This window comes from Vigna umbellata, chromosome 10, assembly GCF_029865625.1.
Source record: "Vigna umbellata cultivar VRB3 chromosome 10, Vumbellata_1.0, whole genome shotgun sequence".
NCBI lineage: Eukaryota > Viridiplantae > Streptophyta > Magnoliopsida > Fabales > Fabaceae > Vigna > Vigna umbellata.
The window spans coordinates 20230944-20374718 of NC_142174.1; the positions used below are offsets into that span (position 1 = coordinate 20230944).

General features: G+C 35.3%; 13 protein-coding genes, 1 long non-coding RNA gene and 2 pseudogenes across 16 annotated transcripts; 6 read left to right on the forward strand and 10 right to left on the reverse strand.

Annotated features, from left to right (window-relative positions):
• Positions 1–3567: 3567 nt before the first annotated feature.
• On the reverse strand, positions 3568–10082 carry LOC148192134 (uncharacterized). Its single transcript, XM_088100228.1, has 2 exons — positions 9647–10082; positions 3568–3748 (listed from the first exon to the last, which is right to left on the reverse strand). The coding sequence occupies exons 1-2, from the start codon at positions 10041–10043 to the stop codon at positions 3717–3719; spliced, it is 429 nt and encodes a 142-aa protein (XP_087956354.1). The 5' UTR covers positions 10044–10082; the 3' UTR covers positions 3568–3716.
• A 4118-nt stretch (positions 10083–14200) lies between these two features.
• LOC148192135 (uncharacterized) lies at positions 14201–16498 on the forward strand. Its single transcript, XR_015782483.1, has 3 exons — positions 14201–14353; positions 14460–14550; positions 16257–16498. It is a non-coding gene; the product is annotated as an uncharacterized LOC148192135 (long non-coding RNA).
• A 289-nt stretch (positions 16499–16787) lies between these two features.
• LOC148192136 (uncharacterized) lies at positions 16788–20319 on the forward strand. Its single transcript, XM_088100016.1, has 5 exons — positions 16788–18203; positions 18354–18521; positions 19500–19528; positions 19892–20025; positions 20228–20319. The coding sequence occupies exons 1-5, from the start codon at positions 16788–16790 to the stop codon at positions 20317–20319; spliced, it is 1839 nt and encodes a 612-aa protein (XP_087956142.1).
• Positions 20320–31166: 10847 nt separating this feature from the next.
• LOC148192137 (dihydroneopterin aldolase 2-like) lies at positions 31167–32808 on the forward strand. The gene is made up of 3 exons (XM_088099938.1): positions 31167–31391; positions 32168–32369; positions 32512–32808. Exons 2-3 carry the CDS (start codon positions 32173–32175, stop codon positions 32711–32713), a joined length of 399 nt encoding a protein of 132 aa, XP_087956064.1. The 5' UTR covers positions 31167–31391; positions 32168–32172; the 3' UTR covers positions 32714–32808.
• Positions 32809–34065: 1257 nt separating this feature from the next.
• LOC124823190 (scopoletin glucosyltransferase-like) lies at positions 34066–35901 on the reverse strand. The gene has a single exon (XM_047295363.2). The coding sequence runs from the start codon at positions 35641–35643 to the stop codon at positions 34168–34170; it is 1476 nt and encodes a 491-aa protein (XP_047151319.2). The 5' UTR covers positions 35644–35901; the 3' UTR covers positions 34066–34167.
• Positions 35902–36045: 144 nt separating this feature from the next.
• On the reverse strand, positions 36046–39291 carry LOC124823200 (LOW PSII ACCUMULATION protein (DUF1995)). Of its 2 annotated transcripts, XM_047295374.2 has the most exons (10): positions 39120–39291; positions 38803–38985; positions 38495–38542; positions 38344–38383; positions 38145–38245; positions 37494–37686; positions 37321–37419; positions 36974–37091; positions 36602–36745; positions 36046–36226 (listed from the first exon to the last, which is right to left on the reverse strand). In XM_047295374.2, the coding sequence occupies exons 1-9, from the start codon at positions 39186–39188 to the stop codon at positions 36622–36624; spliced, it is 975 nt and encodes a 324-aa protein (XP_047151330.1). In that variant the 5' UTR covers positions 39189–39291; the 3' UTR covers positions 36046–36226; positions 36602–36621. The 2 variants fall into 2 exon arrangements, with proteins under 2 accessions (XP_047151330.1, XP_087956620.1); XM_088100494.1 differs by lacking the exon at positions 36046–36226 and having other exon boundaries at positions 36379–36745; positions 39120–39290.
• Positions 39292–44193: 4902 nt separating this feature from the next.
• On the reverse strand, positions 44194–46505 carry LOC148192138 (bifunctional pinoresinol-lariciresinol reductase 2-like). Its single transcript, XM_088101001.1, has 4 exons — positions 45875–46505; positions 44939–45179; positions 44600–44803; positions 44194–44460 (listed from the first exon to the last, which is right to left on the reverse strand). The coding sequence occupies exons 1-4, from the start codon at positions 46202–46204 to the stop codon at positions 44297–44299; spliced, it is 939 nt and encodes a 312-aa protein (XP_087957127.1). The 5' UTR covers positions 46205–46505; the 3' UTR covers positions 44194–44296.
• A 239-nt stretch (positions 46506–46744) lies between these two features.
• Positions 46745–48132, reverse strand: LOC124822056 (UDP-glycosyltransferase 73C3-like; annotated as a pseudogene).
• Positions 48133–60633: 12501 nt separating this feature from the next.
• LOC148192139 (uncharacterized) lies at positions 60634–61213 on the reverse strand. Its single transcript, XM_088100510.1, has 2 exons — positions 60790–61213; positions 60634–60701 (listed from the first exon to the last, which is right to left on the reverse strand). Exons 1-2 carry the CDS (start codon positions 61211–61213, stop codon positions 60634–60636), a joined length of 492 nt encoding a protein of 163 aa, XP_087956636.1.
• Positions 61214–67621: 6408 nt separating this feature from the next.
• On the forward strand, positions 67622–70322 carry PRR1 (pinoresinol reductase 1). The gene is made up of 4 exons (XM_047295179.2): positions 67622–68170; positions 69153–69393; positions 69575–69778; positions 69863–70322. The coding sequence occupies exons 1-4, from the start codon at positions 67841–67843 to the stop codon at positions 70024–70026; spliced, it is 939 nt and encodes a 312-aa protein (XP_047151135.1). The 5' UTR covers positions 67622–67840; the 3' UTR covers positions 70027–70322.
• A 197-nt stretch (positions 70323–70519) lies between these two features.
• LOC148192140 (Homeodomain-like superfamily protein) lies at positions 70520–73362 on the reverse strand. Its single transcript, XM_088100493.1, has 6 exons — positions 72654–73362; positions 71958–72034; positions 71570–71630; positions 71319–71391; positions 71105–71171; positions 70520–70979 (listed from the first exon to the last, which is right to left on the reverse strand). The coding sequence occupies exons 1-6, from the start codon at positions 72787–72789 to the stop codon at positions 70587–70589; spliced, it is 807 nt and encodes a 268-aa protein (XP_087956619.1). The 5' UTR covers positions 72790–73362; the 3' UTR covers positions 70520–70586.
• Positions 73363–92055: 18693 nt separating this feature from the next.
• Positions 92056–92427, reverse strand: LOC148192141 (histone H4-like; annotated as a pseudogene).
• A 3689-nt stretch (positions 92428–96116) lies between these two features.
• On the forward strand, positions 96117–99702 carry LOC124833999 (uncharacterized). Its single transcript, XM_088101096.1, has 2 exons — positions 96117–96705; positions 98209–99702. The coding sequence occupies exons 1-2, from the start codon at positions 96362–96364 to the stop codon at positions 99473–99475; spliced, it is 1611 nt and encodes a 536-aa protein (XP_087957222.1). The 5' UTR covers positions 96117–96361; the 3' UTR covers positions 99476–99702.
• A 6881-nt stretch (positions 99703–106583) lies between these two features.
• LOC148192142 (Ribosomal protein L35) lies at positions 106584–110307 on the forward strand. The gene is made up of 4 exons (XM_088100089.1): positions 106584–106883; positions 106961–107064; positions 107171–107255; positions 109840–110307. The coding sequence occupies exons 1-4, from the start codon at positions 106689–106691 to the stop codon at positions 109927–109929; spliced, it is 474 nt and encodes a 157-aa protein (XP_087956215.1). The 5' UTR covers positions 106584–106688; the 3' UTR covers positions 109930–110307.
• A 2150-nt stretch (positions 110308–112457) lies between these two features.
• Positions 112458–120533, reverse strand: LOC124834001 (plastidal glycolate/glycerate translocator 1, chloroplastic). The gene is made up of 7 exons (XM_047308580.2): positions 119987–120533; positions 119423–119684; positions 119128–119243; positions 118939–119048; positions 118177–118354; positions 113034–113163; positions 112458–112821 (listed from the first exon to the last, which is right to left on the reverse strand). Exons 1-7 carry the CDS (start codon positions 120414–120416, stop codon positions 112671–112673), a joined length of 1377 nt encoding a protein of 458 aa, XP_047164536.2. The 5' UTR covers positions 120417–120533; the 3' UTR covers positions 112458–112670.
• A 317-nt stretch (positions 120534–120850) lies between these two features.
• Positions 120851–125526, reverse strand: LOC124834000 (AMP-dependent synthetase and ligase family protein). 2 transcript variants are annotated; one of them, XM_047308579.2, is made up of 7 exons: positions 125433–125526; positions 124155–125219; positions 123563–123752; positions 122549–122694; positions 122000–122067; positions 121608–121710; positions 120851–121266 (listed from the first exon to the last, which is right to left on the reverse strand). In XM_047308579.2, the coding sequence occupies exons 2-7, from the start codon at positions 125190–125192 to the stop codon at positions 121153–121155; spliced, it is 1659 nt and encodes a 552-aa protein (XP_047164535.1). In that variant the 5' UTR covers positions 125193–125219; positions 125433–125526; the 3' UTR covers positions 120851–121152. The 2 variants fall into 2 exon arrangements, with proteins under 2 accessions (XP_047164535.1, XP_047164534.1); XM_047308578.2 differs by having other exon boundaries at positions 124155–125496.
• Positions 125527–143775: the final 18249 nt, after the last annotated feature.

Genomic DNA, 143775 nt, shown 5'->3' on the forward strand with positions numbered 1-143775 from the left:
ATATGAATTATCTATGCAAATAGATTTTCGTGCACAAAGAATTTATGATGCAAGGAGGAATAAATTGATTTGGGTGGAGAGTAAATTTTAATAAAACAATCTAACACAGAACAACATTGATTGGCTAAATAAAGAATGAAGGGATGCTTAATGTTACTTTAAATAACTACTCTGGAAAGTTATAATAGTAGTATAAAATGAATTGAAATAATAAATTAAACAAGGGTGAGGCATAGATTTAAGATTTATCAAACAAAACAAGATTGCCAAAGCGAACAATATTAATTCATCCCCTAGAAAAGAAAATTGATCTGAGAAGATAATTTCCTTAAAGTAACTAAACTAAAATGGCCAGAATCTAGCTACGACGTTTTCTTTCAAGTAAGAATAACCATGAGGTATGGTCTCATGCAAAGCTCTACTTTAAATAAAAAAAAAATCCAGCAGCAGGATTTATAAAATCTGACATGTTGGTTTAGATTTTCAATGATTCTTAGGATGTTTATCTACTCCACGGGTGTCTTCTCATCATAGCCATACTCTCTGATTTAGGACAGAGCAAAAGAAATGACATGCTACAACTTTTCTTATTAAAGAATTGATAATTAGACAACATGCCACGGTTAAATTATTTTATGGCAGCAACAAAGATTCACTACAAGGTATGATTAGTGAGAGAAATTTTATTAAATAAATGAGACCCATGCATGAGGTATGGTTTATCTGACAGAATAGGTACAACTATGGAGCAATACAACGAAACAATTTTTTTTTTCTATACTCCAATATCCTAGATAAGTGAGGTTTAACTCTCACGCGTATTACTACCCTAAAGAAAGATTGGCAAGTTCACCATTTAATCAGAACCAAATCTACAAGACACACACACACACACACACACACACACACACATATATATATATATATATATATATATATATATATATATATATATATATATATATATATATATATATATACACACACATTCAGCCAGTCTAGCTCCAATTTTTTTCTTTTTCTTCATTTCAACAAAATTTTGTGCAGAGACATAAAGTTTGCGGATTACATGGTTATACAGCTACAAGGATCCAGAACAGAGAAACCATAGCTCATCTTTCAGTTTAAATATTTCAAGGTATCATACGATATATATATATCAAGATTAACTCTTCTACTTTTCAACGTAAATAAAGAAATGAATTAGCTCCCCTACCTATTTCTCCAGCAAAGGTTGGTTGGTTCTTTAAGTTTTTCAGCCCTTACTTTGTTGATCCAAGTCTCCTTCTTCCTTAGTTTCTCAACTTCTCCGGCAAAACTCCAATTTCAGATATCTCTCCCTTTCACTCTTTCAGTTCTTGCTATTTTTATTTTCTTTTCTTTTCCTAATGAAATCCTACGATTTATTAGCAAACAGAAGGTCCCTCCATTTCCAAATAGGAATCATGTTGGTCACTAGAAAAGGATAATATTGGTTCTTAAGGTCAAAATTTCGTTCAATGTTTCCCACAGAGTCGTTTCATGATGAAAGTTTTGTCTTATTGTGTGCACTTAAGAAGATATTGTGCTATGTTTACACAAAAAGTGACCCCATGGTAAGGAAAAATAGACCAGAACCGTGAAGAGTGGAGAAAGCAACAAAAATCAAAATTATTATCAGATTAAGTGGGGGAAAAGATTGGTAATGGTTGAAGGAGAAAAGATTCATGCTACTCAATATGGCCCTTAGTATACACAAAGATAAGTTCTTCACGTGGCCAATGTATATACATCATAATTCAAGCTTTTAGAACTAAAAAAATATATATGAAGAATTAATTATAATAAAAAAAACAATCAAACAGAATAAAGAAAATTATGAATTCTTCACAAAAGTAAGTAATATAATAGAATTACATCTTAAACACTTAAATACACAATTACCATCACAAAAAAAATAAGAAATTCTTACTAACTAAATATTAGTTACAAAATAAATTATCTTATAGTATTAATTTATTTTTGGGTCTTACAGAAAGCACGCCCCTCGTCAATTCGAATAAACCTTGCTGCCCTATTCTGCAGCTCGGCCAACGTCTGGGGTTCCTCTACATAAAGGAAGTCCACAAAAGGTCATGGTCTTAGCGCCGTTGTCAGGGCACCTATGATTAACTTCTGGTCCACATTTCTTATTTGACGCGCGGTTTGATTAAAGCGGTCCATAAACGCCTTAAGTGTTTCTTCTCTCCCTTGCCTCATCCGGACTAAAGCAAGATACGTCAATCCCTACGTTCTGTTGGATGTGTATTGTTGACTAAATAAATATGTGGCGAACCTGTCCACCGTCTCAGGTTGCAATGAATGAAACCAATCCAACGCCTCATCCTTTAGAGACAATGAGAATACTCTACACCAAACCGAATCATCTAAAGAATAAATCGTCATGGCATCAACAAAAGATCTAAGATGCTTTTCAGGATCGGTTATCCCTCCATACTTTTCCATTATTGGAGCACTTTATTTTCAGGCATGGGCGCCCTTATCACTGTTGCGGTAAAAGGATGAAGCCCTTCGGCTTGATCGGGACGTTCTACGAGCACTAAATAGTCTTCACGGACCGGGTTATTCATAGGTATTGGATTCTCCACATTGTTTCCCGGTCGGTTTCCCGCATTTCGCTCCTCGTGATTCTCTGCATTTTGCCTTGCATGATTCCCCGCGTTCTGTCCAGCTTGATTCTCCACGTTTCGCCCTCCACCCTGCGTATTACGTCTTGAGGCATTAGTTACCTCCCGTGTCCCATTTTCACGTGTGGGACGATTACTCTCCCCCCATTCTCTGGATTAGCGACCTCATTATTCACTGACTGCACCGACTGTCCCGCCGCCCCATTGCCCCGATCCGCCCTTATTACTGCCATCTCCGCCCTCAACTCCTGCATCTGCCTTTGCATTTCTTGTAGCACCTGTAATTGAAGCTCCTCTACCATTGCGGTCTCACTTGGGTTTCCTCGACACACTCTCGGCCCCACGGTGGGCGCCAAATGTTTCAGTATGTAGGTCCGAGACTGCGCTTCCTTCTTCCCCACTGCGATGCCAACGCGATCCCCTTCAAAATATCGACTCCACTGCACCGATCGGTCGTCCCCTGCAGAAAAATACTCCGACGCTCAAGTCAGTATTTGTTCAAAAAGTCTCAACGCTGTAATTATTTAGATCAAAAGTACCTTTACCTGGACACCCATCATATATTTATAAACTTGATTCCTAATGACAACCGTTACCTGCTAATTAATGCCATATTCATTTCATATATTTTATTTCCTATTGTTCGTTCTCTGACCATTAACGCCCATGTTTCGTTTTTCAGTGTATTGATTGACCTTTAATGCTCTTTATTCGTCTATTATATGCCTCCTCCCACTCTCAGTTTTAACCGATCGGCTAATTTCTTTATCTAATCGATCGGCCAACCTCCTTAAGGTAATCTATGTAACACCCGAATATTTTAAAGGGTATTACTGATAGTAGAGACTAAATTAATTTGATATCTCATATAAACAATCAAACTTTATTTCAATTACTCCAAAGTACAATACCAAACTTACAAACTTTAAACAATATAGTCTTCACCATTGAAATTTCAACTTATAAATTTTACACAACATAATCTTCCCAATACAAATTTATTCTTTTTACAAAAATCCCTGAAAGTTTTTCCCCGCATCTCTCTCATCTCTAAGCTTTTTCAACCGCATCTGCAACATTATCTAATCACATATAACATGAGTTATATGATCATAGTACAAACAAATAAGGGTAAGCCAACCATATCATAAAATCATTAAACTTGTAACAAAAATATTAAAATCAGGTATTTCTGCAATTGATAAAATATCATTATTCCGATGTCATTAATTCATCATTATCAAAATCATCTTTCTCATTTCCATAAATCTTACAAGTGTACCATGCTTACTCATGAAGCCTTATGGTCAGACCGCTCTCTGCCTGCTTCCTTAAGCCTCACTTACATACTATGTCTTACTTTCTGAAGCCTTATGGTCAGACCCCTCTCTGCCTGCTTCCATAAATCTCAGGTGTTACTTTGCTCATACCAAACTCTCATGGTATAACTCGAACATACTACTCCCGGTAGTAAACATCATTTCATAAGTAATGATTTCTCATATCCACTCCAACATTTCATAAAAACCAACAATTCATACCCTCTTATCCACCTAACTCAATCATGTTCATTCTTTAATCATGAATTCATAATAACCCGTTTTGGTATCGATAAATTAAACACATTGACAGATATCATGCTTCATATTATAAACTCATTTTGCCCATAACGAGTATAACTCAACATATTTTCACCAAACAAAGATCATGGATCAACCAAAATACATCAACATATCTTAGGAACTACATATTAAAGTCTGGGCTCAATGTAATGATAAATAAAATATATATGAAATTTTTACCATGATAATATTATGCATCTACAATCAACTTGTTTTATTTTATTTTCATCCTAGTAGAGATTTTTCTTTACCCCAATTGGTCACCGGAGAGGACCCAGATGTCTGAACGCATCAAACTCACCTTCGACGCCAGCACATATGACTAGTCACAACTGACTGGACCAGGCCAGGGCTGCTCTATGATCAGGGATGTGCCAACTCAGGTTTTTAAGGTTCCTCTATCCTACCAACAAAGGGAGGCCTTCAATAATTAACAATTTATTTATTTAATTTATCTACCTTGTTTTCTTATGCTCTAAATCTTAAAATGCCTAATTTTACTTCCTCTCACAACAACCTCAAACACTGTATATATATTTAATACCCATATACAAGCTATTATAGAACCCTTATTCCAAACCTTCCAACAAGATTAATTTCAGCCAACAAACTCATTCAATAAAATCATCACAATAAACATCCATAATAGAATTCATACAAGATAATTATAAACAATTAACAATAATAAAACATTACTATAAATGGTCATAGAAGAATACAATATTTGACAATCATAAAAATAATCTTAATATAAAAATTCATGGGGAAACAAGAAGTTGAATCTGGCAGAGCCGGTTAGACAACTTCTAATCCATCCATCAATACAATATAATTAAATAACAAGAACAATACATGTCTGGGGAAATAAGAAGTTGAATCTGGCAGAGCCGGTTAGACAACTTCTAATCCTTCCAAAAATGCAATAAAATAAATAAGTAAAGAAATAAATAGTTTGGGGAAAACAAGAAGTTGAATCTGGCAGAGCCGGTTAGACAACTTCTAATCCTTCCAAAAATGTAATAAAATAAATACGGAAGGAAATAAAAAAAAATTTTGGGGAATCAAGAAATTGAATCTGGCAGAGCCGGTTAGACAATTTCTAATCCTTCCAAAATAAAAATATAAACCACTAATAACATACAATTGACATAACATAATCAATATCACATTTTACAATTATCACACTTGGATATTAACACACAAAAAAAAACATATTCTCATTTAAAATTCAAAATCATACAGAAACAAAATACTCCATATTTAAGATTTAAAATCAGACAAAAGAAAAATATAGCATATTCAAGACTCAAGATAATACAAAAAGAAATACTCAAAGTTAGCTTCCCTTACCTCTATTCCAGACTTAGTTTCCTCTTCTCAAACCGTTCTCCGGAAACTTCCAGAATTTCCCCTCTTTAACTAGAATTTCCTCTAACTCTCTTCTCTCACAATTTCTCTAGAATTTTGGTGTAAATCTTCAGCCTCCCCCCCTTGGCTATTTATAGCCAAAAATTTTACTATTCATTTTTACTATTCATTTTTACTATTCACTTTTACTATTCATTTTTACTATTCAAAAATTATTTTTTATTCACCATTCTTATCTCTGAATGATTAATTCTACGTGGAGTGTTCTCTTCCATAATTTATTTTAATATTTTTTTTTTAACTATTCACTATTCACTATTCACTATTTACTATTTACTATTCACTATTCACTATTCACATTTCTAAAAAAATCCTAAATAAGTTATCAAAAATTTGAAGCTCTCCCTCCAAAATTACTATAACTTTATATCCAAAAATTTACATTTTTCTATCCATTAAAATTATTATTACTAATAAAATGTTAAAATTTACTATTATAAATATTTTTTTTTTTTCATGGATCTTACATTTTAACATACAAATATTTTCAAGGATCTTACAATCTCCCCAACAACAATTATTTTCGCCCTCGAAAATTATTTATTTAAACAAAGACTATTTAACAAAAAAAAAATTACTTACAAAAGAGATATGGATATTCCTTTATCATAAATTCTTCCAATTCCCAAGTCATTTCCTGTGTGTCTTCATTCCAAAGTACCTTTACCGTGCGAATATCCTTCCCTCTTAACTTTTTCATTTGAACATCTAGTATACGCACTGGGCCAACTTCCATTGTTAAATTTTCCTTGACCTGAATTTCATCAACTTCTAACACATGCTTTGGATCTGGAATATACTTCCGCAGTTGGGATACATGAAAAACGTTATGCAAATATGTCAATCGAGGTGGTAGTGCTATCTCATAAGCCACTGGCCCAATCTTTTTGAGAATTTGATACGGTCCGAGAAATTTTGGTGTCAGTTTCCTCATCTTGATAGCTCTCCCGACTCCTGTAGTTGGCGTTACTCGTAAGAATACATGATCTCCTTCTTCAAATTCTAACGGTCTTCTTCTTTTGTCGGCATATGACTTTTGTCTACTTTGAGTTGCTTTCATCCGATCTTGGACTAATTTTATTTTTTCTGTGGTTTGTTGTAATAGCTCGGGTCCCACTGTCAGTGCTTCCCCATCTTGAAACCAACACAACGGTGTTCTACATCTTCTTCCATATAAAGCTTCATATGGTGGCATACCAATACTGGAATGATAACTGTTGTTGTAAGTAAATTCTACTAATGGTAGTATCTCATTCCAACTTCCAAGATGATCTAATACACAAGTTCTCAGCAAATCCTCCAAAGATTGAATAGTCCTTTCTGTTTGACCATCAGTCTGAGGGTGATAAGCCGAACTCATCTTCAACTGTGTTCCCAGAGCCTTCTGTAGCGTCTGCCAAAACCTTGAAGTAAACCTTGGATCTCTGTCTGACACAATGCTTGTAGGTATGCCATGCAACCTCACTACTTCCCCGATGTATAACTCCGTCAGCTTTTCTAGTGACATACGTTGATTAATAGGCAAAAAGTGAGCGCTCTTGGTTAGTCTATCAACGATAACCCAGATAGAATCGTGACCTTTTGATGATTTTGGTAAATGTGTTACAAAGTCCATCGAGATACTGTCCCACTTCCATTGAGGAATGTCTAACTGTCGTAACATCCCTCCCGGTTTTTGATGCTCCACTTTTGCTTTTTGACACACCAAGCAGGCTGCTACAAACTCGGCCACATCCCTCTTCATTCCATTCCACCAAAATGACTCTTTCAGGTCCTTATACATCTTAGTCATACCTGGATGTATGCTAAGACGACTTTTATGGCCTTCGTCTAAAATTAAATGTTTTAATTCACTCTTTGCAGGGATACACACTCTGTTTTTAAATCGAAGTATGCCATCTTTACTTAGAACGAACTCCTTAGCTTGATCGGTGTCCAACAACCTGATCTTTTGCTGCAACTCTTGATCCATCGACTGCTCAACCTTCACTTGTTCTAAGAAGTCACTAGTGATTACTAAATGACTACACCATATGTGATCTGGGTTTAACTGCAACCCCAAGTTCATATCACGTAACTTTTCTAACAGTTCTAATTCCTTCACCATCATCGTTGTTATCTGAGCTTGTCTCCTACTCAATGCATCTGCCACCACATTGGCTTTTCCTGGGTGATATAAAAGCTCGAAGTCATAATCCTTCATATATTCCATCCATCTTCTTTGTCGCATGTTCAATTCCTTTTGATCGAACAAATACTTTAGACTCTTATGGTCACTAAAAACTTGGAAACTTGCCCCATAGAGGTAGTGTCTCCATGTCTTTAATGCAAATACTACTGCTGCAAGTTCGATGTCATGCGTTGGGTAGTTTTTCTCATGCGCTTTTAACTGCCTAGATGCATAAGCTACAGGTCTCCTTCCTTGCATTAGAACGCACCCCAATCCTTGATATGACGCATCGCAGTACACCTCAAAAGATTTGCTAGAGTCTGGAATGATTAATACTGGTGCTGATGTTAGTCGTTGCTTCATATTTTCAAAACTGGCTTCGCACTTGTCAGTCCACAGAAATGGTTGATCTTTACGAGTTAACTGAGTTAGAGGACCTACAATCTTGGAAAACCCTTCGACAAAACGTCGGTAATAACCGGCTAATCCTACAAAACTTCGTACTTCAGTTACAGTTTTCGGCCGCTCCCACTTTAGCACAGCTTCCACTTTTGCTGGATCCACTGAGATTCCTTAAGCAGAAATCACATGACCCAAAAATTGTACTTTCTCTATCCAGAACTCACACTTTGATAGTTTCCCATACAATTGATGTTTTCTTAAAATTTCCAACGCCACCCTCAAGTGTTCTGCATGTTTTTCCTTATTCTCTGAATAGATAAGAATATCGTCGATAAATACTACCACGAACTTATCTAAACATGACCGAAATATTCTGTTCATGTAGTCCATAAAAATCGCTGGGGCATTCGTCACACCAAACGGCATTACCACGTACTCAAAGTGTCCATAGCGAGATCTGAAAGCCGTCTTTTGTACATCTTCCGTCTTGACAAGAATCTGATGGTAACCAGATCTGAGATCAATTTTTGAAAACACCTCTGCTCCTCTCAACTGATCTAATAGATCATCGATTCTTGGCAAAGGATATTTGTTCTTTATTGTAACCTTGTTCAACTGTCGATAATCCACGCACAACCTTGAACTTCCATCCTTCTTCTTCACCAGCAATACAGGAGCTCCCCATGGAGACACACTTGGACGGATAAACTTCTTCTCCAACAGATCTTCGATTTGCTTTTTCAACTCTGCTAGTTCGGCAGGAGCCATTCTGTATGGAGCCATAGAAACCGGGCCAGCTCCGGGCACTAGATCTATTGTGAAATCGATCTCTCGACTAGGTGGTAAACCTGGCACTTCTTCTGGAAAAACATCAACATATTCTTCTACCACAGGTATTCCGATGATTTGTTCTTCAATATTCTCTCTTTTCTCCTGAGCTAACACCACATAGCAGGTAGCTCCATCTTTGATATCCTTCGCAGCGACTCGAGTTGAGCTTAGTTCTAAATTGTTCAAATTTAGAAACTCTATCTTTTGTTTCCCACAATCAATAAGAACGTGATTGGCAGTCAACCAATCCATTCCTAAAATAATGTCTAGATTTTGAAGGGGTAAGCAGATCAAGTTCACTTTGAACTTGCGTCCTGCAATTTGGATCGGGCATCCGACACAGACTGAACTGGTCGTAACTGGTCCCGATGCTGGTGTAGAAACTACTAATTCACACCCTAGATCAAGCATCGGTAATCCGAGTCTTTCTAAACATGCTAGAGATATAAAGGAGTGTGTGGCTCCAGAGTCAAACAAAACATATACGCATTCTCCTAACAGCATACAGGTGTGTAAGATTAATGTACCTGGCTTAGTAGCCTCTTCTGCAGACATTGCGAATACTCTTCCTGTTGCCCGGGGCTTTACTTCAGCAGAATCTTGTTGTTGTGGTTCTCCCACCTTCTTTTTCTTTGGACAGACATTAGCAAAGTGTCCTGGATCATTGCAGATGAAACATCTCTTCCCTTCAACTCTTTCCCCAGTAAGTTTAGGGCAGTCACGTCTGAAATGTGCCCCTCCACACTCAAAACACTTCACTGTTCCTCGATATGATAATTGTGGTTTTTCATAAGGTTTCTTGTTGAATTTCATTGAAGATTCTCCCTTTGCAAGTCTGGAAACTCTACTTGGATCAAACTCCAACAATTCTATCATTCTGGCTTTCTCTACCAATGCTGGAAACTCTTGTATTTCCAATGGCATAAGTACCTTCTTCAGTTCATGCCTTAGTCCTCCCTCGAATTTTCGACATCTCCATTCTTCTGTGATATTCTGAGTATAAAACCTCGAGAGATAATTAAATTTTACTACGTACTCTTGTACTGATAACCTTCTTTGTTGTAAGGTCAGAAACTCCGCCTCCCTTGCAAATTTTGCACTGTTTGGAAAATATTTTTCCAAGAACCTTATCTTAAAGTTCTCCCAATTCACAGTCTCACCACGAACCGTCATCAACTGTTGCATACTTTCCCACCAATATTCAGCCTCACCCACCAAAAGAAATGATGCATAAGTTAATTTTTGTTCTTCTGAGCAAGTTATTACCCGAAAAATCTTCTCGTTCTGCCTTAGCCAAGAGTCAGCCTCATCAGGAGTAGCCTCCCCATTAAATTTAGTTGGATCATGCCTTAAGAAGTCATTCAAGCTAGAATGATTTTGAGGTACTTGACCAACTTGTTGTTGCTGCATCTTTGTCGAGTTTAAATGATTTCTTCAAAAAGATAACAATACAATTTAGCATATGATATCAATTTCCTCCAAATAGTCATTTTCATCATAACCATTAATAGTTTTACTAAGAATAATAATTTCACTCCCCATAGTCCAAAAATACTTTCGAAAACCATTGCTCTGATACCATAATGTAACACCCGAATATTTTAAAGGGTATCACTGATAGTAGAGACTAAATTAATTTGATATCTCATATAAACAATCAAACTTTATTTCAATTACTCCAAAGTACAATACCAAACTTACAAACTTTAAACAATATAGTCTTCACCATTGAAATTTCAACTTATAAATTTTACACAACATAATCTTCCCAATACAAATTTATTCTTTTTACAAAAATCCCTGAAAGTTTTTCCCCGCATCTCTCTCATCTCTAAGCTTTTTCAACCGCATCTGCAACATTATCTAATCACATATAACATGAGTTATATGATCATAGTACAAACAAATAAGGGTAAGCCAACCATATCATAAAATCATTAAACTTGTAACAAAAATATTAAAATCAGGTATTTCTGCAATTGATAAAATATCATTATTCCGATGTCATTAATTCATCATTATCAAAATCATCTTTCTCATTTCCATAAATCTTACAAGTGTACCATGCTTACTCATGAAGCCTTATGGTCAGACCGCTCTCTGCCTGCTTCCTTAAGCCTCACTTACATACTATGTCTTACTTTCTGAAGCCTTATGGTCAGACCCCTCTCTGCCTGCTTCCATAAATCTCAGGTGTTACTTTGCTCATACCAAACTCTCATGGTATAACTCGAACATACTACTCCCGGTAGTAAACATCATTTCATAAGTAATGATTTCTCATATCCACTCCAACATTTCATAAAAACCAACAATTCATACCCTCTTATCCACCTAACTCAATCATGTTCATTCTTTAATCATGAATTCATAATAACCCGTTTTGGTATCGATAAATTAAACACATTGACAGATATCATGCTTCATATTATAAACTCATTTTGCCCATAACGAGTATAACTCAACATATTTTCACCAAACAAAGATCATGGATCAACCAAAATACATCAACATATCTTAGGAACTACATATTAAAGTCTGGGCTCAATGTAATGATAAATAAAATATATATGAAATTTTTACCATGATAATATTATGCATCTACAATCAACTTGTTTTATTTTATTTTCATCCTAGTAGAGATTTTTCTTTACCCCAATTGGTCACCGGAGAGGACCCAGATGTCTGAACGCATCAAACTCACCTTCGACGCCAGCACATATGACTAGTCACAACTGACTGGACCAGGCCAGGGCTGCTCTATGATCAGGGATGTGCCAACTCAGGTTTTTAAGGTTCCTCTATCCTACCAACAAAGGGAGGCCTTCAATAATTAACAATTTATTTATTTAATTTATCTACCTTGTTTTCTTATGCTCTAAATCTTAAAATGCCTAATTTTACTTCCTCTCACAACAACCTCAAACACTGTATATATATTTAATACCCATATACAAGCTATTATAGAACCCTTATTCCAAACCTTCCAACAAGATTAATTTCAGCCAACAAACTCATTCAATAAAATCATCACAATAAACATCCATAATAGAATTCATACAAGATAATTATAAACAATTAACAATAATAAAACATTACTATAAATGGTCATAGAAGAATACAATATTTGACAATCATAAAAATAATCTTAATATAAAAATTCATGGGGAAACAAGAAGTTGAATCTGGCAGAGCCGGTTAGACAACTTCTAATCCATCCATCAATACAATATAATTAAATAACAAGAACAATACATGTCTGGGGAAATAAGAAGTTGAATCTGGCAGAGCCGGTTAGACAACTTCTAATCCTTCCAAAAATGCAATAAAATAAATAAGTAAAGAAATAAATAGTTTGGGGAAAACAAGAAGTTGAATCTGGCAGAGCCGGTTAGACAACTTCTAATCCTTCCAAAAATGTAATAAAATAAATACGGAAGGAAATAAAAAAAAATTTTGGGGAATCAAGAAATTGAATCTGGCAGAGCCGGTTAGACAATTTCTAATCCTTCCAAAATAAAAATATAAACCACTAATAACATACAATTGACATAACATAATCAATATCACATTTTACAATTATCACACTTGGATATTAACACACAAAAAAAAACATATTCTCATTTAAAATTCAAAATCATACAGAAACAAAATACTCCATATTTAAGATTTAAAATCAGACAAAAGAAAAATATAGCATATTCAAGACTCAAGATAATACAAAAAGAAATACTCAAAGTTAGCTTCCCTTACCTCTATTCCAGACTTAGTTTCCTCTTCTCAAACCGTTCTCCGGAAACTTCCAGAATTTCCCCTCTTTAACTAGAATTTCCTCTAACTCTCTTCTCTCACAATTTCTCTAGAATTTTGGTGTAAATCTTCAGCCTCCCCCCCTTGGCTATTTATAGCCAAAAATTTTACTATTCATTTTTACTATTCATTTTTACTATTCACTTTTACTATTCATTTTTACTATTCAAAAATTATTTTTTATTCACCATTCTTATCTCTGAATGATTAATTCTACGTGGAGTGTTCTCTTCCATAATTTATTTTAATATTTTTTTTTTAACTATTCACTATTCACTATTCACTATTTACTATTTACTATTCACTATTCACTATTCACATTTCTAAAAAAATCCTAAATAAGTTATCAAAAATTTGAAGCTCTCCCTCCAAAATTACTATAACTTTATATCCAAAAATTTACATTTTTCTATCCATTAAAATTATTATTACTAATAAAATGTTAAAATTTACTATTATAAATATTTTTTTTTTTCATGGATCTTACATTTTAACATACAAATATTTTCAAGGATCTTACAATCTACATTTACCTTAACCCATTTTCTGATTTTTGTTCTTAGGTCTTGATTCCACGTAGTTCAAACAGTACCCATTTACACTACACCTATATTATCCCTATATTACTCTTTCCAACTCAATTATTCATTACTACCCCAAATTCCAACTGCATCAAACTTATTCCCCTGTTTTAATTCGAATGAAATATCATACAAGTTTCCCATTTTCCAAAATATGACAAGACCATTTCCAATTCAATATCAACTATTCAAAATGAATGCATACACACATGTCCCCTCCAATTCGCACCTTATCTTTTCCAGACCACAAACACAGTTTTAATTCCCACTTTATCCCTTTAAAATTACTTCAAGTTATATTCCCACTGCGATGCCAAGACTGGTGACTCAACATGGGAGGTGGAAGAGGCTGTGAAGAAATTGTACCCTCACCTATTCCCTGGTAAGCTTTAGAATTTTCGAGGACGAAAATTTTTGTAGTTAGGGGGAATGTGAGAACCTGATAAATTAATACACACTAATTCATTCTCTGATCACTATTTTAATGCACCGTGACACGTCAAAATGCACTCACACTTCCACTGCATGCGCCTGACATGTGTCACGGTTGGAGCATTCTGAGAAGGTTAGTGGGAGACAAGTGGCGTGTGGAGGTTGGGGAGTTTATTCTGCATGGGAAGAGAAAAATAATTCTGAAAAAAAAAACTCTCCCTCTTCCTCCTGCATGCTTCATCTTCTTCTCCGAATTTCTGCTTTCAAATTCTCTACCCTCTCTCTAAACCGTTTTCATCTTCTCTCTAAGATAACTCACCATCAAACCTCTGATCTCATTTCAGACACCATAGAAACCTTCCCTACACTGTGAACATCATTCTGATCCGAACAGAATTGAGAACTGAACTGGTAAGTTCTCGTCTTTGCACCTTCGTCCATTTAGTTCATGCAAACCAAAATTCTGGTTGCATGCATGAGTTAGAAGTCTAATCTGTTTACAATTTTGGTGTGTTAGATTAAATTGAAGTGGTTGAGTGAATTTCTGATAGAAAGCCGTGAGAGCACGAGAGAAACTCTAAGCATTTGGAAGTGCACTGCTAGATCAGGTAAGGGAAGCTTATAAGTTTAATTCATACTGCTTGATTTTTGTGATATGAGTTGCATGTATGTAAAGTCTGATGTTTGAGCTGTTATGAACGGTTACTGATATCTGATATGATTTCTGATGTTGGTTTAATCTGTCATGAACAAATACTGCTTGTATGTATTATATATGTTGTTTTTGATTTTGATTAAATGCATGTTGATCTGATCATGTATAAATGGAGTATGGTGATTGTATAGTTGGAATGATTCAAATGTTGAAATCTGTATGATGATGATGTTTAAGGTGAATTAAATCTGGAATGAAAGTTATAAAGTTATAAATTGGAAATCTGGAAAATTTTGCTAAGGTTGAGAAATCTGAAATTTCATTGTTTCCCCCTGATAAATGACGTTCGTCCCTGTACGGTCTTAAACCGTTCGGCATTTCAGTAAAGTAACTTAGATTGGGATTCTTTCATTTGGAAGGAATTCTGCTCATGAACGAGCGTCCCAAATTGAATGTCTGAGCGTTCGTCTAGCTCAGCAATATTTAAATATTTAAAACTTTATGAATAAGTAACGCTCGGTCTTATACCGAGGCGTTCGTCCTAATTAGCGTTCGGCCTTATGTTGAACGTTCGTCTTTGATAGCGCTCGTCCTTATGTCGAGCGTTCGTTTTTCATAAGCGTTCGGCCTTATGTCGAGCGTTCGTTATTCGTAGTGTTCGGCCTTATGTCGAGCGTCCGTTCTCAATAAGCGCTCGGTCTTATCACGAGCGTCCGTTCTGAATCTCGCTAGGTCTCTTACCTTGCGTTTGTACTAAGTGAATATTCAATTGATAAAATAGCGTTCGTTCAAAGTATTTAAATATTCATTTTTCTTTGCGTTCGTTCCATTCCTGGAATTGGATTCATATGTAAATCTCTTGAAAAAATAATTCTAAGTGTTGTTGACCCTCCTTTGTACATTAAATCTGGTTCAAGTTTCTATCATGATTATTTTTTAAGTACCAGTACACTTCAAGTCGAGTCGGTTCATTTAACAGAATCCACAGAAATTACGTTCGTTCTAAGTATTTTTCCTGAGTATCCAGTGAAGTTATTTGGACGTTCGTCCTGAGTGTTCAGTGGACTGTACGTTCGTTCTGTTATTCTCTTACAGTTAAAGATGAAATTGATGTTACATCATATTGAATTACAGTGTGAACACTATATGGATTGAATCTATGATTATGGATATTGGATGAGCGTTCCAGGGAGGAACGTCTCTTATATGATTGAATATGGAATTGGTAAAGTATGACTGTGGTTAGTTAATGCTGGCTTGGTCCATCCTGATATTCCGTGATGCTCATCTTCACGTAGAAGGGGGTAGTCATGTGTGGGAATGGCAGGAGGTCTTTCGTATCCCTCACTTAGCAGGGGCGAAGGATTAACCTCAAGTGGAAGCTGATTAGGTATATCCCGGCTACTACACCACTTGGGTGCAAGGACGCCTATAACTACATGGTTCATACAGTCCGGACGGTCTGTCTTATATATCTTTCTGTGTTAAATTACATGATTAAGTTACTTGATGTATGTGTGAATCGAATTACGAACTGTATGTGTGTTGTATTAATTAAACAGTATAAGCTTACCCTTGCGTTTTCCATTTGTGTTGTCTACTGTCCATGTGCTTTCGTCTTGTCAAAATGCAATGATCATCCGTTGTGGATGTGAGCAGATGGTGATGCATCCCTTGAAGTCATGCTGGAAGAAGAAAATTTGGAGGATGCAAATCTGGTGGAAGTTGAAGTTAAAGCCGAGCCTTAGAGCGCTCGTTAGTTTAGTACTGTATATATATATTAGCTCATTTTGGGACGTTCGGTTATCATCTTGTAAAACCGTTCGTTATTAGTGCTCGTTATTTTGAGCTGTAATTTGTAACTCTGAAACCTTAAGTTGTTCTGCTTTATTTTCTCTGCACTTGGATACGCTCGTTATTTGTACACCAGCCGTTAGGCTTTGAACCTTGATTTCCTGTTAATATTAAGACTGTTTACTGTTCACTGTTAATTGTAATTAATTCTGAATTATGGTATTACTATATTTTGGGATGTTACATTAGTGGTATCAGAGCAGTTTTGTTCTTCTAAGGACACTGTAGGTTATGAGTGCACTATGTTTTTGCTATGTGCTTATTGCTTGTTTAACGAGTTATTGTTTTAACTCTTGAACATTATTAACGATCGTTTTTCTCTGATCCAGAGAACTAATGGCGCCTAGACTCCCTCCTCCTCCGCAACCGAGCGAGCCTGATACGTCCAACAACACCAGGTTGTTGGAAACAGTGGTGGAACGACTGCATCAACAAAACACCACTTTAATGGAGCAGAATGCTGTTCTGATGCAGCAGAATCAGAGCGCCATGCAAAGTTTAGAGGCCTCTCGCGCTAACACTGAAGCAACTCAGAGGCAGCTGATGGATATTCTTGCTGCTACCAGAGGCACGCCAGGAGCGTCCTCTTCTAACGCTGCCCAGCCTGCTACAGAATGGAGCTTGGAGAGTTTTCTCCAACATCATCCGGCGAAGTTCAATGGAAAGGGTCTTCCTGATGAGGCAGACCAGTGGCTAAGGGATATGGAGAGGATCTTCAATGCTAAGAGGTGTCCGGATGAGAACCGTTTAGCGTACACTGAGTACTTGTTGACGGGAGAAGCAAGCCACTGGTGGGCAAGCGCTAGAGCCATCTTAACGGACGCTCAACAACCAGTCACGTGGGAAGTTTTCAGGAATAAATTTTATGAAGAATACTTCCCTGACAGCGTTCGTTTTGCAAAGGAAGTTGAGTTCTTACAGCTGGTTCAAGGGGGTATGTCAGTTTCAGAATACACCAATAAATTCAAGCACCTTGTGCGGTTCAATACTATGGCAACCAGTGAGGAGTGGCAGTGTCGGAAGTTTGGGAACGGTCTAAGAAGTGATTTGAAGGTTATGATTTCAAGTTTGTGCATAAGAACGTTTCCTGCCATGGTTGAGAGGGCCAAAGTTTTGGAGAAAAATATGGCAGAAGCTGAACGACACAAGAAGCAACAACAAGTTAGTAGGGGACCAATTGTGTCCAGGGGAGGTTCTGTTCAAAGGAGACTACCTTACGCTCGTCCGAATCAATCAGCCAATACGAGTGGTTCTCAAGCATTGATTCCTGTCGGACAAACTGGACAAGGAAATGTAACTTGCTTTCAATGTGGGGGGCCGCATTATCGTTCGTCCTGCCCTCAGCTAGTGGGAGGAAAACACTGCAACCGATGTGGACGAAATGGACACGTGGAGAACGAGTGTAACATGAGTGGAAGAGCAGTGATGAGACCACCAAACGCTGGAAGAAATCAGCCCAGGGGGGGACGAGCACAAGCAGTAGGTCGTGTGTACGCTATCACTGGAGCGGAGGCAGCAAGCGCAGGTAATCTTATAACTGGTGAATGCTTGCTGTTTGGAATGCCTTGTCATGTACTGTTTGATTCTGGGGCGACGCACTCCTTCATCTCGAAGGCGTGTGTTGAAAAGCTGGGAATAGTGGAGAGGGATATGCAGTTTGACTTGGTGGTATCAACACCAGCGGCTGGAGAGCTTAGGACATCTACCGTGTGCATTAGATGTCCTATTGTGGTTGAGGGGCATAGTTATAAGGTGAACTTAATCTGTTTACCTTTGAAGGACTTGGAAATAATTCTAGGAATGGATTGGTTGGCTACCAACCATATTATTATAGATTGTGGGAAGAAGGAGTTAGTCTTTCCAAATGAAGAAGAGGAAGAACTGTCAATCACTCTTGGGCAGTTTAAGGAGGACATCATGGAGGGAGCAAGCTGTTTCCTTATCATGACGTATGAAGGCAATGAGATAGAGCGTTCATCCAATGTTGATAACAGTGGAGGACGAACAGTAGTGGATGAATTTCCAGATGTTTTTCCGGATGAAGTACCTGGTCTACCCCCCATCCGTGAGGTAGAATTCACAATTGATTTGGTAACCACTGCTGCACCCATCTCGGTTCAACCATATAGAATGGCACCAGCTGAGTTGGCCGAACTCAAGAAACAGATTGAAGAATTGATGGACAAGAGGTTCATCCGTCCAAGTGCTTCACCATGGGGAGCACCTGTGTTGTTGGTTAAGAAGAAGGATGGCAGCTCACGGCTATGCATTGATTATAGGCAACTTAATAAGCTGACCATCAAGAACAAGTATCCACTGCCAAGGATAGACGATCTTCTAGATCAGTTGCATGGTGCGTGTGTGTTTTCTAAGATTGACTTACGTTCGGGCTATCATCAAATTAGAGTGAAAGAGGAGGATATTCAGAAGACTGCATTCCGGTCTCGATATGGTCATTATGAGTATGTGGTGATGCCCTTTGGAGTGACAAACGCACCTGCAATCTTCATGGATTACATGAACAGAATTTTTAGACCGTACTTGGATAAGTTTGTTGTGGTGTTTATTGATGACATCCTCATTTATTCCAAGAGCTTTGAAGAGCATGAAGACCATTTGAGAATTGTCTTGAGCGTGTTGAGGGAGAAAGAGCTGTATGCCAAGCGTTCAAAGTGTGAATTCTGGATGAAGGAGATCCAATTTTTGGGGCACGTTGTTTCTGCTGGTGGTATTGCAGTAGATCCAGCCAAGGTGAAGGCAGTGCTGGATTGGGAGAGTCCACGTTCTGTCACGGAGATTAGGAGCTTTGTGGGACTCGCGGGCTATTACAGGCGGTTTATTGAAGGATTATCTAAGATAGTAGCCCCTCTGACTTACCTCACCAGGAAGGATCAGCCGTTTGCTTGGACAGATAGATGTGAGGAGAGCTTCCAGGAATTAAAGAGGAAATTAACGAGTGCTCCTGTGTTGGTCATTCCAGACACGGCCAAACCTTTTGAAGTATATTGTGATGCATCCTATCAAGGTTTGGGCTGTGTACTGATGCAGGAAAGAAGGGCAGTAGCATACGCTTCCAGGCAGTTAAAAATCCATGAGAAGAATTACCCCACACACGACTTGGAGCTAGCAGCAGTCGTGTTTGCATTAAAAATCTGGAGGCATTATCTGTATGGTGCAACGTTTCAAGTGTTTAGTGATCACAAGAGTCTCAAGTACCTCTTTGATCAAAAGGAATTGAATATGAGGCAAAGGAGGTGGCTTGAATTCTTGAAGGATTATGAATTCGAACTGTTGTATCATCCTGGAAAAGCTAATGTGGTGGCTGATGCCTTGAGTAGGAAGGCCGTAAGAGTTTCTGCAATGATGGTGAAGGAGCTGAACTTGGTGGAGAGTTTTAGAGATCTAAGATTACAATTTGATTTAGGAACGAACGTTATCAGGTGCTGTAACCTTAGAATTTCCAGTGATGTGTTTGATCGAATTTGGAGGAAGCAACGTGAGGATGAAGAACTGGTGAAAATTTTGAGCGTGCTTGGTACAGATCAGGCCAAGGAGTTTAATGTTGGGACGGATGGTATGCTACGTTACCTTGGTAGGACGTGCGTTCCCAATGATGACGAACTGAAACGGATCATCCTGGAGGAAGCACATCACAGCCGTCTTAGCATGCATCCTGGCATGACTAAGATGTATCAGGACCTTCGTTTGTCATTCTGGTGGCCTGGGATGAAGAGTGACATTGCACGTTTTGTGTCATCTTGTTTAACCTGTCAAAGAGCCAAGGCTGAACATCAAAGACCAGGAGGATTGCTGCAGCCATTGGAGATTCCAAAATGGAAGTGGGATAACATCTCCATGGATTTCGTGACTCATCTGCCACGTACAGTCCGAAACCATGATTCAATTTGGGTAATTGTGGATAGATTGACTAAGAGCGCCCATTTCCTGGCTGTTAATTTAAAGATGTCCATGACAAACTTGGCCAAATTGTACATTAAGGAGATTGTTAGACTGCATGGAGTTCCTTCAAGTATTATATCAGATCGGGACACGAGATTCACATCTCGTTTTTGGCAGTCATTGCAAGGAGAATTGGGAAGCAAACTGCAAATGAGTTCTGCTTATCACCCTCAGACGGATGGCCAATCTGAGCGAACCATCCAGACTCTTGAAGACTTGTTGAGGACTTGCGTTATAGATCATATGGGAGTATGGGATGAAGTTCTGCCGCTTGTTCAATTCACATACAATAACAGCTTTCAAGCAAGCATAGGAATGGCACCGTTTGAAGCTCTTTATGGAAGGAAGTGTAGAACTCCTTTGTGTTGGTTCCAAGAAGGCGAGAATGTGTTAACCGGACCTGACTTGATCCAGCAAACAACCGAGAAGGTGAAACTGATCCAGGAACGTTTGAAAACGTCTCAAAGCAGGCAGAAATCTTATGCTGATAAGAGAAGAAGACCCTTAGAGTTCTCTGCTGGTGATCACGTTTTTCTAAGGTTGAATCCAATCACTGGAGTGGGAAGAGTTCTTCGTCCAAAGAAGCTTTCACCAAAGTACGTAGGACCCTATCAGATTCTGAAGAAGATTGGATCAGTGGCGTATGAACTGGCTTTACCTCCTCAACTGTCCAACCTTCATCCAGTCTTTCACGTTTCACAACTCCGGAAGTATATAGCTGATCCATCACACGTACTGGAGTTAGAAGACATCCAAATTCGCCCAGACCGGACACTGGAGATGCAACCTGTTTGTGTGGAAGACAGCCGCACCAGACTCTACAAAGGCAAAGATGTTCGTCTCGTGAAAGTGGTGTGGAATGCCAAGACTTGTGACTCAACATGGGAGGTGGAAGAGGCTGTGAAGAAATTGTACCCTCACCTATTCCCTGGTAAGCTTTAGAATTTTCGAGGACGAAAATTTTTGTAGTTAGGGGGAATGTGAGAACCTGATAAATTAATACACACTAATTCATTCTCTGATCACTATTTTAATGCACCGTGACACGTCAAAATGCACTCACACTTCCACTGCATGCGCTTGACATGTGTCACGGTTGGAGCATTCTGAGAAGGTTAGTGGGAGACAAGTGGCGTGTGGAGGTTGGGGAGTTTATTCTGCATGGGAAGAGAAAAATAATTCTGAAAAAAAAAACTCTCCCTCTTCCTCCTGCATGCTTCATCTTCTTCTCCGAATTTCTGCTTTCAAATTCTCTACCCTCTCTCTAAACCGTTTTCATCTTCTCTCTAAGATAACTCACCATCAAACCTCTGATCTCATTTCAGACACCATAGAAACCTTCCCTACACTGTGAACATCATTCTGATCCGAACAGAATTGAGAACTGAACTGGTAAGTTCTCGTCTTTGCACCTTCGTCCATTTAGTTCATGCAAACCAAAATTCTGGTTGCATGCATGAGTTAGAAGTCTAATCTGTTTACGATTTTGGTGTGTTAGATTAAATTGAAGTGGTTGAGTGAATTTCTGATAGAAAGCCGTGAGAGCACGAGAGAAACTCTAAGCATTTGGAAGTGCACTGCTAGATCAGGTAAGGGAAGCTTATAAGTTTAATTCATACTGCTTGATTTTTGTGATATGAGTTGCATGTATGTAAAGTCTGATGTTTGAGCTGTTATGAACGGTTACTGATATCTGATATGATTTCTGATGTTGGTTTAATCTGTCATGAACAAATACTGCTTGTATGTATTATATATGTTGTTTTTGATTTTGATTAAATGCATGTTGATCTGATCATGTATAAATGGAGTATGGTGATTGTATAGTTGGAATGATTCAAATGTTGAAATCTGTATGATGATGATGTTTAAGGTGAATTAAATCTGGAATGAAAGTTATAAAGTTATAAATTGGAAATCTGGAAAATTTTGCTAAGGTTGAGAAATCTGAAATTTCATTGTTTCCCCCTGATAAATGACGTTCGTCCCTGTACGGTCTTAAACCGTTCGGCATTTCAGTAAAGTAACTTAGATTGGGATTCTTTCATTTGGAAGGAATTCTGCTCATGAACGAGCGTCCCAAATTGAATGTCTGAGCGTTCGTCTAGCTCAGCAATATTTAAATATTTAAAACTTTATGAATAAGTAACGCTCGGTCTTATACCGAGGCGTTCGTCCTAATTAGCGTTCGGCCTTATGTTGAACGTTCGTCTTTGATAGCGCTCGTCCTTATGTCGAGCGTTCGTTTTTCATAAGCGTTCGGCCTTATGTCGAGCGTTCGTTATTCGTAGTGTTCGGCCTTATGTCGAGCGTCCGTTCTCAATAAGCGCTCGGTCTTATCACGAGCGTCCGTTCTGAATCTCGCTAGGTCTCTTACCTTGCGTTTGTACTAAGTGAATATTCAATTGATAAAATAGCGTTCGTTCAAAGTATTTAAATATTCATTTTTCTTTGCGTTCGTTCCATTCCTGGAATTGGATTCATATGTAAATCTCTTGAAAAAATAATTCTAAGTGTTGTTGACCCTCCTTTGTACATTAAATCTGGTTCAAGTTTCTATCATGATTATTTTTTAAGTACCAGTACACTTCAAGTCGAGTCGGTTCATTTAACAGAATCCACAGAAATTACGTTCGTTCTAAGTATTTTTCCTGAGTATCCAGTGAAGTTATTTGGACGTTCGTCCTGAGTGTTCAGTGGACTGTACGTTCGTTCTGTTATTCTCTTACAGTTAAAGATGAAATTGATGTTACATCATATTGAATTACAGTGTGAACACTATATGGATTGAATCTATGATTATGGATATTGGATGAGCGTTCCAGGGAGGAACGTCTCTTATATGATTGAATATGGAATTGGTAAAGTATGACTGTGGTTAGTTAATGCTGGCTTGGTCCATCCTGATATTCCGTGATGCTCATCTTCACGTAGAAGGGGGTAGTCATGTGTGGGAATGGCAGGAGGTCTTTCGTATCCCTCACTTAGCAGGGGCGAAGGATTAACCTCAAGTGGAAGCTGATTAGGTATATCCCGGCTACTACACCACTTGGGTGCAAGGACGCCTATAACTACATGGTTCATACAGTCCGGACGGTCTGTCTTATATATCTTTCTGTGTTAAATTACATGATTAAGTTACTTGATGTATGCTGGAAGAAGAAAATTTGGAGGATGCAAATCTGGTGGAAGTTGAAGTTAAAGCCGAGCCTTAGAGCGCTCGTTAGTTTAGTACTGTATATATAAGGCTCGTTAGTTTAGAGCCTTAGTGCTCGTTATTTTGAGCTGTAATTTGTAACTCTGAAACCTTAAGTTGTTCTGCTTTATTTTCTCTGCACTTGGATACACTCGTTATTTGTACACCAGCCGTTAGGCTTTGAACCTTGGTTTTCTGTTAATATTAAGACTGTTTACAAACCTTGGTTTTCTGTTAATATTAAGACTGTTTACTGTTCACTGTTAATTGTAATTAATTCTGAATTATGGTATTACTATATTTTGGGATGTTACAATATCCCTCCACAACTATCCTATTCTTCTTTCCATTTAACAGAAGCTTTACATATATAAAAATTACCATATTATACTAATCCCATAAATAGTTACGAAACAAGAAAATTCATCAATACCCATATGAACATAAAATAATGGACAAAACCATGTCATTCACCGCACACACAATTAAACTTAGTAAACAGCTTCCCATACCTGAAAATTGGTCCTTTCTTAGGAAGACTCGTCCTTCTACTGGACTTTAAGCATGCGCAGGGTTCGAAGCCCTGGCCTCAACTCGCACAAAAACATACACACAAACAACCATTATTCTACAAGCGTTTAATTGAAATCGAATTCATTTTATTTTAATTTAACTTAATCTATTTCGTCTATTATCTTATTTCCACATTTTAATTCAAATGATTAATTATTTCACAAAGACATATACACTCTACTCTAATTATCTATTAAAATAAATCTTTAACTTAATATATTTCACGAATTTATAATTTTAACTTTCAAACATTTTTATCTATTTTTTTTATTTCCATATATATGTTGTATGTGACTAAAAATGAGATTTTTTTCTATAACTTTAAAAGGATAGGTATTGTCATCATTAGATGAAAATAAGATATATGTATATAAGATACTTCAGTTGGTAAAAGATAATTTAAAATGGTATTAAAAATAAATCCATATAAGTTTAGCTTACAACAGACAATATTTTACCATCTATGTGTGTTTATCCTTCCTATTATAACTAAATAATTACATTATAATTTTACAATGTTATAACTTGTAAGATATTTTAAGATAACTTTTTTTCACGTGCCATTTAAAATATCATTAAATAAAATTTCAAAATATAAATAAAATGTTTGTTTCACATTACGTTCTGTTATTATTTTTTAAAAGATAATATATTTTGGTATATAATAGATGTTTGTAAAGTGTTCTTAAAATCCTCTTTGATAATACATTTCAAAGATCGTTTTGAATATATTAGAAGCAAACGTATGCATAAGGTTGGTTTAAAATTTTTTAAAAACGTTCATTTTTTTATTTTTTATTTTTTTGTGTTGGTGCAGCTTGGTTTTGGATCTTTGTGGGTTTATAATTTAACTTTGTACAATTAAAAATAATTGTAATACTATTTCAGATTGAATTGTATTAAGAAAATTTTATAAGTTACTTTCATTATCTAATGTATTAGTTTGATCATATACTATCATTAAATATATATTTAAGCTGACAAAGATTGTTAACTTTTTTTAATAACTATTTTAGAAGTTATACCTACAATAACTTTTAAATTATTTAGAAGAAATTATTGTTTTTAGTCATAGTATATAAAAGTTAAACTAAATTAACAAAAGTTAAAATTTTTCTTTTATCAATAAAATTAAGATGTTAGTTTGGGTTAGTGGGAGGAGTTAAATCTATAATCCATCTGATTCTTTTTTTTTTAATTCTTTAAATCAATCTTATATTCTTCAAATAGTACGGAAATAGCACATAACCTCTCTCACATTCTTTTTAACTTTTATCATTAAATTAACATTATATCTTGTAAGAAAAGTATGCATTCAATATTTTACATTTTACATGTCTACAAATTGTTTTTTAATCTGTTTTATAAGTCTAAAATAAGAAAAAAAAAGTTTTCTAATAAATTAAAATTAACTTGTACACATAAATTAGAAGCCAAATTTTGAAAGAGTTGCCAAGTTTTATTTTTATCAATCTAAATTAGAAAACAAATTCCTTTTTACTTTCTTTTTCCTTAAAGTTTGGATCCCGTCACATCAACATATTTATGTCTTCTCCCATTTAATGTGTGGTTTTAATTAATACGATCCACCAATAAAGTTTTTTCTCATATATATTAATTTAGCTCGAAGAAAAGAATAAGTTGACTAAAAATTATTTTCAATAAGGATTAAAGTCGATAATGTCTCAATAAACCTAAGCTTGAGTATATATTAATTACTTGTACATCATGTTTGAATGTTAATTAAGTATCTCAACTGTAATTTTGTATTCAACTCAATAACTTTTGTTATTTTTTCTTTGTATCTTATGTATATGATGTGCACTAATTTTCAAAAGTAGGTTTGAAGTTTCATTCGAATATGGGAAAAAGTTGTATAAAATTCCACCAACTCCTTTTCAATATTAATGATGCACTCTTTTCATGTCATTGTAGATTTATAAAATTTACTTACACTAGATGTATACATATCTCTAAACAAAGTTGAAAAGTTGACATGTATTTCAACAACAAAAAAGAAGAATCAAATTCCTTTAAAAAACAAAATTATCTGAAATAGTTTAAGTTAAAAACATAAAGGCTTAATATCAAAATAATGTGATCTATTTCAATATATTAACATTAATGTAATTAAAAGATAATGACTTGAGAGAATAATATGAATATTTTTTCTTTACACAAACATAAATGTATCATGTTGTCTAGTTATCACAATACAATTAGAACTCCTTGACTGATAAATAATGAGGTCATATTGGATGACAAAATTTAAGAAAAATTGTTAAGCAATTACTATAAATATTGAGTCAGAAGAGATATTAAGCTAGATATAAAATATTGAATTTGTTTGAACATATCATTAAAATGAATTGTCGACTCTCGTATTATTTTTTAATCTTTCAAAAAAATGTTATCAAGAATATCTAATACTAACAAATTTTCAAGCATACGAAAAATCTATATAAAAAAACTATTATAACATTTATAATCTAAAATCTTAAAAAAAATTGAGACCGTTTAAATATATATATATATATATATATATATATATATATATATATATATATATATATATATATATATATATATATATATATATATTGTTAAAATTTTCTATTTCTTTTTAATGTGAGATTCAAACTCACATATGAATTTTTAACTAGAATCACATCACTCAAAATTTTCTCTTCTATCTATTATCGAGATATCTTATATGACAAGGTTAGAAAAAAAATAGTGTCTTGATTTGTTTTTAATATACAGTTCATAGTTTACCTTAAATAATTGAAGGTTAAATTTTGAAGTAATTCGACTCTCTTTTTTTCTTCGGTTGTTGAAATACATATAATGTTTTTTTATGCCAACTATATACCTACCAATCAAATCCTAAGTACATTTTATTAATCTATAGGGACATTAGAAAGAGTGCATCCATTATTCAGTAAAGCAGTTGGTCGAATAATATACATACAATTTGTTTACAACTATATTTGAAAGAAAATGTATTTCTAACATAAAAATTCCAACAAATATAACTATTTTATGTATATACTTTTTTATTTTAATAATTAATTTTTTAAGTATATGTTTCTTATTATAATAAAGAAAACACACGTATGTTAATTCTACACAATTGCTGTAAACTAATTAAGTTTAACCAAAAATTTCTTTCACTCTTTCTTCAAAATCCATCAAACCAAAATTAAATAAATGTAACTATGTATTATTATATGTAGTTGTTTGAAAAAAGAAAGAAAGTTGTGAGCAAATAACTTGAAATATGACTACATGTGAAGAGATATAGGAAAAGCCAAGGCCAAAAAACTTGTCAAGATGCCATTTTAATTATAAGGATATAGAATGTATGCTGTCACCATCATAGATTAACTAGTTTCAACTGTGTGATGTGTGATGTTTGATCAAAAATCTCAAATTGATATTCTAAATGCACAACTAAATTATATATTAAAAAAGGAGTTTATCTAATCATCTTACCTAATTTAAGTAATTTTTTTTATTATAATATACCAGTCCATATACGAATAATGGTATGGTGATATATTTCTACATTTATTTAACATATAATATAAAGATAAATGATATAAAAGAATAAATTTTTGCATTTTTTCAAAAAAAAAAAAGAAAACTAAAAAAAAATAGTATACAATAAATATAAAGAAGTTTATGTGTTAAAATATTTTTTTTATATGTATCAGAAAAACTGAGTATCATAATCATACACCTAATATTACTATAAGTTAATATCAGTGTGAAGTTTCTTGTTAAAAAAATAGAGAATAATGTTGATACGAAGGGAGAGTGATATTAAAAATTCGTGGAGAGCTAGGAGTAAATAAAAAATATATATAAGTTTATTCTTTTAAAGTTTTATGTTGAGAGTAATGTTTGGATTTTTTTTAAACTAATTTGTTTACGGTGTTAAATATTTTTTTTTATGTTTTTTCTCTAAAATCTTTATTTTTAAGAGAAAAAAGTTTTCATTATATATAATAAGAGAAATAGAAATATAAAACAAAAAGATAGATTCTTATTCAGAGAATGAATTAATGACTAATTATTATTCGATAATTATATGCTGTATTTAAGTTAAGGAAATGTGAAAGCAAAATTTCGTTTGAAAAGATATGGTAAAACGAACTATAAAGATAATTTAGTGGTAAGGTAGAAAAAAATAATGAAATAGATTGTGTTTTCAATTTCCTCTACTAATTTATAAGATTGGTTTGATTAATTAAAAAAAATGTAAAAGATTGTAAGTTCAACTTTTTCTACTAACAAGATACTAATATCTAACCTCTGTTAATCAATTTTTTATTTTATTTTATAAGAGTAAGTCCCATTATAAAATGACATAAAAAAATTTAAAAATATTGTAGTTAAGAGAAAGTGTTATAATATATGTGAGACTCACATTTAAATAGGATTTTTTTTTGTTAAAAATTATATGCTGATAGTTTTTGTATGAGTTTATTGGTGGCTCAACCTAACACATATAATGATGTTATAGTAAAATATAGGCTTAATTACCTACTTAGTCCCCATGTTAGGAGGTAATTTTCTGTTTAGTACCCAGTTTTAAAAATGTAGGCATTTGGTATCTATATTTTGAAATTTCTATCAATTCAATCCTATCCCGTTAAGGGCGTTATAATTGATGCGAGAAATTAAGGACGTTAATGAAGATGCATTCAAACATTTGATAGCTATTCCACCCAGGCACATTTGATAGCTATTCCACCCAGGCTATCATTAACGTCCTTAATTTCTCGCATCAATTATAACGCCCTTAACGGAATAGGATTGAATTGATAGAAATTTCAAAACATAGGTACCAAATGTCTACATTTTTAAAACCGGGTACTAAACAGAAAATTACCTCCTAACATGGGGACTAAGTAGGTAATTAAGCCTAAAATATATTAAATTCAACAAAGTAACAACTTGCTTTCTTTTTAAACCAATACCTACTAAATTATCTATTCTTAAATTGTATGTGCGGAACAAGATTACAATATATTAATTTAATTCTGCGTAAAATTTAGAATATTTATCTTGCATGAGAAATTTTTTGGATGTTGTTTTTCAACAAGAATATGGTTTTAGACCTTCTTCGTAATCCCTTGTTTGTTTCAATCTGTACTTGTCTTTTTAAAATCAATTTTTAATATTCAAAAGAACCCATTAATAACTTAAAACAACGTTTATCATCAAATAATAATCCCTAGTGTAAACACTATGCATTTTTTAAATATACATAAATTATTTAAATTTTAAAAATATTAATTAAAAAGGTAGAATTAAAAAAACTAAATGTGTGTATAATTATAAATATAATTATAGATAAAATAAATTTTAGCTATTGAAATAAAAATATTATAAATAATATCGTGTAAATAATTTTTTATTATGAGTAATTATTTAAATTTGAAAAAATAGTTATAATGATAGAGTAAATATTTTGTTATAATGATAAATTATTTGAATTAAAAAAATAGTTATTAAAGTGATAAAACTGAAAAATAGTTTTTTTTTTAATTATGAATCATTATTTAAATTTAAAAAACACTAATATTTAGAAGATAAAATTCGAAACAAGAAGATATTAAAGAGGTGTATCTTATTTATACATTGTTTGGATGGTAAGTCAAGTGATCATTCAATTAACAATCTTATTTATACATTCTTTTATAGATTAAATATGTTTTTAGTCCCTAAACTATTGGTCGTTTCTGGTCTTCGTCTCTCTTTCAAAATAAGGTACAATTTGGTCCTCATTTTTTTCAAAATTTTGATTTTAGTCATCAAAAACTAACACCGTTAAAAATGTGGTAGTTTTTGAGGATTAAAACCAAAGTTTGGAGAACTAAAACTAGAGTTTCAAAGACAATGAAAACCAAATTGTACCTTATCTTGAAAGAGGGACGAAAACCAGAAGGCCAATAGTTTAGAGACTAAAAACATATTTATCCCTTTTTTTATAAGTTAAAAACATGTTTGAAACCTTTATATATAATAATTGTGATAATTTACCTTTTGTTGATCTAATGATACCTCAATTATATCTTAATTCATATTAAAATATTAATTTATCATTATCATTGTTAATCTAATCATCACTCATACTGATTAATCTAAATGTGTTGTAACCGCTTATTAAAATGGATTATCAAAAGAACTCGAAATGATGGGTATTGGAACTCAACTATAAGACACTCACCAAAGAAAAACTCGATTTAGAAAACTTAATCACTTATCAAAAGAACTCGAAAGTGATGAGTCTTGGAACTCAACTATAAGACACTCGCCAAGAAAAAACTCGATTTAGAAAACTTGATCTGAAGAGATTGACATAGAAAACTCACTAAAAAAAACTCTATTAAAATAACTTTAGCTAAAAAGCTCAGTTGGAAGAACTCGAGAACACGACTAACAAAGGGGACGATACAATCACATTTCAGTCCTCTATCGTTATCATTAATATTTATCCTCTGTTTTTATCTAACATAAAATACTTTTACTTTTATTTTTAGTAGATGACAATGAATGACGATGCACTGATGTTTTTCAATTGAATTTATCCTGTCTCTAACACTCTTAAATTATTCTCTGATTTCAGTTTTCCACTACAAAATTAGAAAAATATATTATATAATTATTAAATAACTAAAAATTATTTATAATTCCTACTTTAAAATTCAATTAAAAAATTTATATTATAAATAATAGGGTTAAATATGTTTTTGATCCCTTAACTTTTAGTGAAATTTGGAATTAGTCCCTCTTCAAAACTTTGGCCTAATTTAGTCCCCAAACTTTAAAAATGTGTGAATTTAGTCCTTTTAACTAAATTAGTCCAAAGTTTTGAAGAGGGACTAATTCCAATTTTCCCTAAAAGTTAAGGGATGAAAAACATATTTAACCCTAAATAATATAATATATATGTTTTTCGGTGGAGGGTAGCATTTGAAATGCATTAATATCCACTTGCTGAGACACTAAACGCAGGCGTTGAGAAGGATCACTTCCTCTCCACCCAACTTCGCACAGAGGAGCGACTGCGACGGCGACTGACCGCGACGGCGAGCGAGTGCGAACAGCGGCGAGGGACGGACGGTGGCGCGACGCAGTTGAGAAGAAGGAACGAAGAAGGGGTTGAATAAGAACAAGAGTGATACCTAACCCCTTAATCTGTGAGTTTTCTTCACTCTCGCGATTCCAAACGACTTCGTTTTGGGTTTTAAAATTTTTTCTCTTTAAACTCGCCAAATTTGTTTCGCGTGGATAAAATGTAGAATTTGAAACCTGGAAAACTAGACACTGTGGAATGAATAAATTGTTTCGACTTTTACTAAGTTAAATTTCTATTTACGTGAAACTCGTAACCTGAAATGACACATACAGAACTGCGACAAAGATGCCTTTAGCTCTTTATTCTATTCACCATAATGTATGAATTATGATTTTAATTATTTCAATTAAAACTATATGTTTTTGGTATTTTTGGTTTGGCTGGAAGAAAATCTCTGGGAAATTTTTTTTTGGAGTTTATATTTCTGTTTCGTTGTATAAAATTCAGATAAAAAACCTTTTCAGTACTGGACCTGTATTCCCCAAATAGCAGAGAGGTGCTAAACGATGACAGATTGTGTTTTCATTACATACTTGTGTTGTTAAGAGACTACATTCTTGCCTCGAATGTACATGGTGTACATGTATATGATATTGAGCAAGTCAATGTTCTATGTTTCCATCTTGATTATCAGCTAAAGCATTTTCTGTTGAACAATTCGATGTACATGTTCTATACTTTAATTTTGTTGTTGCTTTGGTTTACTGCTGCCTTGACATACATGGTATACTACTCGCTTATTATATGAATCAGTATGAGATAGTTTAACTAACGACTATTTAATTTCATTTTAAAAATAAAATACGCCTTTATATTTCTATTTGGTGATTATTTTAGCTAAAATGGAATCTGATGCATTGGCATGTGGAGACAAACTCGTACTGAGGGGATTGTCATTCCATGGTTTTCATGGAGCAAAGCCGGAAGAAAGGAAACTGGGCCAGAAGTTCGTGGTAGATATAGATGCTTGGATGGATCTCACAACGGCTGGCAAAACTGATCACTTATCTGATACAGTTAGTTACACAGCAATATATGAGTAAGCGGCCAACAAATTTAGAACGTCTTGGTTATGCTTTCATCATTTGATTGCATGAACTTCTAGTGGCACTCTTCATATTGGTTAATGTCTTAATTGAATAGCTGTAATCTTATTAACATGTCAATAATTTGTGATGCAGTATAGTTAAGGAAGTTCTTGAAGGCTCACCTCACAACCTTCTGGAATCAGTGGCCCAAAAAATTGCAATAACTACTCTGACAAATCATAAAGAAATTTTTGCTGTTCGAGTGAAGGTTGAAAAGCCTCATGTGGCAGTTCAAGGTCCAGTTGATTACTTAGGCGTTGAGATTCATAGACGGAGAAGCGATTTGTCAGGCTAAACTTTTATATTTGTTTTGGTTCCACTCTTATATTTTCAAGATCCACGCAAAAGTAATATCACTCTTTCCCTTGGCCATTAATTTTTTCTCTATCATGAGTCAGTCTTGCTGATAAAATTAGAAGTTAAAAAGTTAGGCATACAAAATAAACTAGACATTCCAGAGAGTTATTGATAGAGTCGTCTAAGTATTGCTTTTCTCTCATCTTCCAAAATTTAGACATCCAATCCAATATAATATATCGTTCATATTTGGTTTGACATGAAGAAATGCTCATAATAGTTTCTCTATTTTCATCCTGTTTAGTAACATACTGGGGGCTGTAATATGTGTAGGATCTAACCATCGAAATGCCCTGGTTGTATCCTGCCTCCACCCAAGTTTTGGAGCAAATTAGGCAGAAGCAGTTATTGGTGACCAGATCCTTATTTGGACCCATGTGAAGTGCTTCTTTTATATATTTGACTTGCCATATATCTACTTTTATCCGAGGCATATCTTATTATTAAACCGGAAACTGTGATGAAACCCTAAATTATGGTTACATCGAGTGTATTGGAAGAACACCAATTTGAGTTAAATTCGTCCATCAATTTAGAGAACAAAAAATGCACTCATATCTTTTGTGTTATTTTATATTTAGGAACATAAATAATGCTACACTAGACACAGAATCCTAAATAGTGGAACCAACACTTCAGTTAAGACATAGGAGATTCTTAAAATAAGCTCTTTCTAATTCCTTAAAAAGATATCATTTACGTATCTGACATCCTAACCGAAGAAATTTGTTAACATTCTTGCATTAAAATATTTTGAGATGATTACTCCACGAATTTTTTTCTCATTAAAAATTGATTGTTAAATAGACTATGAATGGTCAATCTACAAATTGTTCAAAGAGGAGTTGGGAGGAAGAGAGGTGGGGAAGGGGGAGAGAAGAGTACACTTGGATACAATATCATTTGTCACTATGTCATTAGGCAACACCTATTGTATTTATGCATTTCACCCTTTAGAAACCAAAAATATAATTAACACCTGTAATATATATATATATATATATATATATATATATATATATATATATATATATATATATATATATATATATATATATATATATATATATTATGTGTTATGTGATCACTTTTCTTAAAGTAAAAATCATGTTTTCTTCAATTGTGGAAAAGATTTATTTTAATCATGATATATCTGGAATAAAGTTTTATTTTTATTAGGTTTATGAAATTAATTTTTCTTAATCTATATTAGTTAAATTTTATTTATTTCTTATTTTCCTTATCCATTTATTTGCACTTTAATTTGTATATATTATCTGCATAGTAACATTCTCTGTTCAAAAGATAACATTTATTTGTGAAAAGAACATCATCACTTTTCATTATTTAAATCTCAGAGTCAGTTCAATTCACTAGAAAGAACATATTGACTTAGCAATGGACGCCTGAATGCTTGATGTGGTCAATAAAATCATCTAAAGTCTCCAGTGAACTTCTAGGAAACCCATGCTGAAACTTGGCACTTAGAATCTCAGCATTTCTCTTCATCTCTTTATCGGCCATCAACTTCTTTATTCCCCTAAGAATATCATCTTTGGTTATCTTCTCCGACATATCATCGGTCACCATGTATCCGAGCTTAAGATGAGACATCACCAACTTGGCATTATGGTATTGATCACCCCTTATGGGCCACGCCAACAACGGAACCCCACGTCCGACACCCTCCACCGTCGAGTTCCATCCACAATGAGACAAAAACCCACCCGTTGAAGGATGACTCAGTATCAACAACTGTGGTGCCCACCCACGTATTATCATACCCCTATTCCCAAAATACCCTTCTTTACTACCTCCAATACTTGAACTGGCCTGAATCACCCAAATGAATGCTTCTTCACATGACTCCAGGGCTCCACCGAGTTCTTCCATCTCCTCCGAAGTGGGACCCACCTCTGTACCAAATGATACATACAGAACCGACCCACGTGGCTTTGAATCTAACCACTGGGTTACTTCTTCTTCGGTGACGCTGAACCGGCGGTTCGGCCGGACGTCACGGTCTAAGAGAGCTGAAGCGGTCGAGTTCCAATACTGCTCTGGTAAAAGTGGTCCAACACCCCAGACCGGTTTTTCAATATGATTTGTTATGTATTTAATAAATGTACGCTCCAGATCATCACACGTGTTGATGATCACCGCGCTGCTTTCTCGAACATCATCCAGCCACGGTGGCGGTTCCCCCAGTTTAGGTGGTCCCTTCCCCGGCGGCGGAGGAAACCCGAATCCCCCGCCGTGGTTCGGTGGTCCCTTTCCTGGAGGCGGAGGAAACCTGGTTTCTCCTCCGTAATGCGGTGATGCACCGATCGGCGGCGGAGGATTAGGATGTTGAGGTCGTTGTTTAAGGTCCGAATGCGTAATTGTCATGTTTTCGGGCAACCCGGGAAGTAAACGGGTCTCTCCGGGTTCAAGTTTTAAAGGTTGGGCTTTCCAGGTGGCGAGTTCCATGGCGGCGGAGCAGGCGGCGGAGGTGAAGAAGGCTACCGTGGGGATATGAAATTTGGTGAAAACGGGGGCGGAGCAGGAGCTCATCATGATGTCAACGATGGCGCAAACGGGTCGGGTGGGGTTGTTGGCGAGGATGCGTTCGAGGTCCGAGGCAAGGTCGTGGTGGGATGGCGGTGGAGGTGGTGAGGGGAACTGGGCGATTCGAATGAGAGGGTGTTGAAGGAGGGAAGAGGGAAGAGAAGTTGTAATGGTGGAAGGGATGATGAGGGTGATGTTAACATTTCTTGATGTTAAACGGTTACATAGCTCAATGCAGGGAAAAAGATGGCCTTGTCCCCAAAAGGGTACTATGCAAATTTCAAAAGACATTGTTTTGTGACTGAACAAGTATAGTTGCATTGTTGTGGGTAAGTCTGAGAATTGTGTTTTATAGTAAGAGGAAGAAGAAAGAAGAAGCTATAACTGAAGGTCAAAACTAAACCTAATCAATGGAATGTAGTGATGATGAGTCAAGTTTTTTTACTTGCTGGTATGAATTTATTTGTTACAAAGCATAAACATTTCATATTTTCATTTGACTGTTAGGTAATGTCAAATGTCAATTGTAAATGAAGGAACGTGTATTCTTGAAAGAGCTTTGCGTTGGATGAGAAATGCTTTCTTTTATTGTATATAGTCTTGCTCGTTTTTAACGAAGTTAGAGCACTACTTGGCCAAGATTCTTTTTATCGTAAATGACTTTTATGTAGAAGATTTTACAAACGAAAAAGGTCATGTCTGTAATTCTATCAGCAAAAAATAAAAAAATCGAACAAAAAGAATTTTCATTCTGCTGTTGGACAAGTAACAAATTGCCACTTATTGACACCACTTTTGTGCTAGAAAACGCCATTACTTTGATCCACAACTTTAATACTTTGTTAATCAAATGGCAAGTGCCCAGTTCCTTCTAAATTTCTGCAGAACAGCTTGAGACCAACCCCTGTTGCTCATCACATAAGTAACTTAATAAATTATGTGAACATAAAAATCTTCTTGGTTTCTTCAAATTTTTTTTTCATCAATCTTCCTCCAACCAAAAAGTAGGAGACTAGTTTTATAGACATTAAAGGAAAAAAGTTCGTTGACGCCAAGTGGTAGATAAAAGAGATTGATGTTATGATGTAGCAAGAAGAAATAGATCCAGATCAGTAGGAGAGTTTGTACTCTTAGGGGTGTCAACGAATCAGCATTATTGAATTAATGCCAATAGTTTCTTGTCTATAAGACATACATTAAGACAATATTGTAGCTCCAGAAAAGACACCATAGTGATTGCACTAAGTTATATGTTAAGTAGGAAACTAAAATTGCTTACCATTACTGTTTCCTGATATATTATGCAGATGGAAGAATCTCAAGAGCAACTTCCTTGAGGGATGGCATACTATTCTGCTCGTGCAGACAAACATATTTCCTAGGCCCAACTCTTCTCAGGACCTTCCAGGGTCCTGGATAACACCTGAGGAAAATGCAGTAAACACATAACACATAAGTGGTACATGCACCCAAAGAGAAACAAATAAGTTCATAATTACAAGCACTTATGCAGTTATTAAACCAAAGTCTAGCTACAGACAGAAATTCCATTCTATCTGCTAGCAATATATCCAAAATTTCTCAGATTACCACAGTATTAAGTATGGCCTTCCAACATATTGGACCAATGAAGTTAATTTAGCTAGCGCACCTAAAAAGTGTTCCTCCATTGCGGCCCTTGAAGTTATGAATGTAATACACAGTTTCCATCATCGGTAGAAAGGTCTTCGTGAGTGCACCAAGCTTTGGGTAGAAGAATGATGGATAATCTTCATCAAATCAAGGATAAATACTATCTCAAAAAGCCAAGAACACTAAAGAAATTCTAAGGTTATAGAAGTTGATTTCTCAAAATCACATCTTTGATACTATTTCCTTTGGTAACTTATTTTCTAATTACTACCTAACTAATATTTTTGAAAGAAAATAAACTCTTAAAATGGAGAATAGGAGCAGGTAGATTCATATTAGAAAGCAGTACAATTTGGCAAAGGATACACCCAGATCTTATGCGATCGAGTTCTCCATTGAAAATAATCAGTTTTCGTTCTGTGTTCAAGACTGCCTCTTTATAAAGTTCTTCCACAACAAGTATCTCTGAAATACAAAGAACTCTGATCAGGAAACTCACATTGTTCATATAAACAACAACAAAGGACATTTGGATCTACCATTGACATTAAAATATGGATAGGCAACCAAGAAAAGTTCATCTTCTGTCTTCACTCTGTCTGACATTTTCACTTTCTCAACAAAACCGAAATCTTCAAAAAATGAAGGCTTGGTCAAATAGTCCAACTTTAAAGAAGATCCACCAAAGACTGATTGTCTAGCAAAGTCAACTTCATTAGCCTCTGGGAAAAACTGATCATTACAAGTTTATGCATCAATTTCATTTGGGAATGAGGAAACTGAATATTGACACTAAAATCTTTCACACAACCATCTCTACAAAACAACACAAACTTTTGTAGACAAACACGTATGAAGAAAGGGGAGACAACATATAAGCAAGAAAATTAGAACTACTTGGTCCAATCAAACTACTCATAATCCCCCATGGAATCTAATCATGGCAACTGGGTGATTGAAATTTATATGCACTGGAGTTATAGAGCAAGAGACTTGAAACTAAATGTAAACTTGGTTATATTGTACTATTAAAAACACTATTTTTTTAACCAACATCAACTTTCAAGTAAAGTGAAAGAAATGCAAGGAGAACAGAACCATTTTTTACATAAGGAAGGATTTTAAATTTTCATCCAGAAAGACATGGCAGGAGCACAAAGAAGAACAAATCCTTAAACCAAGAAGATTACTATTCTTGTTCGTGTGACTTTCTCTGGAATAATGAAGCGGTCACAAAATTCCCGAATCAATTGCATGCTCTCAGTCATTTCAATTCCACCTTCCCCATCACCTGTGATGTACTGAGTGAGATGAATCAGTTTACGTATTGATTAAAACAACAACTAAACATGACTCCAACCAAAAATATGATACTGAAGTATACAGAACCTGGCACAGACCCGAGTCCAGCTGTGGGAAACTCAATCTCCTGTATAAGATTCTTTCATTACAGGCTTTATAATAAATCAGCTCCTCAATTTTTCTGTGTTGTAACTTTTGTTCTCGATTCCTGATAAAATTACTATAAAAAGTTACTCACCATTAGCTGTCTGTTATCCTTCATAGCCAAATTCACAGCTACTTTTACCTGATTCAATAACAAAGACACCGATTTTAATGTTCAATACTTAATTAGCATCTGTATCTGAGTCTACAGAACAAATTACTATAAGTCCCACCTTTTTATTTTTATAAATTTGTTGGTTCAGTGAATCTTACACTGTTGCGCAATTCACTATTGCATATAATATAATTTACCAAATCACCAGAACATTGGTTCATCAATACCAAAGCTTAATGTAGCAACGAATAAAAATTGATGCAGAGTGAGAAACATGAAATGCTTACTTGTTCCAGAAGCTCAGAGTAATCAGCAGGGAAAGGTGCATCAGTTTCAACAGAGGCATTTCCGTCTCTCGATGCAGAACATGTTGATAATTTTCGGTTTCTGGGTGTCACTGAAGAAGCCGAAAATCCTCTAACTCTGATGATCCCATCATATTTCAGGAAAAAAGTTTCCAACTTGGCACTCTATAGATTCAGAAAAGCAATTGGGTACAAGACAGTGGTAGGGATTTTTGGAGAAAAATTTTAAGCAAATTAAACTTTCTGTTGTTATAAATTTTGTGGCAATTGGGTGAAAGTGTTGTTGAACAATATCTTACCGTTGAAGTTGGAAGAGAAAGGGATGCAAAGGGAGAATTAGAGAGAATCATGGAACTGGATAAAACCATTTTCAACCTGAACCTCTCATCCAAAGAGAGATGCCAAGTATAATATTCATAACATAAGTCAGTTTTTTGTGAAATATTCAAAGTCTTATTCGCACTCCATCAATTTTTATATGTTACTTTAATTTCTCACTAAAATTGCTTTTAGTCCCTTTATAGAAGACACTGATAGTGTTATTTTTCAGCATAAAATAAATTTTATTTCAGTTTATGGGTTGAAGCTTGATTATAATTAAGGATCATAGAACGGGTCAGCCCAACCTAAGTCATGGTGGTCACTTTTCTTGTTAATTCTTTCCAACAGCATCATCTTCTTCATTATCATCAGCCCAATTGCAGCTCCTCCACCTCTCTAATTCCATACAATACAATCCATAACAAAGAACAATTAGCAAAGTATTGTGTGCAAAATTAAGTTCAGTCAATAATTTTACTTTTAAAAACTTACACCAAAGTCCCAAAAGTCATTCTTCATCATTTTCAGGATCATTAGAGAGGCACCTTGTAAGAAATATCTTTCACTCTTCTATCTTTATCATCATTGTCTTCATCATCTTCAATGAAATTAAATTAAAGAAAAAAATTAGGATATAGAAAATTGTGTATGAAAATTAAAAAAAAAAAATTAATGACATTTATAGTAGACAATTTTACCATCACAAAAATCATGCTTTCAATTGGAAGTATAAATAATTGTCTATATATTTTTTGACAAAAGACAATTTTTATACTTAGTAAGAGTCTGGAACCAATGTTGAATGTTGATTCAAATACCACTGTTGTAATGCTTAAGAAGTCTCTAGCCATCAAGGAAAGATTTGAAAAATGTTGATGGTTACTCTTCCACCACTCAAGAACATCTATATGTTCTGAAAAATCAAAATCCAATGTGAACTCGTCCAAATATATATTGTTGATTCTTTTCCATTGTAGTTGCTAGTTGAAATTTACGTTTTTTTAATTCCTAACATGACACACAAAAAAAGAGAGTTTATTTATATGAACAATAATAATTAAATTAGAATAAAATAAATAACTTACATCAAATAGGCTTGACTTCATCGAAGATGAGGATAGGAGATCACTTTGCTTATGTTTTAGAGCATTTGAAGTTGAAGTTTTGAAAGTATTGAGAGAATAGCATGTATAGTTTTTCCTTTATTTTCCCTAACTTTACTTCCAACGAAGAGATCAATCCTGTAATCTCAATGTTTCTAATTTCATCCTTAAGTTTAAAATTTCCCCAAATGTAAGAATAATATTATATTCATTCTAATATTTATCAAACTTCACAATCATCTTTTCAATCATATTTCTTATGATTTCATCTCCATCTTTTACACTTTTCATTATAAGACATTGAATTTTCCAAACTTGTAAAAAGTACAAGTTAAATGTAAGATAACTTGAGCAAATATCAAATTTGTAATTTTATAAAATAACAAGAAAATACTTGTTGGTATTTAAATGCACTTTGAAGCATAAAAAAAGTTGAGTTCCATCTTGTAAGAACATCTAGACGTCATGCACTTGATGCATCAATGTCCCATATTTGTTAGAGGTATTTTTTAAATTTAATCATTCTATTTTCAAAACTCCTAACATTATACTTCATGCTCTCTCTAATTTGATCTAAAACATTACCAAGTATCTCAAATCCTTCGTGTACCATCAAATTTAAAATGTAGGTATAACAACACACATGAAAAAACTCATTATCACAAATAAATGAATTTTGTAAAATGAGCTGACTTTTTAAACTTTTTACCAACACATCATTGGTAGAAACATTATCTAAGATGATAGAAAATATTTTCTTTTCAATTTCCCAATAATGTAAAAATTTATTTATCTTCTTAGACAACTCAAATCCAGGGTAAAGTGGAGGGAAATGACAAAAACTGAGAATTTTGGTACTCAACTTCCAATTTGAATCAATATAATGCATAGTTAAATTTATATAACCCTTCGTAGTGCAAAAATGTCCATAAATTAAAAGTTAAATAAATCTTACTCATAATGTAATGTAACTTTTCCTTCAACTTGTTCTTTTCTCTCACATATATTTTCGATATATCCTTCTTAATGGTATTTATAGAAAAAAAGTTACATCAAGATTCAAATAATTTATCCAAATTCTAAGTTTTGGGTAATTTAACAAATTTGAATAATAAATCATGTTAGATAATTAAATTAACATATAATTCACGAAATATTTGGTTTTTTTTTTCAATTTTCTTTGCATGTCTACCATCATTTAATTCAAATTTGTTTTTGGTACATTTTTCAATGCTTTAAATGAGAAGTCTCATATTTTACACCGGCAATTATATATCTTTTGTTAGAGTTATTACACTTTGCCCTCTCTTTTCCTTCTCCACTATTTTTATGATGCTCCTATTACACAAAATAAAAACTGAAACTTGCAAATGGAAAGTAAAACTAAATGGAATTGAATGAACATATAGAATGAAGTTGAAACTAAAACGCAGAGTTGAAACCATATAAAGAAGCAAATTGCAAAAGTGGAAATTACAGGAAATACCAGAAAACCAAAACACCTAGAAATTTGAATTGAATTCTTAATTAAGTGAAAGAAGGTCCAAGTCTGCTTGGCTAGGATACAGAAAAAAACATGCAGGCCTTGTTCACTTGAATGGATTTGAGGGAGAGTAATTGAGGGATTTGAGAGGATTTGAAGATAATTTTTGTTGTTGTTTATTTGAGTGAATTTGGAGGTAAGTGAGAATAAATTTGGAAGTAAAGTTTGTGAGAATTAGTATAGGATTTGATTGACATGACATGACAGATTAAAAAAATTTACTTCCAAATCCACTCTCATTTGCTTTCAAATCCATTCAAATAAATAACAAAAAAATTTATCTTCAAATCTTTTCAAATCCCCTCAATTATTCTCTCTCAAATCCATTTAAGTGAATAAGGCCGGAGGGAGGAGAACATTGGGCTCAAGGTCTTTGGTAATATTCATTACCTCCGATAGTGAAAACCATAAAGCTAAATCAAATGTAATAAATGCACTCAACATTTCCTCTTTTACCATCCTAATTACAGTTCATAACACTGCAATCAGAATTGCAGCCAATAAAAGGAGTTTTTTTTAAAAAAAAATTGAAACAAGTTGCTATCGTAATCCATTAAATGGAAAAATAAAAAAAAAAATATTAAAAGAAAATGTTCTTTGAGAACCAGGTTAGGTTATTAAAATAAAATATTTACAAAAAGTTTGAAAACTGAATTCCTCAGTATCTTGAATGCATTAATTGAAAAAAAAATCCTCAATTATTATTAGGCAAACTATTGACAAATTTTAAAAAATTATTTCATCCCATTTATTTTATTTGCACCATCATAGTTATAAACATAATTTTTATGCAAGAAGAAAAAAAACGTAAAATATACTTTTGTTTTGAACTTAAAAAAAAAAAACTATGTATCTTGGTACTTGTAATGAGAAACTCAAAAAAACAACAAAAGTAATTAAATAGAGATTAACTAAGTCAATTAGTTTTTTTAATGTGTAATATTAAGTGACAACTCACTTTTCAAGTCTTTTATTGGGTTATGATGTTATCAAGGATTAAATTAGAAAATATATGTTTTTAAGTTAATTGGAGTCGTGTGGATGATTTTAAACTAGTCTCTCCTCTTCTTCTTGTCTTTTATATTCATTTTTTCGTAAACAAAACTATATTATCATTTAATCAATGCATATAATTGTTAAAATAAACAAAAAAGACAGAAGTGAATTGATTCTTTTAAAAATTATGATTTTTTTTAGAACTTTCGTCGAACAGTTTAAGTACTAAAGTTACAGAGTCAAAGAAAATCAACACAAATGATTTTATCCTGATTCGAATCAAAAGATTATACATCTAATCATTAATCACTGTAAAGAGTGATTAACGTTTTTCATTAAAATAAAGTTTCAGATTACAAACAAATTAATACAAAGATTAAAAGAAAGAGAACATCTTCCTTCGACACACGAATGGAAGAACCTACTCAATCAATTTGAAGAGAACCGCTTTGACTTTAGACGCACTAAACACAAGTTTCTCCTATTCACAAGACTTGATATGAGCACTCTAAGATTTGATAACTTCCTCAGAACTTTTTTGTATTCTCAAATGACTTAGTTTTCTTTTCACACACACATATAGTTTTCTTTTCACACACACATAGAGAGTTTCAACACTCTGAAAAGACATCTCCCAACTGCCAATGATAATCGATTATCATAAATGATAATCGATTATTTGAGGCTGTCGTGCGGGTAGAGTGATAATTGATTATCTTGAGCGATAATCGATTATTTGCGCACCTTGGACAATATTAAACCAAGCAGTGATAATTTATTATCCCCTCGATTATTTGTGTGAGTAACCCCTTTCTATTTTAGCTTGCAATAATCGATTATCTTTAATGATAATCGATTATTGCCATAATAAATCACTAAATTATAAAACTTTCTAAGTGCATACAAATGTAAAATAATTCCTATACATATTGTTTATAAAAAAATGCTTTTAATCATTGTGTTTACTTACATCATCATCAAAATTACTTCAAGGCAACAATGTTATTATATTATTAACAATAATAGTTAAAATAAACTTGATATATATAATCAATGCATTAAATGTTAAAATAAATTAAAGCTGGCACCATCAAGAATGATAATCAACTACATAAAGTTATATTAATTTAACTAAAATTTAAATTCGAAATATGCAACTGAAAAAATATATTGCTCATTATAACTTAAAAAACATAATTACTTTTATGACACAAGGTATCTACAAAAATGTACTGTTAGTATTGAATTTTTTTATTTTATTCAGATTCTGATGTTTTTTTTTAAGATATGTTGTTGCTTAATACATGGTTGGATTGAAATTGAGTATCAACTTTTAAGATATCTTAAATTGTAAATTTTTAAATAAAAGAATATAACTGATATAAACATTCCGTGCAAGTAAAACAGTAATTATATGATCACAAATTGCTCTCTGTGCATTGCCATTTTGTTTTCTTATTTACAGTTGCACAAATAGTTTTCGTTTTCTTTATTCGAATTCAAATACAAGCTTCTATACATAACGTTTCATGTAGTCTTCAACAGTAGTGTACTTTATTTCAGGATACAATTCACAAGCTTCAACCCCTTCTTCTCCAATCTCAAAATTTGTGAGACAGCCTTCAAAGCAAACATGGTAGTAATGTCCAATTCCTACTTGCTGTTCATAAGGTTGTCCTGTGTTAAGAAAATAAGATCATATGAATGTCACACATGAGGCAAAAGAAAGTTGCATTGAGTAATAAATGTTCAGTGTAAATAATATATGACTTAGCATTCTTCAGATATTATTGCTGATCAATGATATTGATCTCACCTTCCATGGAACTCAAAAGCTGTTCTGCAGAAATTGAAGATTTCTGCAACTCTTTCCCAATCAGTTTCTCCCAAATTTGAACAACTTCTCTCTGGGAGAGTATGTTTTCTGGTGGCCTAATGTAAACTGTTTTGTTCAGAGTTCTGGGATCATCTACGCTTTTGATAGTATACATGGCTATATCATATTCTTCCACATAGATAGCTGCCAAATTCAATGTACACATAGTTCATACAAAACATGCACATGAATTGTTTGGAACAATTTCAAGAGCTCAGAAGAGTCACAAAACATTTGGACAGAAAGATAAACTTGGAAAGTACATAGTGAGTGATTTACCCTTTACGTTTCCATCTCCAAATAACACTACAGAATCCCTTGGGGGCATTATAAAGCCGGGCTGACATAACCCACCAAGAAAGTAACCGGCAAAACAATTAGCAGAAATATATGTGAATGGTATTCCAGCCTCTTCAATAGCTTTTCTTACAACCATTTTGTCGTCAAATGTTACTCTTCCAGGCTCCAATGCATGTCCCATTCTTGCAGGATCAGTCCCAAACTCAGAAGGCAAAAATCTCTGCATGGTACAAAACATTAATTCTAAATAGTCACAAGCTAAAGTGTAACATTGAGTCAATTAATAGATTGGCTTTGTGTGTCAATTAGAGTTTATCTAATAACATTTTGATGCGTCATTGGAGGGCGATTTACCAGAGAGATAAAACATCATTGAACTCTTAACTCAATCCAATAAAAGGACATCACTTCCAACTTAAAATCTCATGAGAAAGGCTTATAATATAAGGAATCCTCACAAGGATTCTTTCTCTATATTAAATCAGTCTTAGTCGTCATCAAGATCAACAATCGATTTTAATATAATTGAGGGTTTCTTTTAAGAGTCTTCATTGAGGATATACGACACTAACGAGGCCTGAGTTTAATCCTCATAAAAAATTGATATCACCGACTCAAAAATTAAGACATTAAATTTATAGATCTTCTTTCTTATAAGATATTCAACTTCTTAGTATCTAATCAAGGCAAACTTAAATTCACTTGAATTCTTAACACACTTATAAAAAATAATAATATAACTAATATCAACAGTTTTGATTCCTAATAAAACCAATAATGTTTCCAAAATAAACTTAAACTGACACTAAATTCTCAAAAACAAATATATGATGACTAATAATATAACTAATATCATTTGATTACAAGAATTATACATGATATGATGAGAACTTACTACATGGAGGTTAATATTACCTTGACATTTCCAGCTTCTTTTATTGCATCAACAAGTTTAAGTTGGAGGAGGATTTGGTGGCTGCGGATATGAACACCAGATATGGCACAAATGACAACATCAACCAGTTTCACGGCATTCACCAGGCTCTGATGATCATTAAAGGAACCTGACACTAGTCTTGCTCCTTGTTCCTTGAACGACAAGAGAAGCTGAACTTTCTCAATGTCAACACCAATCTCTGGCCTGTGAAGGACAAATGTGTTGTGTCCTTGAGCTAAACTTGCCTTCACCAACCTTTTCCCTATGTAGCCAGTTCCCCCAACAATAAGAACTTTGCTCTTTTCCATCTCTCTCTGCCCTTTCTTGTTAGAGTATTGCTGTAAGGTGGAGATGTGTGTACATGATATGATCCCTGTATGATAATATATTCTACCTGCTATGGCTTAAACATAATAATATATTGTGGCTTCTCTTTTGGTATTGAATTTCACATAGCTTGAAGGCTTAAAATGCTATGTTTACCGAAGCTTGGGAGAAATACAAATGAAGCGTTTACTTTTGCTTAGAGGAAAAGTCGATTGTTTGAACATTTCAACCTCTATAATACCACTAGAAATGGCTTTCTCAACATACCTTCCGTTTTAGATGCAATATGAAGTATGAATAGATAGAAGGATTTTTTTAATATATATTCAAATTTAGATTTAATGTTTTTAAAAAGTTGATTTTGGTCCCCACCAATTATTGGTCTCATTTTAATTTTATGAATCCTATTTACTCACCTATGGTAAAGGTAGATATAACGTGACTGAGTGAAGTAACATCAAAGTAGGTGAGATTACACATTTTCGTACAAGTGAATCAAAATTTTCTACGTTTGAATAAATTCCTCATCTTTCACTCCCTTTTTATCACAAGAGTCTAGAATAATATTACAATCTATAATTCATCTTGATAATTAGTATAATAAGATGAATCAGATTACGTATTGTTAAGAATTTAAATATGAATCTAAAAATATAAGAGATAAGAAAAAAGCTTTTAAATGATTTGATTGATATGGATCATAAAAAAATTGTATTCTTAGTCTCTTTATGGGTCATCAACTTCTTCGTTCCCCTCCCAATATCAGTTTTTGTTATCTTCTCCGACATATCATCAGTCACAATGTAACCCAGCTTAAGATGAGACATCACCACCTTATGGGCCAAGCCAACAACGGAACCCCACGTCCAACACCCTCCACCGTCGATTTCCATCCACAATGAGACAAAAACCCACCCGTTGAAGAAGGACTCAGTACCAACAACAGTGGTGCCCACCCACGTATTATCATACCCCTATTCCCAAAATACCCTTCTTTACTACCTCCAATACTTGAACTGGCCTGAATCATCCGAATGAATGCTTCTTCACATGACTCCAGGGCACCACCGAGTTCTTCCAAGGTGGGACCCACCTCTCTACCAAATGACACACACAGAACCGACCCACGTGCCTTTCAATCTCACCACTGGGTCACTTCTTCTTCGGTCACGCTGAACCGGCGGTTCGGCCGGACGTTATGGTCTAAGAGAGCGGAAGCGGTCGAGTTCCAATACTGCTCTGGTAAAAGTGGTCCAACGCTCCAGACCGATTTTTCAATATGATTTGTTATGTATTTAATAAATGGACGCTCCAGATCATCACACGTGTTGATGATCACCGCGCTGCTTTCTCGAACATCATCCAGCCACGATGGCGGTCCCCCCAGTTTAGGTGGTCCCTTCCCCGGCGGCGGAGGAAACCCGAATCCCCCACCGTGGTTCGGTGGTCCCTTTCCTGGAGGCGGAGGAAACCCGGTTTCTCCTCCGTAATGCAGTGATGCACCGATCAACGGCGGAGGATGAGGATGTTGAGGTCGTCGTTAAAGGTCCGAATGCGTCATTGTCGTGTTTTCGGGCAACCCGGGAAGTAAACGGGTCTCGCCGGGTTCAAGATTTAAAGGTTGGGTTTTCCAGGGAGCGAGTTCATGTCCGTGGATATTCATAACTCATAACATCACAAAAAATAACTACAACGCATGTTTAAAACTATAAGTATCATTATGTATAACATATATTTATTGATTATTGCAGTAACACGTGTTCCTGTACGCTCGCTTGTTGTTGTTGTCTACGTCCAATATTTGTAAGATTCTTTTTTCCGTTGTTTAAAGTTCGTCCGTTCAGTCCGTATGGGAGGATACCTGTTAAAGGTATTCCGATGCTTAAGTCAGTAATGGTCCGATCAATAGTTTAAGTACTGCAATAAATGCGTAATTAATGAATCTGCTTATCTCTCACCTTTGACCTGTATTTATAGTTTTGGTCATGGGCCTTGGATTAGCAAAGCCTTAATCACGGCCCAATCCAGAACCCAATCCTTTAACCATCGTTTTACCTTAATCTTGTCCGGAAACTTACCTGCTACGACCGTCGTTTTGTGAGGTCATGGGGTACCGTCCGTCCTGCCTGTTTGTCCGGTACCATCCGGGGGCCATCTAGTTCATCAGGTCCCCCAAGCCCAAGACAACTAATTGTCGTTGGGTTTTATAATTGTGGGTAACCGGTCGGTGCTTGTTTGAATTGAGTTTGGGCGGGAAAACATGTGTTGGGTTGTCATAGGCTGGCCCCCGGGTAGTGGGATCATCACTTGATCTGGGTCGTTGATTGTGCCAGATTTGGACGGCTGATATGAATCCGCGGTTTCAAAAATTTTGTTATAAATAGGAGCGGGGCGTTGTCATTTTCACAAACTTTCTTTATCTTCTGTGGCTGTCGTTTGGCTTACTATTCTTTTTCCAAGGTAATTAATAAATGATTATTGTTCGTGTTTCTTCTTCAGATGGGTCAACGGGCAGGGAAGGCGGGGATTCGTCTGACGAAAGCAGGTCATCGTCTCCCAGCTTGGTGTCCTCGTCCTATCTAGAAAGGCCCGATCTAGAGGGGGGATCGGTACCGAGATCCCTCGTTTGCGATGGCGAGCGGGTTATTAATGGGATATCGCTCTTCCTTCTTCAGGGGGAATTGACGTAGACGCTGAACGGGCGGAACCGACCAGCGGGTGGCCCGTTGTCGGGGGTTACGAATGGGCTTCTCACGAAGTGGGGTCCCATGAGTCCGAGTTTTCTACCCGGCAGGAATTGCGGTTGTGGACGGAGCGATCGTTCATAACGAGGGATGGAGAAGACACTCGTTTGATCCGTCTTGGCATCCGTCATCCTAACGAGCGAGTCTTCCACGGCAAGGGGTCCTATACGGAAGACTTCTTCTTTGTATATACGTACTTGTCCAACCAGATGTTCGTTCGGGTGCCCTTTACTGGGTTTCAATCAGTCGTGTTTCAAAGGCTGAACGTCGCCCCCTCCCAACTGCATCCGAACAGTTGGGCTTGCATCCAAGCGTTTGTGGCGATGTGCTCTACCCTAGTGATCAGTCCTACTGTCTCCATTTTTCTGCATTACTTTAATGTCCGGCCGGTCGCCAAGCGAGGTTGGGTATCTCTAACTTCCGTCCAAGATTGTTGTCTATTCAAGCCGTACTTGGAGTCCTTCAAAAATTTCAAGCACTGCTATTTTAAAGTGATAATCAAAGAAGGCGGACGTTCGCAGTTTCACACCAAAGCGGGCGGTCCCCTGTTCCCCTTTTATTGGACAAGGGACACTGCTAAGATAAATGTTGTACCGATCGGCGTTATGACCCCCTGTTGAGATAGAGGCGGTTAAGACCATTGACACCTTATCCCGCCGTCTTCCTGCCCGAAATTTAGTTGAATGCGTTGGGCATGAGGATTTTGACCAAAATGGCGTTCGGTACGGCATTTGCCACTATCTGTGTGTTATTTTCATATTAACTTAGCTAAATTTATGTTTTCTTTTCAGATATCATGTCTCTTCCAGTGCCCCGCAATACAAGCTACGTGTCGTCATCCCGGAAGAGGATCCCCGGTTGGCGGGTTCAAACCATGCTCTCACGACCACACAATCAAGGACAGTGGAGAAGCCAGATCCTCCCGTGACGGTTGGAGTTGTCCGAGGCGTCCGCCATCCCCACTGCTACCCGCTTAGAAAAGAAGAGAAAAGCTAAGGAGGGGTAGAAATCCTCTTCGAAGAGGAGTCGCCGTGAGGGCAGTGCTCCTCACCCTCTGTCGGGCGGTATCTTCGACCCGTCATTCAACGTGGGAGGGCGAGTGAGCTTCCATACGAGCTCATCTCAACGGGCGGTGATGGAAACTATGTCCAAAAAGAACATCACCAAGGCCGCATTGGAGTTCGCAAGCCGGGGGGCCATGCTGGTTTGATACCTTCGTGAGTTTGCCGACTGGCGTGGAGCCAGGGATGTCCAAGTGGAGCTGGCCGCTAAAAAAAGGGTTGTGGAAGATCTTCGCGCTCAACTGGAAGCCCTCACACTTGAGCATAAAAAGTGCAGGAAGCAGCGGTCCGAACTAGAAGAGAAAATGGACGAAGTGTGCCAGGAGTTGAGTACAACCGTCCAACAATTGAAAGATACTCGTGCTAGGAGCGACCAGATAGTTGAGGAAGCCGGGCGACTAAAGTTGGAGGCGAAGCGGCTGACCGAGAGCAAAAAGGAGCTGTAGAGCCAAGTGGATCGTTTGACCCGGGAGTTGGAGAAAGCCAACGAGGTAATCACCACTCTAAACACAAACATTCAAATTGAGCATGAAGAGGGCTTCAATAAGGCACTCCGTCAGGCCGCTTTGCTGTTGGGGGCGAATCCTATGGCCACCGGTTTCGACCTTTGCCAAGATGTCTATGACGGGAAGATGATGCCGGTCGTTACTTCACCGGTTGACGAGGATGTGGCGGTTGAAGAGGAAGAGCGTCGGGATGACGACAGTGATGAGTGATTAGCGTAGAGGGAAATGTCTTTCGCTCTTTGTGGGGGGTATTTGTGGCTCGAAAGGGTTATATTGTTTTGTTTACCGACCGATGGTCGTTCGCTCTTGATGTAATTACAGACTTGAACTTTTATCAATGAATTTGAAGTTTTTAAGCTCTGTCCTTATCATCCGATCATTTTATTTATGGTCCGTTTAATGTACTTTACATACGTGCTTTTTAAAATTTTATGCTAATAAGAAACATCGTTGGTTTTGACCGTTCGGTGGGGGGTTCATTTTATGAACTCCCTACTTGTTTATTTTCTTAGGCGCCTCGGGTGGCAGGGGTTTAATAAGTGAACTCGTCGTTCACCACCCCGTTGGTGGACTAGATTTCACGCAATACGAATCGAGCGGCATGGTTCCTTTTATGAACTCGTCGTTCGCCTCCCGATCGTCTTATGAGTTCTGGAGTCGGGTGGTAGTAGTTCTATTTATGAACTCGTCGTTCACCACCCGTTCGACTTATTAGCTTTTGAGTCAGGTGGCAGTGGTTCTATTTATGAACTCGCCATTCACCACCCGATTGTCTTACCCGTTTGCAGGCTACGCGTGCCGGGAGACAGTGATTCTTTTTATGAACTCGCCATTCGCCGCCCAGTTTCTGGTTAGTGCGCCGGTAGTTAAGTAGTTCGAGTAGTGGAAATCCGGAGCATGACATTATATGTCTGAAATGAAGAAGATATTACAATAATTTCAACTAAAGTAAAATTTCAAGTGCGAAGCGTTCCATGTATTAGGGATGGTTCTGCTGCTCGGGTGGGAGAGACGGTACGCTCCATTATGAAGGTCTTCAGTTACCTTGAAGGGCCCCTCCCACTTTGTCGCGAGCTTGACGTGAGTGGGCCCTTTTCGTGCGTCCCCTGTCTTTCTCTAGATGATCGCCTTCCTTGAAGCTCCAGGGCCGAACTTTGGTATTGTACTTCCTCTCCACCACTCGTTTGCATGCTTCTGCCCTGAGAACTGCTCGGTCGCGGTGTTCGTCCAGAGTATCCAGCTCCATCCTGAGTTCTTCGTTGTTGAGTATTGGGTCTTGTGGTTGCCGCTGCATGGAGAGTTCCCCCAACTCTACTGGTAGCATGATGTCAGTGCCGTAGGTGAGGGCGAACGATGTGTCGCCGGTTGTCCCATGTGGGGTGCATCGGTACGCCCACAAGACTTCAGGGAGTTCGTCCACCCACGTGCCCTTCTTTTCTCCCAACCTCTTCTTAAGCTCAGTCACTATTGTTTTGTTCACGGCTTCTGCCTGACCGTTCGTTTGGGGATGCTCAACCGAACTCGTAACATGTCTAATCCCCAGACTTTGATAAAACAACCCCAGCTTTCTGTCAATAAACTGTCTGCCATTGTCGATCACCACCGTCAGTGGAAAACCGAACCGACATACTATTATCCACACAAATTTTTGTACCTGCTGGGTTGTTACTGTTGCGAGGGCCTCGGCCTCTACCCATTTGGTGAAATAATCGACGACGACTAAGATGAACCTCTTCTATGCTCGTTCGGGGGGGAAAGGTCCCACGATGTCCATCCCTCACTGGGCGAACGGCCAGGGTGAAACCATAGTATGTACCTTGCTCGGCGGGGCTTGTGGGATATTGGCATGAGCCTGGCCTTTTTGACATTTCTGAACAAAATTTTTAGCGTCTTCCTCCATTGTTGGTCAATAGTAATCGGCTCGAACGACGCGAGCCCTCAGGGTACGCTAGCCGGTATGGAAACCATAAACGCTGTTGTGAAGCTCATCCAATACGTAGATCGCCTCCGGGCGGTTCAGGCATTTCAGAAGAGGAGCCGAAAATCCTCTCTTGTAGAGGTCATCCCCGATGATAACATATATCGCGATTTTGCAGGCATCTATTGGTCGAATTGGGCGTCTGACATCTTGATCTTGCATCAATTTACGAATTTTGCTCCGCCAATCCTCCCCATCATCACTATTGACGGCAAACATTGTACCGAAGGTTTCGATAAGACCTGTCGGATCACGGTTGTCAGCTGTCCCTTTTCCTTTCCATTGCTAAGCTTAGATAGCATATCTGCCCGGACGTTTTCTTCGCGCGGGATATGTCTGATGTTGACTTTTTCGAATTGCTTGATCATCGCCTGGGCCTTATGGAAATATCTGAGGAGTTGTTCGTCCTTGACCTGAAATTCGCCTTTCATCTGTCCTACGACCAGTTGGGAGTCCGTACGGTAAGTTAGTCTTTGTGCACCCATATCACAAGCCAGGCCGAGACCTGCTATCAAAGCCTTGTACTACGCCTGGTTGTTGGACGCTTTAAACTTAAATATGAGGGAGTACTCCAATAGTAAGTCGTCCGATCCTTCTAGGACCACCCCTACGCCTCCTCCTGCTCTTCCAGAGGCACCATCCACGTATAAATTCCATTCATCCGAACGAGGAGCTTGTGGTAACTCTACCGCGAAGTCGGCTAAATTCTAGCCTTTAACCGATCCTCAAGGCTCATACCTTAGCCCAAATTCTGACAACTCTACCGCCCAACTAACCATTTGACCGGCCAGGTCGGGTTTCCTCAAAATCTTCGATATGGGATGATCCGTCTGAACCACGACTTGATGACTCTGGAAATAGGGGCGGAGTCTTCTGGCCGCATTAAGGAAGGGCAAAGCCACCTTCTCCACCTGTTGGTAACGCGTTTTGGCGTCTTGCAGTACCTGGCTAACAAAGTAAACGAGTTGGGGTTCTGGTTTATCCTGTACCAGCGTGACGCTAATGGCGTCGGTCGACACTCCTAAGTAAACTTGTAACTCTTCGCCCGACCATGGTCGATTCATGACTGGGGGATTGGTCAAGACGCCCTTGACTTCTGAGAACACTTCCTCACACTCTGCGTCCCATACCCCCGGACCGGCTCCCTTCCTAATTCGTTTGATGATTGGTCTGATGTGCTCGGCCAGTTTCGGGATAAACTTGGACAGGGAAGTAAGTCGACCGACCAATCGTTGAATCTCCTTAAGATTGATGGGGCTCCTCATCTCCAAGACAGCCGCGCACTTGTTCGGGTTGGCCTCTATTCCTCGGGCAATCAACATGAAGCCCATGAATTTTCCGGCGGCTACTCCAAAAGTACACTTGGCGGGGTTCAGCCTCATGTCGTACCGTCTTACTTGTCCGAATACCTACTCCAAATCCTTGATATGGTCACTGCCAGATCTCGACCGCACGACCATGTCGTCCACGTAGACATCCATGCAGCGGCCGATCTGCCCCGCAAAGATTTTATCCATCAAACGTTGATAGGTGGCTCCAGCATTTTTCAGGCCGAACGACATGACATCATAGCAGTAATTTGCTTTCTCTGTTATGAAGGCAGTCTTCTCCTGATCTGGAGCGTACATCGGGATCTGGTTGTAGCCGAAATAGGCATCTAAAAAGCTGAGCATGTGATGACCGGACGCCCCGTCGACCAAACCATCAATGCTGGGGAGCGGGTGAGAGTCCTTGGGACACGCCTTGTTGAGGTTGGTGTAGTCTATGCATATTCCCCACTTTCCACTAATCTTCTTGACCATGACTACATTTTCTAACCAGGTGGTGTAGGTCACCTCTTGTATGAAGCCAACCTCCTTCAACTTCTACACGTCCTTGAATAAAGCCAATTTGTGTGACATTACAAACGGGTGGATGTCTGGCATGTCAGATGCCGTCCATGCAAAAAGGTCGCGGTTGCGCCAAAGGATTGCCCGTAGTTCTCGTTCCAGTTCCAACCCCAATCCCCCCGCCATGCGGGTAGTCTGACTCTCGCCCCATCCAACTTTCACATTCATTAACTCACCGATGGACTCGATTCGATCGTTTGTATTAGTACGAGGATCGAGGTCGGGCATCGCCACCTCTGAACTGATCGTCCTTCGCTGTGTCATCTGGGGGTAGAGCTTCAATCCGGTTGCATAGAATTCACGGGCTGTTTTTTGGTCGGCTCTAACGGTGCAAATGGTTCCCCTCTCTGATGCGTACTTCATAGTTAAATGGGAGGTGGACACTATTGCTCCAAACGCGTTTAGGCACGGTCGGCCTAAGAGGACGTTGTAGGACGTGTTGGCGTCTACCAGCAAATAACGAACCATCTTTTTGTTGCCCTCCCGTCCGGTTCCTAGACGAGTGTAGAGGTCAACATAACTGCGAGTGTTCACTCGTTCCCCCGCGAAGCCCACTATCTGCTCATTGTACGACACAATAAGGTCTTTCGACAGGTCCATACGCTGAAAATTTTTCCAGTACAAGATGTTGGCGGAGCTTCCCTAATCAATCAACACCTTACTCACCCCGTATCGAGCTATCTCCGCCGTGATCACCATGGGATCATCCTGTTCCGGGTCTGGAGCGTGGAAGTCATCATCTATGAAAGTAATTGTCGGCATGGACCTTCTAGGCCTCTGTATGGCATTGACCGACCGGAGCGTCCTAACATGGCGCTTCCTGACCGATAAGGACGATCCTCCTCCGGCAAACCCTCCTGATATGGTGTTGATATGACCTCTTAACAGGCGTTCATTACTTCTGCTCCGGCTTCTACTGCATCGCCTCTCCCTCCTAGAATGGTTGTTTCCATAGTGCTGTGAGCGTCCCCAATCGTCTCGCCTCACCGAACTCCTGCGCGGACTGCGCGTTCGTGTTGATGAGTCAAGGTGGCGGTTCGGGTGCTCGGTTCTAACGTACTTCTTCAATTTCCCTACTCTGATCAACTCCTCAATTTGATCTTTGAGGGTTATGTACTCTTCTGTGGTGTGACCCAAGTTCTGGTGCCATAAATAGTGCTTATTTTCATCGGCGTCGGGCAGTGTACGGCGCCTCTTAGGCGCCTGTATGATCTCAATGCTCAATGCCTCCTGCAAAATCCTAGAATGGGGGGCGTTCAGCGGAGTATACTGCTGAAAGCGCGGTCCCCTAGGGAGCTCCTTCGGCCTAAACCCCCGACCTTTCCTGATGTCCCCCCCGGGTTCTTTCCTTCCGCCTTCTCCTTCACCTCTTGTGCTTCCTTTCAGTAAGATTGCTTCATTTCCTCCACCCTTATTTCGTCCACCGCTCGCTTGCGCAACTCCTCCATGGTCTTCGACACACGCCTACAGACACTTTCTCTAAAGGATTCCGGTTTGAGCGCGGGAAGGACATACTGAAGGGACAATTCGGAGTTGAGGCCTTTCACCCGTCGGACCATTTTTTGGTAACGGTCCATGAATGCCTTCAATGTCTCAACTTTTCCTTGCCTGAGGCTCGACAGCTCGAAAACAGTTAAGTCCTGGGAGCGACAGTTGGTGAACTGTCGTCCGAACATAGCCTTCAAGCCTTCGGAGCTTTCTATAGAGTTTTGAGGCAGGGAATTAAATCATTCCAAAGCTTCCCCCTCCAGGGACAAAGAGAGTGTCTGACACCAGATTGCCCGGTCCCCTGTCCGAATTGCCATCCTAGTAGTAAACGCCTTCACATGCTCGTCGGGGTCGGTCTTTCCATCACAATTGATAAGCTACGACGGGATGAAGTGTTCAAATATATGAATGTCCATAATGGCTTGAACAAATGGTAGGTGGTCAGAGGTGTCCTCGAACTTCACCACCAACTGTTTGCTCAAGGTTGCGCTCTCGGCCAGGTGGGATCAGGAAAGCTGCTATGCTCCGAGGCACCTTCCTGAGTGGCTTTGCCGCGCTCTTCTTCGGTTTTATCTCCTGCTCCGGATCTTCTCTCCTGCGCTACGCGAGCTGAGCACTCGGCCCGTACGACCGCCATTTCCGCCTTATGCTGTTGCTGTAACTCTTCATCTACTATTGTAAGATCCTTATCATCTCGGTTAGGTCCTCGCTGCTCATGTTTCTCGTGGTCACCATTGGGTTTAGTCACCCGGCCCCACGGTGGGCGCCCAAATGTTCCTGTATGGGGTCGAGTCACCTAAATCTGCACGCTTGTTGTTGCCTCCGTCTGGTCTTCGTGAGATTCTTTCCTCCGTTGTCCAAAGTTCGTTCGTCTAGTCCGCCTGGGAGGGTACCTGTCAAAGGTGCTCCGATGCTTAAGTCAGTAATGGTCCGATCGGTAGTTTAAGTGCTGCGATAAATGCGTAATTAATGAATCTGCCTACCTCTTACATTTGACCTGTATTTATAGTTTTGGTCATGGGCCTTGGATTAGCAAAGCCTTAATCAATGCCCAATCCAGAGCTCAATCCTTTAACCAGTGTTTTACCTTAATCTTGTCTAGAGACCTACCCGCTACGACCGTCCGTTCTGTGAGGTCAACGGGTACCGTCCGTCCTACCTGTTTGTCCGATACCTTCTAGGGGCCATCTAGTACAACATGTATCTATTATATACCTATCTTTATTTGATTTATTCCAAAAATATTTTATATTCATTATAACAATTTTTATGACTCTGTTATAAGGTATTGACTGAAAAACCATTTATAAATATCAATATAAGTATTTCTAAAACTATTTTCCAAAGAAATAACTAAAGTAGTGGGATTTGAATGTCAAAAGTCAAGTTAATAATAAGGTTTCAATCCTTTAGTTGTCCCTATTTATGTGGGGTTTTCCCATTTTGATCCCCTTCTTATTAGAATCCTCAATTGAGTCCTTATAAGTGGTAATTTGAATCAATTGAGCCCCGGCCGTTAAATTTAGTTAACGGGGTTAAGTTTTTGCACAGGTAGGAGGATTACGTGTTAATTTCTTTAAACATGGCATGTTTAGAGTTGAAACGTGGCATTTGGCAAGTTGTTAAATTTGAATAATATAGATTTCTGAAATATAGGATTTAGGGTAAAATGAAGTTAAATATGAGATTTTGATTTCATTCTTGATTAAAAATCTGAGACGAATGTGGTTGTGAGAGGAATGTGGTTGCAAACCTTGCGCGAAGTCTTTAGGGTTCGTTGTTGTTGAAGATTGGCAAGCACGTGAAGTTTCAAAACAGGGAAGTACGAAAGCAGAAGACGCAACAATGTCTATGGGTCATTCGTGTTCCTCTTCCACTTGCAATGAGTGTGGAAGAAAGCAGTTGCGGTCTGTGAGCTCTCGTGGAGATGGAGGGTGGAACAGGAATGATGCTTCGTTGATCTGCCATTATGGAGAGAAGTCTCTGTTGAGGACTGCGAAAACTAGTAAGAATCGAGGCAAACAATTCTGGGGTTGCCCTAGGTGTCGGAACAATCGGTACCGTTATAGAGTCGCGCAACAGAATAAATTAATAAAGCGGACAGCGTGTTCGGTCAAACTCGTAATAAGATGTTCCGTTTTAGAAATTTAATTTTCTTAGAGAAAATTTGTCAAACAGTTGATGTGCATAAAACAGTAAAGAGTATAGGGTGTAGAAAAATTGACACACTGGATTTTTATCCTGGTTCGATTCAAAAGAATCTACATCCAGTTGTTAATCACTATAAAAAGTGATTAACGTTTTCACTAAAATCAGTTTCACACATTACAATAAGAGTGAATGAAAACAGATAGATAAAACCTTCCTTCGACGAACGAACCGGAAGATGACCACCTTGCCAACTCGAAGAGAACCGCTCCGACTATCGACACACGAAACGCGAGCTTCTCCTATTCACGAAACTAGGCAAAGCACTTGAACTAGCTTTTTAGAACTTCCTTAGACAAACTGTATTCTTAAAAAGCTCAGAGTTGTCTTCTAAGAGTTTTGGAACTACTTTATATAGCCAACTGGTCTAAGTTCGCAGAGATGAATTATAACTGCCACAAATAATCGATTATTGTTAGTGATAATCGATTATTTGAGTCCGTTACAGGGTTTTTCAAAAGTGATAATCGATTATCCTAAGGAATAATCGATTATTCCAAAGACTTTGGCAGTTCTCATCAGAACTAGTGATAATCGATTATTTGGAGTAATAATCGATTATTCCAGAGCAACGAGGTTTTTCAAAAGGGCTCAGGATAATCGATTATAGCTTCTAATAATCGATTAAATGCGTAACAGTTCTAGAAATATGAATTTTTCTAAGTATTACACGTTTAAGGCTTTTCCTAATACATTTATAATCTAGAAAGTGCTTTTAAAACAATTATAACAGTCTATCGTCTTTCAGCATCATCAAAATCATTTATCTTCAAATTTACCAATGCTCCTCATTGGTAACACTAGGTATAAGGTTGGAAGTGAAAATGCTAGATGCAACTACTTCAGATGGTGCACTGATTGGGGAATTGAAGAAAGTGTTAGCTGTGAGGTGTTGGAAGTAAATGATGAGAGGTTGCTGAAGAGTTTTGAAAATGAAAGTGATAAGAAGATAGTTGGTGTGCAGAAAGCTGTGATGGGTCTTCAAAGCTGGATGAAATTTTTGGTTGGGGTTGTTAGTGTTATATGTCATAGAACCTGTAAAATAGTTCTTAATAAAGGCTCCATCAACAGTTGAGAACACATAACTACAAACATACACAATACACGAGTAAAATAATACTGCTATCTTAGGACCTGAATAAACAACTGAAAGAGGAATTCAACTAAGGACACAATGATGATAAATAATAAATTTTTAATTTACTTCCAATAAAGAAACTGTCAATGTCGAACTCAAGATTTGTATATTAATACCAAAAAGTAGTCATTCATTGTTCATACAAGTACCAATATATAGGATACTTTAGGCTATAACATACTGAAACATAAACCATTGTTTATAACACATGTCTGTAAGATGATAAACATCAAACTTTGCCCTTACATTTGCTACTACTAAAACATATAACATTCTTCAACTTTGAAGTGGTTCTTCTCCATCTGGTTGACCCTCAGGCAATGAACTGGGTTGTTGTCCCTCTTCCTGCACTTGGTTTCTCTTGGGGCAACTTTTTCTTTTGTGACCCACTTCCCTACACATGCCACATCTCTTCAGTAATCCCCCTTTGTACATTCTGGTGCTACTTTTCTTCAACTCCCATTGCTCTAACCTCCTTTCCTTCTTAGGACGACCAGGCATCTGTCTTTTTTATGGAGGCATGACATTTGGACATTGGGTTACCTCCCAGATGTTGTTTCCATTAATGGGATATATAATGGAGGAATAAATTTCTGCATATGTTGACTTTTTAAAGCATACAAGTATGTAGTCCTCTGCATCTATGTTGAGAAACCTCATTGCTGCCAATACATGTACATGAGGTATTTCACTAATGCTCCATTTCCATTAGGAGCATGAATATTGATCTATATCCACCACAAACTTGTCCCCACTTTGGGACACATGTCTGACTTCATATAGCCTTTTTGCAGACCAGCTGTCAACATAAGCCAATATTAGTTATATGATACTTAGGATAACATAAACAAAGATAAACATATCTCATAATTCTTGGATACCTGGGAATCCAATTCTTTATTAGTAGTGCCTCCTTTTGTAGTCTACTAAGTATTTTTGGACAAATTGATGACTTAAAAGATGTTACCCTTGACCTATTAGTGGCCCATCTCTTCATCATGTATAGTCTGATTTCCTCCAACATTGTAATAATTGGTTTTGTCCTCGTATTTACCAGAACACTATTAAAGGCTTCTAACATGTTATTAACCAAAGTATCACATTGAGTTGTGCTTGTGAACCTTGATCTGGACCAAAACCTTGAATAAAGATGTATTTCACACAATGAATATGTTAAATAATCAGAAAGTAAAAGTTAAGTAAAACTTATGTAAACTGAGAGTGTCAAACCTTGGAGGAATAGCTATCAAGTGTCGAAAAACATCTCGATTCACCTCTTTGATACTTCTCATCTCATTCTCCCATTTTTGTGGGTGGGTTGCTATAACTGCCCTCCACATAAGCTTTTTTAGATTTTTTTTCCAGGGAGTTTCTTCCTAAAGTTGGCATATAAATGCCTTACACAAAATCTTTGTGCAACTCTAGGAACAACATCTTGTACAGCTTGTAACAAACCCTGTGAATGAGTCATAAAAAAAGTTAGATGATATTGATTTAAAGTCATTTCTATAAGATAAAAGTCAATAACTATAATGGAATTTACCTTCTGTTGATATGATATGATTGTAAGTGAAGAACACACCTCAGGTCCACCTAGGCCTTCAATCAGTAGCTCCATAAACCATGTCCAGGTCTCCTTGTTCTCAACTTCTACGATTGCATACGCCAGTGGCAATATTTGGTCGTTTGCATCTCGAGCCACAACAGTTAATAGCTCACCACGATGTCTGCCTTTCAAAAAGGCTTCATCAAGGCCAATGATTGGCCTACATGAGATAAAGCTATCTTTGCATGCCTTTAGGCATGTGTAAAACCTCTTGAATATTGATTTCCCATCATATGACTCAACTTTCAACTTGATTGTGGACCCAGGGTTTCTTGCTAATAACTCATGAGCATAATCATAAATTCTACTATATTGCTTACTGAAGGACCCTGCCACTTCGTCTGATGCATAGGCTTTGGCCCTGTAAGCCATATTCTTAGATATTGTTATGTTCCATTTCCTAGTAATTTTATCTCTAATATCAAATCCCTTTACATTAGGATTCTCTCTGATTGTTTTTTCCAATTTTCTACTAAGCCATTTTGCATTGAATAGCCGCAACTTGTGTTCCCTACTGCATGTATGCCTGTCAACCATAGTCCTCAATTGCCATGACTTTACTGCATCCATGAAACCAAAATATGCCCTCCACGGACATTCTCCTTTTGATCCCAAACATTTAACCCTTATTCTTTTTTTATCAGTTTTAACAAGTTTCAAATTTTTACCATTTTCTACTGCATAACTTTTGATGGCATCAAGGATGTCTTCTTTATCCATAAAATATGTTCCCACTTCCCAGTTGAAATCAAGCATTTTTTTTTGGCATAATAAATGTAGAAAAATGTCCATACCCATCTTCATCTTCATCTTCACTTTCTTCATCACTTATGTCAGGAGAAGTTAAGTCCTCAGATTGTCATTCGCCATTGAACCAACTGGAATCATTAATCTCATCTTCTTCCATATCTGACTCAGACCCAAGTAAAAGAGGTTCAACCTCAACCTCCAAATTAGCAGAACTTTCACTTACATCACACTGCACATTTATGTCTACTAACCCATCCTCACTATTCATCTCACCATCATCATCATCACGTGATGTACTCCAATCACGAACTTCTACTTCTATATCTTCCAAGTCTTCTACTTCTATTGTGTAAGACTCACCATCTAACCTATCATCCTCACCATCCTGTCCTTCTATCCTCTCAGCCTCAACATCACCTTCCTCAACCTCTATCCTCTCTTCCTGCACTTCATCTGCTTCTGTCCTCTCAGCATCACCTTCCTCAACCTCTATCCTCTCACCCTCAACTTCAACTTCATCTGCTTCTGTCCTCTCAACCTCAACATCACCTTCCTCAACCTCTATCCTCTCTTCTTGCACTTCATGTGCTTCTGTCCTCTCAGCATCACCTTTCTCAACCTCTATCCTCTCACCCTCAACTTCAACTTCATGTGCTTCTGCCCTCTCAGCATCACCTTCCTCAACCTGTATCCTCTCTTCCTGCACTTCATCTGCTTCTGTCATCTCAGCCTGACCAACAACAACTTCTATCCTCTCACCATCAGCACCTACCCCCTCATCCAACTGTTGCCTCACGCCATCATCTATACCCTCAGCAAATTGTGCACCCTCACCACCCTCATTCACCTGAGGTGCAACTTCGTGACCTCCTTCATCAACGTTGTATTCAATCATGTGAATCACATTAGGTTCAGACATAGTGTGCACAACATATAAATGAACTTGTCCATTTAACTGAGCTAAAGTAACCATATGCATGGCACCTACGTCATCACACAATGCTTCTAGTCTATCATCTAATACAGAACCACATCCAACAGAAAACCACAATTCCTTAAAACCATCGTACCCAAGACTTTTGACTACACTCACTACAATAAAATAACTCCATAAGTCAGGATCAAAATACATTGTCTCACTTTCCCCTTCATACTTCAGGCAGTCGTCATTGACGAACTTTCCCCCATGGTGAATATCAACCTCTATATCGTCCATCACACACAACACAATCAAGAATATTCTACACCTACAAATAAGCCTAAAACGACAAAAAACACCGCTTATTAAAGTGATAATGACAGAACAAACAAACTGTAACTATGGGGGACATGGGGGACCACAACCGCAATATGCAAACACCACATTTTCAGACAACCCCAACCCCACATTCAAAAAAGCATCCCCAGATAACAATAGAAACAACCGAATATTATATTCATATATATGTAAAGCAGACATACTAACCTTCCAGCAAATTCCACTCGAACCACTTCACGCACATGTAGAACGACTTCGCGATTCACGTCAAAACTCCAATGACGAAGCTCCAAAGCCCTAATGAAGTCTGTATCCTCTCCACTAAAGACTTCGCGCAAGCTTGTGATACACTCTCCTCTCAGATTTTTAATCTCAAATTGAATCCCAAATTCAATTTGATTGAACCCAAAATCCCATTTCAGAATTGCCTAATTTTATATTACATTTTACATAATTCCACGCATAAAGGCCTAATCATGCCACGTTTCAACTCTAAACATGCCACGTTTAAAGAAATCAACACGTAATCCTCCCACCTGTGCAAAAACTTAATCTCGTTAACTAAATTTAACGACAGGGGCTCAATTGATTCAAATTACCACTTATAAGGACTCAATTGGGGATTCTAATAAGAAGGGGATCAAAATGGGAAAACCCCACATAAATAGGGACAACTAAAGGGTTTAAACCTAATAATAATAACATGTGTTGCATAAGACATTCATTATTAAGCATAAGACGCATTTATACTAATTCACATATTGAAAAATGAAGTAATTTAATTACAGTGATGAATTTATTAACAACTTGTATTTTTTTTAAATTATTCTTAAATTCTTGGAACTCATCATATCACTCTCCCCACTTAATTAGTAACGTTTTTTAATCATCTGCTTTAAATTTCGTATGGTAAAAATAATTTTATCTAATTAGTTTGTAAAAGTTATCATAAATTTATTAGAAGTAAACATTAACATTGTGTTCACATGAACAAATTGTACTGTTCAAAGACAAATGAGAGCAACGAAAGTGAGGTTTTCTCGTGTTTTGATGAGAGAAAAAGTGAGGAACTTTGAAGATGGATTTACAAGATGGAGAGGTTTTTCATATTGAAGGGATTATTAGTAAAATGTCATATGTGCCCAATTTCATCCGTGTATATGAGGTTAATATAGATAATCGATTCGCAGAAGACGAAACCGATTCAAGTTAATATTAAAAAGACGTCAAGAACAATTTTTTAATACGCTTTTACTACTTTAGACTCACGAGTAAGTACAATTACTTTGGCTTGGCATGGTTGCAAAGATTCCCTGAGCTGATGAGGACGAAGAAGGAACTAATGACATGAAGAAGAAAGTGGTTAAGTGGAATGAGCGTCTATCCAGGGTGAAGAAGATGATGAACAGTGCTTCACAAGTGATATTTGAACGAAGCGTATTCGGTTCCATACCTCCAAGCGGCCTATCGCAACAGCTGTATTCGGTTCCATGGAGCGTATTCAGCTCCTTGTTTGTGTGAATGTACTTGGATGTGCTGTATTCGGTTCCGTGATGGTATCCGGTCCCTTCCAACATTGCAGGCAAGCTTGGCGTGAAGGTGGAGGCGGCCTGAAGTGTGACGAAGGTGGAGTTTCGTACGAAGCTCACGCCGTAGGAGACAAAATTGTCGTTTCTGTGGTAGGCCTCCACTTGCGCTAAGGAGGCGAGAGGAGCACCACCGACACCGTTGCACTGGAGACGGCCGGAGTCACCGCTAGCGTAGTAGAAGGCGGTGCTGGAGTGGGTGCAGCTAGTATGGGCCCAGACCCGGCCTGACCAGTGGACATTGAGGACAGGGATGGACAGGTGAGTGAGGGTGTGGAGAGTAAAGCCGCCGCCGACGAGGACTGGATGGACGACGTTACTTTTATCAATTAAATAAATTATTTAAATCTATCACATCAATTAAATCCTACATTCATTCTCACAAACTTTACTTCAAAATCCACTGAAATAAACAATAAAAGAATTACTCTGAAATTCCCTCAACTTTCCTCGTATAATCTCCTCGAAACTTCCTCAAGAGAGGTTAAGACGAGGATGGAGTTGAGAGGGTATACATCGATTTCCCTTTTCTATCTTTTTTTTCAGTTTAATTAAAAAATTAAAATTATTTTTCCCATGCTTTACAAAAATGGTAGAAAGAAACTGGAAAAAGAATTTCAGCAACAAACATATTTCATAATAAAATATATAGAGGAATTAAATAATATTTTTGGACAAAGCGATTTTCTGGGATTTGGAATTGAGGAAGGTGACAATGATTTTGAGATGGGAAGGTGACGGTGATTTGATATAGGACGTGTATGACGCCCATGGAAGAAGAAAAATTAAATAGTTAAGGTTTCTAATATTATTTAATGTGGGGATAGAATAGAGATAAAAATATTTATGGGGTATAGGAAACAAAAAGGTGGGTGCGAAGTAAAAGAGCCTTTTGAAAAACACTTTACGCGTTGGGCGTATTCTTCATGCACCCTATGTTTTCAATCTGCACCTACTTCTAAGTGATGAAATGCCTATTATATATTTAATGAAAAATAAATAAAAACATTAATTTTCGTATCTTTTATCTCCAGTTCCTTTTCGCCTAATATATTCTATCACTATAAGTTGGATAAGCGGACTATTTAACTTAAATAAAAGAAATTTAAGTTATGTTTTTTTTTTAAGTTTAATTATTATTTAAAAAACAACTTTACTCACAAATTTAAGAATTAGGTCAGTGTAAACTCCTTCAAAGTATATTATTTAAACCAAATTAAAAATATTCCAATTAAAATTACATTTTAATTCTTTTGTACATGAGAAAAGCCTATTTGTGATATACTGACACCAACAATTTAAAATAAACCAATTTTTACTTAATATTAGATTAGGGTCGGTGAAAACTCTTATTATTTGATTAATAATTGTATAATCTATGAGGTATAAAATACAACTATCTTGAACCTACCACTCCAACAACTTTTTCAACTACTTTTTCAACTCAATTGACATTAATAGCTTTTTTTAAGTCAGTCATAAAACAATGGAATTCGTGAGTTGCTTAAATTTTCAAACAAAAAACCTATTTGTTGAATCTTAAGATTTTTTTCACCATATCATGTTTCCAAAAAGTTTCTCCTAAGATATGCAATTAATTATATTTTTTATATTATTTCTCAGTTATGTGAGATGTTTATTGTATTTCTTTTATATCAAGACATATATTCTTACTTGTAAATAAGAAAGTAAATACTAGTTATTGATGCAATAAGAATTTATAGTGAATGGTAGTATAAGTTCAACAAATAATTAATAGATTTAAGATAAGTTTGAAGTTGTTTTGAAAAATAAATTGTAAAAGACAAAGTCGTTTTCATAAAATCGATCATAATTTGGATGCAATATCTAACAAAATCTAATCAAAATTTAATTTTTAAGAGATTGAATTTTGAACTAAATTTTTATTTTTTTCATTTAAAAAAAGTAAGAAAATAATTTTAAAAAAATACACACAATTGGAAAATCGAATTTTGAACATAAATAACAATGATGTTATGTTCGTATACAATATGTTATTTGGGAAAAAAGAAAAACAAAAAAAAATCTGAATCTTAAAAGCCTTTGAATGGGCAATGCTTCATAAGATGGCAACAAATGTTCTTCTCAAGAAGAAAGTGCTGTGCATGTGATGCGATTGCTATGGGTTTAAAATATTGATTAAATAAATCAGAACAACAACAACCATAATATTATTAATAATAATAATAATGATAATAATAATAATAATAATAATAGTAATAATTTTTCTGTTGAATTAAATTTCTTTACGCTAAACACACTATATATTTTTAGTTTTTAAATATATTTTTTTATTCCAGTAAATATGTGATTTTATTTTGTTAATAATTTAAAAAATACAAAAGAAATCATTAGATGAATTGTTAAGATGATAACACTCATTTGAAGAAAATGGCTCAACTGCTTTTCCATATGCATAGTTGGTCAACAACCAACAACCCCATTTCTGATGTTCTTCCTTCTCTTCATTTTTCAAACGCCACCAACTCAAAATCCACAAATCTTAAATCTTAAATTCAAAAGGTTTCTTATTCAAGAGGAGATGAAAGAACAAAATCACCAAACACAAACACAAATGTATAATATAATATCTTTAATTTGAAGACAATGTTCAAACCAGAGATAATCAAAAGATAGGGAATGATGGGTGTCAAAATCAAATCAAAATCTACCATAAAGTAAGAAGAAAAAATTTGACACCATTAGTCAAAAAGATTTGGATTACTTCATTATCACTGCATTTTTTAATCATTTATCAATGAAGAAGGCTACACTTATCGGATCAAATACTATTATTTTTTAAATATAGTTTTGAGCACTATAATGATTAAAAATAACACTCGTTTCAAATGGATAGCTAAACCTTAAATGTTTCATAGTAATTTATTAGAAATATTATTTAGTGATCACAATGTTTTTGCTATATTATTCATGAGAAATGAGCGTTTGTGGTCCTTTTTAGCTTTAGTCCAGGATGAAAAATCAACCAGCCCATGGCAAAACTTTCTTAAAAATGCATACTTTTCTTATCTTTTGTTTTTCCAATTCCACGTCATATTCAGCATCAAGAAACTTTTGTTAAACATATGATAAATGAAAGCAATAGTTTGTTTCTTTATTTTTAATAAAACTCTAGCATATGCTTCAAATTTTCTTGAAGATTGACAATGAAATTTTTGTCTTTCAAGGCCACCATCTCCTTCCTACTCTAGAGAGAGTAACTTGAACTCCACCTTTTCAAGATATTGCTATATTTCTTGGTAGAAACTTACAAATATGCAGAAAGAGGAATGATGAAACGTGAAAGTAAAGGTTGAGTCTTTCGCAAGTTTTTATATATAGTTGGCATTGGGTCGTGCATTTACTGAAAATTAAGGAGAGGCAATGGGAAAGAGCAAGGTTCTTGTTGTGGGGGGAACTGGGTATGTGGGAAGGAGGATAGTGAAAGCAAGTCTAGAACAAGGGCATCAAACCTATGTTCTTCAACGTCCAGACTTAGGGTTAGATATCGACAAGTTGCAGATGCTGCTTTCATTCAAGAAGCAAGGTGCTCACCTTGTGGAGGCTTCTTTTTCTGATCACCAGAGCTTGGTCGATGCTGTGAAACTTGTGGATGTTGTCATTTGCACCATGTCTGGGGTTCATTTTCGCTCTCACAACTTGTTGCTGCAGCTTCAACTTGTTGAGGCCATCAAAGTTGCAGGAAATGTCAAGGTATGCCTTTTTCGTGTATACTAAAACGGTGTTCTCATGGATCGTGTTATAGTATACTCTTTCTGTAAGTTTATTAAAACTACTGAAGCACAGATAGCATAGTTAGACAGGAAGATTTAATAACATATATAATTTTCAATAAATTTTAAGGAATAAAAGAATGTGTTAAAGAAAAGTTCAAATCAATCTTACTGATAGAGTCACAGAACGTTAAGGCACGCAACCTTTCTTAAATCAGTGTTTTGTAGCCTTCAAGCCTTAAAGACAAATCAAATTATAAGATGCCAAATTCAGCACCAGGTATGCTCTAAATTGGTTTAGCTGCAAATGGTACACATCTGGATGGTTCTTTTAGGATGGATTAACCGGGGATAGACAATATATTTAAGACCTTAACGAAAGTTATGACATTATTTTAACCCAACAACTTAAGAAGTTTATGAATCTTCTTTCAACTTTTTCATTTTTACTTAGTCTAAGACTTTGACTTAAAGTCATAAGAAAATGACGATGGAAAGAGTATGCCAGAAGAAATTACATTGGTCTGTGTATTGTGTGTAATGAGGTTTTGAGGCAAAGTCTAATTAGTGTATGCTAATTGGTGGATGTAATTTCCTGTGCTGGTTTTGAAACAACAATCTTGGTCGGGCCCAGTTCATTAACATATATAGTGTGGCTGACAACCTTATAATGAGAATAGAAATAGTATGTAGATAATTTCAAAGTTGTATGAAAATGTTATTCATTTTTGGCTCAAATTTATAATTATAGTACATTTTCATTTTTAGATTTGAGTAGAACCGGTGAATCATTGAATATAATCTCAATCATGCATATATAAAATTTTAGATAAGTTGAATAACATATTTTATTAATGACTGTCCTGTGACAGTAAGAGCTTTTACTTTATTATTTCTTTTAAGATAGTTATTGTATTTGAATCACACTTTTGTAATCAATATAAAATTTGTTTGTTGTTTAGCGTTTTCTGCCTTCAGAATTTGGCATGGACCCTGCACTTATGGGGCATGCACTTGAACCAGGAAGAGTGACATTCGATGAGAAAATGACTGTACGGAAAGCAATTGAAGATGCCAACATCCCTTTCACTTACATCTCTGCTAACTGCTTTGCTGGCTACTTTGTTGGTAACCTCTCTCAAATGGGGACCCTCCTCCCTCCACGAGACAAGGTCATTCTCTATGGTGATGGCAATGTCAAAGGTATACAAAATTTTTAAGTAAAATACTAAATCTATAATGCTTTTATTTCTTTTCATTTTATGTGTTATTATGCACACCCTTGCTGTCATAGTGTATGAAACTTATTCATAGTTTAAGAAATTAAGATGCATTCCCATGTGATCTAACGCTTTATACTAAAGAATACCCTTTCACAATGCAGCTGTTTTCATGGATGAAGATGATGTTGCAACGTACACAATCAAGACAATTGATGATCCTCGAACACTGAACAAGACTGTATACCTAAGACCACCAGAAAACATTCTCACTCAAAGACAGCTAATTGAGAAGTGGGAGAAGCTCATAGGGAAGCAACTAGAGAAGTCCAGCATAAATGAACAAGATTTTCTTGCTTCCATGAGAGGTAACAGTACACCCGGAAGAGAAAGTACTAAACTTTTTGTAGTAATTCTTTTATTTCAACAAAAATGACTTTGGTTAATTCCAGGTTCGGACTATGCACAACAAGTTGGATTGGGACATTTCTACCATATTTTCTATGAAGGGTGTTTGACAAACTTTGAAATTGGAGAAGGTGGAGAAGAAGCATCAGCACTTTATCCAGAGGTGAATTACACTCGCATGGATGAATACCTTAAAGTGTATGTGTGATGAGATTGTAGGCATGAAAAAGTATAAGTTAGACCAACCAAAAAATTGGGAGCTGATATAATACAATTATCGAGGAGAGATAACGATGACCTCACTTGCAAGAGATTCTATTTTTTTTTTCTGTTGAATGGTTTCTGATCATGTCTGCTGTAATTGTGAAATTTTATTTTTCATCTGAGTTCCCGAATATACAAGAAAATGATGATCACCTCGATCATTGTTGATGTCCCAATTGGATACTATAACTTGTTGATGACTTGGTTGATTGCTCCTATTATACTAAAACTTGTATACCATTGTTTATCAGAGTTATTAGAGAAAAAAATTCAATTCAACAGGAAAGTTATACTAAAAGCACTAGGGAATTTGTATCAGATTTTTGTCCAGTGAAAAATTGGTAATAAGGACTTAGCTCTAGAAAAGGAAGAGATAACAAGCTGTTTTGATATGCAACTTTAGTTGATAAAAGGGAGGGAGAAAATTATTGAGAATATCTAGGGAAAGGGGTATATATATCATTCAATCTAATGGCTAACTTAAAGTATGAAAATTCAAAAAATTTACCCCCTATATGAAATCATATTGACATCCATTTCAGCCCCACCAGCAGATATGAGATCATTGCTACCCTTAATGTTTAAGTCAAACTGTATTGAACCCCCTTCAATCTTGGGTTTTTGATCCCTATTTTGTTCTCTCCCTACTTCCTCATAATGGAAAGCTGAGCCATGGTTCTTATTATAAAAACCTGTCACTTCTATTATGTTTTCTTTGCTATCTTTATTCATATTTTCCATGAAATTTGACAAAGCAGAGTTGAATTCAGTCAACTGAGCTCTTGAAGCTTCAAGACCTCCTGATCCATCCAAGGAAAGGGTTCTCTGAGCTTTTTCTAACACTGCTTGCAAATACTTCCCTTGTGCCTCTATTCTCATCTGCAACTTCTTCTGTACCTATTGCCAACAAAGAAGTTTAACACAAGTGAATCAAGATTTTCTATAGTTGAACAGTGAAAATTAGAAATCACATCTTACAAAAAATTTAATTTAGAACTATGCAAGTTAAAACTGAGAAATACCTCGAGCTGCTCTTCCAATCTCTTTTGAACTTCAATCTGATGCCTCAGTGCTTCTGTTGGGGTTTCTCTATTTTAGATATGAAGATAAGTTAGGAAAAGGAGAAACCAAACAAGTGCAAGAAGTGAGTTGCATTTACACAAAGCTAAAAGGGCTAAATTTAGATGAGAATTTGGTTCATAGAAACTATAGTTATGCATATGATCTGAAACATACCCCCCTTCATTATCACCTCTGTAAGTGGTGTTAGGCCCTGAAGAACGAGTGCTAAAATTTACAAACGAACATCCTAAAAACAAACAGAAACATGGAAAGAACATTATTACGTTATTATCAAACATTTCCAGATTTTTATGTTCTCTATTTAAGTAGTTTCTTAAGGTAAATCCAGCGATAACTGTTCTAAACGATTTGTTAAAGAATTGCCTAGTATACTCAGTGTTTGTCAAAACTTCAAACGGACTCACTACTGTTCTCTTTGTTCAGTTCCTCGTTTTGTTTTCGAGCCTGCTGTCCAAGTCTATACTTCTGCAAATAAACAAAATAACAATGCAAAATTATGACTCCACATGGTAATTCTTTGATGATGGTTAGGAGAAAACCAGAAAATTCTTTGATGTTTCGTGAATTCCAAATACCATTCACATATAAATTCAGTATTTTCACTCCTTCATTTACACTACTTTGTTTCCATCTTTCTACAAGATTTTTGTATGGTACTAAATAATTGATGATAATATCAAATCAAAATAACATATACTTTGTCTTTTCACTCTCCATCTATTTTTCCTTCTATATTTTGTAAACGGTACCCTCATGAATCAAATCTAGTATATGCAAGTTAAATCTAATTACCTGTAAATGGCTCTTCAAATGATACAGTGTCAGACCTTTCAACCCCATTAACCTCAGAACAGACTTGGGAGTGGCCTCTGAACAAAAAACAAAACATTTCAGATTAATGTCGTTTTCTAACAAAGCAGAAACCTTCACCAGCCTTAAAACAGAAGATTATAAAATATTCAAAATGATAAGGATTGAGTAAACATTGGATTAGCCCACAGAGACATTAGCTGTACAAGCAAAACCCCTAGAGCAAAAAGCTTGAAGGAAAGTGATTGGTTATTTCCATCACTTTTTGAACCAACGATTTGTACCGCAAAAATGTACAGAGGAGGGAAACACCAAATGCTACTTTAATTTCAGCCTACATCAGCATGCAGATTATACGAACAACCGTTTGATAGAAAATACATAATTCTGTGACCAACCAATTTCTTGATTTGGTGCAGCAAGTAATCGTAGTTTCTAAAAGCACCCCGTTACTCCACCTTTTTTTCTACCCTTTCTGAACTCCAGTTTCAACAAAAACTTATCTCTCAAGTTAACTTTTCTGTGTCAACAACACCAACAAAGATAAAAGTTGAGAAAATATTTTCACGAATCATAATGCACATTTTTTAAATTCAACATACAAAGCACAGACAGAAGAATTTGTGAAGTAAAAGTGCTTTTCAACTCTCAAAATTGAAATCCAAACACTATACATACTATCGGGGCCACCAAGCTTTGTAACTGCATCCACAAAGCGATCATGAAGATCTGCTGTCCATCTTAGCCTTGGCTTCGGGTCTCGTGTCATAGTCATCACCACCCCATTATAACTTTCTCTTCCTCCACCTTCCATCACTCACTCACTTCTTATGCTGCACCTTCAATTCAACTACAACCACCCTCGTTTTCTTTTCAACTTAAAAAGAAAATTCCAATAATCCCACTTGCAGAGCTTTTGCTTTATACCTCAGCCAAACAGCACCTTCATTCTACTATCCCAAAAGCGGAAAAGAAGAAAGGAAAAAGAAGGGATCAGCTTAGACCACAAGAAGATATACCATATACCCTTGGCAACTGCACACTGATGGAAGAAGAATATGTAATTCCACAAACCACCCCAAAGGAAAACACACTCTGATTCTTATCAATAATAACCTATCGGAACCAAACCATAAACACCAAACAAGTCAGCACAGAACATCATTGATTAGACACAAACAGAGCACTAGTGCGGCTAAAATAGAAAAAAAAAAAAAAAGGTGGCTCTATGGCGTAAGAAGCAACACTAGTAATAACAAAAGCATTAAATGCGGCGTTTGATGGGCTTTTATATTGCTCTTTTGTAACAGTAATTCAATTATTTTGTTTGTAGTAATAAATAATTAACTGTCGTTAAATATTATACATGCCTGAAGGCATAGTTTTGGTGCAATGCATTATGTATATATGACATGATACTGTATTATGACTAATTAATAATATGAGAATTATTATAAGGTTGTAGAAATTAGAAGCTACAATTTAGTTATAGGAACATGTTAGAGGAAATCTCGGCGACGAATCCGAAATAACATCGTGGATACTATGTTATTTAATCGGGGAGATAGAGCAAGGTTGTTTCTTGGGGGACCGTTGGATGAGAATAATCAAAGAGGGTAAGCAATCGAACGGACGAAAATGCGAGATGGGCGACACGTGGATGCCAGCGTGGAAGATTCGGAGGAGAGAGAATTTAGCGAAAAATGAATGATGAGAGTTAGAGGGTCACATCACATGGATTGGATTGGAGGGAGGGGGAAGTGGGGTCCACGAAACGAACACGTTTTGGTTTGTCCGTTAGGATGGCGACGGAAGAATATTCCCTCTCCGGCGGAGGAACTGAGGTGGGAGACTGTCAATACCCCATTATTAATTTTTTTTTAAATTATTTAGTAAAATTTATCCATTGTATTTAACATGTTTTTGAAAAATAAAATAAAACACGAACGAGATAAAAAATGGGACTTTTTTTTTTATTTTTATCCAAAATGTGTAACAACAAAAGAACAAAACAATGTTCTGTTCTGTTCTGTTCTTTCCCAAATACTGTTGCTTGGGTGCAGAATTTGTATAATGTGGTCCAATAATATATAAGTTGTTTCAAAGATTATATATATATATATATATATATATATATATATATATATATATATAATTATAGGATTTTTTTCTGTTCCAAGCCTCTTATTCAGCAAAAAGAAATAAAAAAAATAACAGTTTGTATATAATGTGGTATGAAATTGTTTGAATAGTAATAAGTTGATTGCAGGAATGTTTAGTCCGTGAAGAGGTGATAATCTTCCAGATCTAACACAGAGTTCTTCTGTCTTTTCTTATTGCTTTTTATCTTCTTCTCCTCGTTTTTTATTGCATGGATTTTATTCCTTTTGTTCTTTCTGGGTCCATCTTAATTAGCTTCAGACACTACATATATATCTCTTACACTGTTCTATCCACTAATCACAATTACTCTTAATAGACTGCTAAAAAGTTAACTTATGTTAATGACAATTAATCACGGATTTGAAACTCAACCATAATAATCCAAAGGGTTTGTTGGTGATTCTTCATTTACTGCTTTTTATAACAATTCTCTTCACACATCATTTTTGGTAGATGTAAGTGGAGTTATTTTAAAATTTTCTTCTTCTTAAAAGGAGAAATTTGACCAAATAAAATTCAAAACAAAACTTAAAAAGGCCCTTATTATATGATTTTTCAAAAAAAATGAAAAGCTTTTAACTTTTACTTTATTCCTTTATTTCGAATTTGAATTTTCAAACTTACAATCTCATGGAATGATTAAATGATTTAAGATATTAATTTTTATTTTATGAAATGTAAGTGTTGTTTAGTCTAAAAACAATACTATGAATTTGTAGAAAATGACAAATGATGGTGAATTAGATTAAGAGCCGGCAATGTTATGAATATAGTATGATAGAACATGACAAGTTGGCACTTGTTATGGCAATCGAATCTACTATGGATCACATGTTCGGTTGTCTAAAATACAATGTCATGATGGTGGGAGAAATGTTCAAAATCGCATGCCCACACCATAGCTTGTTTCTTCCAAGGTTGACACATTCACTTTTTTAATTATATTCTACCCTTTTCTAAAGCAGCTTCTCTTTTGAGCACAAGTTTTTCTTCTACAGTTCAGAAGACAAACTTGTGATCAATGCATTCATATAGCAAAGTTATTCAAATAGTAATATTATATTAAAAAGAAATTAGGCTGAGAAATTGTCAAAAGAAATCAGCACGTCCTATAATCCTTTAGTAGTATTATATACCTACCTACCAGTTTTCAAAATGCAAGTTATTAAGGGACTAAGCATTTGATGCTCTAATTTGTTCATTTTCTAGGAATGGATACGATTTAAAGAACTTCAACTCTCACTCAAATCCACATAGCCAGTTTCACATACTCCAATTTTAGTAAAGTTGGAGGACTATGCCCAAACAATCCTACCATTTACTTTTATATATATTTTGTTTGTTTCAATTCAACAATCTTATACTATTTAAGAGTTAAAATTAATAACAATTTAAATATATTTTTTTCTTAATGTTTATAGTTTCTTTTATATTTCTTAATGTTTTATAGTTTCTTTTAAGAATAAAATTCTAATGGAGTTTTTAATTCTAAAAGAAACAATATCTTTGATATGAATAATTGATATTAATGATGTTGTTTCAATTAATTTCAGGTCTGAATATTGATGTATCTTTGGGAAAAAAACAAAGTTTCAAGCACAATCATTTATTTCCTCCGAGCTAGAGACTTGTTTCAATATGTTTCACATAATTTTAAAATTAAAATTAAAGATAATTTAAATACGCATTCTTCTATTAATATTTTTACGTATCTTTTAATAACAAAACTATAACGAATTTATAAACTTTAAAATAGACCATACTTCAAATTATGTAATTGATATGAACAATATTATTTCAATAAATTTGATATTAGAACAATTCATAAGCTTGAATCATCTTAACCATGATTAAATTCAATAAGTAGTGTCATTTCAAAATTGTTTTTTATGAGGATATTACCAACAGGCCCATGTGACAAGATATTCTTCATAAAAATTACTTAGGAATAAGTATTACTTTCATGTGAATCTTGTACACCATCGCGTTTAAAATTGAAGGAAAATAAACACTTTCATTCATAGTAATTTATGACCAACTCTTCACAACCTCTTCTATAATCTAACACGACTTCTTCTAACACTAGTTAGTTTTTATTGAATTAGATCCTGCAAATTATGTTACGTTTTTAAATGCTTTTCAACATATACAATAAAAATGTGGTACCAACATGAACAAGTATCTGGCAAACAAAATATCTCTTTCCATCTCTGTAAACATGATGAAAATAATACTCCTGTAGAAGTTGATATAAAAGAATAAAGATCACGTACAAATGATTTCAAGAAGCGTGTAGATCATTGTTCTTAAAAACTCATCTACAATGTATCGCGCAAATCCTCCAAGATACAACAAGAACTTTTCAAAATTTTTGAGGATCTCAGAACTAGCAAGAATCTCTAAAAAGAGAACACAATAAATCCAAAATATTTTTAGGAAAAGAAGAAAAGAGAAAGAATGAAACTAATAGAAGAGAGAATGAAAGAATAATGGTTTTTGATGATCTTTAGAGAGAATGAAATGCTCTATTTATAAAGCATGAAAAGGAGTGATCCGAGGAAAAGATCTTGCGGAAGAAGCTTCCCAAAATTGTGCCTTGCAGATGAGTGAAACCACTCTTTGAACGTGGACGATCCTGAGTGTGACTTGCGGATAAGTGGTATTGACCACTTGGAGTTGTAACATTCCAACGTTCCTTATGGAACGTGAACAACCAAACCAACTTAGATATTTTGCAATATAACGGCACTGTAGGCACTCCTTTTTATAACAACCCCCACATATTACAAAATATATATATATATATATATATATATATATATATATATATATATATATATATATATATATATATATCACTAGTAAAAAAACAAGATTTTAACTCGCGCATTTGACATCGATTAAGTTATAACCGAAGCAAAAAAATGGCGCGGTGGCATTTTTGTAGTTATCACAAATGAATATGCCTCGGTTCAAAAAGAACTAATGCCTAAAACTGGTACGGTGGCATTTTTGTAATTATCGCGCAAGGTATATACCTCGGTTCAAAAAGAACCGATGCTTAAAACTGGTGTGGTGTCATTTTTGTAATTATCGTGCAAGGTAACAAACTTGTACTATATTCCTTTATAACAAACTTGCAATCTCCGCACCACTCTGCCGCACCACTCCGCACCACTCCTTTTCTTTTTGTCCATTCTGCTTTTGTTATTTTGTCTTTTATGCTATTAGTATTCTAGAATAGAAGGAAATATTGTATATAAATATTGGATGACCTATTACTGAGATAATTTGATCATTCCCAAATACTTTCACCTTTTTATCATCTTTCGTTTTATGCTATCAGAGCTCCCTCCTGGAGCTCTGCTTATTCCTTCGAAATGTCTTCTACTCCTCCTCCTAGTCCAAAGAACTCCGATAATGAAGGTCCTAAAACAGAAAATCGTGGTCATGAAGCCACTGATCCCACCATGAACCCATCAAGTCCCTTCTTCATCCACCCTAGTGAAGGACCTTCCTCTGTCTCCATAACCCCTGTCCTTGATGGCACAAACTATCAGTCCTGGTCTCGTGCCATTAGAATGGCTTTAATCTCAAAAAACAAGATGGCTTTCTTGTTAGGCACCATCCCCGTCCCTAAGGTTGAAGAACCCCTTTATTCTGCTTGGGAAAGGTGCAATACCCTTGTCATGTCTTGGTTACTCAACTCGATTACTCCCTCCATTGCCCAAAGTGTTATTTTCCTCGAATGTGCCATAGACATTTGGAATGACCTTCGCGAACGTTTTTCGCAAGGTGATCTTCTCAGAATCGCAGCGCTCCAGGAAGAAATTTATAGTCTTTCTCAAGGAACTCGTTCTGTCTCTGAGTTCTTCACTGCACTGAAGACCCTCTGGGAAGAACTCGATAACTACAGGCCCTTTTCTTCTTGCTCGTGTTTTGCCAAAACTTACCACCAACAGGATTTCATAATCCGATTCCTCAAAGGTTTGGACGAACGCTTCTCTATTGTGCGTTCACAAATCCTTTTGATGGATCCTCTCCCCTCTATCAACCGTGTCTTCTCCATGGTTGTCCAGCAGGAACGACAACTCGTTTCGCCTACGCTTACTGAACCTAACACCTTTGTGAATGCAGCAAATCACTCTTTCTCCGGCAAAGGGCGTGGCTCTGGTCCTTCTCCCACTGTCAAAGGAGCCTCCAACAAGAAATGCTCCTATTGTCACCGTCCTGGACACACTATTGACGTATGTTGGGGAAAACATGGTTATCCCCCTGGTCATCCTCGATACCCAGGGAGGCCGAAGTTCAATCGCGATGTTTCTGGCTCTTCCTCCATTAACAGTGCTGTTGTGATCGAACCCACCGAAGGAGGCAACGGTTCAGAGAAGGAGGGAGGCCCCATCACTTTGACCCATGCCCAATATCAAACCCTAATGTCTTTGCTCCAACCACAGCAACCAATAGAGTGAATCTCATCCACGCTCCAAATCCTGAGTCCAGTGGTATATCCTTTGTTTTTTGCACTAACCCACACCACACCTCCTCCGCCACTCACAATGTCCCCTGGATCATAGATTCGGGAGCCACAGATCATGTTGCATCTTCTCTAAATTGCTTTTCAAATTATTCTAACATTAAACCAATACAAATAAGTTTACCTGATAAGTCAATTGTTATAGCCCATATATCTGGAACAGTAATTTTTTCTCCAGAATTTATTATTCACAATGTTTTGTTTGTTCCGGACTTTCATTTTAATCTTTTATCCATATCCAAACTCATACTGACTCATAAATATATCCTTATCTTCCATGATTTTTTTTGCACTATCCAGGACAAGCGTACGTTGGGGATGATTGGTTTGGCTAATCTTCAACAAGGTCTCTATCATTTGCAAGTCCACAAAGAAGCCAAGGTTCTATCACTAAACCAACCTTCCATTAATGAAAGTGCTACCAATACCATCTCCAACTCCAACCTTTGGCATTATAGATTAGGACATCTCTCAGGAAACAGATTAAATATGTTATGTGAACAATTTCCTTTTATTCCAAAACATATTAATGAAAATTGTGACATTTGTCATTTTGCAAAACAAAGAAAATTGCCTTATTGCCTTAGTGATAGTAGAGCTTCAAAAAAATTTGATTTGGTGCACATGGACATTTGGGGACCTTTTTCTAAGGCCTCAATTCATGGTGAAAAATATTTTTTAACTATCTTGGATGATTTTAGTAGATATACTTGGATTGTCTTATTGAAATCTAAATCCGAAGTAAAAATATATGTTCAAAATTTCATTTCTCTAGTTGAAAATCAATTTGATTCCAGAATAAAATGTATTCGGACGGATAATGGTCCAGAATTTTTTCTTAAAGATTTTTTTGCTTCAAAAGGGATTATACATCACACCAGTTGTGTTTATACCCCTCAACAAAACGGGCGGGTTGAGAGAAAACACCAACATATTCTTAATGTGGCACGTGCTCTCATGTTTCAATCTCAACTGCCCAAACATCTTTGGTCTTATGCAATAAAACATGCAGTGTATCTTATTAACCGTATCCCTTCTCTAGTTACAAAGAAACATACTCCTTACGAACTTTTACATAACCAAAAACCTGATTTTTCCATGCTTAGAGTTTTTGGTTCTTTATGTTATGCTTCAACCACTGGACCCAAACAGAAATTTGATCCTAGGTCTAGAGAAGGAGTTTTTCTCGGCTATCAATTTGGCACAAAAGGCTATATTATTTTAGACTTACAAAACAAAGACATATTTGTCTCTAGAGATGTTTTCTATGAGTCCCACTTTCCTTTTACTGACAAACACGAAGCCCAAGAAAAAGGAAAAGAAAAATTATTTCCTCCACATATCAAAACCTTCCATGACTTTGATCCCCTCCATTTTACACCTCAGGACCCACTTCCATCACACACTTCCATTTCACCTCAAACCTTACCTTCTCCAACAACTTCACCCTCTCCACAAATTTCACCGTCAACTTCTCCATCCCAGTCAATCTCACCACATATCTCTTCATCACCTCATCCAAACCCTAGCCCTTTCATACCAAGACGAACCACTCGTGGCTCTAAACCTAATGTTCGACTTGCGGATTTTGTTTGCTACAACATAGAGACCAAATCAAATCAATCATCATCAACGTGCAGGTATCCTATTCAATCTGTTCTTTCTTCCATTACTGAGTCTGAGCGTCATTATGTCATGAACCTTATTTCTGAGATTGAGCCCCGAAGCTATCAAGAAGCAATTTTGAAGCCGTGTTGGAAAGAAGCCATGAAGGATGAAATTGAGGCTTTAAAGCTAAACAAAACTTGGGAGATTGTGGAAACTCCTAAGAATGTCAAGCCCATAGGATGTAGATGGGTTTACAAAATCAAAAGAAAACCAGATGGGAGTGTGGAACGATATAAGGCGAGGCTTGTTGCAAAAGGATTCTCCCAAGTTGAAGGGATAGACTTCTTTGAAACCTTTTCTCCAGTGGTTAAAATGACTACCATACGAGTTATCCTTGCCCTAGCTTCCATAAATAATTGGTGTTTGCAGCAATTGGATGTTAGTAATGCATTTCTACACGGAGACTTGTCCGAGGAAGTTTACATGACGCTTCCTCAAGGTCTATATGGGTATGAATCCTCACAGTGTTGCAAGCTCAAAAAATCTCTCTATGGGCTAAAACAAGCAAGTCGAAAATGGTATGAGAAACTTTCTAACCTTCTTCTCTCATCTGGTTATTCTCAATCACATGCTGATCACAGCTTGTTTATCAAGCATGAAAAAGGGAAATTTACTGGTTTATTGATATACGTTGATGATATTGTTTTAACTGGCAACTCTCCCATTGAAATAACAAAGCTCAAGCATATACTTCAATATACTTTTCGAATTAAAGATTTGGGAGAACTCAAATTTTTTCTTGGGTTAGAAGTAAGTAGGTCTGATGATGGCATCTTTGTATCTCAACGGAAATACTGCCTTGAGTTGCTTTCAGATTCAGGATTATTGGGTTGTAAACCGAGTTCCACTCCTATGGATAGCTCTCTTCGCTTAAAACAAGCTAATTCAAGTGAAATACTTGATGATCCCCTATCCTATAGGCGACTCATTGGTCGTTTGATTTACCTCACAACGACTCGTCCCGACATCGTCTTTGCGACTCAGCAATTAAGTCAGTTCATGGCAAATCCTGCAACGTCTCATTTAGGTGCTGCAAACAGAGTTTTTAAATACTTGAAAGGTTGTCCAAACAAGGGGCTCTACTTCAAACGGAATTCCCCTATCCACCTAATTGGGTTTAGTGATGCCGATTGGGCAACTTGCGTCTCCACACGCCGATCAGTCACAGGTTATTGTTTCTTCATAGGGAACTCTTTAATTTCTTGGAAAACCAAAAAATAGAATATTGTGTCTCGTTCTTCCTCCGAAGCAGAATATAGAGCACTTGCTACTAGTACCTATGAGTTGCAATGATTAACTTACCTTCTCAATGATCTCAAAATTCAGTGTTCTAAGTCCGCAGCACTTTATTGTGATAATCAAAGTGCTTTACACATTGCTGCAAATCCAGTCTTTCATGAAAGAACAAAACACTTGGAGATAGATTGCCATTTGGTTCGAGAAAAAGCACAAGCAGGATTAATGAAGCTCCTTCCTGTTCCATCATCTCGACAACTTGCTGATATCTTCACCAAAGCTCTTCCTCCTCAGCCATTCCATGCAAACTTGTCCAAGCTAGAGATGGTTGACACCCCTCTCCAGCTTGCGGGAGGCTAACAAACTTGTACTATATTCCTTTATAACAAACTTGCAATCTCCGCACCACTCCGCACCACTCTGCCGCACCACTCCGCACCACTCCTTTTCTTTTTGTCCATTCTGCTTTTGTTATTTTGTCTTTTATGCTATTAGTATTCTAGAATAGAAGGAAATATTGTATATAAATATTGGATGACCTATTACTGAGATAATTTGATCATTCCCAAATACTTTCACCTTTTTATCATCTTTCGTTTTACAAGGTATATGCCTCGGTTCAAAAAGAACCGATGCCTAAAACTGGTGCGGTGGCATTTTTGTAATTATCGCGCAAAGGTATATGCCTCGGTTCAAAAGGAACCGATGCCTAAAACTGGCGCAGTGACATTTTTGTAATTATTTTTTATTTTTTTGAGAGCGTTTAGGCATCAGTTCTTTATAGAACCGAGGCCGTAGACCCTTATTGCCTCGGTTAAAAAAATAACTGAGGTAATAACATGTGTTTAGGGTTAAATTTCGCAAACAGAGATAGAAGTTGCGCCGCTCCTCTCTTTTCTCCCATTTTCTTTCGTTTGCGAGGGGAGGCTTCCTTCCTCTTCTCTGTTCTAATGGAGTCGCGATGAAGGGATCGTCAATGGCGTAATTGAGGCGCGGCGAAGACGCGGCGGGGGCGCAAGGGCAGTCATTCTCGTTCTTCTTCTCTTTGTTCTGATTCGCAGCGAAGGAGGAAACTTCCTTCCGTCTCCTTTTTCTGATTTTGTTTGGGTTGTTTTATGTTTAATTGATGCTCTACAGGAGTGGTGGAGTTTGATTCTCTACAGGTGGTGGTGGGAGCGCGTCGTTCTCGCTCTTTGTTCTTCGTAGTGGAATCTTTGATGATGATGGTGGTGGAATTCTAATGGAGTTTTTAATTCTAAAAAAAAAAACCTCTACTGCCTCGGTTGGATTTGAACCGAGGCAAAATCACACACCTTTTTGCTTCGGTTCAGAACCGAGGCAAAAAGCCTACCCCTTTTTGTCTCGCCTGTATATGCCTCAGTTGCATAACTGCTGCATATAAATGAAAATAACCGCTGTCGTTTCCCTTTAGTGTACTAGTGTATATATACATAAAAGATGAAAGAGATAGAAAAGAAATTATTCTGGGTTTCACAAGATGTAATGCATCAAAGGTGCATAACAAACTATATGAACCAATATTAGATCAAGAAACTTAACACACATTGTAGTTGGTATAGCAAGCTATATGAACCAAGGACACTTGACGTGTATTAAAGGTTTATCAATCACAATACACCCTCACAATCCTTGTTATTATTGTTGTATTGCACTTACTAGGTCATGCGCGTGCCCGATATTCATGAGTGTTCTAGAAATCATGCCAAGGTCTCATGCAAGCAGCTCCACTTGACACTCATATAGATCATGGCTGACAAAGTTTTGGCCCTCACAACAACACACTATTTCTTGTTGGTATCTTCAATAATTATGTGAGTGATCAGGTCTGAAAGTGACATTTGCTTGTGTCTATGTTTTAGTTGTTACTTGTAATCAGTTTAGGAAAGCTACAATTTCTCGATCAGAAGCTCTGAAACAAATTCATATGATAGAAGAATGTTTTTCGCTTTGATCTCTTCGAGCAGCTTCTGATACTCATTGATTTGCGACTTTATGTCCTTGTGTTCAACCACTTCCCAACGATAGTAATTCCCAATAATAAACCTTTGTCTAATAATATCGTCAGCAGTGTATTTCAGAATTAACGAATCCTAAATGTCTTTCGCTTCCTTATAGGAACAATACACATCGAACAAATCGTTAGAGAGTGCATTAAGTAAAGTATGTCAACATACCTTGATTGTATGAACTCGATCTTCAACTTGTTTCGAATTTGGAGGGAGACTAGAGTCATGTTTTGAAGATGAAAGACCAAAGGCGACTTCGTACATGTCTAAGAGGGTTGACACACGTTCTTGCCAGCATCGAAAATTCTGACCAAAGAAGACTTCAATTTTTTATACATCCGAAAAAGGTTTCGCAAAGACCGTTTGAGTTCCAGAAATAATATTCTGATTCTCCGAAATTGAGTTGTTGTCAGCCATATAAGTCCTTAATATTGTTGTAGAAGCTGACTATAAAAGAATAAAAATCACGAACAAAGAACTTTCCGAGACGTGTAGATCATTATCCTTAAGGACTTATCCGTAGTGTATTGTGCAAGTCTTCCAAGATACTAATAGAAGTGACAACGAGAGAAGAGTGATCTTTAGAGATAATGAAGTGCTCTGTTTGTTGAGCATGAAAATGAGTGTTCCAAGGAGTAAAGAAGCTTTCCAAAACTGTACCTTGCGGACGATTAAAACTACTCTTAAAACGTAGATGATCCTGAGCGGGACTTTTGCGAATAAGTGGTATTGACCATTTGGAGTTGCAATGTTCAAACGTTCCTTACGAACGTAAACAACCAAACCAACTTAGATATTTTGCAATATATACCACGTCTTTCTAAACAGAAATATATACCACGTCTTTCTAAACAGAAATAGTTACTACTTCTTCCTTTTTTTGTCGCTGATATACATACAGATAATCAAAATAGGTTTTGTGTCTCTTAAAGCCTTGACAGTATTTTAATAAACTCAACCACCGATCATGTTGAAGCTTCTGAAAAGAATAACTTAAGTTTTGAAGCAAATGATGCAAAATTAGACATGGGAAACAACTTGCAGAACAGGTGATTAATAATACGATAGCACAAGCTAACTTCCTAACTGATAAATAGTTTGATGCAGTATCGATTAGTCAATATTCAAAACTTCTGGAAACATGTATCTTTTTTGGACCCTTCACCAAAACCAAAGAAATTAACATATTTGAAAAATGAAATCCAAAAGTGAAGTGCATCAAGAAAATTGATCCCAAGTTCTGTGTGTTTCATTTTTAATCAGCTTAACATGCCACTGGCACACCCTCTTACAATATCTCAACAAATCACTCGTCAACTCGTGATAAGAGATGCAACTTTATATGATTATCCATGCTCTCATAATTTTGTGCACACGCGTTTCAATGTTTAGATAAAAGTAACAATCATTATCAGTTAAGCATGCATCTAACCTCAGTTTGATGCAGAATATTTCAACTGTGAAGGAAGTTATGACAGTATGACATGCCAGACAAAATTTTTAAGAGATGAAATTATGAGGCTGTGGCCACTAATGCACTTTCCAACTACTAAGATCGAATAGTAAATAATGGTTGTTAAGAGTGAACAGTGCATCATGTTGCGTATTCCCCAACATAGAGCCCACAAAAGGACCCATGACACTCAAATTTTCCTTCATAGTTGATTGATCCTGAAAACATGCTGGTTAGGAACATGATTATGGTGGAAGGAAAGAAGAATTAGTAGCATGAATTTCAAACTCTGACTGAATTTCTTAGATGGACCAGGTTAACCACAACGTAGTACTCTGTCTGGTACGGTTATCTATACCCTCATAAAACCAAACTGTTCAAAACTGGCCTCAAAAGTCAAGCATTTGAAATAATTGTGCAGAGCTTGATGGGCAGGAAAAAATGAAAGAAAATAAGTGAAAAATGGTTGCTTTAACCCGAAGTTTGGTATAGATGAAAGTGAAGGAAAGTGGTTGTAAGAAAATTAAATAAAAGGAAAAGTTGTAAGAAAAAGAAGTGGGGTCTGCGTTTTTAACTGTTGTGTTAAATTCCAAAACAAAAGCTCCCATTTTAGATTCCACAATTACATCTTTGAGAATCATATTTTTTTTCTTTCGTTTTCTTTTAACTTATGATATCATGAATTATTTATTTATATTTTTACTAATTTTAATTAGTTTATATATATATATATATATATATTTACACACATATATATACACACTGATACTGTAATGTAAAAATGTAAAGCATATAAAAGTATTTATTAAAATAGTATAACTTTTTTTTGAAAAAAAATCATAATGCACATTTTTCATAAAAGTAAAAATAATAATAAAAATATATCGAACATGTCCAAACACATTCTAGTCATGTTAGTATGATTAACTAATTAGAATTCACTAACATTCACAATTTATAGTTAAGAATAAAGGAATATAATAGGCTCGAGCAAGGTAATTGAGTCATGTTATTAGATCCATTTAAGTAAAATAATGAACAATAGTATAAATAATATGTTGCACAAGTTAAATTAATTACATTTTGCATTTATTACAATATGATGTACTTAGCTTTGAGCGTGGAATATTTGAAGTTGAAGGCTCTATATAATATATTTGGCTCTGTAAGAAAATTGGATCCCACTATAGGATCGACATATAATGTTGTAAAAAAGCTGACAAATAGTATATCCTGAGACGTGTAGTTTCACTATTCTTAAGGACTTATCCGTAGTGTATTACGCAAGTTCCCATGATACAACAGGAACTTTTCAGAATATTTTTGAGGATCTCTAAAAAAAGTATAAAATAAACCCAGAATTTTCTTAGAAGGAAAGAGAGAAGAGAAAATGAGAGGATGAAAGAAATAGTTTTGGTGTTTTGGAATGAAAATAGTTGTTATATTTATAGAACATATTAAGCACCTTGCAACAAAGGAAAATTATTGTTGCAACTTTAAAACGATTGAACATTGCTTAATAAAGATTGTAACGTTGCAGCCATAAAATTTCTAAATGTTGCAGAGAACGTTACAAACCTAACGTTTTTTTGCAATAATTAATATTTTATAACAATCCCCCACATATTGCAAACGAAGTTGAAAGAAAAAGTCTTTGACTCAAATAGTTCAAACACTAAAAGAAAGATAGGAAACTTCTATCCTAGGTCTCATAGGATGTAATGCATCAGAGCTGGTATAGCAAGCTATATGAAGCAGTCTTAGATTGAGATACTTAACACACAGTGTAATTGGTATAGCAAACTATATGAACTAAAGATACTTGACGTGTGTTAGAGGTTTATCAATCACAATACACCCCTATAATCCTTGTTGTTATCGCAGTGTTGCGCTTACTAAGCTATGTGTATGCCCGATATTCATGAATGGTCTAGAGATCATGCCAAGATCTCATGCAAGCGGCCCCACTCGACACTCATATAGGTGATTTCATCAAGTGTATGCTGCAAATCATACACCATCTATACGGGATATGAAAATCATTAAAAACTTTGTTTAAGCTAAAATTCTTTCACCACATAGAATTTTAATGACAAAGTTTAGCCTCTCAATAATGCAGTCTTTAGCACTTTTACACACAAACCATAGGAAGAGACATAACTGATTAAAATAAATTTAGTGCTATCAGAACTAACAAGTAACTTGTTTTTACCCATATGAACCTTATTCATGGGACCTCCAATCACAAAGGTTGGGTTACCATCCCTTGTTTATTTGCAAGTGGCTTAAGTCTCAATTCCCTCGATGTTTCTAATATCATTTGTCTTCCCAGGGGTTTTGTTAGAGAATCTGCTAGATTCCGTTCAACCCATACAAGGATTTTAAGAGTTTACATACTTTATCCTCTTGACCAGGTATAACACACCCTTCAAGTTAAGTCATATAAATTTCCTCCTCTAAATCACCATTCAAAAAGGTTGTTTTAACATCCATCTGATGTATCACTAGTTTATGGATAGCTGCTAGAACTAACAACACTCTAATAGAGGAAATCCTAGTCACAGTAGCAAAAGTATCAAAGTAATTTATATTGGGTTTTTGGGTAAAACCTTTTGCTACTAATCTTGCCTTATACTTCTCTATGGATCCATTAGGGTGATAATTTTTTCTTAAAGATCCACTTACAACCAATGGGTTTTGCTCCTTTAGACAAATCTACTAAAGTCCAAGTATTGTTTTTCTGAATTGATTCAATTTCAGTCCTAATGGACTTATTCCACTGTTTTGCATCAAGAACACTAGTAGCTTCTACAAAGCTTGTTGAATCATTATCAATAAGATAAGTATAAAAGTCATCTCCAAAGGAAGTTTTTTTTCTTTGTCTTTTACTTCTTCTCAAATCCTCATTCATCATATCATTATTATTATTATCATTAACAGGTTGAGATATCTCACTAACCTTTAAGGGAAACATATGTTCAAAAAACTCTACATTTTTTGTTTCCATTATAGAATTTCTCTCAAGTAAGTTACTTTTAACAACTAGAAACCTATAGGCGGCACTATGTTCAGCATAACCTAAGATCATGCAATCAGAGGTTTCGGAGCCTATTTTTCTTTTCTTAGGATCGTGTAACATCACCTTAGCTAGGCACCCACACACTATTAGATATTTAAGGTTAGGTTCGTAGCCTTTCCACAACTCAAGGAGTTTTACCAATTTTCTTATGGGGTATTCTATTTTGTAAAAAACATGCAGTAAGCAAGGTTCTCCCCAAAGGTTATCAGGTGTACCAAAACTAACAAGCATAACATTCATCATTTTATTAAGGGTTCTATTTTTTCTCTCAGCTACTCCATTAGACTCATGTGAATATGGTGAGGTCACTTCATGGATAATTTCTTCTTTAACACAAAAGTCATTAAACAACACATACTCACCACCTCTATCTGATCTAATCCTCTTAATTTTCTTATTTAATTGATTTTCTACTTCTTCTTTATAGGTTAAAAACACATCAAAGGCTTCATCTTTATGTTTGATTAACTAAACTTTGGTGTATCTAGAATAATCATCTATAAAGGTCGCAAAATAATTTTTACCTCCTCTAGACATGGTTTGTTTCAAATCAGCTAGATCAATATGAATTAACCCTAACAGTTCGGTTTGGCATTCTATAGAAAAACATGTTTTCTTTGCTATTTCATATTCTACACATATATCACACTTACTACTCTATTTATCATGCATATTAATTAATCTTAGTCGTTGTAATTTCAAAACATACAAGGAATTCACATGTCCTAATCTAGCATGCCATATATCATACGAGTCAACAATTTAAGCAGAAGAATTTGATTCATTAATATTTTCATAAACATTTAGAATGAAAAGTCCTTGATCACAACATCTCTTCCCCACAAAACATTATTTTTTGTCATAATGATCTTGTCAGACTCAAATGAAACTTTAACCCCCACCTTTTCCAATAGTGTTACAAAGATTAAATTAACTCTGATTGATGGCACATGTAGCACATCACTCAAGGCCAGAGTCTTTCCAGATGTGAGCTTAAGAAGAACTTTCCCTTTTTCCAGAACATGAGTTGTCCTGGAATCTTCGTGGTAGACATGTTCTTCTTCATTCCCTACACTAGTGTAAGAGGTAAAAGCACTTCTGTTTGCATATATATGCCTGGTAGCACTAGAGTCTACCACCCATTTGCTCAGATTGGTCATCAGATTTACTTGAGAAATGACTGCAACAATAATGTCATCTCCTTCGGCTATATTTGCTCTAGGAGAATTGTCGGTTCTTACTCTATGCCTAAATTGTGGTGCATGATGGCCTAACTTTTCACATACGAAACAATTTCCTTTCTTCATAAAGGTGGGTTTAGATTCATTGGGATGAGATTTAAGAAAATTATTTTTTCTTTTGTGATTGAGTTTATGTCCGTACCTTTCCGGAGCAGGTCTTACTTCTACCATATTTGCTTTTGCAGATAAAGCTTTGGCCCTTGTAGTAGCAGACTCCTTCCTGTTGGTATCTTCAATATTATGTGTGCAATGAGTTCTGTTAAAGACATCTGTTTGTGCCTATGTTTCAACTATTGTTTGTAATCTATCCAAGATGGCAACAACTTCTCGATTAGAAGTTCTAAAATAAATTCATCCGGTAGAAGAATATTCTCTGCTTTGATGTCTTCGAGCAGCTTGTGGTATTCATTGATTTGAGTTTTTATGTCCTTGTCTTCAATCATCTCCCAATGGTGGTAGTTTCCTATGATGAATCTTTGTTTAATGACATCTTCAGCAGTGTATTTGATAATCAACGAGTCTCAAATGTCTTTTTCTTCCTTGTAGGAACAATACACATCAAACAAATCATTAGAAAGTGCACAAAGCAAAGTGTGTCGGCATACACCTTGTTCACGTAGGTCCACTGTTCAACTAGTTTTGAGTTTGAGGGAACAGTAGGGTCGAGCTTCGGAGATGAAAGAGCAGCAACAACTCCCTACATGCCTAAAAGGGTGGACACACGTTCTTGGCAACGCTGAAAGTTCTTTCTAGAGAAAAGTTCAACTTTCGACACGTCCAGAAGTGATTTCACGAAGACTGTCCGAGTTCTGAAAGCAAAGGTTTGGCTCTCCAAAGTCATGTTGTTGATTTCAGCCATAAGTCCTTAAGATTGTTGTAGAAAAGCTGACAAACAGTATTTCATGAGGTGTATAGTTTCATTATCCTTAAGGACTTATCGCTGTATTACGCAAGTCTCCCAAGATACAACAGGAACTTCCCAGAATATTTCTGAGGATCTTAGAACTAGCAAGGATCTCTAAAAAGAGTATAAAATAAACCCAGAATTTTCTTAGAAGGAAAGAGAGAAGAGAGAATGAGAAAATGAGAGGATGAGAGAAATAGTTTTGATGTGTTTTGGAATGAAAATAGTTGTTATATTTATAGAACATAAAGCACCTTGCAATAAAGGAAAATGATCGTTGCAACTTTAAAACAATTGAACGTTGCTTAATAAAACATTGAAGCCATACATTTTCTAAACGTTGCAGAGAACGTTACAAACCTAACGTTCTTTTGCAATAATTATTATATTATAACATAATAAGTGTTACATGGTGTCTATAAGGAGTAGGATGTCAAGTAGGTTCATGATCCTCCTTGACCCACGATGCTGAAAGCACAAATGAAAGTAGTGAAAAGATAGATGCCTTAAGGCACAAGAACGCCAAGTTAAGAAGGAGGGTTGAGGCCAAAAGAGTATTTCACAAAGGGAAGGAGAAGGAAATCTTCAAGAACGCAAGATCGGTATAGAGAATTGCATCTCATCTTCTTGTTATCAATGAAACCAAAGGGATAAGCAACTATAAAATTGAAGGAACAACAGACAACTCCTTGGCAGAATCTTCAACATCTCTTTCTTGATGGTATCAGAGATACCCCACTTCTCAAGAAGTGGAACTCCTTGATACTAGATTAATATGATCGGAACACCAATCTAGACGAGCATGTCATTCTGTACATTACTAAAATAAGTTTAAACTCAACCGATGATGTTGTTATCATATTTTACCATTTTGAAAAGAGTCATCATAAAGTGGTTTACCCACCTATCACCTATTCCATCAAACGCTTTGGTATTCTGACATTTTTCTTCACGATACAGATCGTTATTAATAAACATCATTACCTCGTCTCCCTAACACTTCTCAATGTTAAAAAAAAAAGATAATTTTTTAATTATTATGATAAATCCCAAAACCAAAAACTCACGTTCCAAAATTACATAATTACATATTTGATTATCATACTTTTTTTTAACTCATGGTAATGTTAATTATTTATTTGTATTTTTATTAAGTTTTATTAGTTTATATATATAATTCAATGTAAAACTAAAAATGATAAAATAAAACATATATAAATACTTTATTAAAATTAAGAAAATATATTATAATGTATTTGAAAAACATCGTTACATTTGTATAAAAATAAAAAAAAATTATTTTTTTAAATTTAAAAAAATTGAAAATATAGATAAAAGTTATTAAAGTGTATTTACATTTGGTAGTTACGAAGAAAAAAAAAACAAAGTAACAAATATATAAAAAGTAAAACAAGACCTCGTAATAAGGTGTTTTTATTGGGATTATCTATGTAACTTTTAGGTTTAATGTTTCGGTAGGTCCTTATTTTTGTTCAGAATTTCAAATAGGTCCTCTTCTTTCTTGGCGTCTCAATTGGGTCCTTGTTTTGTGAAAATTGTATCAATTAGACCCTTACCGTTAAATTGGACCTAACGACTTTAATGTATACTTGACGTGACACGTTGGACTATATTTTTAATTGATGTGGCTAAATGATGTGGATTTGAGTTATTTTAAAATTAAAAAATTGAGAAAAAATTGGGATCCTTCTTTACAGCATCATCATTTTCAGCAATTTCATCTTCAACTATTTAAAAGAACAACACAAGGATTTCAAGAGAGCAAGTAACACCTATGTCACAACACAATTTCAAAGAAAAGGAAATCATCAAAGCATTGGATCAGCCTCCAAAACCATAAAGAGTCCTTCCCTGTCTCTTCAGCGCATACACCACGTCCATGGTCGTTCCTCCTAGCGTGCTTGGTATAGGTCACAGCGTCACGAATCACATTCTCCAGGAATATCTTCAGCACTCCTCTGGTCCCTTCATAGATCACCATTGATCCTCTTCAAGCCACCTCTTCTCGCCAATCACCGAATCGTCGGTTTCGTTATTCCCTAAATGTTGTCCCGAAGAACTTTCCTGGGCCTCTTCGCACCTCCCTTGCCCAATCCCTTTCCTCCCTTACCACGACCAGACATTTTCTCAACAGTTTCTGCGCTCAAATAGATCTACTTTGAGGATTTTTAGGGTTTTCTACTAGTCTGAATTAGAACTAGAACGAGACTCTAGAGAAGGATTTTGATCGAACTAGAAAATTTAGGGTTTTGTTTTGATTTAAGATTTCAAATGATTTTTCGGAGGGAGATATACGGGTATTTATTGAAGGTGGTTCCGAGTTTTGAGTTTTCATCTTTGTCGTTGGATGGAGAATTGATCGACAATTAATCTTTGCAATTCGTGCACTACAAATCCTTGGGATCCTTGTCTTCTTCAACGCATCGCCGCGACACACCTCCATCACCTTCATCAAGCTCAAACCTACACACCACAAAATCAAAAAGAGCTCATCCTAAACCCCAATCGCGATAAACCCTAGTTCGTAAAATGCCACCATCGACCTCGCTGTCAACCGCGAGCCTCCATGGCTATCATGTCGCAACAACAACCATGTCGCCACCCAAACACCATTGAAGCCTCCATGGAAACCCTACAAATAAAAAAAAAACATAAAGCCACTAGAGAGCCATCTATGCGCCTTCAAATCGCAAAATGAGAGACCGTTGGCATCCATCCTTGGCCGCCGTGAATGAAGGGGCGAAACCCTGATTCGAAAAACATCTTCCTCGATCTGCAAAATAAGCAATGGCGCAAAGGAGATGAACTACGCGAGGGTTTCTCTACTTCGTGATTTATGTGTGTGACAAAGACGGTGGCAGGGCGGAGGAGATGACGGCAACACAATGATGATTGCCAATTTCTTTTGAAAATAAAAAATAAAAAAGAAATGTGAGAATATAATGAATTCCACGTCATTTAAAAACCAATATGACAATGTCATGTCAACTTAACAATAACACCGTTAGACCCAATTTAACGTTTAACGGTAGGGATGTATTTGTTTTAATTTTTAAAAAATAAAAGCTCAATTAAGACGCCGAAATACAAAAGACCTATTTGAGATTGTGAACGAAAATAAAGACATTCAACCTAACTTTTACTCTCCTTCTTATTTTTGTATATCACGTTTTCATTTTTATGTTAATATTACCATTAGTGTAGATAAATTAATTTATAATAAATATATATTTGATGATGAAAATATTAATAAAATAATAGCAGTGATAAATTTCAGAAATAATAAATTTTTTAATATTAAAAACAGTACTATTTTTTAAGCTTAATTTATCTTAAAAAAATATTTTTACATTATTTTCCTCCTACAAATAAATTATATTTTTTCTTTTTTCAACTAACAAACTTCTTTCTGAATTCATCTTTATATATTTATCTTAATTTAATTAATCAGATCATATTCATTTCTCTTTTATTTTTCTTTATTTCTAATTTTTACTTTTATTTTGCTCTTATTTATTTTCTCTTAGCCAAAAGAAACATACGAAAAATAGAGAAACATAAAAATAAAAATTAGCAGTTAATGAAAATGGTGAAAAAATAGTGAAAATAATTAACTGTTATGAAACAACTTGTTTTTCTCATTTCATCTTAAGCGTAAAAACTTAAGCGTGTGTTTAGTTCTTTTATGATAATAAAAATAATAAAATTATTATTATTGTTATAAAATTAAATTTAAATATATTTTTAAAATTTTTATTGTAAATATTTTTTATTTATTTTATAAATAGTGTTATAATTAAAAATATGAGTAAGTTTAGAAAAAGATTAAATTAAAACGGTTAAATTTTTAAAATAATGTAAAATTGATTAAATAATTATTTTAATTTAAAATAAATTTTTATTTTAAAAAATAAATTTGAAACACCAAATATAAAATCCTTTAATATAGTATAGAAATATATATATATATATATATACATATATATATATATATATATATATATATATATATATATATATATATATATTCTCATATTTATACATATACATTATTTAGTATCATTCAGTATAACATTGACATATGACATGTTTGACTGTAATAGTAGATGTGTCCAAAAGTATGATGCAGCATATAGAGAGATGAAGTAATACTTTTAATAAAGGATGATAAGTAAATAGTTATTGATATTCTGTCTTTTACTTCAAATTTTTGTTGTGAACTTGAAAAAACATTTAATAAAATTTTATTTAAATAAGTGTATCTAATCTATACTAATATATACATATTGTAAATATTTTTTTTTATTTTGACATGCACAAGTATTGCTAAACTTTAAAAATAGTCAAGATAAAAAATAAAAACATAAAATCTTATATATCTGATTTGTTTTAACCGAGCTTGGTGTTTATAAAATACATATTTACAGTAACACAAATATTATAAAGGTATTTCTTTTTAGAAAAAAAAAACATCCTTTTAAGTTTACCTATAAGTATTATTTAATTGGCTCCCAAATATTTTGTTGAGTATTCTCAAAACTTCAAACTATTTTAACTTAGAAAATATCAAGAATAAAAGTTCACAAAACAAAAAATAGATATAAATAGAATGAATATGCACAATTCTACATAATTTATTAAAAAACGTATCCACCATGTGATTTTTTTAGTAAAAAAAATATGTAATAAAGAGTAAATTTGAAATTAAATAAAAATATAAAAATAATAGTATTGAGAGTTATTAGGTTAGTATAAAAGAAAAAATAATGTGAAAATATCAAAAGCTTTATTATTAACAAAGTTTTTAAAATAATTATTAAATGCAACGAATAAACTCTAGCATTACCTAATCACTTCCCACCTTGAATTTTGTAAATGTTACTAACTCTTGAATAAGTCAAAAAAACATTTACTACACCCATCAGTGTAAGCTCTGTAAACTGTGTAATAATTCGACCGTTTAATGGTAAACCTGCACGCATGTGTTCATCCTCACATCTTAATCGTCAGTTTCTGTTCATAAAGTACAAAACACGCAACACGACAACACGCAACAGTACTAAACTAATTTAAGGTTAATGAATTTAAAATAATTTAACTACAATTTCCATTTTCATTCAAAGAGTCTCCCACAATATAAGAATTTAATTATAATGTAGAAACAAACAAGAGAGGAGGTGACATTTAACTACTACATTATTTCTTATATTTGCCAGAAAATCATATTATAATTGACTGCAAGCATCAAGTGAGATTCATTAAACTATGTAACTGGACAGTATCTAAAAACTTGTATAGTAAAATTTGTCACAAGATGACAGAATCTTTTATGTAAGACACAACGACAATTATTTTTAATTCGCAACTAACAAACCTGTTGCCACCCGTTGAGAATCCAATAACCAATATGTCAAAATAACAATAATCAGCTCATACATTTACTGGTTACATAAATTCAGCAGAAAACATTTTAAAAAAAATTACATGCTTATGTTTTTTTCAGAGCACTGTCATCTGCATTCTGAAAAACTTACTACAGTACATAAATAATTTTACTAATAAAACGTTTTTATATTGTATGAGTAGTAAAAGAAACCTGCTTTCCTATAAGTGGTATGATTATTAACTGCAGGATATTATTGGTTGCATGGGACCAAGTGTCATTCATAAATGAAATTTATATAAATGGGAAGCTTTTCCACACACAAAACTGAGCACTGTAGCGACGTTTCCTTCTTCTGTAAGGTCTCACTGTGGTGATATTTTATCAATTCCCTAGAGACAGATGAAAATAAAGAGAGGTGGGAAATTATAGTAATATATACTTTCACTAAACAGGGCCGTTTAGAAAGTTTCATTAGACCAGCTGTGCACAGTTGCACACCAAACCAAACTCATCCTTTAGTTAGTCCCTTGCACTAGTGTGACCTTTGTTAAACCACAACACAACACTCTTTCTTCTTTCTTTCTTTCTTTCTCTTCTGCAACTTTTTATTTTCTCTCTCGCCATTACTCTCTCTGACACCTGTGGTGCCTTCGTTTTCTGTGTTCAAAGTGATGAAAGAGGTGACGGTTGAAGCTGATGGAGGGCAGGGAGGAGCACAGGGCGTGCAAGAGGGTGGAAAGGGCACGGTGAGGCCAGACATACACAACAGGGCCATGAAAATTTTGAGGGCAAGAGAGCCTTACAATGGGTACGAGGAAGTGGGGGAGAAGCCCTCAGGTTTTGAAGTTATGGGATGGTACCTTTACGAGTTTTGCTTCTACTTTGTTCAAACTGTGCTTGTTCCTGTTGTGTTTCCTCTCATAATCAGTCAGCTACAGCGTCTCCCCACAGATTCGCTTCAGGAATGGGCCAAAAACCACCCAGCCAAGCACTGCTCACAAAAGGAAATTCATCTGTGAGTCTACTTTTTCGTTCTCCTTCTCATTTTCCTGCTCATTCTTTCCAACATTTCAACTCTTTTCCTTTTCCATCTACAATTTCACTGCCTATAGTAGTGCCAAATGCCATTTTTTAACCAAAAAATTTGTTTTTTCTTCTGTTGTCTCGATCTAGTCTAGTTTTGGTGTTTTGGGGCTTCTGTTAGCAAGTTTTTTGAAAAGGTTGCTGTAGTGGCCATGGATGGTACATCAGGGTTATTTTTTTGTAGAAGAACAAAAAAAAGACTTATTTTTTGATTTTAAAAACTTGGCAGCGTGCAAACTGAGCATAGGGTTCCATTATTATTATTATTATTTTTTTATTTTTTAAAAAAATACTATTTTGAGCCGTTTGGTTCCACTATAGTTCACCATCATGAAAAGTCGTGTCCTTTGTGGCTTTCTTACAATTCTACTTTACTCTTACTCTACTCAAGAGTTAAGATTCCTTTTTCAAAGCACTTCATTACCCATCGGACATCAAACCTATTTATTAACTATGTTGGCATGTCGACCTTTGGTGTACAACAAAAAAACACCCTAAACCCATGCCCTTGTATTCTTGGCCAAAACAAGAGAGAGAGTAAAAATCCACGCTTTCCTCCTAGGGAGTATCAAAATGTTTGTCGGACCATCCCAAAAGTCATCAGTCACCTTTTAAACTTTTAAAATATCCATGGTATTATCCACAACGGTAAAATATGCATTACTTAACTTCATTATATTCTATTAACTTTTTAAAAATCACTATTAACACTAATCACTTCTTTACCTGAAAGATCTGTACTGTTTACTCACACATTGACAAATTTTGCATTAAAGACAGAGTATTATTATATGTGAAAGTTTGTACCTTTAATTTTGCGTAAAGGCTAAATCTTGCCTTTTGGGACCTTTGGGTGAAATTTTCATGAGTTAAATTAACTACAATTAACAGTGCCGACACATGAAATTGTTTCTATATCTTGTATCTTATCCATGTAATCTTTTCATAACTACAGTGCTCCCACTAAGAAACAGTAGTAACTGATTTTTTTCAATGTTCCCAAACCAAAATCCTGTACACACTACAGGATTAAGACTGTGTACACATCAAATAAACAACAGAGACACACTATTTACTATGTAAAATAGTCTTTGCATGTTCCCAAAGTTCCATTTAACAGTGACAGCATTCCCATAAACGGCAGGAAGATTATGTGTGCATGATCATTGTAGTCTGTGCCAACATATTAAGACAACATTTGAGCCAACAATTATGTTACTGGTTAATTTAAAGAGTAAATAATTCATGCTACTAGCTAATTTAGGAGTACATAGTTCATGCACTTATAAGGCAAAGGTATTTTTACACTGTATGTATACTACGAATATCAAGGATGATATCTGATAGATTGATAGTTGATACTAGACTATGACAAGAAGTATAACCTAAACTAAAGTAAAACATCTAACAAACGTGCGATTTGGTGGAATTGCAGGTATAGCAAACTCACAAATCACACCATAAGAACAGGTGGTGGATCAAATTTCTCCGCTTTGGAGTGGACATCGATTGCTTGGGCCACTGGTCTAGCTTTGGCTGCTCCAATTCTGGGGTTCATTTCCTTCCATCTTGATGGCCATTTCCCAAAACTCATCACAGCAGCAGCCACAGGAATCGGAGTTTTCTTCTGCCTCCCTGCAGGCTTCTTCAAAGTCACAGCCATCTTCGTTCCCTACATTGCTGGCATTGTTGCGGCCAGCACAGTTGCAACTGCTGCTCACACCCACCATCTCGGCCTCATGATCCGTTGTTTCACAGGACCGACCCTCAAGAGAAGCCAATTCTCCCTCAGACAAGCAGTCTCCAGCAGACTCTCACTCCATGCCACAGCGGCCGGATGCCTTGGAGCCGCCATAATCTCCTCCTTCACATACCATATGCTCCGGGAACTCAATGACAACGACCGTGATGTGATGAGTCTTTGGGTTGTTTCAATATTCAGTGGTCTAATATGGCTTGTGGGGGTATTACACATTGTCACATCCATCAGCAGAACCACCGATTCCATCTCTTTCTCCTCAAGGCTCCACCCTTTTTCCATCTTCAAGTACCCTCATGCAATCGGAGGCCTTGCAGGGGTTTTCCTCTCCTCGTTCACCACCATGTCGATTTTCACTGGGGGAGTGATCTTCATAGTGGGACAACTCTGCATTAAGCCAGTGCACTTACTCTATTTCTGGCTAACTTACTTCCTTTTCCCACTTGTTTCTTTGTCAGTACTACAACCCTTGCTGCACGTGATCAAAATGAATTCTGTGAAAATGCAAATAGTGGGGTTCCTTCTGTCTCTCTTGTCATCTGGATTTGGATTCTACTACGGACACAGCCACTGGAAATGGGGTCACTTGGTGTTATTTGGTGCAATTCAGAGCACAGCAACAGGGATTCTGTATGCTTTTGGGAGGCTCTTGGTGTTGGACTGTGCTCCCTCTGGGAAAGAAGGTGCATTCTCGATCTGGTATGCTTGGATGAGAGCTGCAGGGTTGTGCGTGGGGTTCACGGTGGGGTCGGTGGCGCCCGGGCGAATTAGGACTTCATTCGGAGCTGCGTTCTGCACTGCCATTGCTGGAATTGTGGTGCTGCTATTCGGGAACATCAGTGATGTTGGAGGTGCTGTTGCTGCGGGGCATGTGAGAGAAGAATGTGAGAGAAGTTCTTCGAGTGCGGCTGGCTTGGATTCTAAAGAATCTGCACGAGTTTGAATAAGGAAAAGTGATGAAGAATATTGTTGTCTTTGTGATTCTTTGCAAATGATGTTAGTGCATGGAAGAGTATAAGGTTTTTATTTTATGATTGATTTTAGATGTATTCTGGTAGTTAATTGCTGTTGTTGTGCATGCATGATGTTTGGTCGCTGTTGAGGATTTGGGTGCTCATGGCATGTGTAACTGTGTTATAGTATTTTCTCATATTTCTCTCTCTTCTTATACATCATTTCTGCATAAAACTCTTCTAACCTGCTTGCTTTTATGTCTAATTCTAGTTACAATTTCCAATTCTTAACAGTTCCATTTTTTTTCTATTTAAAATGCCAAAAGTTTTTGATTGATATTACTCGCCATGTGGAATAGTTTTGGATTATTCGTTAACAGAAGAGAGTAAATGGTTTTATATTGTAAATAATGGCTCACTTAACTTTTAGATGGTTTAAACTAAAAATGTTGTTGTTTAGTTTGTCATTTTCTACAGTTTCCATTATAATTGTAAATTTAAAGATAGTGCAATTGCCATAAACTATTTATTTTCGGAGGATGATTCTAAAATTTAAAGATATCGATTGTTTTGTTCTATTGACTGAAGTTTATTGAACCTAGGAAATAATGTGGATTTTTAAACATTAAAGTGTGAAGTTGCGTTTTTCTTGTTTTATTTTTAAATAACACATAAAACTTGTTTAACAGCACAACCAATTTTTTTTTATGCTATTAGAAAGTCAGTTCAGAATATACCACGGGAAGTTTCTTTTATATTCTTTTAAAATATTTAGCATAATGGAAACTTGTTTTTCTATACAAAATTTTTTTATTTAAACTTGGTTAGCTTTTTTATACCACAGTGGTTTTTTTAAAACAATCATACTTGGTTAGCTTTTTTATAAAAGTTTAATACCAATTTTGGTTCAAACTTTTGTCAGGTATTAATTTCTTTTCTGTTTAATGTTGTTTTAAAGAATATAATTTATGTTCAATTTAATCCTTTTTGCAGACGGTGTTTAAATCGTTAAGGACGCACTATCCAGCTGTGCAATCAATGACACATCACCCTTGACACGTCATCATCATCTCTTACCTCCAGAAACTCTAATTTCCTCTACACAGAAACCTTAGCCACCACCTAACCCTAACAGTCGCCGCCACGGTAATGGCCAGCCACCATCTCCGCACCTTCATCATCTTCGTCCAGCAACCACCCATGGCCACCTACCAACACCTTCATTGGCGCAACCCGTGCATCCAACAACAACCACCACGGAACCCATTATCACGAATCAAATGAACCCAAAATGAAAAAACAAATTCATGGAAAAAGATCAAGAAAGGACCACCTTTAATCGTGATCACCAGAACCAACATCCTTCCAAAGAACAAATCAGATACATACTCCAAAAGAAAATTCCAAGTTCAGAAACCCTAACACTCCCCATCTGAACCCTCATCCCTCACTTCGCAAAACCCAAAACCTAGACCTTTAGGGAAGAACAAAATCCCTAACCACTCGCAAAACAGAGAAGAACCAAGAATTCCCCAAATCAATTTTGAAACGAAAATCATATATTCCAATTTAGAAAAACCAAAGAACACAACAAAAACCCCCCAAATTGAAACCCTCAATCACGAGTCCTATTGCTGCAAAATCGCTTGAGAACGGTGGGCTTCTCGCATCGTGACTACGTCAGGGATTGAACCTTCGCGGAGGCGCCGCCGCTGCAACCCTCACCGCGCCGCGAGAAAGGAGTTCACTCTTGTTTTTGCAAAACTCCAACATACCCACTATGGTCAATTGGACCATCGCAAGCTTCAGTTTTCCTCTGGCGGCGTAGGCGTAAGGAAGCTTTTCCCCCATTGCATTCAGAAACCCTAATTTTTTGGGTGGGGAAGGGGCTGCCATGTGGTAGTCCCTCATTGGCTGCGTCATGTTTCAGTCAAGGTAGGTCAACAGTTAAATGACATGACATTTACTTATTGAACGACTAGACAATGCGTCGTTAACGATTTAAACGCTGTTTGCAAAAAGGAGTAAATTGAACATAAATTACACATTCTTTAGAACAACATTGAACAGAAAAAAAAAATTAGGACAATTTCGAATAAAGCTGACAAAAATTGGGACTAAAATTGGTATTAGGCCTTAGATAAACTAGTGAAAACTAAGAATGGTGGACAAGGATTACTATATTTCTATTATTCAACTTGCAACAAAACAAATTATTTATTATCTATTAGAAACTTATTTAAAAAATACTTGTATGTAGTTTAAAAAACGTAGATATTTTTGAAAAAATATTTTATAAATTTTTAAAATAAAATCTAAATAAAATTTAAAAATAAAGTAAAAAATATAATATAAATTTAATTTTAATTTTAATTAAATTTAACATAATAAAATTTAATTAATTTTAATTTTAATTAAATTAAATTTAATAAAATATAATTTTAAATTTTTTGTAGGTAATGAATACAGATAGTATGATATCTATATTCGACCTATTTTAAATAGGTATTAAAATATTCGTTACTTGTAAATATCAACTATCTGATGTCGATTTTATCTGCAGATTTTTGTCGACATAGTTATTTTTGTCATCTATAATGAAAATACATTATTGTATTTGTGAGGGTTAAATATGCTTTTAGTCCCTCAACTATCAAACGATTTTAGATTTAGTCTCTCTTTCAAACTTTGGTTTGATCCCTGTCCTTAAGGAAACTATACATTTTTGTCACAAACTTGTGCCACCACCATCAACTAGAACCCAAAAATGCAAGAATCAAGACCCCTAACTCCAAATTTTAAAAAATAAATAAATAAGAGAACACAAGGACAGGAAACCCCCAAAATCCAATTTGAAAACAAAGATTCCAACTCCTTCAATCACAATATCAGAAAAACCAAGAACAGAAACCCCAAAGAAAAATTCCCAAATTCAGAAACCCTAAAATCAAACCCCCAAATTACAAGATCAAAACCCTCAACCTATAGTTGTTAACCTGCATAATCAGGTTTAACCGAAAGATTTTGTCCTATCAACCTACTAAAGTCCCATCACCGGAACTACAAAAAGAATGTTACTACCATGTCGAAAAAGGGAAACAACAATCATGCTACCACGATGTGTTTATGTTACAGATGAAACGGTGTATGCCTTAGATGGATTGGATTCTTAATTTTGTATTTTTATTGTTTAAGATGATTCAAGATCTTCAGAGTTGAATTCCATTAAGGCTATAATAAAATGTGTAGAAGATCACAAGCTTGAATCAGAATTTAACCTTCATCATTTGAGGAAGCAAGCTACCCTTCTTGAGAAAGCTAACGCAGAAATGAAAAAAGGTGTTCAACATTAGGAACTAAACCTCATAACAAATGAGGCAATGGATCCAGTTCTTCCCGTCCAGCCAAATTTAGTAATGCACACTAGTAATCTTTTGGCGGCAAGAACCTAGCACCTTCTCTACAACCCAGTCTCGTTGGAAGATGTTCTGGTCCATTCAATTGCCCCAGCCAGACCGTAATTGATGGTTTAACAACTAATCCTTACACGAAAACCTATGGAACTACCCACATGCAAAGTCTAGCTGGAATAACACAACAACACTACTCTATGGTCAGACGTTAGCCAGCTCAGCCTATTTTTAAAGGCGTTAGTTTTGGAGGATGAAAATGTATAGTTTCCTTAAGGATAAAGATCAAAGTGTATCAAAGTTTGAAAGAGGGACTAAATCTAAATTCGCTTGATAGTTAAGGGACTAAAACATATTTAACCCTATTTCTAATAACCTAGAAATTAGAGTATTTAAAGTAGACGAGTGTTTTATTTTAATGAGATTGACTTTTTTTAATAATAAAGGTTTTATAATATAAACAAAAGTTTATGTTGTGTCTCATTATTTAAAACACAAACCATCTTTCTAAAAACTCATTCTTTAAGTTTCTCTACCTTCTCTCTAAGGTATCTGATCCATGAGTCATCTCTTTGACGATCAAGAGGTGCCTAAACGACCACAAGAGCGAGGTCTATATTTCTACCCGATCAATTTCTTATAGAGCAAGTAAGTTTCTCCTCTTTGTTCCTTTCACTATTTTGTTTTATGATCCTTGGTTTTGAAGGTTGACGCATGTGTCCACCCTTATCTATTCCTCGTTCTTTGTCAATCAACGGTCATAGTGACCTATTCTGATCTCAATTATGCGGTTTGTCGACGTTCTTAAGGTTCCTTGAGCTTGAAGCAAGGGTTTTGCATGTTTAGAGCTTGATAGCTTTTGGTCTAAGGTAAGGGAAGCTATTGTTTTCCTTCTAATTTGAGTTGTAAAGTATGTTTTGGGTATTTAATAGTATCGAAGTTCAATGTACGTTAATTTTGATGTTTGACTCGTGTGTTTTGTTTTAATATGCATGTATGATTGAATGAAAGTGGTTGTATGAATGTAGTTAAAGGTGATTATTGTCTTGTGTATGGTTGGTGTTGTGAAGGTTGATGGTATGAAATCAATAAAGCATATTGAGGAAACAAAATATATGTTGAATTATTAGTCATTTTGACCTTAAAGAAAGGGTTTTGGTGTGTGAGTTTTTAAGCTAAGGGTTAAATAGAGTAAACTCAGTTTTAGAGTATGTTTAGATGTGAATTGTGACTTGTTAGGGTTGTTAATTAGTTGAAATTTGTTTTAGAAAGAGGTATTAGTATTTTGGTGGAATTTTGATTGGTTTTCAAGTTCATTTTGGCGGTTTGGACTAGTGAGTTTATGAACTATAAGTTCGGTGCCAAAATGGTATTTTTAAAGGGTGTTGGTAAGTCATTTCTAACTTGTTGGAGTCCCTAAGTTGTTTAAAAATAAGCTATAACTTCTGGAATTCAATTTTAGTCTCTAAGATGAGGATTTAGTTGTTTTAAGTTGAAATCTTATGGTATAATTGTGTAAAACTAGTATAAGTTGAGTTATACACCTTGGTTTAAGTTTATAATAGGTTAGAATATAATCTAGAAGTGTTAGAAGTTGGTGAAAATTATTAGAATAGGTTGTGGGTGGTTTAGGAGGGCTAATTATGTAGTTTTAGTGGTGCAAAATTATGCATTCTCTTTGAGCGAGTAGAACTATCTTTAGCTGAGTGAGTGTAATCGTTGAGAAAGCATGACTCACTATTTCTGTATTTGCAAAGCGATGCATGGTAGCTGAGTAAGTGGACTATCAGGTACTTTTAACTAAGCGAGCAGATTTTGTGGTTGAGTGAAAATATCAGAATTTTGAACTAAGCTTTTATATACTTATTAAGGTGTGTTAAATATATGTAATTGTTTGAATGATTGGTTTATAATATTTATTGTGAATTATGAATTGATTTATAATATGATTTGGAAACAAGATTATGTATATGATTATGTATGATATATGATCATGACGAGTTTTGTATTCTTTTCTCTTATTTTTCTTATGATGGATAATTACAGTGATAATTTAAGGCGTGTTTGGTATATTGTATGGAATATGTGGTATGGTTTGGAACATGTGGTTAAATGGTTGAAAGGTTGTGGAAAAAAGTTTCAAAGAGAAACTTTTTATTGGTAGTTTCAAGTATTGTTAGTATGAATGCAGAAAGCTCAATCGTGGGGGTTATCCTGAAACTCTAATGATCATTCATTCTCATTTAGAGAGGAGTGATACATGTGGTGAGAGTAGCGTGAGGTCTTAGTCTAGGTGCTTCCAGTATGACCTAAGACGCGATATAGACTAACTTTGTGAGTGTGGTAGGATGAAAACCATTAGCAATAACTCTACAGAACAATAGAGACCACCATAAGTGCACGACCTGCCATAACTCGATATTCATACTAAATAGGGATAGTACAATCTAGGTCTTGACATGTTTAAGATGTATGGATTGTTTTATGATAAATATAATTTATGTGTGAAATATTAATTTATATTATTGTTTGTTTTGTATCACTAGCTTACTTTTGCTTTTGTGTTGTCTGTTGTGTGTTGTTTTATCTTTTGTAACGATTACCTTGGTGTGAGCTTAAGGAGAGTCTTTACAATTGCTCCAGCGAGAGGTGAGGATGAAACAAAGATGTAGTTAGATGGATCTACAGAAGTAGATCTCTTCTTTGTGGTAGGTTTGTTTTACTTAGTTGTTCTTTTAGCCTTTATGTAACGTTTCTTTTTTGTAGTTTTATAATATTAAAATGTGATGTTACATTATTCACCTTTTATATAATAATAAAATTATTATTATTTATTGTTGTTATTATAATTATAAAATAAATTAAATAATTTTTACAATTTTATTGTTAAAGTATTTTATTTACTTTATATGTAGTTTTCTAATTAAAAAATTGTTAAGTTTAAAGAAACGATTAAATTGAAAAAAAAAGTTAAAAAAACGTTTAAATTTAAAAATACAATCTGCCACTTAAAAGTAATAAAATTGATAAAATAAATATTTTAATTTTAAAATACTTTTATTTAAAGGATAAAATTGAAAAAGAAATGTACACATTAAAAAGGAATTTTTTATATATATAGTTACAGATTTTAGAAAACTTTTTTATTTAAAAGATAAAACTGAAAAATAAATGTGGATGCCAAACATATTCTTTTATCTGTAGTTATATAAAATAAAAATAATAAAATTATAATTTTATTGTAAGTATTTTTATTTACTTTGTAAATGATATTTTATATTTTATTAAAAAAATTAAATTTTAAAAAGGAGATCGAACTTAAAAAAACAGTTAAAATTAAAGAAAATTGTCACTTGTACGGTAAAATTTATAAATAATTACTTATTGAAGGGGAATATTAGAAAACATATGAGAAAAAAACAAAACTAACCTCTTTATCCAATAGTATAAATTTAATAGAAGGAAATATTTTTCCTTTGTTAATTTTAATCAAAGACACTATGCTTCATTTGGGAGGTTTTCAACCTAAATATATAAAGAATATGGTTTATTTTCCACTAAGATTGGTAGTTTAAATAGTAATTTAGGGGTACCAATAAAAGACTCTACTTCGTACACAATGAGGAGCTAGGAAGCCCAAATTAGCCCAGATCTTCACCTCAAAGTTAAACAAAAACTAGAATTAAAAAAAAAACAAATCCCCAAATTCGAAGGTGAAAAAGAAGCACTTTGGCAATCGCAGGTTTGGGTTCGATTGTGCAGAGTGCAAAAACTGCAAATCAGTGAAGTCGCCATGCTTCGTTGTTTGTCGAAACTTCGTTGTCTCGCCCTTCAATCACGCCAAATTCTACCACCGCCCTCTTCTCGCCGGCTCCTCCACCATTTGCGGCCGCAACCGCTTCACTCTGCTTCCACATTTCGCACTTCTTCTCCTCCGTCCTTAGTTTTCTCTTCATGGCCTCTCCACGCATCTCATCCTCCCCCTTCCGTAAGTCTTCGATGCTAACATCTAGAGTTTGTCATTCCGGTCGTGATTGTTATAGCAGTTTAATTTGTTGTGTATAGTTGGTTCAAGTGCGCCACGTGTCGTCCAGGGAACGAAAACTGAGAAGAAAGCCGATGACTCCAACTATTTCCAAGGTTAAGAAAACGAAAATGAAATCTTATTCGTAAGTTTCCTCTTCGTTACTCGCATAGGTTTTTGGGGGTAGTGTGTGAATATTTCTTTTTTCTTTTGTTTGTGAGAAGTAAGTGATTTTACTATGGTCGGGGCAGGTCTTTAAAATCCAGATTCAGAACAATGAATGATGGGAACATCAGGCGCTGGAAGGAAGGCAAGCGTCACAATGCTCATCTCAAGGTTCAGTTTTTTTTTCTTTCTGGATTGAATGAGGTTTTATGATATGTGATGATAACCCAATTTAGATAAACATATCAGTAAGTGTTTATAGGGGAAAATTTAAAAAAAAAAATGAAAAATGAATTAAACTTCTTTTATAAGTTATAACTAACTTCTTCCTGTATTCTCCAAAAGCTCAGGTGGATGAGGTTTAGTTCTTTTTTTTTTATTCTCTTCCCCTGTAAGTGTTTGTAGATAAATTGGTCCCAACAGGCCCTTTCTGATTGTTTGTTGGAATGTGAGTTTCTTGTTGGTGGTTCTGTGTAGAATCCTTGATAATTTCTGTTTGCTCTATGAGTGTGAATAGCCAAACAAATCATGTCATACTCATTCCCAAAATTCCCTTCTCAACATTTCATGAGGTGCAAATAAGTCACAGAAGTTGTTGACTTGTTCTTATTCACAGTGGACTGATGCTGTCCTTCCTAAGCAAGATTCATATAGCATTTGTTTGTAGTACATTACGGTGGCAAGTTTCTTTCAGAGACAAATTGCTTTTGAAAATATAAATCATAATTGCCGTTTCTAACCTAATAGCTAGATTATGATTTGGATTTCTTCATTTGCAGAAAATAGAGCAACTTGTGTTTCCTTAGGATGTACAATTGTAAAATTTAGGGTGACGAGGCATTAATTATGGTATGCTTGTAGATAAAGGTATTAACAAGCATTTAACAAAAAGATATGAAAATATAATATTTGGTGGCATTGGCATTTGTTGTGGGAGGTTGCACTACAGGCCAATTCAGCATGATTACTGGTTTATTGAAGAGAAAAACAATTGTGAAGTTTTCCTTGTTTTGGGTTTTTGCTGTGATTGATGTTGAGGTGGTGGTATACAATGCATAGCATGTTTCCAATTATGTCATCGTAGCTGTTGGGACAGTTGGCACCCAGCTTTAGCATGGCTATATCTGTGATATGGTTACTTGACAATAAATACTTACATTTTTTTGGTTCATTGCCTCGTTGGTATACTTCTACAGTAGTATTTGTTGACTCCCTCATTAGCTGTGTGCTGTGAAAATAACATTGTAAGATGGTGTGATGTGATGTACAAAACACGAACATTTACATCTGTTTATAAATAATATTGTGGTCAAGTTTTCTAGGGGGCACATCCTCTACTGTATATATTCGGAACTTTGAATTAGTATGTTGTATTAAGAAAAAAATTATAATCATATTCTCACAGAGAAAGCATTTTGCAGAAAAGTTGTTTGTGTTAAATTCAGCAAAGCAATCATCTATGAACTATCTCAATAACATTCCTTACATGATTACTTACACCGATAAAAAACTAGCTGTCCCAAGTCCTAACATTATTAGTCTAACATTAGTTGCGCTAAAAAAATTCAGTCATTGGCGCCAATACATAGAATTAAAATTTTTATTTTTTTATATTTCTTAAAATGGTTGTATAAATGTTAGAGATAATAAAAAATGTTTACATGTATGATTTTGTGGTTTTAAACTAATTTGCTCATTTTCAAAACAATGTGATAGAAGTCAACTTTATTATTATATTCATATACAAAACTATGGAAGTTTAAGATCATGAATGTGTACATAAGAACTGATGAGGTTAAAAAATCCTAGGAGTCAAAAGGAGTATTTGTTATTTGCCCACGTGTAAATATACACAACCTCTTATATGTCCATTAAGCAATATAAAAATATAAATTCTGTTATTGAACTTATTTAGTTTTAACCCCTTCAATTCTTTTTTGCATGGTTGATGTAAATTATATACTATGTCATATTTTCTGGAAAATAAGGTCATAGAACAATTTGTTTGAATTTTGCGCTTTTTGTTGATGTGATTCTGGTTGGTTTAGACTATAGATAGATCAATGAAAGTATGTGTATGAAATAAAAGTCTAAAATGGGTTGGGTTGCTTTCTTCCTCATTGATTAATAAATGTCAGTGTGTAATTCAGAATTCACTGAACAAGCAATTCAAAGGCACAGGGGGGGCACCACAAAGCACTGTTATATATCTGAAATACGGAATTTATATTTAGTAAGGGCATCTATGACCCCACAATTCATTCGATGTTGACATGTCCATACTTCTAGAATAAGAATACTAGTATAGCAACTGTTTTACCAAGGGTGAATTTCTTTCTCACTAGCTAAGATATAGAGTCATGGGGTGAATTACTAATTTTTATCCTTGTTTGCTGGCTCATAAATGTCAATGGGAAAATTCAGAATACACTGTAGGAACAATTCAAAATTCACAGTTGCGACAACAAAATTACCTGTATCGTATGTATGTCTGAAATTATTTGTATCTGGAGTCAGAGTATAATATACCAAAGGCGAATCTATGTCAATGTTATATACTGAAGACAAGGGGATTGAATGAGTATTTAAAATCAATTACAAGATTAGCATGGTTACCTGGAAAATAAAAAGGGGTAGGGCAGGGAGGGAGGATCCAAACAGTCAACTATGCTTCTCCTAATTTTCTCTCTCATCCAACAGTATTGTATGGATTTATCTCTACTTAAAATTGATGAATTTCTGGTGTCCTCTGCAGTCAAAGAAATCAAAACGTAGATTGAGGAAACCTGCTATTGTTCCAGCGGCTTATGCCAAAGTAATGAAGAAGCTCAATTTCTTTGCTTAGATATTGGAAGTTTTGCTGCTGGTTACAGCATGAAAGAGGATCGACCGGGTTTTGCATTTTTAACTCCAATCATTTGTTGACCTTCACATTTTAGAATCTGTAAAACGAGCAAATTGCCGAACAGTTTGTTTGTTGTGGAACAGTTAGAATTGATGATATTTCGAGGTCATGCCTATTTAAAGTGGCATGTTTTAGTTGATAATGTATGCATTATTGTTAACATCCCAGTGGCTGATTGATCCTTTCATGTGATACATTCAATTTGAGTTCAGTTTGATAAAATATCGGACTCCTGGATACATGTTGTAATAAGGGAATAGTTAAAAGCCTTGGGCTTCAAAATCTCTATTCGTGTATATATATTAGCGTTTTAATTAACTTTGGCATTCGCGTGTTTCGGCTGAGAAAGGCTATTTTCTTAAGTTTACTGGAACAATATTTTTTTTAATCAGTTTTTTTTTTCGTAAATAATAATGTATTCACTCTTAAAGTATACAAAGTTATTTTGCAGCTTGTAGCAATATACAGGGATAATTTGGATAATCAGTATGAATAGATGTTTAAGCCAAATCAATACTATTAAAAAAATTAGGTAATGAAACAACTATCATTTTGACTAAGAAATAAAGCTATCTGATGTATTAGAGGATTTTCTCTCAGCTATTATTTTTTGGTTAACTGTTCCGGTCAATCAACTATCGGTATTAAGTGCTACATTTTTCCAATTTATCAAGTACTTACAAAATTGAAGCTATTAAAATTTAAATTATTCCTTTAATTTCAAAATTTGTCCTTTTCTCTGACAAGATTTTTGGTGGCAACGTCCGTTTGATCACCAAATAAAGTATGAAGTTTTTAGTACTAATGTTGCAATTTTAATAGTATGTTGGTAATTAATAATTCATCCTCAATGTTATGAAATCCAATAATTAAAAATAGCGAAATTAGAAAATCGCACTAAAAAAATGAACAAGGATTTGAATATAATAAAGGAAAAATGTAGGACTTGGAGAATTAAAAATGAGGTAAAAACGTTAGTGGTTCTTGAAAAAAGATTAGAATAGCCATCGTCATTGTATCACACCACCGCTGTCACCACTTCAATCATTCGGTGCTGAAGAGAAAGAAGAAAACAGGAAGAAGAAAGGGAACGAGAAAAAAAGCTCGTTCTAGAAATTCTGGAATGCATTTCATACGCGAGGATGTTCTGAAAAAACTCATTCGGAAGTTATTTTAGAAAATTTTATTTCAAATTTTGTTGTATTTCGAAAATTTTGTTCCAAAAATCTTTTTCTAAAAATCTTATTTTAGAAATTTTGAAAAGCTTATTCCATTTTTTTTAAATGTGTAATACAAAACTCCCTTTAGATTGATCATTTCCAAATTTGACTACACGAAGAAATTGTGGGGTGCAGTAAAACCCAAAACCTAAAAATCAAATGCTAATCATAACGTAAAAGTAGACGATACAAAAATGACAGTTCCTTCTTGTACATCCATAAATTGTCCTCTGTACTCCTATACGAAGAAAATCTTGATTCTTTCACAGTATAGAAGTCATTTTTGAAAGTAAAAAAATTAACCTTTAAATTATGCAATTTAAAATAAAAATAAATTTTAGATCATATAATTTAGAAGTAAAAAATATTCTAAAGTATGTAGTCCGGAAATAAAAATAACTTTTACATTATGTAACTTAAATTTTTTTTTCTCGTAATCATCTCAACTTTTAGAAATACTTTTAACTTTCAAATTATACAATTTAAAAAAATCAGAAAGGACAAAAGTGGAAATTTTCAATATAAGGGTACGGGGGAATTCATGAAGGTTCCTACAAAAATGGTAGTGCGAATGGTTACAACTCAACAGTATTTGGATTTTATGAAGAGACAAAATAGATTGATGCTAACCTAATTATTCCGAATCATGTTGGTGTAAGCACTTATCATTGATCTTTTAAAATATCTTTTCCAATTGATCTCCATTCTTCAATCTCTCAATTTCAATTTTGAAAATTAACATAGAAATATTTATTATCAAGAGAATGACCTTCTCTACAATATTTAATATTTGAAGTTACAATATAGATATTTTTAGTACAGTTTCTTTTAATTTTTTTTTATCTATTATGTATTCAAAAAAATTATATTTTTCAATTGAACGACTATAATTTATTTTTTATGTCAATTGAACAATATGACTGTTATTTTATCTTTTCATCTTATTTTTTATATAAAAAATGAGATTTTAAATCATTCTAAAATAATATTATGATTAATTTAAAATGATTTAAGTAGCTTTTATTATTTTAATATTATTTATATCAATTTTAAAATTTTACATTCTTCTATCACAAGGAAAAAAATAACTAGATAAAATAACAGTGACGTCACTCATTAATAAAAGAAATTAAAGTAAAAATCCAATTAAAAATATAAAAATCTTGACAAAAAGGATATTATTTCTTTTCGTTTAAACTTAAGGATGGTTAACAATTTTGAAGATTAAGACCATTTTAGGCAATGAGCTTAGGATTAAAAGTTTAATAAACTTCTCTTCCAAAAATATTTTCTTACAAAACAAAAACAAGGTAGAATTGCTTCCAACATAAATATTACAAGAAATGGTGCTTAGTTTCTTACTATTGTGTAGTAAAAGGTATGCATTGAAAGGTATGGCATTTCAAGCAATGTCCTGCAAAACGCAGCTGGAACATAATATGGATGGAGCTGTCCACAATTTCAGCCGATTACTGCAAGCAAACTTTGTCTGAATGCAGGAATTGAGCAAAGTATAGAACCAAATATCCCATTCAGAGCATAAGCAATGGCACAAAATGGAAGAGCCTCAGGTTCCTTAGCAGATAAAGCTGCTGTTCCAAGCCCATGACAACTGTATATATTGATCCAAGACCAAGAAATATAAGTATATATATGCTTCAAGAAGAAATCACATTTTTTCTAATGGCTTTTTTCTAAAGTAATCATATTTTTTAATGTCCAAACTACTATTCAGAAGCACTGTCTGTGACTATTGCATATGATTGGTCTGCACTCTGCAGAAATTATGGTTTCTTAGTCAAATCTAGGAATTGCAAAATATACCTTGAAGCGGTTGCTATGCCACGAGCAATTGGGTCACGAAGACGGAGTTTATCAAGTGTTGATTGCACAAAATTTGCACCAACTAAACCAGTCACTACAACTGCAGCTGCTGTGATTGATGCATTGGCACCTGCAGACAAATTTTGAAGATTAATGGTAGGACTCGACCTAAGTAACCTTTACATTTATTGCATTAGCTCCTGTTAGATATTAAGATGTGTGTTTTTGTTATTTGGGCTTAGTCTATTCTGTATTAGGGCATTGGCCCATATCTTACAATATAAATAAACTACCCTATGTGTATGCTAAATACACAAGGGATATTTTCTCCCAATCTTCTCTATTTCTCATATGGTATCTAGAGCACAGGAATAGTTCCAGTCAACTCCACGGTCTCCGGCACCTATCACTGTCGCCGTCGTCACCGCCGCCGCCGTCGCAGCCGCCGTCGCCGCCGTCGCCGCCGCCGCCGCCGCCGCCGCCGCCGCCGTCGCCGCCGCCGGAGTTCCAGAATCGACCGGCGACCACACCATCGGGATCGTCTCGGCCGGGCGACCACCGTCGCACGAAGATCGCGGCGATCGGAGAACCCACGCGCCGCCACGCGCCGCCGCAAGATTCGCCGCTGCCGCCGCTGCCGCCGCGCGTGCCGGCGCGTCGCCGGAGCTTTCCGCCGCCGATCAGCACCGCCGTGATCGCCTCCTCGCCCTCTTTCCGGATCTGTGGTCGTTGCGTCAATCGGAGCACTTTGAATTTTTAGGGTTTCTCCCTCTCTATGGCGTCTTCCTCGTCTACAAACACCTCTGTTGGTGGCTCATCTTCTGATCCCTCAATATATACCAATTATGTGAATGTACACTTGTCCATTGACAAGTTAGATGGCACAAATTATGCAACATGGGCGTCCGACATCAAACTTTGGTTGAAGAGTCAGGGGTACTTAGATCATCTTACTCAAAATGTGACTATTGCTCCCATAGATGACACTTCCCGCTGGATGAAAATTGATGCTCAGTTATGTATTGTTATAAAGTCCACCATTCACTCCTCACTGAAACAAATGTTTCGATCCTATGAAACATGTTCAGAAGTATGGGCACAAGCGAAGTTGTTATACACCAATGACACTCAGCGTCTTTATGGTGTTTGTCAGGACCTATTAACTGTTATTGGTCCGCGCAATCCTGGTCCCATGGCAGATTATTTGGGTAAAATTCATGCCCTTCTTCATGACTTTAATGATATATTACCTCCTGCTTCCACTCCTGCTGAAGAATTGGAACAACGATCAAAGTTCTTCATGTTGTTGGCATTATACGGACTCTCTGATGATGTTTCTCATGTCCGTGATCAGATTTTGGGTTCTCCTGTCATACCCAACTTTACTTCTACTTGTTCTGCTCTTTTGCGTATACCGAGCAAACCCGTCACTGAGACATCCTCCCATACTGATGATTCCTCTGTTATGGCTGCTCAACGTGATGATCGAAGTCGGTCTCGCAAGCCAAGTAAAGGACGTCCAAAATGTGACCATTGTGGCAAGTTAGGCCACAAGATTGATAAATGTTATGCTCTCCATGGACGTCCTCCTCGATCTGTAGCAATGGCAAATTCTGATCCACCTCCCCGATCACCGTCTGCAGACCATCCTACTTCATCTAATACCATAGACAAACCTGCACTCTTCAACGAATTTCTCAGATGGTATGAGGATCATCAGCACTCTGGTTCCACTACATCTGCATCTGTTGCACGTACAGGTACACCTTTTGTTGGTCTAACTCACTCTCTCGGACCTTGGGTCCTTGACTCAGGCGCCACTGATCACATCACCGGTAACAAGTCTTTGTTTTCTTCCTTGTCATGTCCTGATAATTTACCCTTGGTAACAATGGCTGATGGGTCTAGAGTCTCATCTCATGGTATTGGTACTGTTAATATTTTTCCATCCATATCCATTGATCATGTACTTTATGTCCCTGGGTCTCCCTTCAACTTACTGTCCATTAGTCGTTTAACTCGCACTCTTAATTGTGTTATTTCATTTACTAAAGATTCTGTTTGGTTGCAGGACCGGAGTTCGAAACACATGATTGGCACAGGATGTGAGTCTCATGGCCTTTATCATCTTCGTCCTTCTCCACATGTTGGCGTAGTCATGGAGTCACCATCCCTTCTTCATGCTCAGTTCGGTCATCCTAGTCTTGCCAAACTACAACAACTTGTCCCGAGGTTGTCCACATTATCAAGTTTGTCGTGTGAGTCTTGTCAGTTAGGGAAGCATACTCGTAGTTCCTTTCCTCGTAGTGTCTCACAACGGGCGTCGTCTCCCTTTTCATTGGTTCATTCTGACATTTGGGGACCTAGTCGTGTTAAGTCCATTTTAGGTTTTCAGTATTTTGTTACTTTTATTGATGACTATTCCAGATGTACTTGGTTGTTTTTAATGAAGAATCGTTCTGAGTTGTTTTCTATTTTCCAATCTTTTTTCAATGAAATAAAAACACAGTTTGGGGTTTCTATTCGACATTTACGTAGTGATAATGGCCGTGAATACCTTTCTCAACAGTTTAAACAGTTTATGGCTTCTCATGGCATTCTTCACCAAACCTCATGTGCTTATACCCCTCAACAAAATGGGGTGGCTGAGCGCAAGAATAGACACCTTATTGAAACAACTCGTACACTTCTGATACACGGTCAAGTACCCTCACGCTTTTGGGGTGATGCAGTTCTCACAGCATGTTATCTTATCAACCGCATGCCATCTTCCGTCCTAGATAACAAAATCCCTCATTCTATCTTATTTCCTCAAGACCCTCTGCATCCATTACCTCTTCGAGTTTTTGGGTCTACATGTTTTGTTCATGATTTTAGTCCTGGTCTTGATAAGTTGTCTCCTAGATCTCACAAATGTGTCTTCTTAGGATTTCCCCGGTCACAAAAGGGCTATAAGTGTTTTTCCCCATCTCTCAATCGTCATTTTATCTCTGCTGATGTCACTTTTGATGAGTCTTCTTTTTACTTTTCACATCTATCTTCTAGTTCTGTACCTCTCCCTGTTACTGTTGATATTCCTCTTGTCTGTGATCCTCCTGGTGATACTCCACCCCTTTTGTCTTCTCCTTCTTTAGACTCTCATTCACCACAGGCTCATCCTTCACCTCCACCACTTCAGGTTTATAGTCGCCGTAATTGCCTACCTCATGACTCACTTCCGGTGCCGCCTCATGTGTCTCCTCCGGCTCCAGCAACTGAGTCTGACTTGCCTATTGCCCTCCGTAAAGGTATACGCTCTACCCGTAACCCTTCCCCCCATTATACTGTTCTTAATTACCACAGATTATCTCCATCATTTTATACTTGTCTCTCATCCATTTCTTCTGTGTCAATTCCCAAATCTGTGGGTGATGCCTTAACTCATCCTGGTTGGCGTCAAGCTATGATGGATGAATTAAGTGCCTTACAGGAAAGTGGAACTTGGGAGCTTGTCCAATTACCATCTGGAAAGTCTGTTGTTGGTTGCAGGTGGGTGTATGCTATCAAGGTTGGTCCTGATGGTACAATTGATCGTCTGAAAGCTCGACTGGTTGCCAAAGGCTACACACAGATTTTTGGTTTGGATTATGGTGATACTTTTTCTCCAGTGGCAAAGATGACCTCTGTTCGCCTATTCATTGCCATGGCCGCTCTTCGACAATGGCCTCTTTACCAACTTGATGTCAAAAATGCTTTTCTCAATGGTGATTTGCATGAAGAAATTTATATGGAGCAACCGCCTGGCTTTGTTGCTCAGGGGGAGTCATCTGGATTGGTATGTCGTCTTCGCAAATCCTTATATGGCCTAAAACAGTCTCCTCGGGCCTGGTTTGGTAAATTCAGTTGTGTTGTTCAACAATTTGGTATGTCTCGCAGTGAAGCGGATCATTCAGTGTTCTATCGCCACTCGAGTGCTGGATGTATCTACTTAATAGTGTATGTCGATGATATTGTTCTCACAGGAAGCGACTATCTTGGCATCTCTCAGATGAAACAACACCTTTGTCATCATTTTCAAACCAAAGATCTTGGCAAACTTCGGTATTTTTTGGGTATTGAAGTAGCACAATCCAGTGATGGTATTGTCATATCTCAGAGGAAGTATGCGTTAGACATCTTGGAGGAAACAGGGTTAATGAACTGTAAATCTGTTGAGACACCTATGGACCCTAACATCAAACTCCTACCAAATCAGGGGGAGCCTTTCTCAGATCCTGAACGGTACAGAAGACTAGTTGGTAAATTAAACTATCTTACTGTTACGCGTCCTGACATTTCCTTCGCAGTTAGTGTGGTGAGTCAATTTCTAAACTCCCCATGTGAAGACCATTGGGATGCAGTTGTTCGCATACTGAAGTATATTAAAAGATCACCTGGGAAAGGTTTGCTATATGGCCCTAACAACGATACAAAAATCGTTTGTTATTCAGATGCTGATTGGGCTGGTTCCCCTTCTGATAGGAGGTCTACTTCTGGATATTGTGTCTCTATTGGTGGCAACCTGATATCTTGGAAAAGTAAGAAGCAAAGTGTTGTGGCAAGGTCCAGTGCAGAAGCAGAATATAGAGCTATGGCATCAGCTACTTGCGAGCTTGTGTGGCTTAAACAATTGTTGAGTGAATTGAAATTTGGAGATGTCACTCACATGATACTTATATGTGATAATCAAGCTGCTCTCCATATTAGCTCTAATCCTGTCTTCCATGAGAGAACCAAACACATTGAAGTTGATTGCCATTTCATTCGAGAAAAAATCATATCCGGAGATATCAAGACTGAGTTTGTTAATTCAAGCAACCAGTTGGCAGACATATTCACTAAGTCCTTACGAGGACCTAGAATTGATTATCTTTGTAACAAGCTTGGAACATATGATTTATATGCTCCAGCTTGAGGGGGAGTGTTAGATATTAAGATGTGTGTTTTTGTTATTTGGGCTTAGTCTATTCTGTATTAGGGCATTGGCCCATATCTTACAATATAAATAAACTACCCTATGTGTATGCTAAATACACAAGGGATATTTTCTCCCAATCTTCTCTATTTCTCATAGCTCCAATATAGATTCACTGTGACGAGTGACCATGCAAAACATGATGTTTACCTTCAAAAAATGACACAATGCTGACGGCCAACGCCACTGTTATACATCTGGGTAGAATGGATACGGTTAATGATTGTTCTAGAGAAAGTAGACGTCCAACAATAGCAGTTGAGTACAATGAGAATATGGTAGAGATTATGACAGAGGTGAAAATCTCTGCTGCATGCCTCTTTACAAGCTGAACAAAGTAGATAAGTTACAACGCATGTTTTGTGCTCAAATACTTTGGCTACATGAGCTTATGAATACATATTTGTTCAAGTAAGATCAAACTCTATAAAGTCATTTGCAACTAACTTTCCTATTATTCTTATAAAGGTCTTTTCTAATTTGGCAAGAACGAACTGGTAAAGAAAAAGAAGGAAAAAACAGAAAGTAAAGGTGGGCGAAGATGCAACATAATTGATTATCCTGTAAGCATAATTCACTGTTTTGATGAAATAATAGGTGCTCTGAAGTGTATTTTGTGTACATAATCAAATATGGAACAAATGGGTCACCATAATAGATTATAGTTTTTTCTTTTGTTACTTGTTTGTTTCTTCTATGATTATAATAATAAATAATTAAAAATTACATTAACAATGATAAATAAAATTATTAACAACAAATAAAGTTATCTTATTTTCTGCTATCTTTCAATTCATTCAAACAACCTCACTCTCCACTCTAATTCTCTTCCTTTCTAGCATTTTCCACTCCTTCACTTTCTTTCACACCATCCAAACACTAGCGGTCATTAGAAATGGAGATGGTTATTACCTTTTTTTGTTTGAACATAGCGAAGGCAAATGAGAGAATAACAGATCCCAAAAATCCCATTAGAATGTCACCGGCACCCGGATTAGATGATGAGTTTGTAAAATAATATCCTGGGAATGTCAAAAGAAGAATCAGTAAAATTATGTCAAAGCTAAATCGTAGAATATTAACTTCAACTATAATTTACACCTAAAACAGCATCAAGCCCTGACTTAGAAAGAAACCCCAAAGCAATTGCTGCTAGCTCTGCAGATGCTGCACAAAAAATTATTGGGTGGAAGACCTTCTTCAAGCTTGATGGCAATCTGAAAACAAAGGGAGGGGATAAGAAAAGGCATAATTATAGTTAGTTCTAATAAAATGCATGACAATATCACATTTTTGCTCCATTTAAATCATAAACAAAGAAAGAAAAAGTAACTCTCCCCAGAACCAGCCGTGTAAAGAGTTCAATGTATATGCAGTGATGAAAAGGAACCTTTACCCTGAACCAATCATGTAGCCTAAAACTGTTGACGCAAGCAAGAATGGAAGATATGTTCTGGCTCTTGTCCCCAATGCTGTTGGAAAAACCAATGAAGCAGCAAAGGATATAAGAAGAACCCCAGTCCATGCACACACTTCAATGGAAGAAAATGGAGATGGCTTCTCCATAGGCTCAGCATCTAACAATTCTGTCTTCACAGCTTTCCTCACACCTATAGCTGTCAAACCAGTTACACAAAGTGTAGCTAGCCATCCTCCAACTGCACAAGTTCAACAAGTCTCAACTCTCATCATCAAATCGTAACATTTAGACTCTATTTACATAAACTTCTCTATGAACACTTACAGGTGAAACCATTAAGAAGACAATGAATTGTTTTCAAAATCAACTTCTGCAATTAACTTATTTTCTATCTATCCTTAGTACTCGTGAGAAAATTTTCCAAATAAGATATTAATTACACATACACAGACCGTCATCGTTGTAAGGATGATTGAAACAATCATCATCACTAATCAGCATCACGATCATAAGAATAAGAGCTTGTCCAGTAATCAATACCTACAATAAGGCAGATTTTGATTGCAGAAGAAGCGGGAATCTCTTTAAGAGAAAGGGGAAGCACAACCAAATAGGGAACATAGAACAAAGGGAGCCATCTCTGGATGAAAACAATTCCCGGTTCGAAGAACTTCTCGAAGGCCACAGCAGCAGAGGGCACAGCATAATCAAGAATAATCAGAACAGAGAAAATACAGAACATCCCAAACAAGGCACTTGGGAACTCAATTGAAGCTGCTGCAAAGGCTTTTTTCAAGAGAAAGTCAGTGGCCAGAATGAGGCCAAGGGAAACAACCCAATGCAGCACCCCAAACACTCGAAGACGCAAAGTTTGGGTGACAGACTCAGTGGAAATGGAAGTGACCCCAGTTTGGGATTGGAGTAGCTCTGTGCAAAGTTCTTCACTTTTGCAACTTTCTGGGGTACCCATTATTAGCTAACAACCATTAAGTGAACCCAATACCTGGGATTGAATGACCAAACTGCAAAGTAATCGTTACCTTACTATGTTTCGGAGGGCAATAAATGGAGACCGATCACAGAAAAAAGACAAAATACAGATGTACAAATTCCATACGTGTTTGTATGTCACTTTATCTAACATGCTGTACTGGCATGGGTATCATTCTACTTTAAAATATATACCATAAGGCTTCCTTTAGTTTTATATATTTTAATTGCATACGATGTTAAATCAATATTCTTAGTCTTAACACAATAAATTACTCAGATTAATTTCCAAAGCATGCAAAATATTCGTGATCAACGGTGCGAGATATTTTCCTTTCGTTACAAAAGACCGAGTTAATAACATCCTATCTCCTATGTCACGTGATGTTAGGTCCCTCTATTTTTGTCAAAAGCAATGTAATCATTCGATTCTTCTTGAATCAATGTGACTATTGATTGAAAATAGAATACAACGATCACTAGTAAGACCAAAAAAATTCAGTATGCAAGTATCATTTTACTAAAAGATATGCATGGTAGAATTTTTTGGTCATGTGATATTACGACATAATGTTCTTCAATACTTTACTAGCCCTCATGAATGGTTATATTTTATTACATTCACTTTTTTCTATGTTAAGATGATCCACTTTCCGAAATTTTCCTCGGTAATTTTTCAATGTAACACTTGATGCGAGTCTTGAGAAAATGCATTATCATAGTTTAGAAGTCAAGCAATTCCTCAGTTGCTTTCTTAGGATCTTGCCAGTCGCAGACCTTGGTATCTTGTTGGTGAAGAACACTTTCCTAATCTTCTTATATGGAGCAACCTGCCACAAAAGAGTTACAAATGGCACAAGGTCTTAGTAGCTAACAATAACGTAACACAAATGTGCACAATTTTATATTATCGTCAAATCTCAAACCAAAATGTATGATAAGTTTGGTGATCCTTAAGATTACAATCTTAAAAATTTTGACAAATGTAAAACCTTTTATATTATCAGTGCATGACCATTAAGCACTTAAAATAGTAGCTAGCTGATGTAACACCTTGACCATGATCATAAATGTGAAAACATTTCAAAAGACACTATGGTATTGATTCAAGAGAAAATGTGAATTAAAATATCATAGATAGAACTAAAAAGTCTGTCTTATCAGGACGAACCTGCTCAGCAGCATAATCCATAACATGCTTCGGAGACAGCACACTTCCAACCTTTGTTACCACAAATGCCACTGGAATCTCACCAGTTTCTTCATCCGTAGCACTGAAGTGGAAAATGATGCAACATTTCAGGGTATATCTTTAGGGCCAGCTAAGAGAATTTAGAGTATGATGACTAATATTTACATGCAGTGACATATGTAGATGTTTTGATCTTTTAAAAAACACAAATAAAGCCAATAAACGATGTACTTCTGCTATATCCAGTGTTTGTGTTTCATCTCATTATTATAAGATGAATTATACAAGAATAGGTACATATATAAGTCTTAATTATCATTTTAGGCCTTTTGCTATATCCAGTGTTTGTGTTTCATGGAGTTCATACTTACCCTATAACAGCAACATCAACTATTTCAGGATGCGAAATTAACACAGCTTCTAAATCAGCAGGAGCAATCTGTAACAGATCATAAGCCATATGTAAGAATATACACGTACAACACAAAAATTGTAATGAAGAAATTAAAAAAGAAAAAACCCTCCCTTCGATTGAAAATTGAGCAATATAAAAAGTTGTTTGGGGAAAATACAATCCTACCTCCCAAAAATTATATTTTTCTAAAACTGGAATCTCAAAACTCTACAACAAGCTTAGCAGTTTCATCTGAGAATATATATCAAAATCCACAATTTCCAAAACACTGTTTTTATTTTTTTTTTACTACATATTTTATGTCATTCTAAGCTGATCTGGATTAAATTTTGGAAACTCAATAAGCATTTCATGTGTTCCTCTGAACAACATCTGCATGTCATACTATTCAACCAACTAAGCTGTATCAAGGAAAAGTTACATATTTGTATGGAAGCTTGAGAAAAGACTGTTCTTTATTAAGGAAATTATTTTTGCTTTTCTGTTAAAATTTAAAATTAGATACCTGAAAGCCCTTGTATTTGATGATATCTTTCAATCGATCAGCTATGTATAAGTATCCATCATTATCAAAATAAACAACATCTCCAGTATGTAGCCAATCATCTCTATCAATTGTGGACATTGTAGCTTCCTCATTATTCAAGTACCCTGAGAAATTAAGAAGAAAATTTCAAATTAATGTATTTCAAGTGAAGTATCAATAAAATAGGCAAAGAAAAAAGTATTAGCAGATAGACTTAACTTGATTGGATTTAGGAACAACAAAGGAACACACGAGAAAACAACTCTAACATTGGAAAATCACAAACAAGAAGTCACAACGACAAACTTTACCAGACGGCTTGAAGTGAAATTTTAATTCACTTTTACCTGAACAAACAGAAAACTTCCGGCAACATTTTACTGGGAAAGACATGTGTATTTGGTTCAAGTTATTTTGAAGACAGAATCACTTATTTTCATAATTTTCAATAAAGCTTATAAAAATAAGCAGCTATTTCAGAGTAAAAAGTTGTTCAACACAGCAATAAATATAGAGCTCATGTTTCCTCCATGATGATAAGTAGCTAAACAATCTAATACTTCTATTCTGTTTCAAGGGGTATACACATATTTATGAGTATCTGCACAACCTAAATTATCAAGTGGCATGAAAAATGTCTTTGAGTTGCTATATCAATCACTATTCCTCTCATTAAACCACATGTAGCACTCATAACTACAACTCTAACTCAATTATTTCCTACAAGTCATGTTAATTTGTTGACAACAGTATCTCAATCCTTAGCTACCAGAATGTAACTTTGTTACACACACTCTAACAGATAACTTATAATATCACTAACTGGAAGAATACTAAACATAAATGGAGCTTCTAAGCCGATTTTTGGTGTATATGAAATATAATAAACTGCGATATTCAATAAGCATTGCCAAATATTTATACATGGTAAAAACGGAATAAGGTGATTTCTTTCTATTTCATATCAATCAATTAAGGAAAACAGAGTTTTACCCGTCATAATTGAAGGCCCTCTCAACCAAAGTTCACCACTGCTGCCAGGGGGCAAAAATGCACCAGTATTCCAGTCTACCACTTTTGCCTCCATGTTTGGAGCCAATAACCCTATTGAGGAATAATTTCGAAACTTTTCAGTATTGAAGCCACGTGTTCCTACGGCTGTTGACTCAGTCATTCCATAACCCTAAAAAGAAACATTCTTACAGTTGCACATTCTTAAAAATCTAGCGAAACAACATTATCATAAAGAAATAAAAGTCCAATTATCAGCAGAAGTTGATGTGAATATTAACAGCACTATCAGAGTATTTATTATATGCTGTTACACAAAAGTCGAAAGCTCATAACGTAAGAAGAAAGAAGGGGGAGTTTACATTTTACATGGCTTCTTGCGTGTATCTCTTTCAAACTAAACTGTACAAGTTTTTTAAAGAATTTCCAGTGTTCCATTTCCTTTACCACAATTTATCATAACAATATGAAATGAGATGGAATCAGAATTCAGCTTATCACAACACACACTTATTTGGAATTGACTCTAGCAATTATATGAATGCTGGCACATGACTTGCATTCTTTGAATCACCTGTATGAAATCAACATCGGGAAAAGTTCGGAGAAAATCATCAACAACTCCTGAGCTCAAAGGCGCTGCACCACAGGAGACCTGTATCAAACTCTGCAACTTACAGTCATTAACACCATTTGCCCTCGTTATCAATGCTGTCAACATCGGCGGAACAACAGGAAAGTGGGTAACTTTATATTCATCAATCACCCTGACAACCTCATCTGTGTCAAATTTCCTCATCACAACGACAGTAGAACCCAAAGACAACAATCCCACAGCAAAAAGCGACAAGCCATACACATGGAACATTGGCAAAACAGCCAGATACACATTCCTCAAGCAAGAGCATTCATATTGAGAAGCTTCAAACCTCACAAAAAGCTCAACCATAGCAATAAGATTTTTATGGGACAGAACAACCCCTTTGCTCACCCCAGTAGTACCCGAAGAATACAATATCCCAGCAGTGTCATCCTGCTTGATAACAGGCCTCTGAGGCAAATCGAAGTCACAAGAAATCAAGTAACAAAAGCATGAAAAACAACCATGTCTCAAACCCTTCTCATTTTCTGGCACAGCAATAACAGAAATTCCCAATGGCTCTAGTTTCTTAAAATTTTCAGGCACAGTAAAAGCCAAACTCACACCACACTCAGCAACATGTCTGCGTATTTCATGGACACTGCTAAGAGGGTTCAATGGTGTGACAATAGCTCCTAGATAGAGAACGCCTAAGAACACAATGGGATAGTAAATGGAATTTGGAAGAAGAATCAGAACCACATCACCTTGCGAAACACCCATTTTGTGAAGACCACAGGCAACGGATTTGACCAAAGGTAGCAACTTTGAGTAGGAAATGGAACACCCAGATGAAGAATCAACGAGGGCCGACACCCCATCATGGCGGTGGGAAAAAATGAAGGAGACAGCATCAAGAAAAGGGTCGCTGGGAAGGTCAACAGGGGCATGCTTGCTATGGTAAATTCCAGATTTTGATGAGAACCAGTGAGGGTGAGTGAGGGGCATGCCGTAGTTTACGTTTGCAGACATTGATTCAGGGAAGCATTCAGATGCGCACTGCAATGGAATTATGAAGAATGAGGTTGATATGGTTAAGCTACTGTGAAGTGGGCTTGATAGTTAAGCTACTGTGGTTGCGTGCACGTGATATGAAGATGGAAAGTAAGGAACATGAACATGATTATCAAAAATTGGAACAAATGGAACGAATGAATGAATCGAATCAATGAATGTAAAAGAAAAACAAAGAGTGATCAAATATGGGTTTACGGCGGGAACCACTCCACACAGTCAGTTTCAATGGCCTCGTTTCGCCGCCTCCAACAAACCTCATAAATACACTTTCAATGCACCTCGATTGTTGCTGTTGTAGCTTTTTAAATACTATTACAAAGAGATTTAATATATTTTAAAAATATTAAAACCATTGTATATTAAACGGAATATTAAATAAAAAACAAATATTAAATAAAGTCTGTCAACCATTATTGATCACATTTACTGTAACTTAATTTAGTTGTTATAAATTTTATTCAGGTCATTTCCTGTATACATTTTTAAAATTTTATTTAAATATAAAAAAAAACTACAAGTGAAATTATATTTTTATTAATCTTTTATCTAATCATTGATAGAAAATTTTAATAATTCAACTTAAAAGATTTATGTCTTAATTTTATAATTTAATATATGATTTTGTAATGATGAAAATATTCTTTATTTAATTTTGAAGTAAAATGTTGTTTAATTTTTAATATATAATAAAAGTATTAATTATGTTCTGCTGTTAAATTTTTGTATATTTTGCTTTATATTACAAAGATGGTTTGAGATTAAATCTAAATTATTTTGTCATTAAGTTTAATATCAATTTTGGTCCCAATTTTTGTTACCTTTATTCAAAATGGTCATAATTTTTTTTCTGTTTAATGTTGTCCTAAAGAATGTAATTTATGTTCAATTTAGCCTTTTCTGCACAAGACGTGGCGTACTGTCCAACTGTGCAATAAATGGCACATCACCCTTGACACGTCATCATCATCTCCTACCTCCAGAAGCCCTAATTTCCCCTGCACAGAAACCCTAGACACCACCTAACCCTAATTGCCGCCGCCACGGTCATGGCCAACCACCATCTCCACACCTCCATCATCTTCTCCACCACCTAAGCCCTAATTTTTTAAAATGTATTTCTGATTAGGGTCTCCGCTGGCCCGACCACACCATCTTCGCGCATCATTTTCCTCGTGCTTCCAAAACCTTAGGTCACCATCACCGCTGCGCAGCAAAGCCCATTTCAGGTCGTCGCCGTCGTAAGAATCGCGACTCAACGCGAGAACCTGCAACCACCACATCTCCATCTGCGACGTCATCAAACCTGCAGCAAATCACGAGTCTTCCTCCTCTAGCACCAACCTAAATCGTGAGTTTCGTACAACATTCATAGCCAACAGTTGAATCTCCATGGTCGTCGCTACTACTACCACTCTCCCTTCTTCAACGCGCCGCCGCGGAACACACCTCCATCATCCTCGCCAACCCCAAACCTACAAACCACAAGAACCAACAATTTGCAGGACCACGAGCTTAAATCGCAAATCCCTCTAGCGAACCGATCGGCTCCCGTGCTTCCACCGTTCGGTAGCTCACCCCTTCAGCCGTTCGGTTCCCTTCTTCTTCTCCCTCACTGCTCGACCTCTTCTTGCCTTCCACCTCACTGTGCCTGAAAGGAATCCAAGTGGGCAATTAAATGTCATCTCATTTGGATTTTGCACAATTGGACAATGGGCCGTTAACGATTTAAACGCCGTTTGCAAAAAGGACTAAATTGAACATAAATTACATTCTTTAGAACAACATTGAACAAAAAAAAAATTAGGACCATTTCGAATAAAACTGACAAAAATTGGGACCAAAATTGGTATTAAACCGTAAAAGTATTATTATATCCATATTTTAGTTTATAGTTAACATGTTTAAAGACTAAATTAGTTTTTCAGTTTTTTAATGATTAAATTGAGAATATCTCAAATATTCAACATTTTACCTATATTTTTTAATATTCGTTTTTTTAGTTATCTGGGTTTAATATTTGTTTTTATAAAGGATAATGATATTTTCACTCTTTATTTAACAATATTTTTACTCCGTCGTGTGTCAAGACATGATTTGTCCAGATGAAAAAAGAGAAATATGAGGTGGAAAGTTCAAAATTAAGAGTTGTAAGGTTTCAGGTTTGCACTTTCTCTCTCTCTTTTGTTTGGATTCAAAATTTCATTTTGAAAGTTGAGAAAGGGGGTTGTGCGAAAGTGCGAGAGTGCGATAGAGAACCATTGTCATTGCAATTGTCGTTCGTCATCACTGGAACTGTCGTTCATCGTCGTTGCAACCACTATTGGTTTCGAAGCACTGTTGAAGGACGAAACCACTATTGACGTGGGGTTTTGGAGGTTCCTGCCGTTCGTTTTGGAGTTTGCAACCATTTGTAGTTGTCACCATTCATTTGAAGCATTGAATCGTCGTTCGTCTTTGTTTTCTTGTTCTTGTTTGGTTATTGTTTTTTTTTTCAAAATTTTTCATTTATTTTATCATTTTGGGGTTGTTGTTGGGTGTGTTTTTTTGACTTTTTTCTAACTTTGAATTCATTATTTCGTGTATTGTAGGTATTCTTGCAATGGAGAAAGTTGGGGAACATAGTGAACTTTGTCATGGCAGGATGAATTTGAACATGTTTATTATAATATTAATATGAAAATGTAATGTTAATTATAATGTTAATCTAAAAATGTTTATTATAATGTTAATCTACAATATTAATGGACTCACTTTTATGGGAATGTTTGAATCTAAAAATGTTAATTACAATGTTAATACATCCCTAAATTATGATCACCAAAACATACATTAATAAATCAAAAATAAATCTGTCGTATTGGATGGAGACCAGTGGTCAAATGAGTGGAGACTTATGTTAGTTGTTTTGCACAGAAAGGTAGACTAACTTTTACAAAAATATTTCAAACTTAAAAAATTCATTATTAGGTCCATACACCCTTAAGTTAAACAAGGTTGGTATATCATAACCAAAACATACACCTTATGTTATAGAATTATACATTAAAAAGTCAAAAATAAACCTACAGTATTCGTTGGAGACCAATGCTCAAATAAGTGGGGACTTAGGTTACTGATTTTGCACAGGAAGGTAGACTGACTTGTGCAGAAATGTTTTAAACATTAAAAATCGATTACCATGTCCATACACCCTTAAGTAAAACAAGGGTGGTATCATGACCAAAACATACACACTATGTCACAAAATTACATTAAAAAAAATATTCGTTGGGAACCAGTACTCAAATAAGTGGGGACTTAAGTTACTTATTTTACAAGGAAGGTAGACTCACTTGTGTAGAAATATTTCAAACTTTTAAAATTGATTACCATGTCCATACACCCTTAAGTTAAAAAATCAAATTTTTTTGCACAAGTTAGTCTACCTTCTTGTGCAAAACCAGTAACCTAAGTTCCCACTTATTTGAGCATTGGTCTCCAACAAATACTACAGGTTTATTTTTGACTTTTTAATGTAATTGGTCATGACGTACCAACCTTATTTAACTTAAGGGTGTATGGACCTGATAATGAATTTTTTAAATTTGAAACATTTTTGTACAAGTTAGTCTACCTTCCTCTGCAAAACAACTGACATAAGTCACCACTTATTTGACCACTGGACCCAACCAATATTGTAGATTTATTTTTGATTTATTAATGTATGTTTTGGTGATCATAACTTAGGGGTGTATTAACATTGTAATTAACATGTTTAGATTCAAACATTCCTATAGAATATTGAGTCTATTCATATTGTATATTAACATTATAATAAACATTTTTATATTAACATTATAGGTTTAAACCCTCGGATAATCCTCATGTTTGTATGGGAATCTCAGTTAGATCCTCATATTTCCAACTGTCTCAATTGGGTCATAATATTTGTAAAATTGAGCCAATTTTTCCCTATCCGTTAAGTTGTCCCAGACGGTGTTAACTTGAGCTGACGTGGTGCATACTTAAAATGCTGATGAGGCAGTATTATATTATGTAATTTTTTTTAGGTGAATAATTTATGACATGACACAAGATTTAATTAGGGATTCAGAGTCTTCATCATCCTCCACTGTCTTCATCATCCTCCATTGTCTCCACAACACAGCTACCAACGCTATTCTCCATCATTTTTTCTTCTCGTTCTGGGCGGCGGCGGAGGTTGTTTGCTTGATTTTCCTTCGACCCTACGAGTTGTGCAGAGTAGAGACTTCTACTGGGGCCTTTCACTTTGTTCTTAACTTTTTGGGAACAATGACTTAAGTGGGGTTTCCTTGTCAGAACCTGGATGCCAAACACAGAAGAAAACAAAAGGGATTTGTGGTTTTTTTGAGTCAGAAAAGTCGGTGCTTTTTGGAGTCGATTTATATCTATTTGATGGGGTTATCTGAAATTAGAGTTGTTGGGAGGGGGATGCAGTAGTGAGTCTCCAAATGAGGTCAACGACATAATCGATCAAGCTAATTCTGGTTAAATTCTTCCTCCTTCATTTTGTGCATTGAAAATTCAGAAAAAGTAATTCCTAACTTTAAACCCCTAGAAATATCATCATCCAGAGAAAAACACATAACACAAGCATCAAAACCCAGATTCCAATATATAAAGCTGAAAATGGAAACACCCACCCTCCAATCATTTTGACTATAATAAAATAAAATAAAATAACACGAGGAAAGAAAAAAAACGTACCTTGCTTGAAATTTCAATTCTTGAAGATGACAGTAAGTATAAGGGTGACCGTTGACGGTGCCAGTCCAATTAATTATGGTGAGTGTGTATTTGGGGCAGCCATCAGGATCTGCCATGGACAAGAGCGTGGCAAAGTAATGCTCCTCGAGGTAGCATTCGTCGTTGCCGTAACAGGGCGAAGAATTGGGAGCCGACGCGGAATGAGGGCGGAGAAGGAGATGGAGCGATGGACCGCGACGATTTGAGTGTCGCCACAGACATGACGGAGTCGGTTGTCGTTAGCGTTGGTAGCTGCATTTTGGAGTGGATCTTTTGGGCTAGTGGGCGTCTCAGCGGCAATGTCTCTACGGGGACTATGGTTTTCGTCCTCCGGCTTATCACTATAATTGGGGATATTTGGGATTGTTCATATGAGGAAGGGATCTGATATTTAGTGGTTCGAAGTTGTGTTTGGATGATGCAAGGACTGATTGGAGATTGGGGTTGAAGAGGGTTTAGGCGTAATGGTGAAAATGGTGACTGCCGGTGGTGGCAGCGATGGTGGACCTTTGGACTGATTCAGTTTTTGGCTTAATTTGAAGATAAGTAAATTCCTAATCTAAAAATTAGTAAAACCCTTTGTCATGTCATAATGGCTTAAACTAAATAAAAATTCCACGCAATCAAACACTTTGAGATCAGCATGCAACACGTCAGCCTCATTTAACGCCGTCTGTGAAGATTTAACGGACCGGGCTTAGTTGACTCAATTTTTCAAATATTTGGACCCAATTGGTTCAATTTTACAAATATTATGACCCAATTGAGACAGTTGGAAATATGGGGACCTAACTGAGATTCTCATACAAACATGAGGACCATCCGAGGGTTTAAACCAACATTATAATTAACATTTTCATATTAATATTATAATTAACTTTCATATTCATCATGTTAGGACGAAGTTCATTATGTTCACCAATTTCCTCCATTGCAAGAATACATACAATACACTAAATAACGAATCCAAAATTAGAAAAAGAGCCAAAAAAATAAGACCCAACAACAACCCCAAAATGATAAAATAAATGAAAAAATTGAAAAAAAAAATGACCAAAGAAGAATAACAAGTTCAATGCTTCAAATGAACGACGACAACCGCAAATGGTTGCGAACTCTTAAACAAACAATAGGAACCTTTAAAACCAATGTCAATGGTGGTTTCGTCCTTCAACAGTGCTTAGAAACCAACATTGGTTGCAGCGACAATGAATGGCGGGTTTAGTGAAGGCGAACGGCGAGTGCAGCGACAGTGGTTCTCTCTCACACTCTCACACTCTCTCGCAACTTCCAAAATGAAATTTGGAATCCAGAAAGGAAAAAGAGGGTGTGAACCTGAAACCCTTAAAACCCATCATTTTGGACTTTCCACTTCATTTTTTTTTTGGCCAGTTAGACCAATCACCGGTTGACACGTGGTAGAGTCAACATGTTAAAAAGAGAAGTCAAAATATCATTATCTTTTTCTAAATTATACTTTTTTATGCTATATATTTTCTAGACATTTCTTTAATAATGTTTTAATTGTTTTCTTTGTCTCTAGTTTGGGTGCACTATGTTAAATTGGTTTAACCTTTTAAAAAACTTTCAATTTAGTCCAAATTTGGTTAAAAAATTTCAATTTTATCGAAACTTGATAAAATTTTCTTCAATTAAGTTCTTTATGTTAAATATGAAAAAATGTCTTTAACTTTTTTTTATCTCTTCTACTCCTCTGTGCAACGCAACATTCTTATCTTCAATCTATGGATTTTTTGTTATTCGTAACCACGTGAATGAAATGGGTAATATATGTTAATAGAGATTTTTTTATAATATTTTAATATAATGCATCTGTTATTTTTTTATTGAGATTTATAAAAACTGGGAAACTCTGCAACATGAAAATATTATAGTTTTACATAATTTGATATTTGTAATATAATAATATTAATATCAAATATTACAATTGATCCTACACAGGTATGATTTTATGAACTTCAAATTTGCTTAACATGGTTTGGGCTTAGCTCAGTAAGAAATTTTTAACAATGTGTTTGAATATTTTAATATTGATTTTTCTATTAAATGAGAGGTAATAAATTTTCAAAAAAAAGTTATAATTATTACTTATGAATCTGAGTGAATTGATTAATGAATACGGATATTTTTTTATAAAATATTCTGGAATAATATTTTTTGTGATAGATTATCCAACGGTGACTAAAGAAGATATTAAACCATATTTTTAATAGCGCTGTAGGTTATATTTGTTTTGTTTTGTCTTGATATTGTATGTTGTTCATATATTTTATTTTCAAATATATTTTATAATTTAATCTGATTTAACAGTTTACTTCAAAAGTATTTCTCAATTTTATCGAATAATCTTTTTAGCTTTCTTTTTTAAATTTAATTATAATGATGGGTAAAATATTTAAACTTACGTGGAGACAAATATATAATTATTAAAAATATAGTAATTAACATTCTTATAGTTTAAAAAAGTAGAACCTATCATCATACAAAAATATATAATGTAAAGTAGAACCTATAATATTGTGTAATTTAAAACAACTTTTAGTGAAAAGTAAAAGATACTATAGAAAACCCTAATAAAAACTTATTCATTAGATTAAACCAGTATTTACTCATCCAGTGAGTCGTTTGAATTTGAAACAAATGTTTCACAGGTTTTTCAAATTGGCTACTCGAATCTCGCATGTGGCACTTCTCTATTATTTAATTGCACAACGTCTCTTGCTAGACCCCTTTTCTTCTTCCAATTAAATAATTAATGGACACTTTGCTTTTCATTTTTAACAATATTATTAAATTTATACTACATTTTCAATGTTGTAAACACCATCTTAATAAAATAAAGGTTAAAATTATTTTATTAAACTGAAGAGAGAGCACGGACAAAGACGAGGTCTGTTGCATTGCACAGAGGAGTAGAAGAGAGAAAAAAAAATTAAGATATGCATATTTATAGGAAGATACTTGATTGAAACAAAATTTACCAGTGTTGGACGAAATTGAAACGTTTTAACCAGGTTTAGACTAAATTAAAACATTTTTAAAAGGTTATATCAACTTGACACACTGCACCCAAACCAATAACAAAGAAAACAATTAAACATTTAATAATTTATTCTTTTATTTCTTAAATTGAGATAAATTTTATTATTTCATGACTTTAAAATCAAAGTTATTAATAATTTTAACATAAGAAAGTTAAAAAAAAAAACACCACAAATCTATAGTTATGGACTTGAACATTTTCTAGGGTGTTTCTCCCTACACCATTCCATATGTTTCCATGCACCTTCCCATTCCAAAATTATCCTTTTGATAAAATTAAATGAGTGTGGTTAAAAAAAATTTACTCCTCTCATCTCATTTTTAACTCTCAACCATGGCATTAAACTCTTTTTTCCCCAATATATGTGTTCTCCTTCATTTCATTTTTCATTTCTTGTTCTCTATTCTTCTTTGTTCATTCTTCTTGTGTTGATGGTGTAAGTTGTTAAAGGTGGTGTGTTGGTGATGCAAGAGGTTGGTGAAGGTGGTGTTGTGGTGATTCGTGGTGGTCACAATTCGTCTTAGGTGCAAATTGTTGAAATAGACATTAAAATGGTTTTCAAAATTCGTTGCAACCTTTAACGAATTTTGAAAATTGTTTTAGCCTTCAACATATTTCGAAATTCATTGAAGGGCGAAACGATTTTTGAAATCCGTTTAAGGCATCTGCGTATGTATTTATTTATTTATTTATTTATTATTCTTTGTCTTTTATTTATTTATTATATTAGAATTATTTGTTTATTAAATTTAATATATTATAAATTGTATATATGATTTATATAGATTATTTATTAATTTAATAATTATATAGATTATTTTTATTAATTTTTTCATATGTTTAATTAATTATGAATTGTTATTGAAAGTGAATAATATATTATAGGTGAATATTATTTAAAATGGAAGAATATCCTCATGGTATGAATTCTCAAGTTCATTCTAGTTTTATATCAGGTTTTTCTTCTTTCATAAAAGAAGTTGGAGAGGGAGATCTCACAAATAATTTTACCACAAATAAAATATTTCCTTCTCGTGATCACTTAATTGAATGGGTGAGAAAGGTAACTCATGATTTAGGATTTGTCGTGGTTATAAAAAGATCTAACAAAACTACTGGTGTACAGGGAAGAAAGACTTTCGTCTTACTCAGATGTGAAAGAGGTGAAAAATATAGGAAATACAAACCTGATGTGGAGGCTAGTGTATACGGGACTCAAAAATGTGAGTGTTCGTTTAGGTTAAAAGGTAAACCATTTAGTAATGGGGACGAATGGGTCTTGATGGTCGTGAGTGGATATCACAACCATGATTTGGCTGAAACTTTAGTTGGTCACCCTTATGTTAGTAGGTTGAATAAGAGTGAACAGTCATTACTCATTGATATGACTAAGACTAAAGTTACACCTGCAAATATTTTATTAACCCTGAAAGAAAATAATGATTGTAATGTCACAATGATTAAACAAATCTACAACGCAAGACATGTGTATAAACGATCATTGAGAGGGTCGAGAACTGAACTACAACAACTTATGATCGTGTTAGATCATGATAAGTACATTCATTAGAGTAGGTGTATCGACGAATCAGAGGTTGTTAGTAACCTTTTTTGGACACATTCTAATGCGATGAAATTGTTAAACTCGTTTAATATGGTCTTGATGATGGATTCAATATACAAAATAAAAAAATATAGACTTTCGTTGCTTGAGATTGTCGATGTGACGTCTTTGGGGTTAACCTTCTCAACCACATTTGCATTCTTGTCAAGTGAAAGGCAAAATAATTTCACTTGGGCTCTGGAAAGGCTGAGAGGTTTATTTTTTACATCTGAGGACGATCCTAAAGTCACTATGAGTGGCCGAGACTTGACTTTGATGAATGTCATTGCAAATGTATTCTCTGAGTCAAATCAGATGTTATGTTGGTTCCATGTCCTAAAAAGTTTTAAAGTCAAACGCAAAATGTTAGTTGATTCTATTAAGGCTTGAGATGTGTTGATGGAGGCATGGGAAAATGTGATGAATTGTGCTGATCAGACCATGTTTGGTGACTATGTGAATAATACTTGGATTATTCCATGCAATACATACTTTGTAAAGGCATGGACGAACAGAATAATGCATTTAGGGAACACAACCACAAATAAGTATGTTTTAATGTTATTTTACTTAGTTGTGTTTGCTAAATATTTTTTTTATATTATTGATGTTTTTCTTTCAGGGTTGAGTTTACTCATTAGAGCCTGAAGAAAGTTTTGGGCAGTAGTATGAGATATATTTGTTCCTGTTGGGATGTTATTCATAATGTTGTTATTTTGCAACACATCAAGATTAAGGCGTCCTTTGAAAAAAGTATCTTGCTCACGAGTAAACCTTTTAAAAGATATAGAAGACTTATTGAATGTGTATCTCGATATGCATTGGATCTCGTTGCTGAGGAATTGAAACGAGTGCAGTAGATAGGATTGAATACATCAAAGTGTGGATGCGTATTGAGACGGACGTTTGGTCTCCCGTGTGCTTATGAATTGACCGTGGGATGATCCCTTTGGGTGGAATTCATATAATGTGGAGGAGATTGAGTTTCTCAAATGTTGAATTAAATGAAATCGAGCCGGAGTTATCCATTGAAAGTGAACTTAATATGGTTCAAGAACGATTTAATGAGAGGTTGACATTGGAGGTAAAGTCACCATCAAGCAGAAGTTACTTGACATTTCTTGTTGTACAATGACATCAATAGTCCCTCCATTACATAGAGTGAAGACAAAGGGTGCACAGAAAACTAAACTTCAACGAACAGAAGGGTTTACAAAGCGGGAGCCATCATATTTTGAGCATGTTGACGTCTTCCATTCAACAATTGAATCTTCACCAGGGAAAAATAAATTACAATCAAAGGAAAATTCAATGCAAAGAAGGAGAGTTCCCATGATAGACCAGTTTCATCTTATTTGTCACCCATTCATTGATTATGTTGTTGATGTTGTGGTTGATAGTCACTGTGGGTATAGATGCATTAGTGCATCATTGGGCCTCGGAGAAGATTCATGGCCCTTTATCAAACATGATCTGTATAAAGAACCCAGTCAATGGCATGATGAATATGTAACACTAGTTGGAAGCTATGATGATCAATTAGAAGAACTGAGAAAGTATTTATTAGTCCAGACCCAATCAGCGGTACATGTTTCCCTTTTTATATATGTACTTTATTTTTCATTTATTTATGTTTACTAACAATTTTTTTATTCCTTACAAGCTAACATGAACAAGTGGATGACTATACCAGACATTGACTATGTAATTGTTAATCGATATAGTGTAATCTTAGTCTGTATGTCATATTATCAAAATTATATTATCTTCCCACTACGTAGCAAATCACCTTCTAATATAACTCATCATCGCTTAATTTGTATAGGACACGTTAATGGATGTCATTTTGTGTAGGTAATTTTATTATTCTTTGCTTTCATTTTAAAATTACTTATCCTTCACTTAACTATTATAATATTTATAATACATGTTCACCTACAAGAAAGTTGTCATTTGTCCAAGATGAATATCATATCCTCAACCCACTGCTATCTTGAGGCGCGAGCATGGTCATCTATTTATATTAGTAGGATACAAACATTTGCACAATTGATGGGCGTAACTAGATCTTATATTGACTTAGGTGACTCATGATATTTATAATGTTTCAAGATATGTAAAAACACACTAATAGTTGTTGTTAATTAAGTACATTTGACTCTCAGGCATATAAATCTCATATCCTCTCCATAAGCAATACAAGTACATGTAAATAAAAAAGTATGTAACAATGTCAAAAGATGATAAATAAAGTTTATAAAATAAAAATATGAAATCAAATCAAAATAGGAAATGCATAGTCATAATAAAATTAATACATAATAAACTATATAACGGAAACATTGTACAATAATAAAAAATATATAACAAAGAATGTTATCAAGACGTCGATGATCGTCTGCCACATACAACCCTCCCACCTCTCTTAGTCGGTGAATGTTCGTCAATGGATGCATTAGCCATCTCAAGGAGCTCATTTGTATGCTTCCACGCTACATTCCCTCGGTCACATCCCGACACGAGGCCATTCGCTGAATATAGCCTACATTATAATTGTCACACACAATTAAATAAATATTCATACAAAAATTATATAACATAAACAATGTACAATAACATACTAGCAATCTAGATGGTGGAGGCGATGTACGACGGGCTAACGCTTCATGTGGAACATCTCGGCGTTGTCTAGGAGTAAGACTCGGTCGCTCCTCATCGATAACAGGAATAATATATGGATGAGAAAGCCTCATGAACCACTGTATGTATCTAGGGATTGCAAAGAAATCTGCGTCCACGTGTATCCGCGAATAAAATTTGCGATATATAGTTGGTATTCACGAGTTTTTACTACCCGTGGGTAGCGGGTATTTTAATACCCGTTTATAAACAGGTCGGGTGTGGGTATTATACTACCTGTACCCGCGGATATCCGCTACGTGCAAAAAAAAATTCTATATTTTATTAAGTTAAATTTAAGGTTTAATGTTTCGGTAGGTCCCTATTTTCGATGTGAATCTCAAATAGGTTCCTTTTTTCGGCGTCTCAATTGAGTCCTTTTTTTTTGTAAAATTGAGGCAATTAGAGGTATGCCATCAAATTGATCAAACATCCATTAAGAAAGTGTTACGTGGCATGCTGACAGTGTAATTTTAAATTACGTGGCATTAAAAACGTGTCTTAATTGTATTTATTTCATTTTTTAATTAAAAAATAAAGTGTATAGAGTGAAAATATAATATAAGTAAGGGCAAAATTGGGAAATCAATTAAAAGTGCTGAAAGCTCCATTCTCTTCTACGAAATTGAAATCGAAATCAAAATCGAATTGGGAGAAGTTCAGGTCTAGGGTTCCTTGATACTACGGCATGATATTCAAAGGGAACATTGTAACGCTTACAATAGTTAGCAAGACAGTGACCCGTATCCTCAATCCTTTCAGAGGGATGAAATCCTGGTTGAAGAAAATTTATCCCTGTGATCCTCAGCTTGGGAGGACCACCCTCTATGTTTGATAAAAACTTTATAAGAATTGGCCACTAGAAACCATATAGGATGCCAAAATCAATTATATGGACGGTTTCTGATTTTGCAGCAGCTTCCATAATCATTGTGTTTTCAAAGAAATATGTAAACTTTTTGAAAAGGGTGGAAGATAGAAACACTTGATATGCCTTCAGGTACTCTGCAGCAGTAATCCTCTGAGAGTTCAAGAAAGAAAATTGTTCATGACCGCCAGAACCAGCCCCAACCAAGCGTGCATCAAGACCATTGGCGAAGTAGTGAGCTACCTTCTGCGATGCATCTCCAAAGGGAGAAAAGTGTTGCCGAATTTGTGTTAGTAATTCGATGGCAGTTCTAATGTCATTGGCATACATCAGTAGAAGATTCCTCAAATCCACAGTTTCCTTTTTCCTCCCTTTTTTCTTTGATCGGTCCTTCCCTCCATCTCGCTCCTCACCTTTCACTGCTCCACTCTACAAGGAATTGTGTTCACTACCCAGGTTTTCCACACTCAGAAACACCCAATCTATAGCATCTGTTCACTACCCACGATTTCCAAAATTATTTTTCTATTCTTCACCGTTTGAATGGAGACCAATTACAAGCTTAGGGCCAGAAGGAAGAAGCTTGGTAGCTTCCTTTAATCCTCTCCTAAACTGGGAAACAAAATCAACATCATTGAACATATTTTGTGCCAATAGTTTGGCGATAGAAGAATCCAAATATGAGAATCCATGACTAACAGTAAACAAAGGTGGCTGAGAAAAGAAAACGATATTTCTAGTTGCACATGCACAGTTATTTCAAGTCGATGTTCTTCACCCACCAACACTCGCGCTTCCAATCGAACAACAAGGATTTTGTGGATGAGTGATGAGCCCTAAAATTCAAATTTCCCCAATTTCATTTCGATTTCACCATAGAGAGTGGGGCTTTCAACAAAAAGTAGAATACGAATTCCCAACTTTACCCTTTTCTTTAATTAAATTTCCACTCTGTTTACTTAATCTTTTAATTCAAAATTTAAAATAAAAGAATTGACACACGTTTTTAATGACATGTATGTTAAAACTACAATGTCAGCATGTCAGGTGACAGAATCCTTAACGTCGTTTGATTAATTTGACGAAAAATCTTTATTTGCATCAATTTTACAAAAATAAGGACTCAATTGAGACGCCAAAAAAGAAGAATACCTATTTGAGATTCTAGATGAAAATAGGGAATTATTGAGACATTAAACCTAAATTTAATTAAAATTAAAATTAATTTATATTTTATAAGGTTAAATTTAATTAAAATTAAATTTTAATTTATATTTAATTTAATTTATAGACTTAATTACTTATTTTGTTCCCAGTCGATCAAGTGTGTCAAGTTAGTCATCCTTTTAAAAAAGCGTCAATTGCATCCTTATTTAGTAAAATTTGTCTCAATCAAGTTCTTTCTGTCGCACAAACAGCGTTAACTTTTTTTTTTCTCTTTCCTCTACTTCTAACCCAAGAGATCTTTCTCTTTTTGTCAGTGTTATCTTTTCGTTCTTTTACACTACCAACTTGTTTATTAGTCATTAGTTGAAATATGTTATTCAGTTTTTACTTATAAAATTCAAAAAAGTAATCTGCATCTGATTCTATATAAAGATTTTTCAACGTAATTAATTTGTTTCCACACAAGAAAAGTATGAATATAAATCATAATTGATTGTAGTTGTTAACAGTTTATTAATAATTATGTTTTTAAGTAAATAATTAAAATTGTAAATAAAGTAAAAGTAATAATTAACTAATTTAAATTTAAATAATTTCTAAAGTAATTTATTTTAATATATTATTATTTTAATAATTTCTAAAGTAATTTATTTTAATAATTATTATTATTATAATAATAAAAAAATAATAATAATAATAAAATTGTTTCATAATACTAGTAACTTTTAACTGAAATTATCTTTTTTATAAATGATTTCAATTCCAAAAGTCTTCGTAACAAAAATTACTTTATAAAATTATATGCATACATATATACATACATGGCTACAATTCTTTTTATTCTTATTAGTACTGTCCATTAATAAAAGCAATTAAATTTCGTACTAAAAAGAATTTTACTCACCAATATTTGCAAATATAATTTTTGCTGTCCTCCTATCGTCCAAGAATTATGATTTGTGTATTATGGAAACATGTGTGACGTGCATAGGTAAGAATTAGTAAAATGAAGCTTTTTATATTTTTTTTCTAAAAAACTATTCCATTTTTAAATTAAATAAATATTGATCAAGATGATGCACCATTATGAGTTGTCTTCCTACTATAACACAAATTCTTTCTAAAAATATGACAAAGAGAAAAAGAATTACAACATTTGCACTAATTACAAAATTAATAAACATGAAAACTAAAAAAAAACTGTCAGTAAAAAAAAATTAGGAATTCAAGAGATGAATAACATATCATTCAACAAATTTTGATAAAGGAAACTTGACAGACTATCAATACAAGAATTAGAAAGTCGATTGTATGTATATTGAAAATTCAAAGTTTGAAATGTTTTTCAAGTTTAATTTATAAAATTCTACATAAAATTCGGGTACAAATATTTTTCAAAATTCTACATAAAAACGGGTACAAATATTTTGTAAAATTAAATTACTTTATGCATAAATTTTTAAGCTTAATGTTTTTAAAATTGATATAAATTAATTTAAGATGAAAATTTATAGTTTATTCAAAATATCTTCTAAGACCAGTTGAATTAAATTATATCCTGAGTTTAATTTTAAACAATTGTGAAAATAAATTTTACAAGCTGGTTGTATGAACTACCTTCAAAATATTTTTTAAAATATTACAAATTTTTTATCATGCATTATAAATTTTTTGTATTAGATAATAACAATAGAGACTAATGTAGCAGTAACATTTAAATCATAAAATAAAAAACTACCATTAAAAATATTAAAAGTTGCGCAAAGAACAAGGGACACTGGAAACACTAACAAAGAGGTTGCATTGCACAGAAAAGTAGAAGAGAGAAAAAAAAAATTAAAATCGTTTGTGCGTATTTAACAAAAGAGACTTGATTAAGGCAAATTTTACCAAGTAAGGATGCAATTGACACTTTTTTAAAAGGATGGATCAACTTGACACACTTGAGCGAAACTAAGATAAAAATAACCTAATTTATATTATATTTTATATATTTTTTGTAATTTTATTTAAATTTATTCTAATAATTTATAAAAATATATTTTTTAAAATATTTGTGGGTATCCACAAATATCTATGAGGTTTAAAATACCGTAGGTATTTTTTAAACAGGTATCCGTGCGGATAGCGGGTGGATAATGGGTGATTTTTTTTTGTCAGGTTGCGAGTAGGCACTATCTATGCCAGATCCGACTCATTATCATCCCTATATCTATCCATCAACACAATCAAAAGTGGATGATGCTTGTCTCACATTCCTCATAACATGATGTACAAAGTGCAAACATGCATCGTGAATGGTGAGTATGTCCGCATTTGGAACGAAATTTGGCGATCGTGGAATGCTTTATTGAAACCCAAACTGCCTCAACACACACTCAGGCAAATGATGGCAAAAGACGTCACCAATCTGAATCCATCCAGAGTACATACAAATGTTGAAGAAAGGACGAATGTCCCGATGTCCCTCACACGGTTACCATATAACTCCAGTGTATGTCAGGGCATCCAACTATGACTGAATCTCTAGAAGACTGCAACCCTGCCTCGCGATCTCCCACCTGGCGGTACACGGTCAGATATCATCATAAGAAGACACCAAATGTCTCCTTCCCATTGAAGAGAAATGCTCATATATTCATCTCTAAAAGAAAATTTATTCAATCTTTCATCTTCCAACATCAAAATAATTACATGAAATCAAAGTGGAAAGCATATGTGTACTAGTAACAGTGTCAAATATCCAATCATTTGCCTAGTGGAAACCAAGCTCGCATCCCCAAGCTGCTCATATATATGCGCGAGTGCAGCAACGCCCCGAACATATCTTTCACATGCGTGTATGTCTTTAAACAAAAGTAAGACACACGAATGAATGTGGCACTCTTATTTGCGAAGATTATGCATCCAACTAGATGAATTAGATATGGTTTAGTAGCGTACTCCATTGTTGCACCTCACAACACTCAACATAAATATCTTTGAGCCAACTCAGCTTGACTTTCGGACAACGTGCTTCTTACATCTCTGCATCAGCCTTGCCATGATCGATGCCAAGAAGCTCAACAAGGGCTGAATGAGCATCTTCAAACTCCAACTCCACACCGAATCACAAAATTGTCCTAGGACCGGGAGGTGAAGAACCGTCAACACATCATCAAGAGTTACGAATATCTCACCCGCAAGGAGATGAAAACTGCTCGTCTCGAAATGTCATATATCAACGAGCAATAAACCTTTATTGCCATAGTCATAAGGAATGTTCGTGAGAGACATCAAATCTGAATTTAACACAATTTGTGGAATTCCCTTGTGGTAGGGTCCTGATTTATTTAATTTCTTCCCGTGGGAGATCAACTTAATCTCCTCTCGATCCTACACAATAATATTTAATATAATTTTTATTCAAAATAAAAAATAATAATTCTAACTTATAGATGAACTCACCCGGTCTTGCCAAATTGCATAAGCAACATGTTGAACATAGTGCGTGAGTAAGGAACAACCATGTGGACCTCTAGGAAATCCATCAACTTCCCCATCTATTTGAGGAACATCATGATGCTCATTCTCTTCAACATGTGCCTCAAATGTGTGCTCCTCAACTACAACATCCTCTATTTAAGCATCAATAACAACTTCACATTTTCTCCAAGCTGAAGCTATAGGTCTTCTTCACCTTGCTTCAGGAAGAACTCTCTCCTCAATAAAAAAAATTACTACAAAACTAAACAAATTTAAAATAAAAACTACTATAATTAAACATATATAAAATATTAATATATTAATTAAATAAATATTAAGTTATATAAATTTCAGATATATCTTAAAATTACTAAAAAACTAATTAAAAATAATTTCAAAACTATATCTAAAAGCCATAGAAATTTAAAGAAAAACCAAACAAATTTATTTTAAAAAAATACCTCAATAAACTATAAACATATCTAAAAATTAAATAAAATATTCATTTAAATATAATTTAATCATATAAATTAAAAAAATATCAAAAAAATAAACACAATTATTTAAAATAATTTTAATTACAATTTTATTACATTAAATATAATTATTTGAATAAATTCTAATTCCATAAATTATTAACCTATCCCTAACAATTACAAAAAAAATAATTACAAATAATTTAATAATATCTTTTAAAAACATATAAAAAAATTAAATTAATTAACTACAAATAATAATAATAATAATAATTAATTAAATATAAATAAATTAAAAAAAATTAATTACTTATAAATAAATTAGTAAAACATAATTAATTAACTATAAAAAAATAAAACAATTAATTAATTAACTATAAATAAAACAATTTTATAATTTAAAAACTATAAATAAACTAATTTATAAAACAATTAATTAATTAAAAATT

Coding starts and splice junctions, on each gene's coding strand:
- LOC148192134 (XM_088100228.1), bottom strand. CDS start 10,043: ATGCCATTGGAAATACAAGAGTTTCCAGCATTGGTAGAGAAAGCCAGA. Junction 3,749..9,646: donor AGAAGAGGCTACTAAGCCAG/GTACATTAATCT, acceptor ATATGTGATTAG/ATAATGTTGCAGATGCGGTT.
- LOC148192136 (XM_088100016.1), top strand. CDS start 16,788: ATGGCGCCTAGACTCCCTCCTCCTCCGCAACCGAGCGAGCCTGATACG. Junction 18,204..18,353: donor TTGAGGGGCATAGTTATAAG/GTGAACTTAATC, acceptor ACTCTTGGGCAG/TTTAAGGAGGACATCATGGA. Junction 18,522..19,499: donor GTCTACCCCCCATCCGTGAG/GTAGAATTCACA, acceptor GTACTGATGCAG/GAAAGAAGGGCAGTAGCATA.
- LOC148192137 (XM_088099938.1), top strand. CDS start 32,173: ATGGAATCTGATGCATTGGCATGTGGAGACAAACTCGTACTGAGGGGA. Junction 32,370..32,511: donor AGTTACACAGCAATATATGA/GTAAGCGGCCAA, acceptor TTTGTGATGCAG/TATAGTTAAGGAAGTTCTTG.
- LOC124823190 (XM_047295363.2), bottom strand. CDS start 35,643: ATGCAACTATACTTGTTCAGTCACAAAACAATGTCTTTTGAAATTTGC.
- LOC124823200 (XM_047295374.2), bottom strand. CDS start 39,188: ATGGTTTTATCCAGTTCCATGATTCTCTCTAATTCTCCCTTTGCATCC. Junction 38,986..39,119: donor TTTCTCTTCCAACTTCAACG/GTAAGATATTGT, acceptor CTGAATCTATAG/AGTGCCAAGTTGGAAACTTT. Junction 37,092..37,320: donor CGATCGCATAAGATCTGGGT/GTATCCTTTGCC, acceptor GATTTGATGAAG/ATTATCCATCATTCTTCTAC.
- LOC148192138 (XM_088101001.1), bottom strand. CDS start 46,204: ATGGAAAAGAGCAAAGTTCTTATTGTTGGGGGAACTGGCTACATAGGG. Junction 44,804..44,938: donor TGGAGATGGAAACGTAAAGG/GTAAATCACTCA, acceptor TGAATTTGGCAG/CTATCTATGTGGAAGAATAT. Junction 44,461..44,599: donor GCTTTTGAGTTCCATGGAAG/GTGAGATCAATA, acceptor TTCTTAACACAG/GACAACCTTATGAACAGCAA.
- LOC148192139 (XM_088100510.1), bottom strand. CDS start 61,213: ATGGCTTACAGGGCCAAAGCCTATGCATCAGACGAAGTGGCAGGGTCC. Junction 60,702..60,789: donor TTCACTTACAATCATATCAT/ATCAACAGAAGG, acceptor TTTTTTTATGAC/TCATTCACAGGGTTTGTTAC.
- PRR1 (XM_047295179.2), top strand. CDS start 67,841: ATGGGAAAGAGCAAGGTTCTTGTTGTGGGGGGAACTGGGTATGTGGGA. Junction 68,171..69,152: donor AAGTTGCAGGAAATGTCAAG/GTATGCCTTTTT, acceptor TTTGTTGTTTAG/CGTTTTCTGCCTTCAGAATT. Junction 69,394..69,574: donor TGGTGATGGCAATGTCAAAG/GTATACAAAATT, acceptor TTCACAATGCAG/CTGTTTTCATGGATGAAGAT.
- LOC148192140 (XM_088100493.1), bottom strand. CDS start 72,789: ATGGAAGGTGGAGGAAGAGAAAGTTATAATGGGGTGGTGATGACTATG. Junction 72,035..72,653: donor AAAGCTTGGTGGCCCCGATA/GTATGTATAGTG, acceptor TTTTTTGTTCAG/AGGCCACTCCCAAGTCTGTT. Junction 70,980..71,104: donor GATTGGAAGAGCAGCTCGAG/GTATTTCTCAGT, acceptor TGTTGGCAATAG/GTACAGAAGAAGTTGCAGAT.
- LOC124833999 (XM_088101096.1), top strand. CDS start 96,362: ATGAAAGAGGTGACGGTTGAAGCTGATGGAGGGCAGGGAGGAGCACAG. Junction 96,706..98,208: donor TCACAAAAGGAAATTCATCT/GTGAGTCTACTT, acceptor GTGGAATTGCAG/GTATAGCAAACTCACAAATC.
- LOC148192142 (XM_088100089.1), top strand. CDS start 106,689: ATGCTTCGTTGTTTGTCGAAACTTCGTTGTCTCGCCCTTCAATCACGC. Junction 106,884..106,960: donor CATCTCATCCTCCCCCTTCC/GTAAGTCTTCGA, acceptor TGTTGTGTATAG/TTGGTTCAAGTGCGCCACGT. Junction 107,256..109,839: donor GTCACAATGCTCATCTCAAG/GTTCAGTTTTTT, acceptor TGTCCTCTGCAG/TCAAAGAAATCAAAACGTAG.
- LOC124834001 (XM_047308580.2), bottom strand. CDS start 120,416: ATGGGTACCCCAGAAAGTTGCAAAAGTGAAGAACTTTGCACAGAGCTA. Junction 118,355..118,938: donor CTATGTTCAAACAAAAAAAG/GTAATAACCATC, acceptor TACTTTGTTCAG/CTTGTAAAGAGGCATGCAGC. Junction 113,164..118,176: donor CATTGTGTCATTTTTTGAAG/GTAAACATCATG, acceptor ATTTGTCTGCAG/GTGCCAATGCATCAATCACA.
- LOC124834000 (XM_047308579.2), bottom strand. CDS start 125,192: ATGTCTGCAAACGTAAACTACGGCATGCCCCTCACTCACCCTCACTGG. Junction 122,068..122,548: donor TCAAATACAAGGGCTTTCAG/GTATCTAATTTT, acceptor GATCTGTTACAG/ATTGCTCCTGCTGATTTAGA. Junction 121,267..121,607: donor TGGATTATGCTGCTGAGCAG/GTTCGTCCTGAT, acceptor CTTTTGTGGCAG/GTTGCTCCATATAAGAAGAT.